Source organism: Sturnira hondurensis, unplaced genomic scaffold (genome assembly GCF_014824575.4).
Source record: "Sturnira hondurensis isolate 20B ecotype Veracruz unplaced genomic scaffold, ASM1482457v3 Scaffold0000460, whole genome shotgun sequence".
Taxonomy (NCBI): Eukaryota; Metazoa; Chordata; class Mammalia; order Chiroptera; family Phyllostomidae; genus Sturnira; species Sturnira hondurensis.
The window spans coordinates 394,572-538,750 of record NW_028073091.1 but is presented as its reverse complement, the minus strand read 5'-3'; the positions used below and the strand labels follow the sequence as shown (position 1 = coordinate 538,750).

The 144,179-nt window shown below is 42.8% G+C and overlaps 1 protein-coding gene across 6 annotated transcripts; it reads right to left on the bottom strand.

Annotated features, from left to right (window-relative positions):
* Positions 1-52,593: 52,593 nt before the first annotated feature.
* Positions 52,594-136,271, bottom strand: SYK (spleen associated tyrosine kinase). Of its 6 annotated transcripts, XM_037041219.1 has the most exons (16): positions 135,965-136,271; positions 100,497-100,644; positions 99,459-99,902; positions 97,099-97,259; positions 88,081-88,219; positions 84,550-84,631; positions 84,126-84,172; positions 82,414-82,482; positions 74,398-74,485; positions 72,998-73,175; positions 67,127-67,336; positions 65,988-66,177; positions 60,177-60,317; positions 59,300-59,412; positions 56,527-56,590; positions 52,594-53,912 (listed from the first exon to the last, which is right to left on the bottom strand). In XM_037041219.1, exons 3-16 carry the CDS (start codon positions 99,861-99,863, stop codon positions 53,802-53,804), a joined length of 1,998 nt encoding a protein of 665 aa, XP_036897114.1. In that variant the 5' UTR covers positions 99,864-99,902; positions 100,497-100,644; positions 135,965-136,271; the 3' UTR covers positions 52,594-53,801. The 6 variants fall into 6 exon arrangements, with proteins under 6 accessions (XP_036897114.1, XP_036897098.1, XP_036897107.1 ...); XM_037041203.1 differs by lacking the exon at positions 100,497-100,644 and having other exon boundaries at positions 135,777-136,270; XM_037041212.1 differs by lacking the exon at positions 100,497-100,644 and having other exon boundaries at positions 135,965-136,270.
* Between the last annotated feature and the right edge of the window lie 7,908 nt (positions 136,272-144,179).

The window sequence follows — 144,179 nt, the reverse complement described above, 5'->3', positions numbered from 1 at the left end:
TCTTGTGTCTCCTCTGCACTCCGTACCAGTCATGTTGTGGTGAAGTGTTTTCTTTTGTTTGTCAGTAATTATAAGGCTTCTCTCCAGCTATGGTTCAGTTGGTTATTCTGTGTGATTTCTCTACAATTTAGTTGTAATTTCAGATTGGTCTTGGGAGGAAGTTAGTGTAGCTTCCACTTACTCCTCTGCCATCTTGGATCTTGTTCTACAAGGTTATTTTTCTCACAAAGAGCCTCTAATTTTCTCTAGTGCATTGTAATTGTCTAGGAGAGAGGATGCAGTTTGCATAAATTGTATGACAATAAACACTTATGCATTGGAATTTATAGTAGCCTCTCACATAAAAGTCTTCCACACAAGAATGCCGGCTGAAAGCACTTGTATGTACTGGATGGGGAAAAATATGGGTTAACAGCGTGGGGCAAAGATTTTGGAAGGGAAAAAAAAGAAGGACCCCCAAAGCAAGAGGTAGAGCCCAGAGGACAAATCTCATCCCACTCCTTGTTTCCAACACACATACAATATGCTGATTGAATCTACATATGCATTCAAGAAACCTGGAGAGAAAGGTATTAGTGAATCATATTTCTATTATTTCATCCACAAATAAATAAAGTCATTCTTTTGAAAGAACCATTGACAAAGAAACAGTGGACATTTAGTTCACAGAATTTCTCACAAAATTCTTGTTAAAGAAGTCATTTTTGCAAAGGGTGCAGAAAAAAATGAAAATATTGATAGCACCAGCCAGTCAGTGTGTTTGCTATGGTAATTGGTATTGGAAGCCAATAAGAAGTACCTCCTCTGTCCAATGCTATTATAATTCCACAAACTCTTCTTCTTTATGGATGGCTTGGAAGGGTGGGGATATTCTTTATCCTCAACATCCATTCTCCCTTTCTTCCTTTTAGTAAAGGAAACTCTCAGAGTTCAAATTGGGCACATAAACTAGACACTGTGTTTCCTAGCCCCCTTTTGCTTCAGGAGATGACCATGTGACCAAGTTTGGGCCAATGATATGAGAGAGGAAATGAAGGTACTTAGAAACTATGGGATCATCCATAACTGCACATCCTGCCACCTGTCAGCTGGGAACTCCTGACATTTGGAGTAGTTGCTGCAGTATTGTGGACCCTGCTCTAAAAGTGGCAGAGCTACCTTTGAGCCCAAGCTGTGTGCTTTTGACAGCCTTCATTAGAAAGAAAATGATTTTATCTACTGTAGTTTTGGTCTTTGTTACAGCCATTCAGCCTACATTCTAATCCACACAATCCAGTGGTGAAGGTTAGCTTCAAATTCTTCTCTCTGTCTCTGTCTCTGTTTCTGTCTCCCTCAAGATTGAAACCTGACTGGCTGTCTTTCATGTGTCGAAGTCTATGCATGAACTTTACATTTTACACCCTAGTTAATTCACTAAATACAATCTTGAAGAAAAAGATGAAGGAGGTTACAGAAGCAATATAGGGCATGATGCTGACCACTCTGTTGACAACTCAGGGTGCTGCTTGATTTCTTATTTAAAATCTAAAAACTTATCTTACTCTTCATTTTTATCTTAAATTATCACTGAGAAGATATTGTATGCATGCAGGATATAACAGAAATAAATAATAAATAGGCTTTCTTCTCTTGATTCAGAGAACATAGGAAGGCAGAACCAAACATTCAAAGAGCAAACACAAAATTATCTCTTTTTGAAATGTAAGTAGGAAGTGCGTGTGGTCTGGGAGAAGCAATGGCACTGGAGGTTTGGAGGCTGGGCCACAACCCTCCACAGGGCCTTAGAGTTTGCAGAAGAAAGAAGGAAGGTCCTCCTGTCCCTTCCAAACTCTCTGTGATCATATTGGGAGCAGCTTAGATTTTTCAAAATGGAGTAAAAATAGTCTTTTCAACAAATAGTGTTGGGAGAACTGGACAGCTACACAAAAAAATGAAACTTAAGCACCAACTTACACCATACACAAAAATAAATTCAAGGTGAATAAAAGATTTAAATATAAGCCATGAAACCATTAAAATTCTAGAGGAAAGCATAGGCAGGAAAATCTCATTTTCCTGTAGCAACATGTTCACACAACATTTTCAATGATATGTCCCCTAGAGCAAGGGACATAAAGGAAAGAATAAACAAATGGGATCTCGTCAAAATTAAAAGCTTCTGCATGGCTAAAGTAAACAGTATTAACATAAAAAGAGAACCAACTGTATGGGAAAACATGTTTGCCAATGATACCTCAGACAAGGGTTTAATCTCCAAAATATATAAAGAACTCACATGACTTCACTCAAAGAAGACAAGCAACCCAATGAAAAAATGGACAAAGGACTTGAACAGACACTTCTCCAAGGAGGACATACAGAAGATCCAGAGATGTATGAAAATATGCTCAGCATCCTTAACTATCAGAGAAATGCAAATTAAAACTACAATGAGATACCACTTCACACCAGGCAGAATGGCCATCATAAACAAAGAAACAAACAACAAGTGTTGGAGAGGATATGGAGAAAAGAGAACCCTAGTGCACTGTTGGTGGGATTGCAGACTGGTACAACCACTATGGAAAACAGTATGGAATTTTCTCAAAAAACTAAAAATGGACCTGCCTTTTGACCCAGCAATTCCACTGCTAGGATTATATCTTAAGAATACGGAAACACTAATCCAAAAGAACCTATGCACCCCAATGTTCAAATCAGCACAATTCACAATAGCCAAGTGTTGCAAGTAACTTAGGTGTCTATCAGTAAATGAATGGATCAAAAAACTATGGTACGTTTAGACCATGGAACTCTATGCAACAAAAAGAAATAAGGAGCACCTACCCTTTGTGAGAGCATGGATGGGACTGGAAAGTGTTATGCTGAGTGAAATAAGCCAAGTGAAGAAAGACAAATATCATATGATCTCACCTTTAACAGGAACCTAATCAACAAAACAAACAAACAAGCAAAATATAACCAAAGACACCAAAATAGAGAACAGGCTGACAGTGTCCAGAGGGGAGGGAGGAAGGAATTTCAAGGGAAAAGGGGAAGGGTTTAGAGGAACAAGTGTAGAGGACACATGGACAAAAACAAGGTGGGGGGGCATGAGAATGGGAGGAAGCTGGGGATGGCTGGGGGTGGGCTCGGATGGGAGAAAGAATCAGAAAACTGTACTTGAACAACAATTAAAATTTTTTTAAAAGATGGTTTCAATGCAGACAACTGTATTGAACAAGGGGGGGGCAGGGCTGGGAATATAAAACAGAAAACTGTACTTGAATAAGAATTAAATTTAAAAAAAGAAAATAAATAAAATATATGAGTTATTTTTTAAAAAAANCAAACAAACAAGCAAAATATAACCAAAGACACCAAAATAGAGAACAGGCTGACAGTGTCCAGAGGGGAGGGAGGAAGGAATTTCAAGGGAAAAGGGGAAGGGTTTAGAGGAACAAGTGTAGAGGACACATGGACAAAAACAAGGTGGGGGGGCATGAGAATGGGAGGAAGCTGGGGATGGCTGGGGGTGGGCTCGGATGGGAGAAAGAAGCAGAAAATTGTACTTGAACAACAATTAAAAATTTTTTAAAAGATGGTTTCAATGCAGACAACTGTATTGAACAAGGGGGGGCAGGGCTGGGAATATAAAACAGAAAACTGTACTTGAATAAGAATTAAATTTAAAAAAAGAAAATAAATAAAATATATGAGTTATTTTTTTTTAAAAAAGATGGCTTCGATGACATCTTCTGTCCCAAAATCTTATGTTCATTGAGATCTTGCTGCCTCTCTCCTCAAGATTATGGGGATGGGCAGGATCCAAATCCTTTCCTATGGGTCTGACCTAGTAAGAGAGGCTATGCAGAAATGATGACATGAGTCATCTCCAGCTATGGAGCTTCTGCTTGGGGGCTCTGGAAAACTTAGAGGCCCCATAGAGATCATGCCATGAGAAGCCCCAGCCAGGGGAGAGTCCATGTGCAGGCTCTTGGGGGATAGTCCTGGATGGGCAGGGCTTTGAGTCATGTGAGAGAGGTCTCTGGATGATTCTAACCCAGCCATCAGAGTCTGCCCAGTTGAGGTACAGGCATCATGGAGAAGAGGCAGCTTCCTTCATAACACATGCATTACTGCCTGTTCCTACAGAGTTTGTGGGCACAAGTTGTTACTTCACCCCACAAAGTCAAGGTGGCTTGTTAGGCAGTAATAACTGGAAGAGAATTTAATATCCTTCCTGCAGGGTTCAGTTTAGAGTAAAATGAAAAGCACATCTTGAAAACCATACCTTGAGTTATTAGTCATCTGGAAATTTCCTAGTTACAATTTCAGGGTGGAAAAAATCATCCCACATGTAGTATTCAGTGACTGGAAGAGAGCTCACTGAGCAGTAAGTAATATCAAGAAGACCCTGAAGGAAGCGTGGAGCACAGTGTCCTGGATCCCAGGGCCATGCACTCTGTGGGTGCTTAGCTCAGTGTTGGTCTCTGTGGATGGCAGCACCAGAGTGACAGATCTCAGGGGCAGTAACCTCTCAGGGGCTGTGATTGGATGGAGTGTGAGGGGTTCAGGTACCAAGAGTTTATACATATTCCCTTGAAACACATTTGTTCTTACCCACAGTGATTCCACAAATATCCTCGACTACCTTGCACCTTCCTTGGAGAGGTTGGGACACCTGCCTTATAAGTAAAAGGGTCAAAGTAGTGTCATGGTTTGAGGGCCCTCTGTGGGCATTTCCCCAGGACATGTTAGGGCTCCCAGTGAGGCCAAAGCTACGAGGTTCAGAAAAGCCAGACTTGAGGGCACAGAAGGACATATGGAAAGCAACCAGGTAGTCACACTCCTGTCACAGGAGAGAGGACCAGGGACAGTTGTGCAGAACCCTCACCAATACTGCTGCTGCTGGTCTGGTCCCTCTCAATGGCCTGGTTCAGCTCTAGGACTGCCCAGAGCCAATAGGGTAGTTAACCAGCTTGGGGCTTCAGGATGCTACCCTGGCTTTGGTAAGACTACTGAAAATCCCAGTGCCAATATTTTGTGCATTTTGTTATTTCTAATTTTGTTTTGTTTTCCTCAGGATGAATTCAAATCATTGGGAGGCAAATCTTCCAATGGAGAAATTACATGTTGCCATGTGTGAATTCTCTGGAGCAGGAATTCACACAAAAAAGTTGCTTTTTGTTGTTGTTGTTGCTTGTTTGTTTTTTAAACTAGGAATTAGGCTCCAATTGATATTTTTCTTTTCACTTAACAAGTGCCAGAGTCACAGACTGATAAGCCCAAGTAGCCTGAGTGACAGTTCCCCCTCACCCATCTCTGCTCCCCGATCCCCTTACAAGCTGCAACACCTCTCCACATTTTCTGTACATTAGTGTAAGCAAGTGAAATAATATTTCCTTTATTTTCTCCTTTTCCCACAAAGAATAACATTTGTTGCCTTTGTTTCCAAGGGAGTAATTATTTAACCATAAAATTTGGACTGTTATTCAAATAAGATAACTTTGAATGGTATTAACATTGGGATAATTTTTGTGTCAATTTAGACGGGTATGGTGACCAACTGTTTTCTCCAGCACCAGTCTAGCTCATCACTGTGAAGGTATTTCTAAGATGCAATAAACATTTAGGTCAGTAGTCTTTGAGTAGAGTAGATTAACTTCTATGTAATGTGGCTGGGCTTCATCCAATCAGTTGAAGACCTTAAAAACAGACTGAGGTTTCTCAGAGAAGGAATCTGCAATGTCTGCCCCTTAGAATTCCTGCTAGAGTTTCCAGTCTGCAGATCTGCTCTGAGGTTTTCAGATTCAGGACTTTAACAACAACTCTTCTCTGAATTTCTGGCCTACTGGCCTACTCTGCAGATTTTGGACTTGCCAGCCCCACAATAACCTGAGCCAATTCCTTAAAGTACACCTCTCTGTATATACACATCTTATTGGTTCAGCTTCTTTGGAAACCCCTAACTACTACAATGGTTACATCTACTTTTAGGAAATGTCTGTTGAGGAATTTAGGGGTGCATTGCTATGTCTGTAACTTTCAACTGGGAGAGACAGAGAGAGAGAGACAGGATATATGACAAAATGTTAATCACTGAACCCAGGTGGCATGCACACAGTGTACATAGTACCTGTAGTTCAGGCTTTCAGTATGTGTAAATATTTTCCTAATGAGAGACTGGGGACATCACTTCTCACTTGCATTTCCACACAGGGCCTTGTGTGGGAGGGGTGGGGCAGCAGATCACACAAGTGGGCTCTGTGTCCCCAGCGCCACAGCAGGGATGGAAAGAGAAGTGGTGCTCTGGAAAAGTCCCAGGTTGCAGTCTTCCCCTCCACACTGTGCTCCCAGCACACATCTCTGGTAGTTTGTGAAGGACCCAAAACTGGTCCTTTCCTCTCAGTACAGCACCGGCACTGGGGAGAGCACTTTGGGAGCACAAGTATAGAAGCAAATTGGAGAGACTTAGCCTGAAGAAAATGCATGTGTGGTTAAAAAAGTGGCTGTGAAAGTTTCTACACAAGAACACTGAGAGGAGTGTGAAATGGCCCGTGTGCCTTAGCTGCTGCCTACTGGAAATGCAGTGGTGTGGGATGTCCACACCCCTCTCCTGGAACCTTCCCGGAGCTCAGCCACTTCCTTATCTGCACAATGGTAATGGTATTTCTGCCCATCCCAGGGTTGTTATATGAATTACATTTCTAAAGCCCTCCTGAGGAAACCTGCTCCAGGTCTAAGCACTCAGAAAATGTTATCTTTTTTGCATAAAAATGTTTGTGTCTGGAAAGTTGTTATTTTCAGTGAAGACTGAAACTGGGTGAGGCCTGCAGATCAGGTCTTGGAGTAGCTTTCCGCCAGCACCCCAGCTAGGCCCGGGGCTGTCACGTCCAGTCCCACTGGATTCAGTCGTTTCCACTGCCCAAATACCAAAACACTCTTTTCATGTTTTGGAGCTTAAGGAGTGTTGAAAAACTAGATATTTTGTGTTTATTAAAAAATTCAAATTTCTGTACCCAGCTGGTCCTTGGTGAGCTTTTATTTCTTCACATTTCAGGGATCCTAGGGGATTACCAGCCTGCCAGACTCATTGCCTTGCTGTCCTCCCACTGCCTCACCAGAATGTGCACTAGTGAGTGCCAGCACCTTCCACACCCCTACTGGGCCCTGGGCACCCCCTTGTTTCCATAAGACTTGTACAGGTTATTGATGAAGTGACATAATAGAGGGAAAATCCCAAATGAGTTTAAAATGGTGTGAGGATTTAATCCTCATCGGCCATGTTTAACCATAACTTTCCCTCCAGCCACTGGAGGGATTCTTAAAGAACACTGAATTGATTCACTGTAATTTGTTCAAATTAAATAAATCATGCATAGAATTAAGTGCTTCTTTTAAAAAAGAGAGATCTCTTGAGCTGTGGAGCAGGGCCCTGCCTCAGGCTCTGTGGTGCACTTCATCTCCCACACAATACCTCCCAAGTCCAGTTGTTTGCCATGCAGCATATAAACTTGGCCATTATCTAAGATTTCACCTTAAAATGATTCTTTCTATGTAAGTTTATAAAAAAAACTTTACATCACTTCTGAAATCATTGGTTGATGTACTACCTGTATTTTTCATGATACACAATAAAACAACACAGAGATTTGAGGTGACAGTATGTCTATGTCACATTTTGAGTCACTTTAAGAAATCCTACTTTAATATAAAGAATATATCTATATCAGAAAATATCACCAAAATTTTTACATATGTGACTTTATTTTCCATGTTACATCTAATGTTTACACAGGGTACATGTTTTGAAAGTTTTCCAGAGAGCCTTATTCCCTGAAAGCACAGGGTCTTGCTGGTGGCCAAGTCCATCCCCAGCAGAACTGGAGGTGTGCACTCTTATGGAACTCACAGTAAAGTCAAAGTTTGAACTGCAAGTCCTGCATCATTTCCAGAGAAGGAAGCTTCCACACACTGAGCTGTTGTGCAGGTGACATGTTTGAGAGGCAATGTGAACCTGATGACAGGTCTGGAACACACTTTGTGCCGCTCAACAGTCTCACAGGCCCTGACTCCCTATAGCCCTCCTCTCACACACAGCCCCTCCCCCCCAGGCTCCTGCACATACTGCCTGCTTCTTTGTCAAACAAGCCACTCATGGGCCACTGCCACTTTCTGGCCACCCTGGGGCTGCTAATAGGTGCTGGGTATGTCCAATGCCTGCTGCCAGCTTTGCCTGAGTGGATGCTGGAAATGACCTATGGGATTAACAGAAAGCCAGTAGGAGAGGAGACCTCTCCAAATTTGAGTGATAACTGTGCTGACTGTGCAAACACAGAGCTCATCCAGGTGTTTCTGCACTCTCAAAATTCCAACCAGGTCAAGGTTTTGGGATGCCGCCCAATGTCTTTTTGAGCTGAGGATTTTACTGTGTTTTTAGTGTGTTTGAATTCATTATTTATCTCCTTGAAATTGTGTCTGTATGCATTGGCAGGCCTTGCTGTACTACTAGTGTAGGCATTTTGGAGGATTTCTGGGTGGATGGAGAAGGTCACACCTCCACTCTCGGTGGAGGCTCCTTCATGAGGCATAAACACCATTCTAGTGACAATTGCAATGCAGGTCCTGCACAGACTGCAGAGGCAGGCCACCTGAACTAGCTGGGTAAGTCAGGGCAAATCACATGAATGTTCCATGCCAAAGTTTCCTCATCTGTGGTGTGGGGAGGTACCATAGATAGCTTACCATAGGGTAGGTTGTCAGTTTTAAATGAAGTGAAGCACACAGGGTGTAGGACAGTGCTCGGTTGGCACACAGTAAAGTGTTTGTCAAAAGTACTGACTACTTTGGCGAACTACAACTTCATAAAATTCCCAGTTTTAGCCTATAGTTTGTGGGTCCCAGCATATCTTACATTATCTCTCAAAATACCTTGGACTTTTGCTGTTGAAATTTGAAACTCCAAAAGATTCTAATCTGCATGTCCCAAAATTCTGTTTTATTTCACATAAAAGAAACACCAAACATGAGAACTCTCACTTCCACTATGGCAAACCCTGGAGGAGGAACATGAACTTTAACTGGAGTCATTTGTGGGGAGATTGGCTTGAAGAGTTAGGCACCCACTAAGGTCAGAGAATGATATTTGTTCTATTTTTAATTTCTGAAGCACATTAAGGTTTTTTGTATCTCCTATTAAACTGTTGATTTTTATGTGTCATTGGCACTTGAAAAAGTGATTAATTATGTTCTTTTGGTCTTCTGTAACACTTTTGTCCAATTATTCTGCTATAAACCGAAGTCTGTTAAGATTTTTCTCTATGAATATATCTTCTGTGTAGAAGATATATATGTGCTGTATTTTAAATATATGCTGTATTTTATCCTTTATGAATGTTAATGCCTTCTCATTTGCTGGATTGGTATTCATTCATACTGTTAAGAATGGGAACTGCTGGTATCTCCATTATGGACTTTGCCTTTGTCATTGTGGAGCACCCTCCCTGCTTCTCTTGATGCCATTTCCTTGAACCCACACTTGGTTAGTGTGGTCCTGCTTTCTTTCTCCTTTGCATTTGCTGCTCTGCCTCCACTCACCCTTTTCCCTTCCAGCACTTTGACTCACTTTAAGTATGTTTCTAATATACAGTATATTGTTTGATTTTGCTCCATGATTTAATATTTGAGTTCTTTTCTCTTTATATCTTAATTTTGTGCATTTATTAGTCTTACTTTTTAAATCTTTGTTTAGTTTGATGCATGTGTTTTCTTCAAAAATTTGTTAAAGTGCTTAACTTTTAATTGTAATTAAATGAAATACACTGAATCTTCTATTTCTTTGAATAAGATCCATTAACTCCATATCATATACGATTACAAATGTAGTGTATTTTCTTCCTGTTCTTTCCCTGCCAACAAGCCATTTAATCTTGCTTAATTATTTCTCTTAATGTTTCCCTTTGTATTTTAAGGAGTGCATTTCTCTTTTAATTTATTCATCAATTTTATTGGTCTCCCTTGATCTTTCTCTGGTTCTCAAAGATTAAGTAAGAAACCACCATGCTTGCAATAGCTATCAAATTACGTCTACATGCTATCTCCATTACTCTCACATAAATCTTCACTACGTAGTGGCCCTTCTCCTGCATTCTCTTATGGACGCATCATCCTAGCTTTGTTTCCATCTTGACGCAGTGGTTAAACAGGCAGTGCTCACAGCCTGTCCTCCGCTGTGAATTCTCAAGTGTTTTCTGCAGCAGTTTCTGAAATTATTGTGTATTTGAAAAATGTTTTCCCCCTTGCCTTTTAGGTTAAACAACAGCCTGCTGGGCTCAAATGTTTTTAGTCACTTTTTCTGTTTGGGGGACTTTTCAGGCTATTTCTGTCTCCTGGTGTTGGTTGGTATTATGGGCAAACTGGAGGGCAACCTAAACCTCTCTAACCCAAAAGTGTGATCATTTTGCAGATTATGTCTCAGGGTTGATTGTTCTTTGTCATTTTTTCCTAAGAAACAATGTGTCTTTTTAAATAAGAAAGTGTATGTCTTCTTTGATTTCAGGGAAATTCTCTAGAATTACATTTACAAATCTTTGTTCTGTGTTATTACTTACTGTATTTTTCAGGCTATAAGATGCACTTTTCCCCCTCAAAATTTGGGAGAAATAATGGTTTTAATGCTGCTGTTCAGTTCTGTTTACATTTGCATTGCTGACATGTTATTTATGTTATTAAATATTTTACCACATTTTTTGCTTCAAAATTTTTTTCCTATTTGCCTCCTCTAAAACCTAGGTGCGTCTATGATCCAAAAAATAAGGTAGTTCTCTGCCCCAGAGATAGTTATGCATGTGTTGGATCTCTATTGCCTGTCTTGTTCTCAAATCCCTTAACTTTACTTTAGTGTTTCCATTTAGTGTTCTCAGTTTCTTCAGTCCTGTACTTCCCACCGTTTTTCTGCAGCATTTGTATTTCTTCATACTGCTTCCAAAATAGGCTTTGTTTCTAGAACAACATTTCTTTCCTGACCTCTGCTGCCTTATAGTTCACCTCCCTTTGTCATCTTTCACCTCATATCTAGACATCCTGTATCTTTGTTCTCACATTTGCTTTACAAGGGCAATTTTTTAACTGCTTTGCTGATTTCATAGCAGTATGTTTATTCACACTTCATCTGATTTATGACAATATTTTTCAGGAGAATGTTCTCTGTCTGGAATTTGATTTTCCTTTTACATTTTTCCTTTTATTTCTTGTGGTTTATTTGATTATATTCTGTACCAACTTATTTGACTTTTTATCTTTAGAAGAGATGAGTTATTCCTGGATAAGTCATTGGAAAGTAGTTCCTAGAGAAAGGGGCATGGACTGGCCCAAGTTAGTAGGGCTTTCTTTTATGAGGCAGAACTGTGTGTGCCACAAAGTATTTTAACTGCTGCTTTACCTACCAGCAGGGGTTCCAGCTCACAGCTCAGACTTTCTATCCTCCATTCCTCCTTACCAGCAAACTGCTCCCAGCAAACCTGGCTGTTTCTCTGACTTTTCAGCTTTTAAATACTTGGACAGATTGTGTTATAACAAAGCACATCTGCCATTCTATTCTCATCTCAGGGAAGACTAGGGGTTAGTGGGTGTCATTCCAAGTACATCACTCCCTTTGAGAAAGAAGCCTTGTTCACCAGGCTTTCTGATATCCTACCTTCCATGTCTTCCCACAGTCTTTAACAACTGATCTGGGGAGCCTTCCCTCTTACATTATAGTTCAGTATTTCAATATCTCTAGGTTTATCAGAAAGATAGTTCCTGTTTTTAATATTGTTGCTATTGGATGATCTCTCAGAAGGAAATAGGGAAATAAAGATTTTGTTTCATCATGTTAAAACCAAATGCTGTAAAGTTCAGACTAAATTTAAGACAACTTGTTTTAATGTATTCACTTTCATTTATTAGATTGCCATGTTTATACTAGTTTTTCAAAAACAACTCAAAGACAGAGGCTAGCTTTTTTCTTTGATATGTTTATATTAGAGCCACTATTTTTCAGGAGGAGTGATGTGCAAATGCCTTGTAGACACAGACTGTTCCTCTTGGACCTCACTCCTTCATTGAAGTAGCCCCTACTGGGAGAACTATCATACTTGCTAGGGTTTTATATACCCCAAGGGAAATTTAATCAAGAAATTATAAACGAATAAATAAGACAAAAAATTGTCTTGTAGGAAAATGTCACTCATAATGTAAACAACAGTGTACAAATGATTTTGGTTAAATTTTGACATACAGTTAGCCAGTCAGTCAATATTTATCAATGTTTTAAATAATTGCAATGTGACACTCAAGTTTATTTTAATTTTTTAAGGATTGCTCCATATCTCACAATACCTGGCACATAGTAGGTTCCCAATAGGTAACTGTAATTTGATTTCTGTCCACGGTGACACATGCTTGATTTGTGACCCCTGTTTTGCTCCATCTAATAATGTAGAGCTGTCTGGGGTACTCGACCTCCAAGGTGGCTCTAAAGGCAACGGCAGCCACTTTTGCCTTTGCTGCTTGTTAGTCAGGTCTGATGTTCACCTCTGACTTCTGTAATTAGATATGGAAGAGCACTCCCCTGGCATTGTTCTTCTTCTCATTGTTGGGAGACTAGCAAAAGTTTGGGGTAACAGGGCTTGAGTGTTTCCATTCACTTTTTTTGTCTTCTCACATCACAGATAATGGAAGAAAACCCAAGAGAACACAGCAGGAATATTCATCTTTTCTTTTTTGCTTTAACAACAGTTTAATTAATTAATTGATTGATTAATTTTATGTAATTTTTTAAAGTTTTTTTAAAAATTATTTAATTATTTTTCAAGTACAGTTTTCTGTCTATTACTCCCATCTTATCCCACTCTCCATGCTCCCCCCTCCCTCCCATTTCCACCCTTCTCAATTGTTGTCCATGTATCCTTTATATATGTTCCTCTAAATCCCTCCCCTATCTCCCCTGAAATTCCCTCCCCTCTTCCCTCTGGTCACTGTCAGCCTGTTCTCTATTTCAGTGTCTTTGGTTATATTTTGCTTGCTTGTTTGTTTTGTTGTTTAGCTTCCTGTTAAAGGTGAGATCATATGGTATTTGTCCTTCAACACCTGGCTTATTTCACTCAGCATAATGCTTTCCAGTTCCATTCAAGTTGTTGCAAAAGGTAGGAGCTCCTTCTTTCTTTCTGCTGCATAGAATTCCATTGTGTATATGTACCATAGTTTTTTGATCCATTCATTTACTGACGGGCACCTAGTTTGCTTCCAACTCTTGGCTATTGAAAATTGTTCTGCTATGAACATTGGGGTGTGTATGTTCTTTGGGATTGGTGTTTTGGGATTCTTAGGATACAATCCTAGCAGTGGAAAGGAAGGAAAAGAGAGAGGCAGAGAGGATCTCTGGTACAAAAATTGCAATAAATAAGTACCTATCAATAATAACCTTAAATGTAAATGGATTAAATGCTTCAATCAAAAGACATAGAATAGCTGAATGGATAAGAAAGCAGGACCCACACATATGCTGCCTACAGGAGACCCACCTCAGGACAAAAGACCATCACAGACTAAAAGTGAAAGACTGGAAACAAATTTTCCAAGCAAATGGTCAAGAAAAAGAAGCGAGGGTAGCAATTCTAAAATCAGACAAAATAGATTTCAAAAAAAATGGCCATAAAGAGAGATCCAGAAGGTCAGTTCATAATACTCAAGGGAAGAATCCACCAAGAAGACATTAACATCATAAATATATATGCACCCAGCATAGGAGCACCCAAATATATAAGAAAAATCCTAGAGGACTTCAAGAAAGATATTGAGAGCAACACAATTATAGTAGAGGACTTTAACACCCCACTGTCAAAAATGGACAGATCTTCCAAACAAAATATCAACAAAGATATAGCTACACTAAACAACACCCTAGATGAAATGGACTTGACTGATATATATAGAGCCCTTCATCCCAAAGAAGCTAAATACACATGCTTTTCAAATGCACATGGAACATTTTCAAAGATAGACCACATGATAGGATACAAAACGAGCCTCAACAAATTCAAGAAAATTGAAATCATACCAAGCATTTTCTCTGACAACAAGGGATTGAAATTAGAAACCAACGCCAAAGAAAAAAACCCCAAATGCCCCAAATCATGGAGATTTAATGGTATGCTATTAAACAATGAATGGGTCAAGACTGAAATTAGGGAAGAAATCAAAAAGTTTCTGGAAAGAAATGAAAATGAACTCACAACAACCCAAAACTTATGGGACATGGCGAAGGCAGTCCTGAGAGGGAAGTTCATAGCAATACAGGCCTATCTAAAAAAGATAGAAACATTTCAAACAAACAACCTAACCCTATGCCTGCAATAACTCAAAGAACAACAAAGACAGCCCAGAACAAGTAGAAGGAAGGAAATAACCAAGATCAGAGCAGAACTAAATGACATAGAGACTAAAAGCACAATTCTAAGGGTCAATGAATCCAAGAGTTGTTTTTTGAAAAGATAAACAAAATAGACAAGCCTTTAAGTATGCTCATTAAGAAAAGAAGAGAGAGGACCAAAATAAACACAATCAGAAATGAAAGAGGAGAAATTACAACTGATACCACAGAAATAGAAGGGATTGTAAGAAATTACTATGAAGAAATGTATGCCAGAAAATTTGAAAACCTAGGTGAAATGGACAAATTTCTAGAAAAATATAATCTTCCAAAACTCAATGAAGAAGTAGAAAGCCTGAACACGCCAATAACAGCAGATGAAATTGAAGCAGTAGTCAAAAACCTTCCATCACACAAAAGCCCTGGACCAGATGGTTTCACAGGAGAATTCTACAAAACTTTTAAGGAAGAGCTAACCCCTATTCTTCACAGACTATTCCAAAAAATCCAAAATGATGAGAAACTCCCAAACTCTTTTTATGAAGCCAGCATCATCCTAATTCCAAAACCAGATAGAGACACAACAAGAAAGAAAACTTCAGGGCAATATCTCTGATGAACATAGAAGCTAAAATCCTCAATAAAATATTGGCCCAACAATACATTAAAAAGATCATACACCACGACCAAGTGGGATTCATCCCAGGGATGCAAGGATGGTTCAATATCCGCAAATCAGTAAATGTAATACACCACATAAACAAAAGCAAACACAAAAACCACATGATCATATCAATAGACGTGGAAAAAGCTTTTGATAAGGTACAACACCCATTTATGATAAAGGTACTCAGCAAAGTGGGAATAGAGGGAGCATTCCTCAATATAATAAAGGCCATATATGAAAGACCTACAGCCAACATCACACTCAATGGGCAAAAACTAAAATCGTTTCCACTAAGATCAGGAAAAAGACAATGTTGTCCACTTTCACCACTTCTATTTAACATAGTATTGGAAGTTCTAGCCTCAGTGATCAGGCAAGAAGAGGAAATAAAAGGCATTTAAATTGGAAAGGAGGAAATAAAACTGGCATTGTTTGCAGATGACATGATAGTGTACATGGAAAATCCTATAGCCTCTACCAAAAAACCGCTCAAACTAATAAATGAATTTGGCAAAACAGCAGGAATATTCATCTTAATCATTGTCAGTGAGACAGTTTTTCCCCAATCAGAATCAGAGCTAACCTTCACTAGTCTTATTCATCTTATTATTAATACCAATTGTGTTTCCATCTGAGGACAAGGAATCTTTATCAAATATCAGACAATTTTTTTCCTAAAGCAAGCTTGCAACTCTTTTTAAAAGAGATTTTCCTTCCTTAGATTCCAGTCAGCAGGGTTCTATTTCTTTTGAAATAACTAAAATATTTTAGGCAGATCAGGACATCTGATGGAACAATATTTTCAAACATGTTATTCCTAATGCTAATAGGACTTTAGGACTTTTGCATTAAAGGAGCCCCAGTGGCTGGAGACAACCTGTTGCAGCCCAGGCTGGGATGGAGGTTTTTCGCCTTGATTTGTGAACTCGTAGGAGGTGTGATACATTACTTTTGCCTGAGTTTGATCATCATTTTTTTCAATGCCCCCCCCCCCCAGCTAACTATCCAATAGAATAGCCTATAGCCCACATAGCTGGTATGTTTGGAATGCATCAAGTCCAAATTGAGAAGGTTGCATATGGTAAACAAAGAAAATAAAATATCTCACTAGTAATCTTTTACATTGGCTGCACATCGAAATAAATCAATTTTATTTTGTTTTACTACTTCAATGTGGCTCCTAGAAAATGTAAAATTACATATGTGGCTCAGATTTCTGACTTGTGTTGCATTTCTACTGCATACTATAAATCTAGATACTAGCCCAGGCTCATTTCTGAATTCTGGGCTAGGTGCAGAGGGCAAGAAGGATGGGAAAATGGGAGGAAGGAACTAGGCTGCTGGACAAAGAGGCAGACTCAGTCCTACTTCCTCTGCTAACTAGCTATGTGAGCTTGGCCAAGGACATCATTTCTGCACCTCAGTTTGTAGGACTGTGAAAATGGGCATAATAATATCTTACAAAAATAGTCAAGGTTTAGCTGGGTAATAACTGAAGCATCTAGCATACAGTAAGCTGTTACAAACCATTAGTTCCTTCTTTTTGGCAAACTGAAAGGACTGCTAAAACATATTTATTTGTTGTTAAACAGTCCTGCCAGCATCCTTTATGAGATGCTGCAATGGTGCCTTGGTTGGGGACCATTCCATCTTAGGGAAGTGATGCTATACAACACCTCAGTCAGTCAGGCAGGGGGTTGGGGTGAGCACGCAGTGTGTCACCTCTGCCGAACCTTAGCAGGAGCACTGAGCTGTTGAGAAGTGGCAGTAGCACACAGCCCAGACAGAGCTCTTTGCAGCCACCACCGGCACAGGCAGCAGGTTCAGAACTGCTTGTGCAGGGAGGTGGGGAGAAGGGACATTCAGCATGTTTTCCAGGAAGTGGCCCCTGGATGTTACCAATCAGCAACTCAAGGTTTGAACAGTGGGGGTACTTTCTGCCCATGCTACACTGTCACTAGGCTGAGGATGCCACCTTATTACTGGAATTTCTCATGGCTTTATTTGCTCAGGTGAATGTGTCACAATTCCTACAACTTCATGGTTGCTGCTTGCAAATATCAAGGCAGTAAGTTCCAATAGTGGGACAGGTTGTTGGGGGGGAGGTTCTCTGAGAAGTTCATGGAAGGTCAGAGACAGGCTTCTGGGCAGGCAGCTGGACCCCCCAGACCCTTGGCAAGGCATGGGCACCCATGTCTTTTAGCAGTTGTGGCACTTGAGACCTCCCCCTTGAACCTCCCACTTCTGAAGTTTATTAATGTTGCAGTATTCATAAAAATACATACTCTTGGAATGTTTCTTACCAGTAATGCTCTGAGTGGAGATCACACACTGTAACAGGTGGGACTCTGGTCTCTAGTAAGTTGTTGGTCCAGTCATTGAAGAAGAAATAGTGCACAGAGATATATAAATATTTTAAAAGCCTTTATATTATTGCATGTATTCCCAAATATATGTGTTTGATTATTTCTGTGTTTGTATTTATTTATTATTATTTACTATTATATGTTTATTATGGTGGTGTGCATGTATTTATTTTGGTGGTTGACCATAGTATTCCTGCTCTTGCATTGTTCCCTCCCGATGATCTTGACCATGCACGTGCCTTGCTTTGGCTAAATGAACATTAGCACCATGATGGAAGAACTGGTAAGGGCTTGCACATTGGGCTTGATTTCCTGGAAGTCTCTCTCTTAGAGTCCTGAGTCATACAATAAGACCCAGCAGTCCCTCTGGAAAAACCACATGGAGTTCAGAAAGCAAGCCCAACCAAGTGCAGAAACCATCTTGGATGTTCCAATCCCAGCAGTATCTATTACTCTGCCAAGAAAGCTGAGTCATGGGGAATAACCATCATTGCTTTAAGTCATCGTTGGTTGCACAGCAATAGATAATTGAGACAGTACTAGTTATAAAAACTACAATAAGATAAAAAATAAGAGAAGATCCAATGAATCATTGAGGACATTACATAGAAAAATTAAGAGTAGAAAAAATAATAAGGCCCTAAGTAAAATTAGCTCACAGGAAAACTTGCAATTACATGCTGAATTGTTGCAGGTCATGCTAAGTTTCCTGCCCTGAGACCAAAGGAGGAGTTGGGACCAGTTATGAGATCCACAGTAAATAAAAGTCTTGGGAGTCCACTGGATTGCCTATCTATGAATAAACTCTGAGCATCAATGCCTGGCCTGAAGCCTTCATTCAGTGGTGGTTTAGTGCAAATTCTTTTTCTATCTTCCTTTATTGTGAAATACAAAACCCCATGAGAAAATTACACAGAGCCAAGATAATTGATCACAAAGTGAAGATCTGCGTAACTAGTACCTAGGTCAAGAAGGAAAACAATGCCACTCTCAGAGGACTCCACCCCCACTGCTCCTGCCCCTGAAGGAAACTATTATCCTGACTTTGACGGTAATCATTTCTTTGATTTCCTTTAGCAACTGAGTACTATGATTTGGTTTTGCCAGGTTTGATTTTATGAGAATGAAAGTATGTAGTAAGTATTCTTTTGTATATAGCTTGCTATACTTAGCTGTAGATCAGTCTTTGTCATTCCTGTCTAGCACAACACCTTATGAATATATCACTATTATTGATGTACATTTGGGTTATTTTCGATTTAGGGCTCTGACAAATATTGCTGCAATGAATATTATTATGTATGTGTCTCGGAACACATTATCATGCAATTCTGTTGGAAACATACCTGGGGTAAAATTGCTGGGTCCTATGTTATTTGTGTCCTTAGTTTTTACAAATGATGCCAAGCTGTCTTCTGAAGCAGTTACACTGACAGAAGCTCTCAATGTGTGAGAGCTCTGCCACTTCATATCATAGCAAAGTATTGATGATCCAGTGGGTAAAGGGCAATCAACTGTGACTTTAATTTTCTCCGATTATTAATAAATTCAAGTACCTATTCATAGATTTAATGACCATTTGAAATCTCTTGCTCATTTTCTTATTTAGTTTGTAGAAATCCCTTATAAACATGGGAAAGAGTAAAGTAAGCATACTGACCTTTGTAAAGTAAGTGTACTGCAGGTGTTTGCTTCCTCTTTGTGGCTAATCTTTTTCCTTCTTATTGGTGTCTCTTGATACTATAGGGTCTTAAAATTATTGTAGAACAATTTACTCAGTCTTTCCCTTAGTGCATAATACTTTTTTGCACCTTGTTTAATTAGTCTTTCTCTATCCCACATTCAAGAAAAAGATACTTTGTATTTTTGTTGAAAAGATTTATTGTTTTGCCTTTCATATTTAGACCTATAAATGTGTTTGTATAGTGTGAGTTCACCCAGTTTTCTTTCATTTCCATGTGGATCTCCAGCTGACCCAGTGCCATTTATTGAAAAGACTTATCTTTCATGGAGGGTAGCTTTTTCTTGGCTTTATCATTTGTCCATATATTTTTAAAAAATTCTCACCTGAAGACATTTTTTCATTGCATTTAGAGAGAAAGGAAGGGGGGGAGAGAGAAACATCAAATAGTTGCCTTCTCATAGACCCCCTAACCAGGGATCAAACCTACAACCTGGGCATGTGCATTGATGGGAAATCAAACCTGGAAACTTTAGGTCTATGGGATAATTCTCCAACCAACTGAGTTACACTGGCCAGGGCTATTTTGTCCATACCTTGACATTCATTACTACCTTTTGAATCTGTTAAATGTGCTGCCCTACATGTGGTAGGGTTTGTTTCTATCTCCTAAATATCTCAGTCATCTTTTAGCTTCCCCAGGTTCACTCTCAGATGCACTCTCTGAAAGTGGAAAATACACTTGGCAAGAGCAGGCAAGAAGTGAGCTTACCTCTTTGGTCTCTGTCTCCACTTCAGTTTGGCTCAGTAATTCTTTACTTTGAATTATCTGATGCTCTTAAACTAATGTTTCTGTATTGTATTCAGCTTTTAGCTTGTCCTCAGTGGAAATTTCATTTTAAATGACCTAATTTATCATTACTAGAAAAAGTTTGGCAACTGAGTTTTAAATAAGATTTGCCATACCATTGGACATGGCAGGAAAGAGTGGGAAGATGAGGGTGTGGAGCCTTCAAAATGCACCATGAGTTTATAGGGCACCTCAGCTTTGGGGGTGGTATAAATACCATACAAGGGACTCTGTGGGGCAGAGAGGCCACACTTAGGAGACAGAAGGCCTCAGGTCCATAAAGGGGTTTCAGGAGGTGGGCTGGCAATAGTGCAGGCCTGGGGCCATCTAGATTGACACAAGTCCTGGGATAAACCACACTTTAGGGGGCTCCTTGTCAATCCTGGCCTTTTCAAATGCAACCACCCCTCAGAGATGATGGCAATCCCAACAGAACTCATATGTTTATAATCATGAAACCCTTCATACCTGAGCTGAGGTATTGGCTGTTTTAGGATGCAGCTCTCCGGGTGAGCTGAGCTTCCTGACAAGTTGACTGGCTTGTTCTTTGCTCCCCCAGCTAGTTCTGGCCTGCCTGGAGCTGATGGACTATTCATCTTGGCAGCATGAGGATCAGCCCTGACTCTGGCTCAGAGCTGCTCCAATACACTTAATGGCAGAGCTGTGGCTTTGCTTACTTGGTTGTGGGGACAGATCTTAGGGGCCTGAGCTAAGCAGGTTCTCTGAGACTCTAAATGACTGGACTAGCAAGAGTCACCATATATACATTCTCCCAGGTGGGACCAGCCTGGTCTTGATTCTGAACAATTCAGTTGAACAAATGCCATGCCTAGCAATATGACCTGATAGTTAACAAGTCACACTTGCCTCACAGACTACATGACTGACTGCCTATCATCCACCCAGCATAGGACTTCCTGTGGACCTTGTATTTGAGGGTGTGGATCAGAGCCCAACAGAACTTTTCTAGAAAGGATCAGATAGTAAGTGATGTAGGCTTTGAAGATCCTATGTTATGCATTCTGGCTACTCAACCCTGTTGCTACGGCATAAAAATGGCCACAGATAAATAGTAAATGAGTGAGTGTGGCCATGTTTCCTTAAAACATAAATAATCACAGACAGTGCCTGGATTTGGTCCATAGGCTATAGTTTACCTACTCCTGCTCTAAGTCGATCAGTAATGCTATTCCCTATGGGAGAAAGAATTGTGTAAAATTGTGTTTAATTGTTCTTTTATTTTAATTCACTATTTAACTTAAACATTTGTTAATGACATTTTTAGTTACCATCCTTAGTAAATACAACACATTGCATTTTAATCTTTTTAAAATTGACCAACAAAGAGGAAAGACAGGCTTGAAATTTCTTTTGTACCCTGTAAGGTATCTGGTATTTTGAGTCTGTTTTCTGCCTAAGTAACTCCACTGGAAATTTCTAATGGATTTACATAGTAGGTGAGTCAGTTGCTAATGGTCTTTCTGTTCCTATTTGTGTGATCTCTGAAGAGAGTGTGGATTTTCTTGTTTATCGCCCATTATCTCCACAGTCACCTGTCCTTGCATTTTTACTGTCACTTAGAGCCAGTGCCTATACAGTTCATACATGTCCAAAGAATACCCATGGAGCATCTGCAAAGTGGAATGGAAAACCTGACTGCACCCTCTGTGATGGAGAATTCTGTTCCCACCAGAAGTACCAGATTGCTCACAAAGCATCAATATTTAAATCAAAGCTGGGTGTCACTGCTGTAAGCCCCGATGACAAAGTCCAGGGAAAGATACTTTGGATTGGCGATAAAAGGGAAGGGAACAAGTTTCTTTTCTAAGAACTTCCTATATACTGAGAAGTGGGCAGTGAGTTTAGGGGCATAAAACCCACACTCATGTCTCTGTTTAAGCCCTATGACCATGGACAAGTCACTGAATTTTCTCTGAACCCCCCTTTTTTCTATATAATGTAAATTTTACAGATGGATTACAAATTCCCAGTTCCCCTCCCTATCCTGATCCTAGACCATTTGCAGTTGGGGCAGTTCAGCTCTGACACTGGGAGGTAGAGCCTCAGTCTCCATGCTGTGAACAGAGTTGTCTTATGACTTGATTTAGCTCTGGCTTTTTCCTGGAGAACAAGCCTTGGCTAGCTTGCTGGGAAAAGAGACGCTTGTTGGAGAGAATGAGGAGTCCCACCTGACAGCTCACCAGGCCACCTGCACACTGCCTAGAGAGGTATGCGGCAACATGCATAACCCAAACTACCATACTCTGTCTCCCCCTGCTGCTCTCATCCTGAATGGCCAACCAGCTTACTCGAGCTGAATAAGCACTTGATCTTTGCAGCAAGTAAGGTTTGGGATGGTTTGCTATGCAAAAGCAGCTAAATGTTATTCTTACTGTAGCTCACAGACTTTATAAAGAGCAAATGAAGTTATGTTATTAGAATGCTTTGTGAATCATATATGGCAAGCATTTATAAGCTGTTTAATCAACTTGTTAAGTTTCAATCAGTATTGAGACCAAGCAGAAGATACAAATCAATATAAACAGCCTCTTCATTATCCTCTACTTCCCACTTCAACATGTGGAAGGGCTTGTTTCTATCTCCTAAATATCTCAGTCATCCTTTAGCCCCCCCAGGTTCACAAGCTTCAGTCATGCACTCAACCAGTATTTATTGACCACCTACAATGTGCCATCACTGTTTTAGGCACAGAGAGTACAGAGATGGGGCAGGATAGCAAGGCAAATAATTAAATGAGGAGAGCAAAGTATCAGAAGGGAAGGTGATGTGGAATATAGGTACAGGGAGAAGCCATAGAGTAGTTGGGTTGCTACTTCAAGATGACTGGTTTGAAAAAGAGGTGAAAATGAAGTGAGCGCTAATACAGGGAAGAAGCCAAGTGCATGGCATTTCCATAGGGCTACCAGAGTACACATCACTCTTGTAGTTCCTAACCATGAACTCAAACCTCTAAGCTGGCCATACCAAAAGTCTGGAGCTGCTGAGCCCCTGAGGCCTGCCCCACTGTCAGCAGCGGGTTGGTGAAGCAGGCAGTGTTCTTTCCTCACCACTTGATTTCACTGGCAGCAGTTGTGCCAAGGTCTAAGGTTAGTGGACTACATATTTGAAAATAAAGAGGTTCATATGTATATGTATGACCTATTGCTATGCAGTAGGCCATAAATCTATTTCCTTTTCCCAAAACATCCTAGTTTAAAGCAAAAGTAACCATTTATGATCTTTCATAGTTGCTGTGTGTTAGAAGGTTGGGAACACTTTGCTGGCTGGCTCAGTCTCATGAAATTGCAAACAGAGGTTAGCCAAGGATGCACTCATCTGAAGGCCCAACTGGGGCTGGAGGACCCACTTCTAAAGTGGCTGTCGAGTGGGTGCTAGCTGTTGGCTGCAGCCTCAGTTCTCTACCCATGGGCCTCTCCACAGAGCTGCTTGAGTGTCCTCATGACATGGGGGCTGACTCCCCCATAGTAAGTGATTCTTGAGACTAAAGTGGAAGCAGCAAAATCTCATACCATACTCGGGCCACATTCTACTGTCACAATAGGCCAGCCTGGCTTCAGTAAAGGAGGGGATGCATGCCAGGAGGAGAGAGTCTTGGAGACTGCCTGCCAGAGTGTACTCCGATTTCCCTAAAAAGCAAATTACATAGGTGACTGTGGTGGGGATTTATCACTGAGTCACCCATAGGGCTGGATTTGAGTCAGAACTCTTATGTTCTGTGTTGGCTCCTCTCATTTGGGAGAGACATGCAGTCTAACTCTCAGGTCTTCAACTGTGAGATGGGCTCTAACTCCTGCCTTGTGGTGTGATGTGAGAATTGGGTCCAGGATTTGATAAGTACCCTTTTCTTTCCTTCCTTTTAGCCAACTCCTATCTGCTAAGCAGGACACACTGGAGCACAGTTGTTAGAATGGGTACTTTGATTATTATAGATATTTTAATAACTTTTCTATCTTGCTTATATAAAGATTGAGCCAGTGGATTTTTCCCCTTGGCTTTGCCTGACATCTTTTAAGTCCATATTGGAGAGCAGTTGGATCAGGGCTATACCACCTCCAGTGCAGAGGCAAGCAGACTTGCTGAACTGGCATCTGGTCACCCCTTCATTTGTGGAGTCCATCATTTCAAAGTTAATGCCTAGCCCAGAGTGAGTGTCCCTTTCTGAGCTTCATTTGTCAACACTGTCAGTCGCAAACTGCACACTGATGAGCCATACAGACTGGTGCATATATGACCCTTATGGCTTGTGGGCAGCCATCTGAAAATGCACTTAGAACTCCAATCCATGCAGAGATAACTGGGGCTGCAGATTCAACGCCAACTAACTCTGATCTTAGCCAACTGTTAAATATGTTTACAGATTAGATGTCAGTTATGCAATTTGATTTAAATGTTTTTAAATTCTGAAAATTAGCTTTATGCTTCAGAACCTGGTAGCCATTGATGTTCCTGGTCAAATTGATAGGCAGTTCAGGCAACATAATGAGTTGATACCTCCTTGTATTGCATGGTCATCAAATAAATGTCTTTATAGCAATGTCAGTCACCACGTGGGTGAGATGGGAAAACGCATTCTCTTCCCAGTCAACAATACCAGAATGATCCAGTGTCGATGAAATGGAACCATTGGGTGGACATCTAAACTTAAACAGAAATCAGCTGCACTCTGCCAGGACCCCTCCCTCTCATCCCAGCAGGTCTTATTCTCATGGCCTCAGGAAACTACAATAAGAGACAGATAAGGTCTGACTGGAAATTTTTGGTTTCACAGTGAATTGGTTGCGGAAGACATGGCTCCTGACCCCCCCAAAAAATGAGATTAAACACTCTGGAACCAACCTTATTACTACTTAATGTTCATGCCTAATACCGGTATGAATCTATGGATAAGCTATGTGATCTTGTGGCCTGCCTTCTTAATTTACTTAATACAGTTGAATGCATGGTCAGAACTGGGTGCAATTATATGAACGTTGTCCTGGAGTGACTCACTGTGCACATGGGTTGTGCTGCAGGCTTAGGGTCTGCAGGATAGTCACAATGGTGGGTATCCTCATGTTACAAAGTGGTTAGTAACATGCCCTGTTCTTCTCTTTAAATATTATTTAACTCAGGAACTCCCTCTCAGTAGAGAATTTTGTAGCTTGGAGTTCAAGTTTTGTGGCAAACAGATGTTTGCTCTCTGTGGTTGTGTGCTAGGACCATTGTGACAAAGCACCATCAGATATAAATTCCCCCATTCCTGGAGGCTGGAAGTTCAAGATTACAATGTTTTGGGGTTGGTTGGTTCTTTCTAAGGATAAGAGGAGGATCTGTTCCAGGCTACTCTTGGCTTGTAGATCATTGTCTTTTCCTTCTGTCTTCACATGCATGTCTCTGTATTCAAATCTTCTCTTCTTACGGGATGCCAGTCCAATTAGACTAGAGGCTTTCCTAATTTTACCTTAATTGCCTCTTTAAATACTCTACCTCCAAATACAGTTACTTTTTGAAATACTGGGGGTTAAGACTTCAGCTTATGAATTCTGTGGGGAGACACAATTCAGTCCATGACACTTTGCTTCGTGCAGCCCAGTACTGTTTGGATAAACATACAAAATAGATTGAAGATATATTATTTTTAGAAAGTAGGTCTATTGCCCATGTGATTTGGTTTCTGATGGGTCCTGTAAATTGGTTTGTCCTAGTGTTAGGAAGAGATGGACTGTGTAAGGTCTTGAAGATAATAATGCTCCTGAGCAAAAGGAGGGCAGTGCTGGTTTAACCTTAACCAGCACCAGAAAAGTTGTTAACACATAGATTCCTGTCCACCCCAGAAATTTCTCCTTTAGTAGGTCTGGGAGGGATGTAGAATTTTCTCTTCTGGCAAGTCTGCAGGTGCTGCTGATGGTGGTGTGGTGCTGGTGGTGCTGCTGGTGCTTCTGGTTGTGCTGAAGGTGCTGGTAATCTTAATGGTGCTGCTGGTGCTGGTGGTGTTAATGGTGCTGCTGGTGCTGGTAGTGTTAATGGTGCTGCTGCTGCTGCTGCTGCTGCTGCTGCTGCTGCTGGTGCTGCTGGTGCTGCTGGTGCTGCTGGTGCTGCTGGTGCTGTTGCATCAAGATGAGCAGCAATGGGAGACTTCACCCAGGAGAGCAGTCAAGGTGAACAGGATTTCAATCAGGGGAAAGCAAATGGAATTTATTCTCTTTGGTGTATTGACTTTATGGTTAAAAGTGTTGTAACCATTGTTAGACACAGAAGACAAGATCAGATGGGGTTGAAGAGACACTTGTCATTGAGCAGGTGTTAGGCACTATGTGTTTCGCACCTAAAATGGCCACTGCAGATTGTCCTGGAGTATAAGTCACTTATAAGGTGCAATGTAATTTAGTCCTAGTTGAAAGTAAACTTCACCTTCACTTCTCCAGGGTCCTTGACCTGAGTAGGGAGATTTGTGGGTTTCATACCCCACAACGGAAGGAACCCCACTCCGTGCTTTTCCTCAGATGCCTGCCTAGGCCCACATTTTTTAAAGATAGTTTTGTAAAAATCTGACCCACCTTTAACTCAGGGTCCCAGGATTTATCTCTAGGTGCAGCTAATGTTACTGACAGAATTGTTCAGAATTCTCTGTCTTCTAGCCATTGAGGGGATTAGTCAGGGAGAGAAGTGGTAATGCCCTTTCTGTTTAAGGGCATTTGACTAGAGTTTTATTAAGGTGTAAAACAAGCTGCACTGTTCCTGGCAGTGATGAAGCTAGTGACATGTGTGTAAATGGCATCCTGTGACATCAGTGATGGGGGATGCACCCATCTTTACTGGGTCTGTGCTAATGCGCAGAGCTGGGAGTGAAGTCCTTGAGACTTTGGGACAAGCCAAGTGAAACCCAATACATTTATACTCTCCTTCCTTGTGGGCTGGCTTGCTGGGGTATCAGGGAATGTTAGACACACAAGGCAACCCCTAATGTAGAGCCAGGAAGCAGAGCTGGAACCAAGGCCTCACACATCACAAATGACCCAGACCTCTCGCCTCTCCATACAATGGAAGGTCCTGTGTTATGTGTGCCTCCAATGTGGTCAGGAGGTTCGCTGAGGCCATGTCTGCCTTGGGCAGAGCCTATACCCCTTTTCTTCCTGGAGTATATCATAGGGCAAGGAGATGACTCAGTGACTCAGGGCCCCTTCCTGCCCTTGACTCAGCAGCTTCTCCTCTCATCAGAGACTCTGCTTACAGAGGTGTCCCCAGCCAGTTGCACTGAACTCTACCCCACCCCAAGGATGACCTGAATCCAGGAGGAGGGACACCTGAGTTAGATATTTTTGTCCACCCAGCCCCATTTTCCAGGGTGTGCATGGAGGCCAGCATGAGGGGGCCATTATTTACTCAGAGGACAGATGCTGTGGTCCAGCTTCATGGGCCTGGGATCCTCTTGGGGCCTGTTTGTGAGGGAGCTCTGCTCAGACACCCAGCTGTCTGCAGAGCCACGTTCTCCTTTGTCTGTGACACCCGGCTGCACAAACCTTGGTGAGGACTGGAGTCACTGGAGGCTTGTGAATGCCCTGCCCCAGAGTACTAAGAAGGTAGGTCTAGAGGGGATCTGAGACTGTATTTCTAGCCAGCTCCTAGGGCCATGCAGGTGCTGCTGGTCAGGACCACACGTAGAGAGTCAGTGGACAACTCAAATCACATGGTCTGCAGCCCTCCCCTGCCTTACCAACTCGGCACATAGAAAACCCTCAACAATGTCAGAAATTATTACTAGCATTGCCTTCTAGAAGTGTCTTCCACAATAACAGGGCTAGTTTCCTAACCCAGATGTAGAAATTCCATAGAAATACATGACCTGACTCTTAGACTACTGTGACAGTTAGACTGTGCACCTGTCTAATCCTTAGCCCTCTCAGGTCAGAGAAGCCTGTTCTTGTGTGAATCACCCATTGTCACAAATCACCTCACCACACCTGTGGGTGCATAAAGCAAGATCTGCTTTGGGGACCCTATTACAACACCTCCCACCTTCCTAGACCCTCAGGTTCTTCAGTCCATGTTGGGGTCTAATCTCAAGGGCACATCGTGGGCATGCTCAGGAAAGGCCTTGGAGGTGGGGCAAAGCAAGAGGGTTCCCTAGAAGTGGCCTCTGGGCTTCTGTGGTTTTGTTCCAAGAAGAACAGAGATGCTTGCAGTCTTGGTGTTATAGAGCCCTCTCTCACTGTGTGCTCACCAGATCATGTGCTGCTGGCTGTCCTGAGTGAGGACCAGCTCATTTTGCTCTTATACCCCTGCTTTCAGTATAGTCATGGTCCCTGCTTGGTAGAAGTGGACACAGGACCTAGAGAAGCAGAAGGACTGCTCAGCAAGTGCAAATTTTCAAAAACGCCTACTCCTCCTGACCCTGTCTTCTCTGCCTTTGCTCCCATTGATGGCATGTGCACACTCACACCCACACACACCACACTCACTCATGTACAGATTCACACCATAATACTCTCACACTAATACCCACACCTACACTCACACTCACAAACTCATACCCAATCTCTCACACATCCACACTGATACACACTCACACTCTCTTGCTTAGACTGTCCCTGAAACACACACACACATACACACACACAAACACTGGGAAGGGAGTTTTCCAGCTGACAATGGTCATGAATTCTGAATCACTTCAGCTTTCACTCCCGAGTCATGTTGCTCTAGTCCAAAAGTGTTAGGTCTGAGTTGAATGAATGTTTGGGGCAGGAGAATCTTACACTTTTGCTGAGAGCAGCCCATGCTGGTGGCCATGGGAGCAGTGGCACACTAGTGGCACACCAAGGACAAGCCCGGGAGTGGGCTGCCCTGGTGCAGACTGCATGGAGATAACTGACTACAGAGAATTTAAAAACAGTTATGAAAAGGATTTAAATTAGTGGCTTTTTATGGTCACTAGGCCCTAGGAATCCTAAACAATGCCAGGAATGACGTACTCTTTCCCCAAAATATCTTTTGTCAGTGCAAATCCTAAACCACAACTATAAACCTGAGCTTGTGATTAGTATGTCAGCTGCTGCCAATTACTGTGGTCATTACTGACCCTCTAGTGAGCTCCATGCTGATTCTGAGACCCCCTGTGGCTTGATTTCCCCAACACTCAGACTCAGTTACACACTCCCTGTGGTGAGAGCACATTCTTAAGAGGTCTGATCATTCTTGCTCTGGCACAGTTGGTGTCCCCAGGCCTAAGGTGCTGTGTGTACGGGGGGCCCAACCCACAGATTCAAAATGCACAGGACACCTCAGTGAGGAAAAGATGAAGAAACAGCCCTGAGGGCCTCAGTGGGGCCATTTGCACTTCTGTTTAAAGTTCCAAACAGTGACCTAAGTTAGAATTGTGAGGTGCAATATTTTTGTTTGTTAAGTTCAGATTTTGTTTAACACTTGAGCATATTTATTTTGTTTCATGATTATTAAAAGCTATAGTTGTGATTTGTGGAGGAGATGAGTATTACCTGCCAGGTCTGATCCATTGGTTCCAGTTTTTCCATGTGCATATCCTGAAATATGTAAGATACATTACACATATGGCCACTTTTTCTGTTGCTAAGTTGTAACTGTCACAGTGCGTTATTAATCCTTTGCATCATATGTCTTTATTCAAAAGCCCAGAGCAAAGCTGCTGCCTTTTGGCACCTCTGGAATTTTCTGCCTGGGGTGTTCTAGAGCTATATGGGAATTACTGCTTGAGTACCTCCAGCCTGGACTGTCAAGGACCGTGGCTATTTCCTCCTGCGCTGGACACTGTGGGGTCACAAGTGGGTGCTCCATGATGCTATAGGCCTCTGGCTGAGCCCTTCTCAGGAACCACCCCAGCCAGAAGGCACTGTCTCTCCCTGACCTGCCTGTGTCCTGGAGTTCTCCCATCCAATGGGCCCCAGGGAGTAACGAGTCCCAGCCCTGTTGGCTCTATTGGGAAAGCCCTCAGGACCACCAGCAGCACCTTTCCTCCACGTTTCAAATTCTCCCTCAGCCAGTTCCTACTCCCACCTCATCCCAGTGTCCATCCTGAATCCTGAGAGTGCTCCCTGGCCTACTGCCTCTGCACAAAGCAAGATCTGCTTCGGGGACCCTATTACAACACCTCCCACCTCCCTAGACCCTCAGGTGCTTCAACCTGGTCCTCTGGCCTGTGCCCTCTTCCCCTGGCAGCAATCAGTGCAGTGTAGTAAATGTTAAGCCCCCAACCTCCCATGCAGTTTTCCAGGCTCTTACCCTTCTGGCCTTGTGGCTGAGCTGTGTGAAAGGCTGACTGATAAGTCACTGGCAACGTTGATGTGGATCAGTTCAGGGTACAGTTTAATTGCCTGCTCAGGCCTTTCAGAACTGTCTCCTCTGGCCCTGACTGGGGTCCTGGAATGAGTATATTTGGTGCAGCACTGGCCACTCCTCTATGGGGGTGACACAAGAATGGGAAATATACCTCTGGTGCAGACACCCTGAGATTTGGGTGAACATTCTGACTGATACAACCCCCATAGGTTAGGTCTCCTAGCATCTTCGGGCCTTTTTTTCTGACCTCCTAAGTCCTGGACAAAACATACACATTCAAATATATTTAAAATATTGTCTAAATTCAGCAGGAATCTTGTGCTTTTTTCTTTTAAAAATTATATATTGATTTTATAGAGAGAGAGTTATTTATTGATTTGTTGGTTGATTCTTGTATGTGCCCTGATCAAGGATCAAACCCAAAACGTTGGTGTATCAAGGTGGTGCTCCCACTCAGTGTTCCTTTACCTGGTCTGCTTGAGGGCACTGAGCTCCACCTGCCAGTGAGTGTCCCACACTCATTTCAGAGAGGCCTTCAGGGTGATGGGATATAAGTGTACCTAAAATACTCTGTGACACATTTTGTCTGTGTCACAGGAAGCTTAATATTAATATCAGATGTTTGTTCACAGTCTTTGCTTCACGTACTGAGCAAACACCAAATGTCCTGGGGTCCCAAGATGGCTGATTGGAGCTGGAAAAATGCCGGAGAGTACCATTGGAACCAGCCCCAATAAGCTTCCCATTGAAATACAGGTAATGACACTGTCATTTTGGCAGCTCTGCATGTGTCTCCTCCTTCCTCACTTGCCCTATGCGTCTTTCCTACAGGGATCTTAGGTCCTCATTGGCAGCTATTTGGTGAGGATCCAGTTTGAACATCTGCACTGACCCACATGGGATGAGCTTGGTATTGTTTTCCTGCTTCAACTCTTCCTGTTCCTTGTCTCCATAGGAGAAAAAAGAGATAATGGAGGGGACTGGTCATTGTGTCACTCTGAGGGGAGCTAACTCTAATCTTCTTTTCCATCAGCAGAAAAGTGATGGAGACTACGTTGGCCAGGGTTCTTCAAAGAAACAGAACCAATGATAGGAGATACATATTCACAGAGAGCATGAGAGAGTGAGTGGGAGTGAGGGCAGAAGGGGGAGAGATGCAACCAGAGAGAGAGATTTCTTATGAGACTCTAACTCATATGATTATGGAGGCTGAGTGATCCCAGTGTCTATGTCCACTAGCTGGAGGCCCAGGGAAGTTGAGAGTGTGGCTCTGGGAACCAGCAGGATTAACAGCCTAAGTCCCAGTCTGAGGGCAAAAGGCTATTGTCCTAGTTTCAAAACAGTCTGGCGCAGAGAGCAAATTCTTTCTTCTGCTGTTTTGGTTTTTTTTTTTTTTTTTTTTTTTTTTTTGGAATTCTGCTAATTATATGCCACCTACCTACACTGGGAGGGCAATCTACTTTGCTGATTATCTTCCTGAAACACTCATAGACTCATCCAGAATTGTTTCACCAGATATCTGGTCATGGCCCAACCAAGTTGACACACAAAATTACTCATTGTCGAATGCGGTGGACTCCAACCAGCAGAGTTCACCTGTTGTGACTGATGATGAGAATAAATGCATAGGAGACAGCAATCTTGTAGAGAAAAAGGGGACAGCATGGCTACTCTTTCAAGGGGAGAGCGCCTATGAATGCTTTGGCCACTCTCTCAAGAGGAGAGTGTTTCGACCCTTGCCTAGACAAGCTTTTATTGTTTTTCTCAGGTCTTACATTAAAGAAGGATTTGTTATCTATTATACAGAGTATTATTGTCTACATTTTAGGTAAGGAAATGAAAATAACATGCAGAGGGGAATGGCAGTGAGTTGATTAGCTCTGTCCTTGGGAAAGTTCATACAGGCTTTGGAAATTACCTTGAAGATAGACAATATACATTTGTTGTTTTAGAACAGGGTGATGAAATTTTAGCAAGAGCAAGCCATAACAGTCTGTATGCATTTTCTAGGCCCGATTCCCATGGGAAAACTCAGTTTGAAGGTCTGGCTCCTGCCCACCAATTCACTTCTGTAGGTTTTCCATACAGAGCTGAGTCACATTAGCCAGACCAAAACAAACCGGTCCCCCACAATAATCAAGACTTTTCTTTCTGTCCATAGCTATAATCTCTGGGTACCTGGGGCCTCATCTGTTGTTCTGGGGCACTCAGAAGTGTTCCAGGCCATGCAAGATTATTAAATAAAGCTGAGGATTGCCTTCAGTCACACCCAAGAACCATTCCTCTAGGGTAGCCAATGTGAGGTCAGTTGAGGGGTCTTCTGGTCAGCAGCCAAAAGGCTGATTTCACTCCTTTTCATGGAACACGTACTCTGAGCCCACTGAAGTGAGATAGAGGTTGACAGGCATGAACTTGGCTCCAGCCCTGTCCTCTTCTGTCTCACAGGGCCACCAGCCTCATCAGAGGGAGGAGCTGATGCTGTGACCGCAACCGTTGGTGGTCCTCCTTTTATTTACCTCACCCAGCCTTGGATGGGCAAGTCTTTCATTTGTTACCTGTTTAATCCATTGTTTATGAGTCATTTATGACATGCGCATTTACTTTTGGGTTTTCAAATCCTTTTAAATGCCTATTTTTTATGCCAAAATGCTCCTCTTACAGATTAAAAGCTTTGCCTTTTCATACTATTGTCTCAAAGTAGGCTTCCTGTTTAAAGACCAGTGTTTGCACACTAACTCTTTTTTGTTTGGTAAATTTCTTCTGTAACAATCTTGTCCCCAGGACAGAACACAGCATGCCTGACGGGCAGAGGAAGGAACCCGTGGACATGAGAAGAACCTGCAATAAGTACTGCAGGTGCACTCTTCCTGCAGGAGGCCAGCCCAGGGAATGCTTTGGCTCTGCAGGCTGTGGGGGGCTTTCAAAGGTGTGGCCACCCCCTGCCCTTTTCCCCTGATTTTCTTTTTATTAAATTCAATTCTGTGCACAGTCAGAAGAAACACGTCTAGGTGATCAACTCCCCTCCATAGCTGGGAGAATCAGTCTTGTGTATTTGGGGTGGGTTTTCTGTATTGCTGTCACATCAGAGGAGAGATTTCTGTTACATCCTCCTTATCAAGCGTTTATGGGAGGGTCTAGAGTGTTTACTGAGATTCCTCTTATTGATGAGCGATATTGACCCTTCTTTCGTTCCTATTCAACTGGTTCTTCTCATGCTGCTTTGACTTGGAGGCCTTCAGTTCATTAGGCTTAGAAAGAAAGGGGTTTTTCAATCCTCTGTAGCACCACCACCTTTCCTCACGTGTCTGTGTTGGCTGGAACTCAGAAAACATAATGAACTCCATTTTAAAAGGTTTGAAAACACTGTACTCTCTGCTGATCATTTGATATTCTGCCTTGGAGTCAATGGAGAGCCAGAGGAAGTATTGTGTGGCTGTAGGAAGAAACTGCGATAGGGGCACTGTGGACAAGACAGGCCCTGGCCAGAGGATCCCCAGCAGCCGAGACAAAGGTGGGCTTTGTGGTGAGCTTCCCAGCAAGGTCTGGGCACAGGAGAGAGCCAGGCCATGGGTAGACGTGGGAGGTTGCTGCTGGCCTGGTGAGCCTGTCCTACCTGACACCCTCTCTGGGGAGAGTGGCCTTCTGCTTGAGAGTGGGCACACTCCTGGGCCACAGTCTACTGGAACATGTGGGACCTGGCAGTGCGCCTGACTGTGAGGCAGCTGAATTTGGAATGGGAGTTAATGGCAGCTGGAAATGCAATCAAATTTCCAGCTGGAGGCTGGGTCAATCTGAGAACATCAATTCCTCCCCCAGTGAACAGCTTCATTTACTTTTGTGTTTATTGACTAAATTTACAAATGACACTTTCTACGCAGGGGAAATGCCCTACAGCCTGTAAATATCAGGTAAAACCATGTAGTTACTATGCACTCAAAAGAAGCAGTAATACTGAGGTTACATTAGTGTCAACCGAAGAATATGATCACCCAGAATTTGCACTCTCGTCAGAGGCCTCTCTGATTTATTGCCTTGTAGGGTTTCATCGGGGTAGGAAATTTTATTTCTGGCCAGAAATTCCTAGGCAGTAGGTCCCTAGACTTCCTTGAATGGCATGGCGTCTTGCTGAGGTTCCTGGCATTGGTTCCTCTCTGACTCTGACCTCCTGGAATCCAAGGGGACATTTCTGGGGAGACAGCGAGCAGGCTCCTCCCATTTTCTTGGCAGCAAGGCAAGTGAGAGTGGTCAAGTGCATTTTCCACACCTTCTGGGTTGGAGGAATATCTGTGGAGTCAAGTGGTCAGGTTTCTCTGAAAAACATTCCCTGTGAGTAAGGTAATCTAGGCCTCCCTTCTTTCCTGTCTTATCCTCTCATTTTCTCCATTTCTGATAAGTTCTTTCAGCAACTTGAGGTGGGGACTTTCAGCAACTTCTGCAGTACCAGAAGCAATCTCTATTTTAAAGTCTTTGTAAGCTCAGCCAGGGCAATCTGAGCAGAGACAGGGGAAATGGGCTGTGATCTAGAGCAGCTAGAAGTGGCTTCTGTTCCCATGTCGTGTGCTGATAGAATTGTGCATTTGGTGGGCTGGGCTTGCTTGGTTTCTAAAATCTTTAGACAATAGCCACTGCTACATCATGAAAATACCCCTGGAAGTACTGGCCTTTTGTTCAGTGAGTGGGGTATGGAATCCGTGGTCCATACCCAAAGAGTATGGAACAAACCCAAAGAGTTGGTTATCAGCAGAAGCCTGCATGGACACACCGCAGTGCGTCCCCACCGTGGAGGTGACACTGGATACAGTGAGAACATGGTGATCTAATGTGCCTGGGATAACACAGATGGGCATCTTTCAAATGTAATCTGAGCCAAAGGAGGTGGACAAAACAGTATAAACTGTGTGATTGCATTTATACAAGCTACAAAATCAAGGGAAACTGAGCCATGTTGTTAGAAGTCAGGGTGAGGATGACCACAGCTCTGCTGTCACCAGGTGGTGACCTCCTGTGGTGCTGCTGATCTCTGCTCTTGTTCTGGGGCTGGAGACATGGGAGAGTATTTTGTGAGACTTCAAAAACCTGTACATTCAGTAAATGTGCTGTGTGTGTGTTACATATATGTGCTGTGTGCTGCATGTGTACTTGTGTACACATGTCTGAGATTTAACAGTAATGAGCAGCGAAAGGAGAGGCCCTTCTCAGACACCACTGTCCTCTGCCCAGTGATATTTCTTTCCTGCTTGGGCCTCTGGTCTATGTTTTCTCTCTTTGGCTGTGACCAGCTAGGGGATAGGAGAGGGTGGCCAGCACAGGCTGCGATGGAATCCCAGAGTGGTTCCCCCTGTGGGACCATGGCTTTGGAGTCACTAACAAAAGGAAAATGAAAAACTACTTTTGCTGTTGTTCTCAATATTAAGACTCCAGGTTATCCAGATAAATGACAACCCCTAAGAACATTCGTGCTTGCAGTGGAAGACCCAGGGTTCTTCTAGCATGTCTGCAGAAGGACAAAGAGATTGAAGTGTAAGAAGTGGAGGTTTGAGGGGAAGCCCCAGATCCCGGTTCCGTAGGCAGACCTGGGAGAGAACAGTGAGCTGAGCACCAGCCAGAGCCAAGGAAACAAAAAGGCTTTCAGCTGCTTGCTTTTTTTAGGTGGTAACACAGGATTTACTACTATTACTATAGCTGGTTTTGTTCATGAAGAACCGAACCTCTTAAGAGGAAGAAAATATTTTTTTTTCTGTCTGAAACCCTACAAAAAGAACTATTCTCCTCAGATAAAAGAGAACAAACCAATTCAAAACTTTCACTTCCGTGTTTCTGTGCTGAATCTCAAGTGTACTTAGGACAAACACACTGAAGCACACAGACCTATTTTAAGAGCCACAGGTATTTCCACATTGGTGCTTTGGCCTATTTCTAGATCAGAAACTGGACGGCAGTTCCACAAAGCCCACCCAACCTGGCGCTGGCTCTGCACAGTGGCTGAGGAAGAGCCGGCTCGGGACTGGCCAGAAAGGCAATTCTCTCTTTGCTCTGATAGAATGCCAAGAATTTACTGCATTGTAGCATCTACTTTGGCATTATACACAGAGCCAGGATTGGAGCTTCGCCCAGTCTTTTCTGGAAATGATTCCTCTGAAATCAGGATATCTACTTAAAGAAAGAAATGTAACCATGTATTTCCTGGAAGCTTGCATCACCCCTGCCATTTGTGAATTTCTTTGGTGAGACTTTATCTGGAAACCACTGACAAGAGTTATGTTCTCATCCAGAGGATGATGGTGAGCCAGTCTCTGCGTGTCTATATGCCATGGGAACACTTTCGTTTCTAGAACTCTGCCAGAAGGAATATGTAGGAAGGAATTTCACAGACACTCAAATTTGGGTGCTTCCTATAAGGAATCATAATCCTGGATCCTGAAATGAGCATCTGGACACCCTGGTCCATTAGTTGCTGGCCAGGCTGTTCGAAGGCTGGGTCACTTGGCTTAGGAGCCCCCAGAACTGTTGTGAAGTGGGGCTGCCAGACAGAGCTTGCAGGATCCAAGAGGGCATCTCCCGGGTTGGCACCGCCTGCGATTATCACCACACCCCCTCCATTTACACATTGTGCTTTCACAAATAAGGTCTGATTTGACTTTTGCCAAAGCTAAAAAGTTGAAAAGCACTAGCTACTTGAGGCCCTCATTTGACAAATAAGAAAACTGGGCACAGAGAAACATGCCTATGAGAGATTTCCAAACAAAATGACAAGCAGTTAGCCTAGAGCTGTCAAACATCTGAGCAAAATGAACACTATGAACAATTGACAATCAAATTTAACAAATAAAAAGAGCTCATCCAGCAAAGTGTTAAAGGGAATCATAATTAACATATTCAAGAAGATTACAAAATATAAATTATCTGTAAAACAAAGAGTTTGTTATGAAAAAGAACTATATAACTTTAAAATTTAGAAAATAAAATTTAGAAAATGATTGTTAATAAAACTTAACTAAATAGATTAAATAGCAAAACAGACCTAATTGAAGAATGAGCTAAAAGATTAGAAGAATTCTTCCAGACTGTTTGTAAGGACAGAAGAATGAAAGTCAGAGAGAACAGTTGACACACAGAGGGCAGAATCAGCAGTTCTAGGAGAACAGAGCATCCAGGAAGGAACGGCATCAAGTAACGAATAGGACATTTATTAGAAATGTTTCAACTCTAAGCAGGGCTGGCCTCACAGCTGTGTGGCCTTTGCATCACATGGGGCCCTAAGCACAGAAGGGTCTCTGCTTGGTCTAACACTCTGAAGTCACTACCCTAAAATTGTTGATTTGGTCTTTCTTTGCACAGTATTTCTTAGATGAAGTCCCTGCGACAATGGAGCGTGTGTGTAGGTGGAGATGACAGGCATGCTGGTGTCTGCCAGGTTCTTGCTGCCCCGTTCATGGTCACAATGTGCACAAACACAGAACCCCCTCAGACCCAGGGAATGTGGAGTTCAATGAGACTCAGAGCAAGTTCAGCTGAGCCTATTACCTCTGTAGCTGAGTGAGCAGGGCCATGGAATCTCTGGAAAGCCATGCTCTCCACTCAAACGGTGTAGGAGACCACCGTTCTGTGTGGTGTGGACCCAGCTCCCACTCAGAGATGCACAGGACCCACACCCATAGATAGGTTTTCTTTCCCCACTCAGGTGTGAGTCAGTGAATGGTGGCTGTGGAGGAAAGGGAAGTTTGATGAGGAAAGCTGTCTTCTTGGGCTGGAAGAGCAGGAGTAAAACCAGGGTGGGTGGGAAGGATGGGCTCCCAGCCGCAGAGCCTGAGGACACGCAGGGGGGAAAGAATGGAAACTGGGGTCTGTGCTGTGGGAATTGTGTGCATTTTGAATATATTTCCTGGATCTCCAGTAGGGGGGATATAATCTACAGAGATTTCCATGTGTATTCAATCACAGCACACCTCCTTTCCGACAAGCAGAACACAGTCTGAAAAACTGCTGGGAGCAGGCTGTTGGGGTCTCGAGCAGGTGACAGAACAGGAGCACCATGGTTCTAACACAGTGCAGCCGGTAAACCTGCCAGGTCAATGGTGAATGGAGCTGGAAAGCCACAGGTGGCTTAAAAGGGCCAAATGCAGGGCAGGAGTGGTCCCTAAGCCCTTTTGTGAACAGCTCTTGGTGGACTATGCAGCCCAAGCATGGGGAAATTGAGAATGAAATCCACTGCTTTGGGGGCTGTTTGTCATCTGTGTGGTGCTGTCCTTAGGCCTGTTGTCAGTTAGTGGATGGAGGTGAAAGAACAAACATTTTGAAAATACATATCTTTTCACCAGCCTAGAAGTGTCACTCATTACTCATCTTGACATTTCTCAAATATTTTCCTGGATGTGTCAGGAAGGCATTTGTATTTCGCTTTGCTTCCTGTTTAGAAATCTAGGAGACAGCAGCTGGCCCTGGGTGTGCTTCCCCCGCAGGGGAGGCCCGGGAGCAACCTCGCTCTGAGCAGGTGATGTTAAGGTCCTGGCTGTGGTCCACACCCATCTTAGTACCTTGCATCTCCGACAGAGGTGTATTAGACCTGGGGGCCTGTGTCACGTCCTGGGAACCTACATCCTGACAGGTCTAATTCTCCAAACCATGGACTATGCAGTATAGCCATTGTTTTCACACCTTCCTGTAATCAAAGGCCTAGACTCTTCAAGCTCCATTTAAGGATCTCATGTATCTCTGCTATGGGGATGATGTGATGTGTCCTTTAGGTCCCAGGAACTCCAGGCCTGGATGAGGGGCCTGACCAGCTCAGATTCTCAGCATTTGCCTCAAAAATGGGCACATACCAAGGTCCGGCTGACAGGAATGAACACGGGTCAGGCAGATCCTTAACAAGAGCACATACGAAACTTTTCCAATCCCTTCACTGGCCAATGCCTAATGGTGAAGGTTGGAAATTGCTTCCCTGAGTAGAGGAAGCAGTTGCCAACCACTTACTTTGGAAATAAATCACTTACTACATCTTCTTACAAGTGTCAACGTGTGATTTCTAATAGTGTATCTTGGTGTGGCTTTCATGCTTTTGTAAAAATAGGTGGAACCTGAACAGCAGCCACGGGGCTGAGGGGTTCTGGCTCAGGTGTGGACTGCCACCTAGTGGACACTTAGGGAGTAGCAGCTTTGTGCCCATCCAGGTGCTCTGGGGCACCTCAATATCCACTGTGACCTCTGCCTCCTGCCAGGGTCAGGCCAGCCCAACCCTCTTTTGGGGACATGGTGTAATGGCCACCTCTCCCTTATTTCTCTGCTTTTTCCTTCCCTCTCACTGCCTACAAAAGGCCGAACCCAAATACGTGAACCCCCTGTGGAGAGGGTACCCAAGGTTGGCCTTTGCACGGGTAAACTCAGGCCCTGCCTTCCCCCTCTGCCAAGTAGTTCTGCACTGGCTCCCAGAGCTCCAGCAGAAGTTGATTTTGGCCTCATCACCTACTGGATCAGTAGATGATTATAAGGGAGTGCCTCAGGGCCCAGAACTGGGCCTCATGCTGAACTGCCATGTGGTGGCCTCAGAGGGGCCTACAGTATGTGCCAGGCAGTACCCCCTTGAACTGTGCCAGGCAGCATGCCCCCTCCCCCAGCCATGGCATCATACAGAGCTGCCCCCTAGCGGTCAGAGCTGAGAGACCACCCCTGGTTCCCTGCTCTTCAGGCTCTAACCAGTCTTCACAGACAGCATCTCTTCAGCACCTCCCCGTGACCCTCAGGTACAGGACTGTTACTGACCTAACACCTGAAATGAGGTTCATGGAAGGGCTGGTGGGAACTGGGGTTTGGTCCAATTCCACTAGCCACGGAAAGACTGGGAGAAGTCACCCCAGCTCTGGCCTCCAGGCTCCACCTCAGGCCTTCCCTGCAGAGTTGGGATTCATCTTCGCTGGAGCAAACATCACCTGGGGTGCTGCTTCATGTAACAGGTTCAGTCCTTCCCTTGGCACTAGGACTTTTATTGTTGTCTGTTTCCTCCATCTTTACAAGTTCTTTATCACTGTTTTCTTCACACACACTTGGATGAGTACCAGAATTTTGGCAACATTTCCTTTCACCTCCAAAGCCCTCAGGTTCAGGCTGTTTCACATGAGAGGGGGCTGGGGAGCCCAGGGCCTCTGCCCCATGTCCTTCCTGGTGGGGTTAGAGCCCAACACATTGGGGTTTCTGGGGCCTTGTGGGGTCAGAGGGTAAAGCCAGAATATGCTGGCTGGACTGGGCATGATTGCCCCACATATCTGGCTGGATAAACCCGTGTGGTCCTGGGGAGACAGGTCCCAATAACAGCTAGAGAGTCACGAGTCGTGGGGTGCTTCAACACCTCCTCAGTGGATAAATCCAGGATGCTGGAGATCACCTTCATGGCTGTGTTTCCTAGACCCTCTGCAGAGACCTGATCTTCAATATGGTCACATACACAGGTACTTAGCTAGGGCTGCAACTTCCTGCTGGGGACACAACACTTTGCCCAGCATGCTCAGGGTAAGGCTGGCACTGCAGCCCCAAGATGAGCTGGAGCCACCATAGCTAGTGAACGGAGCAGGTTCCCCAGGAGGCTTTAGCTTCAAGGTGTCCTGTGGGCTTCAGGAGTTCTCCTGGTCAGTTCACAACAGGGCCTCGGGTCCCACTTGAGAAGAACTGTCAGGTTGTCAGCTAGAACCTTTGTGATCTGGGAGCAAGGCAGTGGTTTGAGCCCTGTGGGGACCCAGCCACTTCCAAGCACTTGAGATGAGCCAGTGAAGGACAAAGCATCCTTTGCACAGTGTCAAGGGGCTGAACCACGTCCTTCAGATTCATGTGCTGAAGTCCTAACCCCTAGTGCCACAGAATACAATTGTGTTTGGAAATAGGGACATTGTAGGTGTAATTAATTAAGATGAAGTTATAGGAGAATAGGGTAGCCCCTTATAAAATGGAGAAATTTGGACCCAAAGCCAGACACACACACACACACACACACACACACACACACACACACACACACACACACATAGAGAAGGCCATATGAAGACACAGGGAGAAGATGGTTGTCTACATCCCAGGAAGAAAGGCCTCAGGAAGAAGAGACCCTGTGAGCACTTTGATCTCAGACTGTCAGCCCCACAAAACAATGAGATGATAAAATTCTGTTTATGTCCTTCATAAGGAATACAAAGCTGTGGGCTTTGTCAGGCAGCCCTGGAACATAGCCATGCAGAGATGCTGACTGGGTGAGGGTTGGGTGCCAGTGGCCTCAGGAAGGAGCATGTGAAATGTGGCCTTGAGTTGAACTTGATAGCCTTGCCCAGCTCCAGACATACACAAGTGCGCAGACAGGGGCAGCACATGTGATCTGAAGACTCCTGTGAGATGTGGGCTTCACCTTGGTCTGTGCATGAATTCCAGGGCAGGCTGCCTTCTCAGCATGTCTGGCCTTCAGGCCACATGTGAGACCTGGGGACTCAGCAGTAGGGTGGAGCATTTATAGGTAGCATTGAGCCAGGGATGTTTCCATCCTCTCTATGAATCTGGCCTTGGTTCCACCCACAGGTGACAAGGCCTGTGGAAAAGGAAGGTGGAAAATGTGTTGGGCAGGGAGGGCCTTCATGTAGCCTGGTGATGTGCTGATGGGGGCTGAGCTCCAGATGGGGGGCCAGCCTAGGGCTGTAGAGGGAGTAGTAAGGATCCAGGCAGAACTCACACTACAGTGTGTCCCTAGCAGGTCACCTCTCTTTTGGGCACTACCTGTCTTCCTCCTCCCACTTTACCCACAACCTCTCCCGCTACCTGCTTTTCCTTCCTGATTTTCTCTCTCTTGTCTTCCTTTTCCTTCTTTTTCCTCTCATCCAGCTTCTCTCCATCATATTGGCTGTTGGCAAAGGCGGATGCTCCAGGAAGCTAATGCAGGGTCATCCTTGGGGCCCAAGTTTTCATGGGCTTCTTCTGAGATTCTGATGAGAAGGCCTAGCAGTGCAGTCACATTTTTAAAATAAAATTTCCCAGAGTAAGAAGTTTTATCTGCAATCTCTTAGGACAGCTGTCTCTTTCCACTTCCTGGGCAGCACTGGAATAGCTGAGTATAGAAACAATTTCATATGGCATGAAAATGTAGCTCAGCCTCCACATGGAAAACCAGTGGGGAGCGAGTGGCACACAGGACCCATACCCACAGAGAGGTTTTCCCGTGGGGAATCAGGCCCGCATTGTGCCTAGGCTGCTATGAGGCTTGCTTTTGCTAAAACTGCCTCACCCTGAATTGAGACAGAAAGTGCTTACTGTAACTTCCTAAAGTCTGTGCTAAACATCTCCAGTATGGAGTGTGACTGGTTCAACCACTTTTCCCCTTGGTCTGCAACATCCTTCTCTTTGTAGTAATTAGCAGCATTCTTTCCTTTGTTATCTGTAAAAGGCAATCTTCTGCAGTGAACCCATGCATAGTAAATGAGGACTACCCTCCATGTAATGTACCCAGAAAAACAATAAAAGCCTGTCCAGGCAGGAGTGTCTGGCCCTGCCACACACTCTCTCTCTCAGAGAGTGGCCATGCTGTCCCTTTCTCTCCACAGGACTTCTGTTGTCCATATGTATTTGTTCACTAGCAGTCACAACATACACAGATCCTGCAGGCTGGGGACCCCCTCAGCTGAGAGCACCATTAAGATTCTAGAAAAGAAAAGACCAGTAGAGATCCAGTTGCTGGCCCGTGGAATGCATTTTTATGGTTTCCAGTCCCTCCTACACACACGTAGTTACCCCAGCTGTCCGGTGCACCCAGAAGACCACAACCACTTTTCTGAGCACCTAGTTTGAGATGGGAGGTGGGAGGTGGAAGTTGACAGGTTTGTGTCCTCTTGAGCTAATAGTAAGAGTATAGTACAGGGCCTGCTCCCAACACCCGGGCCAAGTCTTAGCAATATGGGACAGTTGTAAGAGATGCTTAGTTCCCTGTTTGAAGGAGTAGCTCATCCTAGATTCCCAGGATGTCTGAACCAACCCATGTAGAGCCCTGCTGGGTATCTAAAAGGAATTTGCTTCTGACCAAAAATACTTTGGGTTTTGCTCACTGCTGGGCACCTCCATGCAATTGGGGACACAGATGTTAGTCATCGCATTTGAGCTGGGATCTTCTGGTTCTTCTCCTGGGCAAAGCCTGGACCCTACAAGTTTCTCTGAGTCCTCCTGGGCTGATCATGGGTCCTCCTCAGGTCCCTGCTGCCCTGTCCCCAATTTTTCAGACTTTAGAGAGAGAGAGAGAAAGACATGAAGCCTGTCCCAGGTCTGCTCCTGACCTGCTGAACCAATGTAGATGGGCTACTCATGACACTGACTCCTCTGTGCTATAGATTTTCCTGTTTTTTTCATGGAATGTTGAAACCCCAGTCATGAAAAGCTGAGGATGTTTCACAGTGGAGATAAAAGAAATGGCTTTTCTATCAGCCCAGAGAATTCAAGGCCCTCATCGAGGGGCCAGTGTGGAATTACTGGGGCATTCAGTGACCCACTGACATCAAGCCAACACCACTTGACCTTAATGGGAGAAACCCAACCTGGTAGAACTCAGGTCTGGCTCTGACCCTCAACTTCCTGTCACAGGTCCACAAATTGTTCCAAGTCACCCATGTCAGAGAGCTGATAAGAAGGAGCCCAAGTGACAGGCCACACAAAGGCAACGAGTTGCAAGCCTTACCTCTTGATGCACTAAAAAATTCTCACTGCCTGACTTCCCTGTGCCCACTCCAGATCACTGAAACCATACCCAGGGATGGACTGGCGGTCAGATCTAAGAAACAGTGATGTTTTACAAAGGAATGTGGGTTGTCCTTTTTTTTTAGGTGCTCTATTCCATTCCATGGCCTTTTCATCTGTAAAGTAAGGAATCAGTAGTAACAGTGATCTCAAAAGCTGATTGTTTTTAGACTTAAAATAGCAAATATACCTGAAAATGCTTTGCAAATGCACTATTACAGAAAGCTCAAGAATAACACTGCATAGATCTAATCTCCCAAAACAAGGTAAATCATTTGCATGTGAAAGCAATGCTCTGGGCATTGAGATGCTGTTCTGTGTTTTTATTAGTCAGACCTTTGCATGCCAGTCATCCCAGTGATTAGAGGTACAGTGAATGGTGGCATCATATAGGCATTTGTTTCTCTGGTTCACCTGCTCCCTGGGAGTTTTCTGAAGGCTGAGAATGGGGAGAGAAAGACTCACACCCACAGATTCTAATGTCACTCTCAGATGGCATGGTCTGTTTTTTCTCCTGGTGAAGCCTCCAAGAGTCACCAGTGGCCTAAGTCCTGAGACCACTTAAGCCAAGGCTGGCTGGGGTGTGAAGAATTGTGGAGCTGGTGCCCCTCCTTTAGGCCACTCACCCCTCAAGGAACCAGTGAGAGATAAAATGTTTGCTCTAAAGCCTGCTCTGCAGGTTAAGCCTCTTCTGGGGGAAGAGTAGGCAGTCACAGCAAAAGCTCATGTTCCACTGAGAAAGGACCTGTGGGTGTGAAGAGGGCCCTCCCTACCAATCATGCTCTACTGCTCTGTGTGTGCCACCTTTCATCTGGTCGTGGACGAGGCTGCTGTGCCCAGCACCTACCCTGCCCTCTGCACTCCCAGAGGGCCCAGAGCAGGGGTCCCCCATGAGCACAGGAAAAGCAGACCTTTCATTGAAGTGAGTGGGAGTACTTGGTTCTTAGGAAGATTTAAGTAAAAGTACACCATGCCCCAGGTCTAGACCCACAAGATTAGTTGCGGGTCTAGATGAGTTGGGGAGGGTTAAGTGCTGTGACTGCTAGCAAGTGGGGACACTGTGAACCAAGTGGGTTAATAGTAGAGTTATGTTTATGTCGAAGGAGTATCACACGTACAAAAAGATCTGAGAAAAAAAGACAAAAATGCCTGTTTAACAGAGTCACACACACACATACACACGGGAAACATTACAAAAATGTACAGCCTCCATTACCAGTCACTGAGCCCTGTGTTTCCAAATTACAATCCACAGAAGTAGGGGCTCTAAATACAATGAATTTAGGGGCAGTTAGGGCACTCCCTTGCCCTAAATGAGAAAACAGTGTGGGAGACTATTACTTAGTGCGCAAGTATAAAGTGCAGAACATTAAGGAATAGATATCTTACTGATTTTGATAGAAGAGTGTCCCAGAATGAACAAATGTCTAAATGTTTTGATTGCAGAGAAAAGTTTATTAAAATGCCCATTTGTTACTGCTGAGCTCTAACTCAGAGGAACTTCCTCAGCTCTCCATCCACCTCAGGAGGTCGGCCTCGTCTCTGGTTGAGCAGAGCTCCCTGGGATCCTGATCTGCCGGGGTCTGCTGTGTTGTTAGCTCACCTCCTTTCTGCACATAATCACACAAGGTACAGATTTGAGGTAATTGGACTGGCTTCATCGAGCATCTTGTTTTTTTGTTGTTGTTCACAGTTAAATGCTGACAGAAGACAGAAGTGGGGAGGTGGTGGGATGGGGGCCGACTGGGCAGCTGATGGATTCTAGGGCAGCAGTGTGCTGCTATGGGGCACATTCAGCACCAGAGGCCATGCTCCACCAGGAGCTTTCAGCATGGGAGCAGACGCTGTCCTTGATGTTCTCTGAGAGCCTGCATTGTGAAATTAAAAACTAACTTCCCAAGCATTGCATGCAGGTGATTTGCATCACCCAATGAAATCATGTCTTTTGGCACAATCCACTTGATAAGGACTTGAACTTAGCAAAATGATTTTTTTTATATGTTTCCTTAGTTGCTCACTCCTTATGAGGCCCAGGCCTCTCCTCTGCCCCCGAGCAGGGAAGGAGTGTATACACCTCTGTGATTTATAGAAAATCACGATGTCATTTGATACAAGCTGTGGAGAAAAAAAGAATCACAGATACTGGGTCTTTGTATAAACAAGGAAGAGTTGTAACAAACAACATGCATTTTTCGCTCATTGTTCCACAGTTTAATGACAGTCATGAAAAACAGTCATTCAAAGCCCTGAAAGATTGCAAAGGCCTGAAGTCTTATGATTCATGACTTCGGTTCAATAATACCTACTAAGAAAAATAGCTCCTGGAAATGCCCCCAGCTGAATAACACGTGGGCTGACAGCATTATCTGGTCAGCAGATGCCCCACTGTTAGTGGAAGTAGCTAGTTACTAATAAAAGAAGGGAGCAAAGTGAATCAGATATTAAGGAGCCAGCTTGCTCCACCATGAAGCTGCAGCCTCACACATGCCCCAAGGGACTGCAGCATTGCCCTTCCAAGGGGATTAACGCCCATTCCTTCACCTAGGTAGGGAGAAGCCCACCCTCTAGTACTGGACTGTTGTGGGGAGTGGTGTAGAAGGGGAAGCACATGCACATTGGGAGCCAAAGTGGTGACCATACAAGGAAACAGATTTGTTGTAGAGGGTGGACCCAGTTAAAGCCTATGAAAGCTCGAGAAGTTGATTGGGTATTTTGAAAAAGTGCCTGGTCCTTCCCAGGCCTGGTCCTTCCCAAGCCTAACATATTTCTGGGAAACAAAAGCCCTTCTCTCTTGCCAGTCATACATTCTGGCCCCATTCATTTACATGTTTTCTCCATAGCAACCAGGGGGCCACAGCAGCACTGCTTGGGCCTGTCAGACCACGTGGGCTCCAAAGGACTAAGTTGTAACATGAAACAGAAACTGTGGACCCTAGGCTTTATTGTAGCCTTGATAAAGACAAAATTGGACTTTTTCCATGATGGGATGGATGGAGATGGGACATTGGAAACCAGGGGAAGTCCTCTAGTTCCACTCAAATAAATCTTGCCACACCACAATCTCTTGTGCGTGGGTCCATGGAATGCTTTCCTCATGATCATGTGGAAGAACAATTTCCACAGGCAGCAGCAGGGGCAAGTGCAGACAAGTGTGGAGTGTGCTGAACAGCAGCTCTGGCCATGCTGCTGTCCAGGTAGATGTCCACTGGACTGAGGGACAGTGGCTCTGGAAAAGTGCTCTTTCTTCCTCCAGGTTAACATTGTAAAACTACAAAATAGTAAGTAACTGGCCCTAAAAAGAGCTCTTTTTCGACTTCCGCCAAGATGGAGGCATAGGTGGAAACACTGTGCCTTCTCCCACAACCAAGTTTGAATACAACAGAGGTTTGGAGAACAAAGACACAGCCAAAGAACAGAAAATTGAATTATACAAAAGTCGGACAACAAACCATTCAATCAGGACAGTAAGAGGGGTGGAGCCAGCAGCAGAGCTAGGTCGGGCAGGAAGGATCCCCCGAATCTGGGCGCTCAGGTGGCCCGGACCCAGTCAGGGTGTGGGGCAGACTGACCGCAGTTGCACATTCGTGCACAGTGAGACGGACCACCTGGGCCCTGGAGGGCAAGCCCAGTGGTGGAGGGCTGACAGTGGCAGCGGCACACTCGTGTGCAGTGGGACGAAACGTGCGGGCCCCCAGTGACGGTGGCAGCTGAGGCACCTGTGACGGTGGCAGTGGGAGGCGGCAGATGGGATGCCATTGCTCCTCTTTGACCCTGCCCCCACATACAGCATCACAACCCAGCGACTCAGTGTCCTGCTCTGGTGAACACCTAGGGCTCCGATTCTGCTACGTAACAGGCACGAACAGCCCAAAAGGTGGTGCAAGAAGAACTCAAAGTCCCAGAGCCGATAACTCTAAATGACCAAGAGATTGCCAGCCTCTCAGAAGTACAGTTCAAGACACTGTTTATGAGGATGCTCACAGAACTGGTTGAGTATAGTCACAAATTAGAGGAACATATGAAGGCTAAACTAATTGAAATGAAGGGAGATGCACAGGAAACCAATAGTGATGGAAAGGAAACTGGGACTCAGATCAAGGGAGTGGACCAGAAGGAAGAATGAAACATCCAACCAGAAAGGAATGAAGAAATGAGAATTCAAAAAATGAGGAGAGGCTTAGGAACCTCCAGGACATCTTTAAATGTTCCAACATCCGGATTATAGGGGTACCAGAAGGGGGAAAGAAATAGCCACGAGTGGAAAACTTATTTGAACAAATAATAAAGGAGAACTTCCCCAGTCTGGCAAAGGAAATAGACTTCCAGGAAATCCAGGAAGCTCAGAGAGTCCCAAAGAAGTTGGACCCAAGAAGGAACACACCAAGGCACATCAGAATTACATTAGCCAAGACTAAAATGAAAGAGAGAATCCTAGAAGCAGCAAGAGAGAAGGGGACAGTCACCTACAAAGGAGTACCCATCAGACTGTCAGCTGATTTCTCAAAAGAGACCTTACAGGCAAGAAGGAGCTGGAAAGAAGTATTCCAAGTCATGAAATCCAAAGACCTACATCCAAGATTGCTTTATCCAGCAAAGCTTTCATTTAGAATGGAAGGACAGATAAAGTGCTTCTCAGATAAGGTCAAGTTCAAGGAGTTCATCATCACCAAGCCCTTATTATATGAAATGCTAAAGGTACTTATCTAAGAAGAAGAAGATGAAAAATATGAACAGTGAAAGGACAGCAAACTCACAGTTATTAACAACCACACCTAAAACAAAAGCAAACCAAGAGGACACTAGATCAGGAGTGGAACCATAGAAATGAGGAACACATGGAGGGTTGGCAACAGGGGAGTGGGAGGAGGAGAAGGGGGGAGAAGGTACAGAAAATAGCATAGACAGTAGGTAGAAAATAGATAGGGGGGAGGGCAAGAATAGTATGGGAAATACAGCATCTAAAGAACTTGAGACACGTGGTTATAAACTAAGGGGGGGAGAATGGTGGGGGAGGGAGTGTGCAGGTGGAGGGGAATGAAGGCGGGGAATAGAACAACTGTAATGGTATAATCAATAAAATATATATTTAAAAAAGAGCTCTTTTTAATGAAACAAATGCCCTAGTGGTCCTGCTATATCACAGTGCTATTGTATTTTCTCTTAAAGGAAAAATTTATTGTGTGCATGTGCGTGTGTTTGTGTGGGGACATGAGAGAAGCGGGGCACATAATATGCTAACAATCTATGTCTGAGAACCTGATGTGCTCAGTTTTTAGCTAATGAATAAGCAGTTTCCATCTGTTTCCTTAGCTGAGTTCAAGGACAGGACAGTATTACCTTCCCAGAAGCTCCCAGTGTTCTTCCCAATGTAGAGATCTCTCTTTCAGGGGCAGTTAAGTGAGATGTGTCCCAGTGTGTAAGGAAATTGGTCTGTCTTGCTAATAGCATTGAGCAAAATGGTGGTTCTGTGGTCAGAGAGGTCAGACAAGTGTCAAAGTAGCAACATGTGAACAAAGGTCTTTGTTGCAAGACTCCTGGAATTCTGAGTGGGTAATGGGCACTGAGACCCTAATTGGAAGGCACTTGTAGTTATTTGATCAGGGAGCCCATTGCTTGCACAGCTCTGTTCTGTCCTCTAGACTCACGTTCACTGGAAGACACCTGTGAGGTAGTGTTTGGGCTTCTCTTTGGGCAGAAAGGAGGAGGAATAGGGCAGAGGCCTGATGGCCTCTGCTGGGCTCATACCTGAGAACGTTTATGAGTACTGACCCCCTCCTAACTTTGGAAAGACAAGCATCAGTCTTAATATCTCTCTGTGCCCAAGCTCACTGTATGCTAAACCCACCTTATTTTACCGCTTCCCGTGATCACCACGTACAGAACAATGGCGGTTTCTGCCCCTCCCAGGGGTTGACCATTCCAAATTCCAAGGTCAGCTCCTCTCCTGAACCATCTCACGGTGCCATCTGCTGGCATGCAGAATTCCCACCTGCTAGACCACCAGTGGCCTTGGGGGCCAGACCGAGTCTCCCACTGACATTGTGAGAACATGGCCCCAGCCTTTTGTTCCCAGTCTTACATTTATCAGTACAGGTTGACAAATAATCCCCACCTGCAATTGTGCAGATTGAGGCTCCATTCCTGTGACTCCCCCGATCAGTGTTGGAGGACCAGCTGTCTGCATTGTACTCCAAGTCACACACGTGCTCTCACTGGTCTAGGAGCTGTGCACCAAGTTGCTGCATGGCGGCCTGTGTCATTCCCATCTCAGTGCTGTCCTAGTTTCAGGGCTCTCAATGGGAGTGAGGCCAGCCAAGCCAGGTCTCCTCCAAACCTCTGCCTGCTGAGGCCAGGGGGCCTCCAATGGGGTGGGAGGAGCTGGCAGCCAGGCACAGAGTGGGCCGAAGAGAAATGAGTACAGCCACTAGCACATGCTCCCAGGTAGGACAACTCCCCACCCTGGCATTTAAGTTGTCCTCTGAAATAAGGTTCAGTGGTGTGTGTGTGTGTACACATGGTTACTTGTACACATGAGTGTGTGGGCATGTGTATGTGCACCTCCTTTAAAGGAGGTGGAAGCTCTGGAATTCTTTCCCAGACTCTCCCAGCACTCTGTATGCTATCTTTACAAAGCAAAGGAAAGCTGACAACCTATAGCCCTGCTTTGGGCCCTTTGGTATTCCTGGGTCCCATCAGTCACCTTCCATTAGGGTACAACACAAGCTGTCAGGTCCTCCAGGGCACATCCCATGCTCATGAGTGGAGAGCCATGGTGACCAGGGCTCTCCTCGACCAGCCTTTCCCTTTTGTGGTGGCAGAAGCTTGCAGACCAGCTCTGGGGGGACTGCATACATCCATCATGTCAGGACATAGCTGGGACTTATTTAAAAACAAACAAACACTGCTTTGACAATGCTACTTAACATTGTTTATGTGACAGAGTGTGAGCTATCACATTCTAATAATGTCCATGAAAATGATCACAATTTAAAATTTTATTAATAATTATAGGTTTAAAAAAGTCCAGTGACAAAAAGTAGCTCTTCTGAAATAGAAGGAGGATACTGCTTAACTGGTCAAGCGTGCTCTTTGGGAGGTTAGGGGTGAGGGGCTGAAAATCCAGTGGTCAACTGTGTGTGAAAATCTGGGTGGAGCGGCAGTCCTTGGGTTGGTTGCTGTAAATGTGAAGTCAACATCGAACAAATAAAAGCAAGGCTGGTGACACCAAGTACAGGGAAAGGACATGCATGCTCCAATGAAACACAGATGATTATTTTAACCACAGAATAGACTATGTTTCTGTTATGAGAAATTTTGATCCCACTAGGGGTCAAGGTCATAGCCTCAGCAGTCAGTTGATGCTGGCCTGGCTAGGACAGCATGTCTGTCCACAATGTCCTGGTGGGCCCACTAAACAAGGACTAGAAGGTGAAGGCACCTGGAGGAAGCCCAGACCCATGTAAAGAAATGGCTAGAGCCACAAGAAGGACAGCACCCATGTGACAATCAAGTGCAGGCCAGATGCCTCTACAAAGTCTCTACTTTGTAGTAGAGAGCCAACTACTACTTCCAAAGTTGGCTCATTCACATTGTAAGTCCTTCTTCAGTGCAGTTGCCTTTCTCCCTGTGCCCTCCTCTGGAGAAAGCACATTTTCACTGGAAAGACATCTACATGCTGCCACAGTGGTAATTCTACACACAGGAACACCCATGCCACCAGGAAAGTCACAGGGGAGGACAGGGGCACCTGCAGCTTGTAGGCTGGGCTTCTGGGGGAGCCAGGCCCCTCCTCCCTTTTGCCAACTAACATTCTAGATGGTCTTTATCACCAGAGTTTGGGGAGTGGCAGAAAGCTTCTGGAGAGTGAAGGAAATTCCTGCAGGAAGCAGCTCAGTGTGTGTCCCCAGATTCCTGCCCGTGTGGCCTTTCCCACAGACACTCTGGGGACAGAAGGAGGAGGACACCAGGAGTCAATAGTAAACCCATTTTCTCAAATGCCATCACCGATGTGTGCAACCCTTCATTTCAGGGTTCTAAATCTACATGTCATCTGACCAGAGAATATCATTAATCTTTTTCTTAAAGATTTTATTTATTTATTTTTAGAGGGGAAGGGAAAAAAGATTATTATTTTTTAATATTAAAGGGAAATATTAATGTGTGGTTGCCTCTTGTGCAACCCGGTACTTGGCCTGCAACCCAGGCACGTGCCCTGACTGGGAATTGAACCAGTGACCCTTTGGTTTGCAGGCCGGCACTGGATCCACCGAGCCACAGCAGCCAGGGCTGTCATTAATCTTTTTTAATTTGGGGGACTCTAAGTGTATTGCTACTGTTTTGAGTATCTGCTCAGCACACATGGAATCTACATTTAACAAAATTATTAAACCACCAGGAAGCGCAATTCTAAAAGGCATGGATGATTTCTAAAAGTTTCTTAACAGAAGTTCTGTGAACAAATGATGTCTTGTCTTTGCCAAGCAAGCATGTCAATTGCTGCTTTCTTCATGTCTAGCTTCCCTCTGTTAGGAGCAGGGCCTCCTCTCCTGTTCATGGGCTGGAAGTACACTTCAGACTGTCTTAGACATAGCTGAATTCTAGATGGTCCAAGTTTATGCCTTGATCGACCTAAGAATGATGTCTAAAAAGCTCTGAGTTTGAGGAGCCACAGCAAAACTGATTATTAGTAGTCTGATGACTTATGTAAGATCAGACATTATTTAAGGATTAACTAAGACTAGGAGACTAAAAAATAAATCTTGAGTTTTGTATTTTCTCCCCTATATCACACTTGATAAAGCCTACTTGTGGCAAGCATCAGGGTCTGTGACTTTATTATGAATTAATACTTTCTTCACAAATTCATCTTTACATGCCCTTGGCCACCAGGGTATCTCCCTGTGAATACAGAAAAAGACAGGAATCCTATCTGCACCCTCTCTTCAAGGGAGAAGAAGCATGGGCCACACTAACTACATGACAGCGAGGGCCCACAGAGCCCTACTTCTGTTCACCACCTGCTCAAGATGACGGATACCCTTTCCCCTGCATGGTCTCCAGTCAGGCAGTCTTCAGAGAGTCTGCGGGAGAGAGGCTTCCAGCAGGGTCAGTTAGCCAACCCTTCCGCAGGCCACTTTTCATGTAGACACAAGACTGGCTCAAACACACAGCACAAGACTGGCTCAAACACACAGAGCAAAAGCAGTATCCAGACTTTGTTCTATTTAATTGGCTACACCTTAGAAGCCTCACTGATAGAACATGATTTTTAAGCCTCAGGGCACTTTTAGCATCGGGGAAGCTTTTCAGGGACAGGGCCAGTCACAGGGCTTGTTTAAGCCAAATCTCCTTCTCTCCCTTCCAGTCCTCCACTGCCAGGACCAGAGGTGTCATTGTGCCCGCTGGGCGCTGACAATGCAAGCAAGACCAGTGGCTGAATACCACATGGCTATATCTCCAGGCTGTGGGGGGTCAGAGCAGTCCAGGAGCCAGAGAACTGGAAAGACAACGAGGAAAGCTAAACACAGATCCTGAAAATAACCTGCATGAAAACCACTCAGAAAAGCACAAAGAATTTCACAGTTGCTGTTGACTCTCCGGTTTGTCTTTCTCCCACAGCTCCTCCCAGCGGGTTTGTTCTATGGCTGGGTATGTTCTAGGATAGGCTTTGGGGAACGGCTTTGGGGAACCACAGTCACAGGCAAGTGCCTGTGAGAGTGCCTCTCCCCATGGGCAGTGGGAGGCGAGACTCAAAATCCATGCATTGTAGTAAGTTTGCCTGTGATGACTCATTTGCTCAGAGGCTGCATAAACAGGCCCAGGAGTCTTAGTTCACCACGTCGTAGTAGTAATTGCGCAGCCGCAGTTCCACCGCTACAAATCCAGGCCTGCTCTCCACACTAGAAAGGAAAGACATAGGTTACTATTCATCATCACACTGGAGAAAAAATGTGCTCTCTCCTGGAGCCTCTCCAGGGCAAGTGCGAATGGCTGCACCCCCTTGTGGCCTTCTTTTGGAAGTCTGCAGCTCATAGCATGTGTCTGCCCCCACAGCCCTTGCTCCCCCTGCCCCCGCCCTCGCGCCCCCCCCCCCCGCCGGGGTGGGGGAGTGGTTACCAGAAGCCTGTGCAGAACACAGCATCAGGCCCATGCCAGACCTACAGAATCCCATGTGCATTCAGCAAGACCCCAGGTGACTCATGTACCCCTTGAAGAAGTTTTGCACTCAAAGTCTGGCCCTTTTAACCCAGAGATTGTCTCCTTGTGATCTAGCAAAACAGATGTGTCTGAAATACTTAGCTGGTCAATATGCTGCAGACATACCCTTAACATATGATTTATAACCTTGCTAAGAAAAAAATAGACACAGTTTAAACTTTTCCTCTCCACACCCCAACTGGATGGCTCTGGATTTCTGAAAATGTGCTGTTGTGAGTGCTTTTTTTATTTTTAAAAATATTTTATTGCTATTCTATTACAATTGTTCCCATATGGGTTCTTATTAAAACTTAAAACCTGTCAGGGCAGAAGCAAGGACAGAGGCATGTCTATTATACATCTTAACACAGCAAGACTTCACTTTTCTGTCACTTCTCAGGGGAGGAAGCAATGTAAGTAAACTATGGGAAAAAGTTTTTCCCAATTTGCACATCTAAACAAACTTTTAGACATCTTTGAACTAGATCTGCCACAAGCAAGTATTTCTTAAAACTCTAAGAACCTATCATTGTTTGGAAATAAATTTTCTTATTTCACCCCAATTTTTGGCTATATTGCAAGTGGATAAAGTTCCCAAAAAGTGAAACAGAACTGAAAGCCAAACTATGAACTGTCCACATTCAACCTGTTTGACCTAAAACTACAATTTTATAGGGCTTGAAAGAACAGCCTGGGAGCATGCATGAGGCCTTGGAATCATTCACCAATGTAAGGGCAGAGTGGTTTCTTCAGAAGCAAAATGTTTTCTTTTTCTTTCTTTTTTTTTTATCATATGGCATCAAAATATAGTAAGTCCTCAAAAGGTTCCATGACTTTAAGCAAAACAACACATAATGAAACTAATTTGAACACTGGCTAATTGATATGCACAAGAGTTAAGTTCCTATGGCATCTTATCAGTGTCACAACAAATGATCCTGAGAATCTACAGCTTTCAAGAACAAGCAAAAACTGCTTGAAAAATCAGCCATGTGTGGTCATGGCTGGCGACTTAGACCTCCCTGTGGGGGGGCTGTGTATCTGGACGCCAAGTTGTATTCCAGGAGGGAACGTAATGGCTGAGCCCTGGGGTACAGAAATATACATAGAAAGCTCTGTACACACAGAGAGACAGCCTCAGTCCTGCTACAAAGAGAGCACAAACTCCAGCCACAGGGACCTGAATGCACAAAGAGCCTGTCTGAATCTTGCTGTGCGTGTTTCATTCATCCAGCAGCTGAGCGCCAAGAAAACTAATGCAGAGAAACAGGAATACAGACGGGGCCTCAGGGAAGACACTTGGACAGGTGTCTTATGGAACCTCTCCTCTGTTCCACAGGTGAGGCTACCATGAGGAACCTAGGATTACTCTGAGCTTGAGCAGAGAAGATGGCTAAGTGCCTTGTGGTGGGTCGCTTCGGCCCACCTGGCCTGGAATGCTTTTCCACACTTTCTCTTGTGCCCAAGACACCTTTTCTCCTCCTCTCATTTCCTGCACCCATGCTCCCCAACCTGCAGTTTTCAGATGGAAAGATCCTCCTTCCAAAAGAGGCCAATATGGACCCTAACAGTAGTTAGGTGACCCTAACCCCCATGGTCCTCTATTCCCATCCAGAATTCCCCATGGTTTGCTCTATTGCCCTACTGCAAGATGCCATCATATGAGTATGTGGGGGTTAATCTGTTTCATGTTTAATAACACCCAGTCCAAAATTGTGACCTCCATGAGGGAAGTATCAACAGCTGCTTATTTACACCCACTGATTGCCCTCACTAACTGGAGGGCAGTCAATAGGTATGTCACTGATAAATCTAAATGTGTATATATATACATCTTTCTTTCTAAACTTTTATGTATTATCTATCCTACCTACCCACCTATCCATCAATGCACCCTTCCATCTATCGTGTACTGATTGATGGCTCTATCATCTGTCTACCTATTATCTATAGATCTATTTACCTATCTATTTTCTATCCACCCATCCATCATCAATCAGTGTATCTATCTATCCATCTATTTACCCTCCCTCCTTCCTTTCCTCCTTCTACTATGTATGTATATATGTATGTATCTTCTATGTATCCATTTACCTTTCTACCTACCCATCTAAAAATCTATCACCTTGGTAAAGGTGGCTGACTATTTACAATGGAGGAAAACTTGGAGACTATACAGGGATCATTTGTATTTACTTCACTGAATCCACCAGGTTCTGGAATCCACATGTTGCCAGGTTTCCACATGTTTCCATGTACCAGGCACCTATTTCATTTCCTTCTGCAAATGACTAACTGTATATGAGAGGTCCTCACACATATGTGCAGCAGTCTCCAAGCCCTGTGCCTTCTGGCTCTGAAATGCCACTGTGCTTGTCTCCTTCCAAGAAAATATAACAGAACACACTTATTTTGTAGCTTACCATTTATTGCCTGCTGCTCCTTCTGCAACTGCAGATTCCTACAGGGGACCTAGCCAGGGTCTCTGTGAGGTCTGCTGAGGTTAGGTCCCTGGGTTGTCAGACCAGCTCCTGGTGCTTTTGAGTTCTCCTTGCTGGCCATGCCTCCCAAAATGTTTTGTTCTTTTTTTCCATTCAACTGTATATCATTTAACTACTTATATTAAGACTGTCTCTGACTGTGTCTCTCTGGATGACTTCCAATATTCCAGGCCATTACTAGAAAACATTTAACCCTCGAAAATATAGCTTATTGGAAAAAGGAAGTTGATAAGGAGTTGTCATTCCTAATTTTAGGCAAGGTCCAGAGTCAGTTTTTCTACTCCACTGATACTTAAACACTGTTGCTAATTTCTAGACATCTGTGTAGAGCTCACTGGAAAGCATTCCTGGGGTTGGAGGTGAAGGGAAAGATAGCAGTGCCTGTAAACCTTACTCAGACTATGACCTAAACCGCCAGGTGGGAAAAGAAACTGAGAAACATTTTCTGAAAGAGGGGTGTTCTACCTCGCTCCACCTCCAGTGAGTACCGAGAACTGTTTCCTTTGTCCTCCCCTCATGGGCCATCCTGGCGATAACAGCACCAAGAGCTGGGTGTGTCTCTAAGGACAAAGGCAGGTGAGCAGATGTGGTCTGGAATTCTGTCACAGGAAGAACGCTCTAATGCTATCAGTACTGAAGGCTCACCATGGCCACCCAACCAAGTGGGGGTGTGTCGTGGCTACATCGTTCCTCCTACCATGGTTCATGGCTTCTACCATGGTTCACTCTGCCAGGCACACTGCCTAACAACTCTCCTGCAGCCCTGAGTCACCTCCTCTGCCCACTCTTCCCCTCCTCACTGGTCAGCATCCACCACAAAGAACAGCAGACAGAAATAAATATGTCAGTGTTCACATTAAGAGCAAAACACTAACTTCAACTGTCTCCCTGAGAGTTCATTTTAATTCTAGTTATTTTCATTTTTTTTCCAGAATGATTTAAAGTCCATTTTTCTCAGAGAAAGTTAAATCTTCCAAATGAAGCTGCAGTCAGGCAGGAGAACTACCTGAAGGTGTGCCCTCCCTAGGGCTTCACACATCTGACCTGAGGGTCTGTTCTGCTCCCAGTGGCACCTCACGGGCCACCAGGTCCTCAAAACTCAGTAGGGTACATGGTGTACAATACCTACTAAAGCCAGGAAGGACTGTGATGTCTTCAGCAGCTTTGTAGGAACAGGTGCTATGAAGAGGAGATTCAAGGGTTCTGCCCTCATTCAAGGGTTCTGGGAAAGTCTCAGAGGTGCTCTGTCCTCCTGCTCCTGCCTTTCAGAGGTGCCTGAAAGCAGGACTGCTGAAGGTTGATTCAGCACAGGTGCAAGGTGACAAGGTCAAAGTCTGTATCAAGGCCTGTAACATCACTAAGGGGTGATTTGTCTTCTGTTTCCTACATGGTGACACTCTAACCACAATTTCTAGGCTAGACCTTTCATTGCCATTTTGAAAATGGCAGGACCTACCTGTCACTGATTCTAGTACTTTCAGTTTGGGCACCAGGTATGGTGATGTGGGAGTTAGTCAGGACATTGAAGATTGAACACCCTCTTCTACAATCTATTTCCAGCCTTTCTCTCCTGCTGCCACTCTGATAGTCTGGGTTCAGGAAGCTCCCCAGGGACCAGATGGATACCTTTGCTACAGAAAGGGCCTTTCTCTGAACAGTGTCAGCACCAGCAATTGAACATACCTGTCCTCTCTTTTAGGGCTCACCACGCTGCTTCTAGATAATAATGAGATCTTTTACTCACACTCTCAAGTGTGCGGGGTGTGGTGGAGTCCCAAGTGGCATCCGAGGTCACTCGCACTATCCCTCATTCTTAGTATGCTCCTCCATCTCCAGCTGTTGCACCTCAGAGCAAAACTGATCCCCGAAGTATTAAAATCTATGGCAAGGATATGAGCTCCTCCCAGTGACAGACCTGCAGCGTGGCCAAGCTGCTCAAGGCAACGCTAGAGGTACAGAGAACACAGCTTAGGGCTCTCCACAATGCACTCACAGGCTGACCCACCAGGGCAAAGTCCCTGACTCAGTTGTGATGGGTTCCCCTTGCCTGCTGAACGTCCATAAGCTCATGTATGCTTCAGGCAGGATGCATAAGAGTGCTTAAGGCAGACTCTGAGGGCCACTGTTCCCAGGTCCAAGTCACATCTCGGGAAGTGCTACCTCAGCCAGTGCATCTGTGAGCCAGCCAACACCCATGGTTGTGCCTCACTTGGAAAGGTGGTCAGAATTAGGAAAGCAGACATTTCCCTCTAAGTGCTTCTGCCATCCTCTGTCGCCAAAAACTGTATGCAGCACTGGACCAGACTCTTAGAAACATCTTTGTATTTTGACTACACTACCACCCTGGCCAATGTTATGTACATTTAAATTTTGACATCCTGAAATTAGAGTAGTTGTCTAAACTTATTTTTTTAGGCTAAAGAATAGAAGTGTGTGGTCCAGAAAGCAAGACATTTCCCCCATTGTTTGTTTAGACCAGAATACGTCCCCAATTCATGAAAAGACAGAATGTACACCTCTTTTAGTGCCTAGCCATGCCAAGCACCTCCAGAGTGTATGGACAAATCGCAGGAAGGGGCGGCACTCACTCATATGTCCAGCATAGGTTCATCAGATCATACATCTCTCTCGGACACCCTGGAGGGCACCCCATCCTCTCTCCTTTCTCCAGCATAGCGGAAACTTCACTTCCTTTCATCCCCTAAAACATGCAAAATATACCTTAGCTTTTTAAACATAGTATTCAGCAAAACAAAGCAATACGTACATCCCACTCTCCCCAAAGAAACAAAAGAGTACATGAAGTGTGATGTGAGTTATAAAAAGTACAAGAACAGCAGCACCTAACCTATGACCTAGAAGTTAAATAAGGTTGCCCCTACGGGGAGGCGTGCATGCAGGGGGCAGAAGATTTGGGGTTCTGTTCTCTTTCTTGCTCTGGGGGCTGGTTTCATGGGTGTGTCCCATCTGGGAAGATTCAACAAGTGGTATCCCAGCATTTGTGCACTTTCTGGCATGTATATTTTGATTTAAAAAAATCTTAAAAATGTAATGAGTTCCCAATTTGATCATGGAAATAGCCATTATTTCTACTTCAACTTTAATGCTGATTTGGTTACATCTTACATATATCTACATGTGTCATATACAGTGAAAAAAGACATACTCTTCAGTTAGCATGAAATATTTCTCTGCTACACCCACTGTGGAAAACAGTATGGGGCTCCCTCAGAAACTTAAGAATATAGTTAAAGTATGACCCAGCAATCACTCTTCTGGGAAAAATAATATTTCTTTTGCAGTTGCTAATAAACTGAGGTTGTATTAACTGCCACTGTGAAAAGACAGCCAAAGACTCAAGAAGAATGCCCTGATTATAATTTTCAGGGTGCTGCCACGATAATTGGTGCTTCTCTGTTCCAAGGGCCACATAATTAATCAGGACATGACACAGTAGTGGCTAACCCGATATGGCTTCTGCCCATAGGAAAATGCTTCCCACATTAACACTCCGAAGCTCCAGACATCACTCTTGCTGGAGAACTTGTAGTAGTTGATACACTCTGGAGCATACCACTTCACGGGCCACTTCCCATGGGTCTGGGCCTGAAAGCAATACAAACAGAGAACTTCCATTAAGAACAAAATTGTGTGCACCCACGTTCATAGCAGCACTATTCGCAAAAGCCAAGGGGTGGAAGCAACACTAGTGTCCACTGACACATGAATGGACAAATAAAATGGGGTCACCTCATACAATAGGTTGTCATTCAGCCCTACAAAGGGAGAGGGTTCTGACACATTGAACAACATGGAGGAACCATGAAGTTATCTTTCATAATGCTGGGTGATATAAGCCAGTTTAGTCACAGAAGGACAAATACTGTGTGACACTCATCTGTGGGCCCTAGAGTAGTTTAATTCATAGAGACAGAAAGTAGAATAAGGTTCCCCAGGGGCTGGGTAAAGAGGGAGGAATAGGGAATTAGTGCTTACTGATTATAGTTTCAGTTGGTAAGATGAAAATAATTCTGGAGATTGGTTGTAAACAAAGTGAATGTTTTTAATACTACTAAACTCCATTCTTTCTTTAAAAATACTTTATTTATTTATTTTTAGAAAGAGGGGAAGGGAGAGAGAAAGAGAGGGAGAGAAACATTGATCTGTTGCTTCTCACATGCCCCCAAGCAGGGACCTGGTCAGCAGCCCAGGCAGGTGCCTTGACCAGGAATAGAACTGGAGACCTTCTGGGTTTGCGGGATGACGCCCACCCACTGAACCACGCCAGTCAGGAATGAACTGTAATCCTGAAAATAGTTAATTTGGTAAAATTTGTGAAGTGTATTTTATCACAATTACAAAAAAGAATAAAATCATGACTCACAAAATGGCTGTGTGTGTGCACATGTGTATGTATTTGATCTGAATCTTAAACATGATTAAATCCTGAAATCTTACATTTTAAATCCATCTTTTAAAAGATTCGGGTCAAATTTCTCCTATCTTTCAGTCATTTTCTCTCACCTCTTCCTTTTGCCACTCACACTTCATGGAGCTTGTTGTTACGATGCAAGAGTCAAGCCTGAATATTATGTCATGATTATGTTCCAAGAAGCATTGGACTGTTTTTAAGTGTACTTGTCTACAAGTTTTAAGCCAACATAAATTACTTGGGCATAGACTTTTTACTTGTATCATTTTAAACTGGTTTAAACTAATTTCAAAAGTGTTAGTAAAATGATCAGAATCATGCCTACCCAAACCTTTTCCTTTGGAGCTTGGGGTTCAGGGTATTGTGGGTACGTCTTGCCTGCCTCCTGTGGCTGTCACCCTGATCTGGGTGAAGTCTCCCAAAGCAGAGGGAGGGAGGGAAATTGCCGAGATGGGTTAGGAGAGGGCAGCTTGGGACATCAAGTAGAGACCTAAGTGTATGGTAGTTCTCTGTGTGACAAACTGATTGTACCTCTGTCTCATTCACATTATGCGTTATTTATAGATTTTGATTTCTTAAGTTGTGAACAATATAGACACGGGTGTTATTTCAAGTTTATTCTGAACTTTGAACTGATAAAAAGATAAGCCTTTGACAAATCTTAAATGTCATGAAAGATCAGTCTCTGTTCACCACCAACTCCAAATTCTTGTCTCCAGAGACAACTGCATTTGATAGCTTTTCTTGGGTCCTTCCAGAAAAATGCATATACAAGTATAAATAGAAAATATATACTTTTGGGAAAATAATAAAATTAGAGGCATACTCTCTTTGTTCTTTACTTTTTAATTCTTCTACTTAGCCATATATCTTAGATATATTTCTGTGTCAGTATATGTAAATAAAGATTTCAGAAGAGCTAATTGTATGCTTCATATAAATCTTCTACAACTAATTTAACCAGTCTCCTACTGAGAGGCCATTAAGTAGTTTCCTGAGTTTCATTATCACACATCATGCTAGACATTACTGACAGTGTGCAGAGGCAAACCTTGAAGACACTGTGAGTTTGGTTACAGATCGCCACAATAAAGTGAGTCACACAATTTTGGGGGGTTCCCAGTGAATATAAGAGTTATATTTACACTATACTGTAGTCTATTAGGTGTGCAATAACATTAAGTCTAAAAACATGTACATACTTTAATTAAAAATACTTTATTGCTAAAAAATGCTTCAGCAAGTCATAATGGTTGCCAGTGGAAAGTCTTGCCTCAATGCCAGTGGCAGCTGACTGATCAGAGTTGCTGAAGGTTGGAGGTGGGCTGTGTCAATCTCTTAAAATAAGATAACAGTGAAGTTCAATGCATCAATTGACTCTCCCTTTCATGAACGATTGCTCTGTAGCACGGGATGCTGTGAGATAGTATTTTACCCACAGTAGAACTTCTTTCAATATTGGAGTCAATTCTCTTAGATCCAGACACTACTTTATCAACTTAAACTTATGTAATATTCTAAATCCTTTGTTGTCTCTTCAACAGTCTTCATAGCATTTTCATCAGCAGTCAATTCCATCTTAAGAAACCACTTTCTTTTGCTCATTTATGAGATGAAACTCCTCATCCATTAAAAGTTTTATCATAAAACTTGGAAGCAATTCAGTCACATCTTTAGGCTCCACTTGTAATTCTAGTTCTCTTGCAACTTCTATCTCACCTGCAGTTACTTCCTTCACTGAGGCCTTGAATCTCAAAGTCATTCAATTAACTTCTTCCAAACTCCCATGAATGTTGATATTTTGACTTCTTCTCATGAATCAAAAATGTTCTTAGAGGTATCTAGAATGGGGAATCCTTTTCAGAAGGTTTTCAATTTATTGTGCTAGCCAAAAAGTCCATTTAGTTTTTTTTATAAAATAAAAGGTACATTTTTCATTTTCACTAATACCTTTATTGATTTGTATATTTTGAACATGCTGGCTACCTTGTGCTACTGGTTTCTAGTGGATAGAGGTCAGGGGTGCTGCTAAATATCTTCCAATTCATAAGACAGCCCCACAGCAAAGAATTATTTGGCCAAAATGTCAACAGTACCAAGAAACTTCGCAAACCACTTTTGACATGTTCATTCAGTCACAGCACCTTCTCCATATACTGTACAAATTTTTTTGTTTCAGCTGCATTTTTACTTTTCTTAAAATAATAAAGCATAATATGCTGAAAATGTTGCATGTTTTCTTCCATCTCAATATTAAAATGACTGTACAAAAATTCAACAATTTTGATGTTTCCCTTTTAATGCATGTTGATATGACAGCTGTCACAATATAATCTAACAAAATTGTTTTGAATGAAGTTAAAGACAGCTTAGCACTACTAGAACCATCCTATGGAAAAAAACTAAATGAACTTTTTGGCCAACCTAACACTTTGCCCAGATCCTTCAGAGAAATCATTATTAATGACAGCAATAGAGGTCATTGTAGGGTTATTATTAACCTAATTTCAATATTGTTGTGTCTCAGGGTGTAGGAAGGGCCAGGGAGAAGGAATGAGAGAGGGGAAGGCTGGCCACTGGAACAACTGGAACACACATTTATTAAGTTTTCTGTCTTATATGGTTACAGTTCATCTCACTCCAAAGCAATTATAATAGTAGCATCAAATTATTACTGATTACAGATCAGCATAACAAAAATAATGAAAAAGTTTGAAATATTGTAAGAATCACCAAAATGTGACACAGAGACACATAGTAAGCAAAAGTTGTTGGAAAGTTGTGCTCATAGACTTGTGCAGTGAATGGTTGCCACAAACCTTCAATCTGCAGAAAACACATTGTCTGCAAAGTGCAATAAAGCACAGTGTGCCTGTGTCTGCCTGGGATATCAGGCATCTATGAGGAGCTGCTGTAACAAAGAATGTGTGGTCCATGGGCTGGTGCTGCACAGTTCAGCTGTGGTGTGCACAGATCTCTGGGGGCCATGTCAGCTGCTTCCTTCGCTATTGTTTCTCTTTAATCCTCTTCAACTTTTTATTCTTTTCCATCTCATTTTTTCCTGATTTCTTAAGAAAAATCCTCCATGTCACCAGCTTCTCTGAGTGTTCAGTCTCTTTTGCAGGTTCTAACATGGCTTTTAGCTTTTTATACATTGTGATCATTTGATGCACAAGATATATTGTGAACTGTTTACAGCAATAACATTGCTAACACATCCTTCACCTGACATGATTACCATTTTTGTTGTTGTTATGATAAAAAATTTAATATCTACTCTCTTGTTAACTTCCAAGTATATAACACAGTACTGTTAACTATAATCACCATGCATCAGATCTCAGAACTTACTCTTTTACAGCTATAAGTTTGTACCCTTTGATGACCTCCACCCATTTTCTTCCCCCACAATCTACTCTGTTTCAATGTGTGCATTTTATTTTTTGGATTCCACATATAAGTGAGATGATAGCATATTAGTCTTTTTGTACCTGACTTATTTCACTCAGCATAATGCTTTCAAGTTTCATCTATGTTGTTGCAAATGGCGGTGTTTCCTTCTTTTTAAAAGCTGAAGAGTGTGTATGTGTGTGTGTATGTTTTGTACATTTATCCCCTGATAGATATTCAGGTTGTTTCCAAATTTTGGCCATTGTAAATAATGCTGCATGAGATGAACATGAGATGAACATGAGATGTTTAGACCTCTCTAGAGATAGTGATTTTATTTCCTTCAGAAAAATATGGAGAAGTGGGATTGCTAGATTGTATGGTAACTCTATTATTCCTAATTTTTTGAGGAGCTACCATACTACTTTCCCTAGTGGCTGCACCAATATAGATCCCCCAGAACACTGGGGAATGTGCCCTCTTCTCCACATCCTCTTCAACACTTACTACTTACTTCTTGTTGTCTGACAACAGCCATTCTGATAGATAGGAGGTATTATTTCATTGAGTACAGGTCTTTCACCTTCTTGGTTAAACTTATTCCTACATATTTTATTTCTTTTGATGTAACTATAAATGAGGTTGTTTCCTTGATTTCTCTTTCTAATACTAAACTGTTGATTTCCTATTGTTCCAATGAACATAGTTTGGAGGATATTATTCTGAATAAATCTAAAATTGTGATACATTAGAGTATTTCCATTTTTAACAATAAATCAAAACTTAAGAACATTTTTACATAGTTATTTTAAAATAGGGAATATAGGAAACCAGTCCACATGGCAATGGCAAATGTAGCTCAGCTCTGATTCGCAAAACCAACAGGTGCAAGACAGCACACAGGAGCCAGGCCCACAGATCGGCTTTCCCATGGGCGACCAGGCCTGCATTATATCTAGGCTGCTTTGAGGCTTGCTTTTGCTAAAACTCCCTCACCCTGAGTTAAGGCAAAAAAGTTTAATGTGCATCTTTGAAGTAACTTCCTAAAGTCTGTGCTAAACCTCCTAAGGACAGAGTGTAACCAGTTCAACCACTTTTTCTCTTGCATTTGCAACATCCTTTTCTTTGTTATCTGTAAAAGGTAATCACCTAAAGCAAACATGAGCATAATGAATGAGAACCTTCCTTGATGTATGCTACTAGAAAGCAATAAAAGCCTGTCCAGGCAAGGGTTGGCACCTGCTCTCACTTAGAGTGCTTGTGCCATCCCTTTTCTCCACAGGACTTCTGCAGTCCATGTGAATTTGTCTATTGCATCCACAACACCGCAGACACCTAGAGGGCATCAAGGAAAATTGCTTCTTGAAACCTCACTATAATGAAATATAAGAGATACATTCTCATTTCAGATTTTCACCACCTGCTGCTTCAAGTACTGGCTAAGTTGTTCCTACCTTGTAGTAGTTTTCATCAGCACGAAGTGCTTTGGAAAGTCCAAAATCACTGATCTTGGCATAATGTTGAGTAACCAGCAATACGTTTCTGGCAGCCAGATCTCTATGCACAAAATTGCTCTCCTCCAAATACTTCATTCCCATAGAAACCTGATGAACCAGTTCTATGATGTTCTTATCCTTGACATGCCTGCAAGTCAAGTACGTCATTAGTGATGGTGGATAGTAGTCCATTTCATAATAACCAACTGTGCTCCTCACAGAGAGAGAAGGCAAGTCCACTCATTTCCTTTCTTCTTATGTAATATTCACAAGTGGTGACAAATAATCTTGTTAACTTATAGCTATTCAAAAGTAAACACCATTCTCCTAGTGTTCAACTGGTGCAGTTTTCAAGGCTTACTTTGAATTGCATGAAAAGGAATATAATAGGGTGGTGAGACCTGGCTCAAGGCAAGCCAGGCTTCAATCAGAATCCTTGCTCCAAAATTGGACAGAAAACAAATCCAACCCTGAGTCTCAGTTTTTTACTGCTGAAGTTGGGGTAACACCTTCCTCTTATGGAGATTAAAGACACAGTCTAAGTAAAGTATAAACATAATGTAGCAAACGGGCTTGAGTAACCAGTGGCGATTTCCATGAGTATTTCATACCAGTTATTCCATTTCAGCAATGGCTTTAGAGGAGAGCACAGCAACAGATGCTTTCAGAATTGCTTCTGGGAATGTGGAGGTCAGCCAGACAAGTAAGGCATCACTGTTATGCCCTACAAAGTGTTTATTAAATATTTCTTGTGAAAAGCAGGTTTTTTCCTAGTGAGGTGATATTGACCACCAAGTAGTGGTAATTCTGTCCATGGGCCAATACAGAGTGAACAAAGGAGAATGAAAACCAAATTTTGATATTAGTTTTTTTTTGCAAGAAAAGCAAAACAAAAACAAAAAGAAAAACAAATACCCAAAGCAAAAACACCCCACACACTTGATCCAAACACTAAAGCTATCTCCCCTCCTCCAGCAAGGTTCTTGGACAGTATGGGAGGACAGAGGCTTCCCGAAGAAACCAGACTACTATGTGTGCCAGTGGGTGGGGTGGGCCCTGCCCGTCATAGTATAAACTTCAGGGGTCCCTAAAGATACCTGTTCTGCTGTAAATATTTATTGAGGGGACCAAGTTCTGCCATCTCCATGACCAGCATCCAGGACTCAGCCTCACAGATCCCGATCATACGCACAATGTAAGGGTTGTCTAGCTGCTGCATGACATTGGCTTCTGCTAACAGCTCATCCTTCAGAGCTGGGTCATTGGCCTCATTTTTCAGGATTTTCACTGCTACTGTTTTCACAACTCTGCAAAAAAATCATAATGCATAAGACACTTTTCAAAGTGTCTCACTTTCAGATAAATATCTTCTAGAAGTAGCATTATACAAATAACAGCAATAGAATCAAAACGTATCCTAAGAAACTGTGCTATAAATGACTAGTTTTCCAACAATGTTCTGTCATTTTATAGACAAAGAGAGTGACAGTTCATTAGTTAAAAACAAAGGGACAGGGACTTCTGGCCAAGATAGAGGCATAGGTAGACACACTGTGCCTCCTTGAAAAACCAAAATGTGAACAACAATTTGGAAACAAAGTAACAACCAAAACTGAAAGAAAATTGAATTATATGGAAGTCCGACAACCAAGGAGTTAAAATATACACATTCATTCAGACCAGTAGGTGGGGTGGAGTTGGGTGGCCAAGTGAAGAGGGGTTACGGCACAGAAAGCGGTGACAACGGGCACACAAGGCACCACCTGGGGCTCACAAGGTGGCACCCAGCAGACCCCAGGCACCCAGGCAGTGACTGACAGACCCAGGGCATGGGGTGGCAATAGGCAGACCCAGCCAGGTGGCGACCGAGAAGCAGGGCACCGTGCAAAAGGCGGCTGGCTGACTGGGTAGCGGTCTCACCTTCACACACAGATAACTGGAGAGTAAGACAGATTGCACAAACCAGGGTCCTAGCACTGGGAAATAAAGCCTCAAAATACCAATTGAGAACACTTGTGGGGGTTGAGGTGCAGGGAGAGACTCCAACCCTCACAGGAAAGTTCATTGAAGAGACCCACGGGGTCCTAGAACGCACACAAGCCCCTACACATGGGAATCACCAACAGAAAGGCCCAGTTTGCTTGGGGGAAGCAGCAGAAGGGACTGAGGTGCAACAGAGAGCAGAGGAGCAAAGCCCACATACAGTGTCACAACCCAGCAACCGGGTTGACCCCCCCCCACCCCGGTGTACACCCAAGGCTCTGTTCCTCATACATAACAGGTGGGAACAGACCAAAACATTATGGCTCAAGCAGAAAAACAGCTCAAAGCCCCAGAGCCAATACCTCTAAGTGACCAAGAGATAGCCAACCTATCAGATGCACAGTTCAAAACACTGGTGATCAGGATGCTCACAGAACTGGTTGATTTTAGTCACAAATTAGATGAACAAATGAAGGCTAAACTAAGTGAAATGAAGAGAAATGCACAGGGAACCAATAGTGATGGAAAGAAAACTGGGACTCAAATCAATGGACCAGAAGGAAGAAAGAAACATTCAACCAGAAAGGAATGAAGAAATGAGAATTCAAAAAAAATGAGGAGAGGCTTAGGAACCTCCAGGACATCTTTAAACATTTCAACATCCGGATTACAGGGGTACCAGAAGGGGGAAAGAAATAGCCACGAGTGGAAAACTTATTTGAACAAATAATAAAGGAGAACTTCCCTAATCTGGCAAAGGAAACAGACTTCCAGGAAGTCCAAGAAGCTCAGAGTCCCAAAGAAGGTGGATCCAAGAAGGAACACACCAAGGCACATCATAATTACATTAGCCAAGATTAAAGTGAAGGAGAGAATCCTAGAAGCAGCAAGAGATAAGGAGACAGTAACCTACAAAGTAGTACCCATCAGACTGTCAGCTGATTTCTCAAAAGAGACCTTCCAGGCAAGAAGGGGCTGGAAAGAAGTATTCCAAGTCATGAAATCCAAAGACCTACATCTAAGATTGCTCTATCCGGCAAAGCTTTCATTTAGAATGGAAGGACAGATAAAGTGCTTCTCAGATAAGGTCAAGTTCAAGGAGTTCATCACCACCAAGCCCATATTTTATGAAATGTTAAAGGGACTTATCTAAGAAAAAGAAGATAAAAAATATGAACAGTGAAAGGACAACAAACTCACAGTTATTAACAGCCACACCTTAAACAAAAGCAAACTAAGCAGACAGTTAAAACAGGAATGGACCCACAGAAATGGAGATCAATGGAGGGTTAGCAACAGGGCAGTGGGAGAAGGAGAAGCAGGGAGAAGGTCCAGAGAATAAGTAGCATAGATGGTGGGAAGAAGATAGACGGCGGGGAGAGGGACAAGAGTGGTTTGGGAAATGTAGAAGCTAAAGAACTTATGACACATGGACATGAACTAAAGGTGGGGAATATGGGTGGGATGGGGTGTGCAGGGTGGAGGGGAATGAAGGGGGGAAATGGGACAACTGTAATAACAATCAATAAAATATATTTAAAAAATAAAAAATAATAAAAGGATAGGAAGTGGAGCTGAAGAATATCCCAAACAAGTAGAAAGCCTAAATATAACAGAATATTTAAATAATTTTCAAATAAACCTTCCAAACTATGACATAAATGGAGACCTATAATATTTTGAGATTGACCATCTCACATTATACGTGATGCATGTAAATACAACATCCTTTTAATATACAGATGCAGAAATAAAAAAGTATATGTTGTTAAAGCTCATAGTTTATAAAGCACTTTTAAACTGAGCTTTGTTAATTTAAGCAAGCCTGAATGAGTTCACAAAAAATTATTTTTTATTTTCTAATAAAAATATCATACAGGTCATGCTTGAACTCTTAAAAACATTCTAATATAGTGGAGTTTACATAAATAAATGGAACTCAACTACGAACGACTTGAAAAACTGAATCTTTCTGTCATCCAATTCCCACAAGTGCAGGATGTATAGCTGCTCTGTTGAACTCCAAATGGGAGAATAAAACAAGAACTATCCAATAAAACAGGTAGAATAATAGAATAGCAAATTAAGTCTGACACACACTCAGACAAGTTCAGACAGCCTCAGTGTAGAACTGGATGTGGGCTTACACACAGGGCGCACACTGTAATTCCCACAGAGGTAGGCACAGACCTTGGGTACGGCAGGAGCCCCTCAGTTCCCCCCAAATATCACGGAATCAGTATCCCCTGCTCTCTCTAGACAGTTTATTGTTTTGCCTTCACATTTCATTCAACTCTCCATCTGGACTTGTTTTGTATATAGTATGAAGGAGGGGTCAAAATTAACAAGCAAAAAATCTTTTGATTCTTCCCAATGTTTAAGAAAAACATAACACCCATTGCCTCTTCCAGGACAGAGAAAAGGAAGAAAATTTTATAATTCATTTTTATAAGGCCAGCATTACCTCGAGGCCAAAACCAAACAAAGAAATCACAAGAATATAATTTACTGATAGCCCTCATGGACAAAGATGCAAAAATTCCATGAGAAATAATAGAAGGGTCAGTGAATTCTGAAAAATATATTATGAATATATAAATCATGAATAAGATGAGTTTATTCCAGGAATTCAAGGTGGGTTTTATATTTGAAAATCAATCAGTGTATAATTTACCACATTAAACAATAAAGGAGATAAATGTATGTTTATTCCAGCAGAGGGAAAAGTTACTCAATAAAATGTAATACACATTCATGATCAAAAACAAATCTCTCAGAAAAGAATGAAGGTGAATTCTCTTCATCCGATAGGAGCAGCTATAACCCTAACAGTGAAACACTGACAATTCTCCCCTGAAGTCAGGAATGAGAAGGGAGGCTACAGTCACTTCCATCCTCTGCTGAACCACAGTTCCTGGCTGATACCATAAGGCAAGGATGAAACATGACAAGTAGAGGATTAAACAGAATGAAATATCACTCACAGATGATATACTGTGGGTCAAAGACTTACACAGATAAAGCACTAGAAATAACAAGTTAGAAATAATAGGTAAATTCAGCAAGGTTGCTGGGTATCTAGCCAACCGCCAAAACCATTTATATTTCTATATCAAACCAACACCAGAGCTAAAAATCATACCATGTATATTAACATCAAAAGTACTAAATACCTACAAATGAATCCAACAAAAAAAGTTTTGCAAGACCTCAACACAGAAAAGTATTAAATAACTGCTAAGAGAAACCTGAGACAAATTACAGATGACTCCAGGAAATGGAGAGTTGGGTCATGGTTATTGACTGGAAGACTCAGTGTTGTAAAGACCTTGTTGTGCCCCAAACTGACCTTCAAGGCCTTTCCTCTTCCTGAACCTTCTAGTTGAATTTATGCCTAAGGGGGATCCCCAAAAATGGAAATTTATTTATAAAAATTGTGCATTTATTCTTAAATGTTTAAACTTGAGTCACCTTCAAAACACTCTTCATTTGTTGCAATGCACCTATGAGACATTTTTTCCACTGCTCAAGGCAGTTTTTGAACTTGTTGATTTTGAATCTTTTTAGTGTTTCTGCCATTTTTTGTTTCACCTCTTCCACATTGGCAAGATGTTTCCCTTGGAGGACTTTTTTCATCCAGGGAAACAAAAAAAAAGTTGTTCTCAGGGTGAGATTGGGTGAATAGGGAGGGTGAGGCATGGGGGTCATGCCACTTTTGGTCAAAAACTGCTGAACACTCAGCGCAGTGTGGGCAGGTGCACTTGTAAATCCCCCATCACGAAATGGGCAAACACATGGAAAGAATCTTCAAAAAAATTCACTGAAGCTGAATGCAGCCTCCCACAACAATGCCTGCTGGTACACTGATATGGATGGTCTCCTAGAACACTCACCTAGCTGGGGAAGCCTGTACTCCAAGGAGCCACCCTCCTGAAGATAATTCTGTTTTTTAGATGTCCCCCCCTTGGTATCTATAATCCTGTTTGTTAATTTACATATATAGTTAAGCCAGAAATTTAACTATCACAAAGTACTTGTGAAAATGTATGCCTTAATACAGGATAATTTAAGCTCATCTTACAAAATGACTGTGGTAAATATACATATATTTTAAATAAGTATATTATTCAAAATATACACACACACATTTAAAACATACACACATATACACAAAAAAGGAACAGGATTGAAAGCAAGACTTTCTGTGCTTTTATCTAAATTTTTGACTCTTGAATTACATAACTTACATACTTAAAAATAATGTACAAAAATCTGTTACATTTAAAATATCATCTAACAACAAAACCAGCTTTATTAGTAACATACTAATTTAAACATTTAGAAACCAGTGTTTTCACTGCCCACTCCATGTGGGTAGTCTTCCAAAGACCAAATGAAGGACAAAGACATTTTAGTAGTTTAGCAATTCTAATTGTTTTAATACGTACTGTTATTTGAGATTATAGGATAAAGCAAGTAAATAATCATACTAATATTTGGAATTAGGACATTTCTGGGAAAGAGAACTGAGGCACCATTTTAAAAATCAAAGAAAATAAGTACATTACATTGTTTCTGAATGACTGCATTTTACTTCAATAATACATGGGTGGGTGTGTGTGCATACAGAAATCCTATATACACATACACTACAGTTAGTAAACAGTAGTAATATTTGGGTGGTACAAACAGGACACTTCTGTATTCTTATGTTTTGATTGTCTCTATTTTCTAATTCTCTACATGTACTATGCCCAAACTAACATAATTACTATATGCATACTTATATGCATATCCACATAATGGATATTTTCATGGTAACTCTGTCAGAAATGAACAAAAATCATATTGTTAATAAAAACAGATTTAGCTATGGTGGCTTACATTTTGTGTTTGGGGTTAAGTGAACTTAATATATGCATATTTCCAGCATGTCAGCTCACATGAGAATAAGTGTGGTGTGATGGTGCAAAGCTTTAACTTACTTTTTCATCTGGTAATAGCCCTTCTTCACAGTGCCAAAGTTACCAGAGCCCAGTTCTTTGTCCTCCAGGGTCAGCAGCTTCCGGTCTAGGTAGACCTCCTTGGGCCTGATCTCCTCGGGGTCTGCATAGGGGCTTTCATATACTTCTGTGTCCATGGGCAAGGCTTCTCTCTGGGCTTCTGCAATTAATTCAAGAAACATATAATCCTGGGACTGGATCCCTAGTGCAAACCCCAGTATCTACCACTTCTACCTCCTGTGTGGTCACGGCTTCCCTTTCAAGATCTTGGCTACTTTGGGTAGTTAGGCTGCCAGTGAGTACTAGAGGTCTGGTTTCACCCAGTTTGTAGGGGGGCAGTAAAAAGCCCCTCATGCCCATTGTACTGGACTTTCATTCTTGCATTAGCATTTATTAAGAAAGGGTCTTTCATGCCAGAGGCCAAGACAGGTGAGCCCTCCTTACAGGCTGTGGTGACTTTTACTGCGTCTGAAAATTTTGACCCTCCTTCCATTGAAAGGTGTAGCCTATGTTACCTCGCCTTAGTGGCTTTTGTAACTTTGTCAACTAATAGAGCCTATGAGAAGTGATGTTGATGACATGTTCAGGATAGGTGATAAAAGGCTTATTTTCTAGAAACTAACTCTTAAAGCTTCAGATGTCACACAAGGTGTCCAACTGCTTGGGCACCTTCTGGGCCGAGAGACAGACGAGGTCATATGGAAAGACCAGGCTGAGAGGCCCCAACACTAGATGGAGAGGGGCAGATGCAAGCTGACCCCCAGCCCCCGGCCTCACCACAGCCTCCACCCCTGCTGGCCTACTCTGACTGAGAGGGCTTGAACCACAACCACCCAACTGAGCCCTGCCCAAATTCATGACCTGTACCAGATAAGGAGAGATCAATTAAATGACTGCTGTTGTTTTAAGCTACTGAGTATTGGGGTGGTTTTTATAGCAATGAACAGGCCAACAGCTCAAAAAGTGAGCTGGGGTCACCTAGAGAACCCAAGAAGGTCATCCAGAAGTTTCGCTTCTGATAACAAGTCCAGTAGAGGGCTACTGAGTTTACTAAGGGCAGTCACCCTGAGCTGCAGCCTCTGTGGCCTCATACAACCACAATTCCCTAAACGTGTCTACAATTCCAACAGCTCAGACATCTGTTCCAGTTCTCCCAGCCACCCATCACTGCACTCAGCTAAAATGTATTAGTGCACACAAACATCTTTGCAAGAACATAATATTGAAAATGTGAACGATGAGCCACATTGTACTACAAGACATGAGTTTTGAAGAAGCAGCACTGAAGAACACTTTCAATGTGGCCAATCCATTGTGAGGGAGGCTGTGTGGACTGCTTGCTTCATCCAGCAGTAAACAGTGAGTGAAAGGGCATCTCTCACCTCTTTCTGCAGCCCGGGGCCCTCGGTCTGGCTCGTAGGGGTTGAACGTCACAGAGCTCTCTGGCCAGGTCCCCTGAGATGAGGTGGCCTGAAGTACACAAATATGTCACTTTTCTTCACTGATACTCTGTTGAGCTGACATAATTATTTATATTTTCAAGTAATCACATTTCACATATGCAGAGAAGACAAAGGGAGGGATGAGAAGGAAAACAGGAAAAAAACAACGTGGCTTATCTCATTCTTCAGGCAACTGCTTATATCCTGTGAGGGCTGCGTGCAGCTCACGATCCTGTAACTTGTAACTTGCAGGGCCTGCCAGGGTCTCAGATGCTGCTAGAAGTAGTCACCCATCATTCAGGCAGAATTCCTTCCCTGTTACAGCTCTTTCAAATCCTGTCTGCACCTCCCAAAACACACTGCAGGTATTCTTTATTCCCTTGTGTTCATTTTCCTCCATTAGCTCTTTCAACTATACTATATGGAGGTTATTTCAAAACAAACATGAAATATCCACTGACTGCTCTACCCACTCCCCAATCCCAAAGTGTCTATACGGCTGGAGCTTTGGCCTCTGCCTTCAGCTTTTGTGAAAACCTAGTGACATCCAGGTGATGCCAGAGGGTAGCACTGGACACTCAGTAACCACCATCATCATCATCATCATCCTTAAGGATCTATGAGGTGAAAGCCTCTTGCTAACCTGGGTGCAGTAATTCTTCCTGTACCCAGAGCAGGTAACTGAAGTGTATCACAGCAAAGCTTTGCTGGCTGTTATTACTGGTATCAATTTGCATCATGAAATCATGAAGGGTAAATCTAATCTTGATATTCCTATAACCTTTCCCCTTTGAAAGTCTCTATCTCAAGTTAGCCTTACCCACCCACAAGAGTTTTGCTCCTAAATTTGGTTCATAGCAGAACCACAATTCAAACCATTTGTTTTTGGTGTGTGTTGAATATAAATTTTATGTATCCATTGACCTTATTACTGCCCAAGCAGTGGCCACGAAGAAATGAGATACTGCCAGATTTTGGATTTGTTTAAAGAAATAGACATCAAGCTGAATTGTACACAGTCACTTATCCCCTGGCACATACTGGTAACCCTGATTGCCTTCCTGATGGCACAACGCCAGGAACTAAAAACACAATAATGATGTCACAATGTACCACAGCCACCACCTGGCCACTTGTCTCCTAAACCTGGCTTCCTTCTTCATGCTGTCTACTGTGCACTACAGAGCCACTACTAACAGTGACAAAGGCCAGTCTGATGTGGCTAAAGGACACTTGCTTTCATGTGTCAGCAGGATGCCACTGGATCCATTTTCTCACGACTATCTCAGCATTCTAACTAAACTGTTTATAGAAGTAGCTATGATAGATCAGGTGTGAAAATGGAACCTAAGTTCCAGGGGACACAGTAATTCATTCATGGCATTAGAGCTTTGTGAGGCCCACTGCTCATGCTTAATAAAAATGTGCCAAACAGACACATGAAGGATAAATGAAGCTGGGAGATGTGAAGTGTAAACTCATGTGATTTAAAATTCTCTTTCTAGTTTTTATGGCTAACAGAGGGAAAGAGGAGCACATAATTCCAAACGACAATCCACCCCTTTCAGAAACTTTCATATGATTACAGGACTGTTGGATGTGTTGCGAGTTCATGTCTCACTTGTTATATAATCACCCTCTGTCGGCACAAATGTCCTATGAGAAACTAGCAGTTCCCAAGGCTCTCCATTCCCACCTTTGCTTGGTTCCCTCCTGCAATCAAACTCCAAGATAGAAATAGTTTGCAAATTTTTAAAAAGCCTCTTTTTGGTTCATATTCTATCATTTCAACTTCTCTGATTTTCCCTGCAGGTAGGTAAGTTATGAGCTGCACAGACCAAACTTCAGGATACCAGGACACAAAGAGGGCCCCAGCACTCCTTCCCTTCACTTTAACTCCTCCTGCCCTCTGCCTACTTAAGATCATATCCTGGGACTGTTGCCTCTCCATCCTGAGAGAGAATGTTCTCCAGGGCAGGAGGACTTCACAAAAGCTGTTACAATTAAGCCAGAATGCAATTATCTGACATATGACTCCTGTGAAGAACTTTAAAACAGAGGTGGGGTGTAAAAAAAATACTGGAAACTACATGAGGGCCACAGGACTAAGAATGAGTAGTGATAAACACAGCAAACTTGCTCTGGACAGAGGAATGCATACTTGGGTGGAAGACGGGGTGTGTACCCCGGTCTATCTGGACTATGGCCAGGAAATGGGTTGGGGGTCCCCTGTGGAAGGTAGGGACATGTTTTCACCCAAGGTGGTTCAGGGCTTCATTTTGGTGCTGCCTGCACAGACCACCACATGGTTACAGCCTTCAGAGCCTGGCTGAGCCCCACAATGCCCTCAATGACCACTGCAGCTCGCCACCTGGATCCCTTGCTTCTGCCCGCACTAGGACAGAGGATGGCGTTATGCTCAGAAGGACGTTCCACGGAAGACACAGGAGGTTCCCTGTTGTGTCAGTTAAAAGGGCAGTGGTGACTTCGTGGTGAAGATGAAAATGCAGAAAGTATGTTTCATCTTTCCTGAAGTACTGGATGAATACATCACTTAGGAGAACAGCAGCAACAACAAAAACATTATGAAATCAAAATGTTCAGGGGAAAGAAAATTTTGAGGACTTTATGAAGAATGAGATCTCAGGCATATTGGTAAATTATAACAGTACTGACTAGTATTTTTAAGGAAATTTTAATTTAATAAAAAGCATATTTTTGTTTTACTCTACCACTAGTCATTCAGTCTGCTTTTTATTTGATAATTTATTTTGCCCTAATCAGTAGTATCACCTTTTCTGCTTTGAGCACATGGCATAAATGAATGTGGACAATTGCTTTTTCCCCTATTTTTGCTGATACTCAAAACAGAAGTCAAACTGGCAGGATACCACTAGATGGCACTAGCTACCTTAGCTTTCTACCTTGCAAAGAACAAGTTGTGATTTTTCAAGTTTTATAAATTCTGGTAAAAACAGATTACTCCACAATAACAAAACAAAAACTAGGTTAGGTTATAAATTATAATTACCAATCTCTTTTTTCCAGGGTTAACTGCAAGTAGAAAATGTATTTGACAAATATTCGTTGAGTGCCTACTTTTAAGAAGTGGGGATTCAGAAGTTAACACAAGAGAAAAAACATACTGCTTTTATGGAGCTGACAGGCTGACTCAGAGTTTCCTGATACGAGAGTATTGTGCATGTTCTAGGAATGTCCATTTCTAGACCTTAATTTTTAGACTTTTCGAAAGACATTTCTGAACTGGGCAATAGCAGTAATAGAGGTAAAGGCATACTTGCTAAAATTGTAGTGGCAAAAAGAACGAGGAAGTTTCAGAAATATTGGCTGCCATAAACTGACACAGCTCTGGTCTCTGGTGGAATGCCTGTGGTCCCAAAAGGGAATGAGGCCCTGCAGTTGAGGGCGGCTTTGCCTGGGCCAAGGCATGGGGTAGTATGGGGGTTCTTTCAGAGCCACGAAGATAAACACTTGACCTTCACAGTTAATCTTCCCTCACCTAAGCAAAGATATACAGTCTTGCCCTTTACAATGATATAAACACATTCCTTCAAGGGTATGGCCCACTGCTCTGGTGTTAAGTCATAGCAGTCAAGCGGGTGTGACTTAACAACTTTTTCTGTCTTCCTCTCTCCCAGCTGAACCCTAGTGAATTGTACATTTAAATGTCTTAAAATACTCCAATCACCAATGTATGTGTTGGAATAAAACATGAAAAATGAATTTTACTGTGTAATTCTGGAACACATTAGGACAACTAGGCTAAAATATAAATGCTGTGTCTCAGAGAATATGCATTTGAAATGTGGAACTCAAACATTGTCCTTAATTTTTTAAGGATTCTGTTCAAATTCTGCCAATCTACCTCAACAAGAGAATAGGTATATATACTTGTAGTAGCCAACAAAAATATTCCAGTACTAATAAAGGGATTTTATTAATTTAAGTGCTATCAGTCCTTAAAGTAAGTGTGTGGCAGGTAGGGAGATGGTAAATCATGCTTGTGTTCTTTACTTAAATTCAGTTATATTTTTAAGTCTTGAAATGTTACTAATATCTAAGAAGTTTAAAATACACTTGCCTTTAAGTTTGTATTAAAAGCTTTAAAATTATTTGACTAATAATCATCTTCAAGTAAAATGTACTTTTCATTAACTCCCACATGCTAGATTCAGTTCAGTCTAACATGTACTTTTTTGTGCCTGAATTATTAAAAACTATTTATATTGATCAAAGTAACAAATTCAAGAGTTATTTATAATTTAGCTAAATAGGTAGAATATTTGACATAATTCCCAGTAGTCTGTTCTCATAACTGGTTAAAAAATGGAAAATCCCCTTCTACTTGTAAAAACATAAATAATAGTTCTAAAGTATTTCTGGTGAGCAATGAAATTACTTTCAATCTATAGCTGAAATCACATAATTATTTTATTTATTAACTATTGATATTTTTGGCATCTATGAAAATTCAATTCATACTTCAAAGTTGTTATAAATAAACCCTTATTTTGCCAGAAAAGTATTTTCACAGTATTAGTCAGAGTAATTTCTAATTATTCATTTTTTTAAATTAATTAAGTAATTTTAATAGGTGCAAATTTAAAAAGGCACAATAGGTTTTGCAATGAAAAGTGGGTCTCCTTGACACCCTTGTTGGCTACCTGCTAGGCAACTACTATTACCAGTATTTTCTGCATTCTCCCATAATATTCTATACTATATCAGCACAAATATATGTGTATGACATTGCTGTCTGCAATTAACACTGGATTTTGAAAATAATTTTAGATCTTCGCTGCCTCCCATAGTATTTATTTTATTGTAAATAACTTCATTTATTTTCCACTGATAGACTTTTAAATTATTCCCAGACATTGTCAATTATGCAATGCTGGAACAAACAACTTCACAGATACACACATGATTACATATAAATGTAAGAATATATGTATAAATACTTAGAAATAAAAGTGCTTTTAAGTTATGTGTGCTTTTAATTTACATGGGTGTTGTGAAAATACCGTTCTGAGAGACAGCATCATTTCGCACTTCAACAAAGTGTGGAAGTGCTTATTCACACCTCCACTGCCCTTGGTGACACTGTGTTGTTTTATTTGGGTTCAGTTTCACAGGTGGGCTTAACAGAGTACCACAGTTTTAAGTTGCATATATTATTAGAAAATGGAACATCCTTACCTATTTTTAAGGGTTATTTATATGTGCTTTACTATAATTGACCTACTGACATTTTCTGTCCAATACCCTGTTAAATAGTTGAAACTTTTATTGATTTTAGACTTTCTTATATATTAAAGATAGTAATCTTACACGTATCATTATTACAATACTCCCAGTTTATTATTTGTTTTGCTGTTGTTATGATTCTTATCCACAGTTCCTTATTTTTATGTAGCCTTACTAATATTTTCTTCAACTTTCTTTAGACATGTTGTCCTTTACTCTAAGGACCTATTAAAACTCACTTGCTAGATTTTACTTTGATCAATGTGAGTAACGTGAGCTGGCTTCAGCCAGCCTGGGACAATGATGGGGGTGGGAGAAGGGCTCATCTCCTCCCAATCCCAGCTTCTTCATATGTCAACCTGGCTAGCCGGAGCTGAAGTCCATTTTTGCATCAGACCATGATCTTGAGATTGCTGGCAAGGGATTTTGCAGATGTAATTAAAATCCCTAAGTAGTTGATTTAAATTAGTTGATTATTTTGGGTGGGCCTGGCTTATCCAGTGGAGAGTCCTTTGAAGAGGGTTGCAGCTTTCTGAGAGAGAAAAAGGCAGGGAGGGGCACAGCTGATCCCTGGCTGTGGGTGACACCTTCAGTTGTGCCTGAGGGGTCCCATCCTGCTCTGATTGTCCCTTCCTTATGGGCTGCTTATCTAGCCCCTGCAACTGTGTAAGGTAAGTCATGTTATATCTAGATATGTGTGTGTTGGTATATATGCATATATTACACATATACGTGTGTGTAGATATTGCTATGCATGCACATGTGTGTATCATATATGTACCTGTATGTATCTGTGAGGGCATATCTGTTTTATGCATAAATCTTTGACTGGTCATGCTCCTCTGGTTGAACTCAATGATGATATACCTGCAAACCATAGAACTAAGATAAATGTGGAATGCTGTGCCTACTCTGTTCACAGTGAAACTGCTCACCTCTGGACTGCACCTGAGCTGGGGGGCATTGGCACACAGGCTTTGGATCATTAAAAAGAGCATGGTGAATAAACAAGGGTACTAACTGGAGGCCCTCATCCACAGTGGGTTTCTCTGTGGCTGCCAGGCAGACCCTGTGAGCAGACTGGCCAAAAAAGTTGGGGGAGTGAGGGGTTTTGAAGCTGCTGATGGAACACCAGCCACACTGTGTGTCTTGCCCTGTGTCATTCTGTGAAGCTTTGTCAAAGCAGCATTTGATTAAGAACTCTAGTATCTTGGGTTTGACTGCCACACCATGATGGAAAGTTACTAATGTGAACTGAATTTGTAATCATTACCTTGAAAGGATGATTTTTAACAGAAAAGCACCATAAATCAGAATATACTTTGAATCACCTTAGTTCATGGGGCGCCATCTGGCCTATTTACTACTGAATTATAGTCCTATCACTTGCCATCCTGGCACCGAGTGGAGCCCTCTCCCACGGAAGGGGCGAATGCTGACAGGAGGCCAAGGCCAGGTGGGTGGCAGCAGTTGAGGAGTTTGCCTTGGATCATGGGGAATGTGGACCTTTCTAAGTTTAAAGTCTCGGTCACCTCCTGGCCCTGATCTTGAAACAAAAATCAAATTGTGGAGTAAAAGGAACACTGACGTAGAGAATGTATCATCTTGACAGCCTGGTTCTCTACTCCTAACATGTGGCCCTCTTATGGGCAGCCCTCACTGTCATCCCCAGGGGTGACCCTTTTGTGGGCTGATCCACAATGACTGGGAGTGCAACATTAAAATAAAATTATTATTCAGGTTTACACATAACTTTCCCCTCAAACATTACCTTAAATTCACTTCTGTATGGTCTATGTTCTATGGCCAACAAGACTGAGAATGTCTTGAGTATGACTGCCCTCTTGGAAAATTTTTACTAAACAAGATCTCAGGGCTTTTATGCTTTTATGAGCAGACATCCCCAAACACTCAGATCTTATTTATTAAAAATTGTGTATTTATTCTGACATGTTTAAACTTCAATCATCTTCAAAGTACTTTCCACTTGATGCAATATGCCTATCAAGACATGTTTTTCTACTGCTCAAAACAGGTTTTGAATTGATTGATTTTGGTGCCTTTTAGTGCTTCTGCCACTTTTTCTTTCACCTCTTCCATGTCAGCAAAATCTTACTGCCTCATAAACAAAACTGGTATTTCTAATCCTACAATTCCATCCCATCTTTATACATGTTATATTTAAAGTTTGGTATTGGAAATTTACAGCCATAATGAAGTTATTGAAGCACTTAAGGAAATATACACACTTACGCCTTCACTGTGCAGTACTCACAAAATCTTGGTGTTTCATCCACCAACATGTGATTTATATCATCAGTTACCACAATACCGCAACATACAATTCTGGCAACTCTAAAGTAACTTGGCTCACTTGGAAAAGACTTTCCAACATGAGAATCAGCTCCCACTTATCATGCTGACTGAGATTACTGTCAAGCACACGTCAGCAGAGATAGCATGTGCATAGTAGTGGACTTTGCAGCAAAGTGGCCAGGGCCCACATGGAAAGCACAGTGCGTGCCCAGGTGGGCTGCCCATGAGGGCTACACACGGCAGAGACGTGGGGCCAGAGCAGCAGGAGGGGCAGGGCAGTGCACATGGAGGGCAGCTAGCGGGCAGAGCACAAGTGCTGAGTACGGGTCAGTCCTACCACTTAGGGACAGCAAGCAGGGAATGTTTTAGCACCTTTCTGTGGCCAGGCTTTGGGAAGGAGTATGATCTGATTCTTGAGATTATTCCACCCGGTGACCAAGTCTAGAAACCATAATGGCAAAGAGGAACAGTAAATGTTTCAGAAAACAAATAAGGCTAGGTACATAACATGCTGTTTTAACTGGCTTTATAACCATAATGCCAGACCCTCCAGCTTTTGCTGATGTGACTCAGTTGATCATTAGGAATACTTCAAGGAAAGCTGAGCACCTGAGCAGGAGGACCTAGAAGAGCATTCGAGTACTATTTCCCACAATAGGCTATAAAACTAGAGCTGTTACATTAAATGGACTATGTTGCATAGAGAATTATTAAGTCGCAAACTCAAATAAATCATTGTGAAGAAACTAAAAGATAATTTGCTCAATTTTTTTAGTTGTTCAAGGTGACAGTCCCATGTGCTTGTGGGAATTCACTGAGTTAAACACTTAGGGCACATGCATTTATTTTTTCTGTATATATCTCATCAGTCCATAAAAATATCGTTCTAAAAAAAACTAACTTCTTGGAGCCAGTAGGTGATAGATGGCTAAATATAGGGCTTGATATTCTTTTAGTTCTCATCATCAATTTATCTTCGCGGACAAAGAATCAGTCTCTAGGCACACACGTGGTAGAGGTGACAGGCCCAAGAGGCATGAAAAGAGTAAAATAAAATGACCCCTTAAAAGGGTCATATTTTAGACATTGATCCTAAAGTTCACTGATGGTTTAGCAAATTCCAGGTCCCCCAAACTGGTGACAGGTGCTGCTCCTGGAGAGATCCCAGTTTCAACACAGGGCGCAGCTCCTGAGCAGTCCCTGGTCTCCATGGGGCCAGAAAGTGCATTCTGCTCTCTGCAGACTTTTTTAAGGGCTGGTAGACAAAAAGTGAAGTGTAGAGCACACAGCCCATAGAGAGGTAATTGCTACACGCCATGGATGGCATGAATGGGAACTGAAGATCCAGAGTGAGGTCCTCCAGGAGGAGCAGGAAACCAAATCATGCTTTGAGTCTAAAACTGTGTGGCAGTGCATCACTGTCAGAGGGAGAAAGGCCTGGGGTCCTCTCTCTCTCTAGGGGCACCAGACACACTTTGGGCAAACCCACATGGAGAAGTATGGATGGGCCACATTCTTACCTCCTATTGACAGGGCAGGGGATGTGGGTTCTGACCTCGTGCCTGAATCTACACTTCTCTAGGGCTCCTCTCTGATGCCACCCTTTCCTTAGCCTTCCTCAGCCATGCTACTCTCAAGCCAGCTCTCCTCAAAAGGGTAAGACCTCTAATAACAATGTCTTGGTTGATTTAACCAAACAAACTGGGCAGAAAACATCACTGAGACGTTATAATGCCAGACCTTGGTTGTTACACCAGCCAAGGTCATGTGGATCATGCTCATGTGCCCACACAAGGGCTTCAAGACTGAGCTTGAAATCTGCCAGGAAGCATATTTCTGAGTTAACATTGGGTTTCATGGTCATTTTATATACTTTTAGCAAATGAAGAGAATTTAACCTACCAAAAAAATTAACTTGGCTAGCTTGGAACTAGAATCAGGCTGATTCTAGCTGACATCAGCAATAGCAGTTTATCAAGTCTAATAAGACAACAATCACCACTACTCCTGTTAGCCAAAACATGCTTTCCATTTCACTAACACACAACTGCTTTACCTTCAGAGGGAATTCTAGTAACACTTACCGCTGGATGGGAGCTTGGAAGTTGTGGACGAGTTGCAAAATTAGTTCCTGGTGAGAAAGGGGGATGGTTACTGCTCTTTCAGTGAAACCCTTCACCTACCCCCTTCCCAAAGCAGATCAGTCAATGTGATTATAAAATCCTGCTTCTTGAAAAGCAGGTATAGTTTCTGCATACATTTCTTTTTATTGTTTTACTCAACTTTCTCACCATGCAATCAGCACTAGTTTTTTAATGAAAGCAGCTATTTTTTTTATCAATGATATTATGTAAAATTGGAGCAATCTGACACTTATAATCAATCAGTACAAACAAGGCCTCATCTCACCTGAATCACAACAGGCCAAATCTAAAACAAGGCTAATTACTATCAGGTTATTATTGTTATTCTCTAAAAGACTGAGATTCCAATGTCTTAGTGACTCACCCGTTTGCCCGCCAATTTTTTGACATGGAACTGTAAGAACTCTTAACAAACCATCTGGTTTATAAGAATAATGTTCGACTAGCTGAAAGAGAAGAAAGTAAGAAAGCGCAATAAATAACAAGGCAGGAAAAGGAATCCTTCCTGGAGCAGTTGACTCCCCTTTTGAACTTTAAAAGCGATTCAAGGACAACCTTTAACAACAAGGACAGCCCATAATTTCCTGTTGGTCTGTCTGACCCCTCCCACATCTCTCTTCCCACTCTCAGACTTAGGACAGAAGTCCACATGCCACCTTTCCTTCAAAATCCCACTCCACTCTCTGCTCACCCCTTCTCTCTCTCCTCTCTCTCAATCTCTCTCTCTCTGTTTCTGTCTCACTCTTTCTTTTTAGTTAGCAAGTTGCATTTACAGTATTCTCCTACATCTGTGTGAGATTACGGAGGTGAACTCAGCATTCAGTCATCCAACAAACATTTTGCTTCTGTAGGCCCTGGGTGAGGACAAGGTAAACTAAGGTGAATAACACGTATTTCCTGCCCTGGAAGTACTTACTTTCTGGGTAGAGAGACAGATAAATGCTTATTACAGTGCCATGGGCAAAGGCTTTGGAGGGACCAAGCCACTCAGCCCAAAAGTTTCAGAGAAAAGACATCGCAGCACAGGGGGCATAGGAGCTTGGGACGTGGGGAAAGGTCACCTTTTGGAAAATAACCTTGTATTCACGGGGCACGGACATCTTTGGCTAATGGCTCCCTGAAAACTATGATTATGATGTCTAATTTCTACATTAAAAATAAATTAGTGGCAAATAGATTTATTTACATCTTATCAAAATTATGCAATATTTTTCTCATAACAGATACTTTCTCTTCAGACAATCTAAAATACTCATATCTGATACCTTCCCTTGGTCTGTTTATTGGTACTTTTTCCAGTCCCAAAACTTACCTACTTGTATGAATGTTTGTTGAATATTTTACCCTTCCATGTAACGTTCTTTTCTTAAAATGTTAATTATTGTGGTTAGAATATAACATGAGATCTAGCCTCTTAACAAATGTTTCAGTCATGATCAGCCCTAACTTGCTACTAGAATGGGCCCCCAAGCTTTCTCTGTTCTGTTAAATGCAGTAGTAGGTTCTCAGACCAATAATATTGAGGTCCCTAAAACAGGTGAGATATCTCATCCACTTCTCCAGAGTCATTCAAAAATCTCCTTCAATGCTTGTGTTTTTAAACAATCTATCCCACAAGGGTGGCTGGGAGGTGGGTGTACATGTAGGGATTTCCCACTTAAACAGGGGTCTGCAAACTCTTTTGTAAAGGACCAGAGAGTGCTATTTTAGGCTTTTTTCAGGCCACACACCATCTCTGTTACATAGTCCTTTATTTAAAATAATCCTTTAATATATAAAAGTTACTTTCCTCAAGGACTATACAAAACCGGCCAGGGGCCAGATTCTGCCCCTGTGCACCAAAGGAAGGAATGCTATTGTAATAATTACCAACTCTCAGAAAAAAATAGCACCAGAGTGGGTGGGCTAGGGCACATAGGTGCCTTACACTGCTGTTGAGAAAAACACATGAAATCACATCTGTAAAAATGAAAGTTACTTCTAGTATTTTAATGCTCTTTTTATTTTTATTTTTAATATATTTTATTGATTATACCATTACAGCTGTTCTATTCCCCCCCTTCATTCCCCTCCACCCGCACACTCCCTCCCCCACCATTCTCCCCCCCTTAGTTTATAATCACGTGTCTCAAGTTCTTTAGATTCTATATTTCCCCCAGTATTCTTGCCCTCCCCCTATCTATTTTCTACCTACCATCTATGCTATTTTATGTGCCTTCTCCCCCTTCTCCTCCTCCCACCCCCCTGTTTCTAACCCTCCATGTGTTCTTCATTTCTATGTTTCCACTCCTGATCTAGCTGTCCTCCTGGTTTGCTTTTGTTTTAGGTGTGGTTGTTAATAACTGTGAGTTTGCTGTCCTTTCACTGTTAATATTAATGCTCTTTTTAAAACACAGTGGCTAGAAAATATACAGTGTGAAGAATTTAATTAGGGCTAAGTACTACAATATGCCAGAGAAATCAATAAACATGGGACAAAGTCTTGAGAAGGAACTTCCTAACAACTAGTGACGTTTGGCACCGTAGGTACACACAGACTCTGAAACTGTGAGTGGATTCCCAGGAAAAAAACCAGTACTGGGGAGAAGCTGGATGGCTACACAGGTGATGGAACCAAGAGCCTTGGAGCCTTTAAATGCATACCATCAACATATCATATAAGAGCAAAGAGACTTTGGTGAGAAGTTAATGCTTCCAGGCTGCATTCTCAACTCATCTCTCTAATTTCCAGTGGACTATTTGATAGGCTGAATTCTCTCTCAAATCAATATCATTAAAATGAAGCAAAATCTATGGTCCATAATTAGCCATATGCTAATGAGCTACAAAACAAAAGACAAGGTCAGTGTTGTAACTGATATGAATAATATTGTAATATGCAGCATTTGGAGAAGAAGCATTTCTTTTATTCACTATAGCATTAGGAACCAAAATAAATTATTGGTGGTGGTTACTCTAAGTACATTAAAGGTAAGGGGGATCCCTGGTCTCAGTATTTAAAAAGATGGGATTTTGAGTTGGGATCTTTCCTCCTGTTACCACATATGAGGTTCCTGGCTAGACCTGGGTGTGGATGTTTGCACACATCCCTCACTCACAAAAGCTCAATGTAGTTGTTACTTTCTGGGTGGCAGAGTCCCTTGGTTTTCTGTCTCTGCCCCACTGTAGTATATAGGACCCTTTGCTAAAATGTCATGGACAGTGGTTTCGTTTCCACACAGAGCCTGTGATTTATAAGAAGACAAGCTACTTAACCTGTGACAGCCCCATGGAAACCAGTGCTGAGCATGGGTTTAGTGCTCACTCTGCTAAAGCAACTTTCAAATTGTGAGCTGTTTCAGGATTATTGATAGTTGGATCAAGAATAAACACTTCACAGCAGAGTGGAACAGTCCCATTCGGGGGGTGGTGGGAGCACAGGAAGTGCTGCCTTCCTTCCTAAGTTGTCTTACTTTCCATGGAGACTCATTTTGCAGCAAGAATGCCCCTCAACATTTTATATTCAACTCAGCCTCTTACTGCTCAGAGAGTATGACTGGCCATCTCCACCCCCTTTTCCCAACCAAACACACCTTTATTTTGTGTGTATTTGTCTTAAAGGCTATTTTCTAGTTCCCAATACAGGGTTCCTGTTGAACTCTGAACACAGCCTTGAGTGGCACCACCCTGAGGTTCCAAGTCCTGACTGGCCCTGGAGAAGATACAGAACCTTCTGGAGCCTCATTAACCGAACATGATGACTAGACCAGCACTTCTTAAATGTGGACATTGGTATGTGACACCTAGACAGTGAAGAACAGGTTCTGGTTGGGCAGGTCTCAGGTAGGGACCTAGGAGGGTTTCTCTAAAGGGCTCCAAGGGTCCTGTGACCCTAACTTCCCAGGGTGCTGTGTACCTGCCAGAGCGTGTCGAACTTCTTGCCATCCGGGATGGAGAGCTTCCCTGTCTTGTCCTTGTCAATGCGGTAGTGCAGTACTTTGCCCTCGTGTAGCAGGCACAGGGCATAGGACCCGTTGTTGTCCCTGGCCCTGATCCTAGAAGACAGGAAAAGTCCATCACTCCCGATCTCACTCCCCACCAGAAGCACCCTGAGCAGGCTGCTGGCCATGGTGTCCCCATCTCATGGTCAAGGGCTTTGTCCACCATGACCAGTGAGGCCCCAGTCACAGCTCAATGACACCAAAAGCTCAGGACAGGAAAATTCTATGGCCTGGGGCTGGACTGCTACCAAAGCTCTGGGGGTAAGGAGCCCTGGCTGGGCACCAGGAGAAGCCGGGGCTCTCCTGGGGGCAGCAGCACCTCTTGGGGTACTAGCACCTGAGACGGCTTTGTGGGGGTGCGTGGAGCACTTTGATTTGCCTCCTTTCTTCCCTGAGGTCAGAGTCCCAGCCAGTGCTGTTCCTAGCCTAGGAAGTGCAAGGTGTGGGTGTTTCAAGGGCATTCTAACTGGGAACTTCTGGACCACAGAAGAAGAGGTTTGAGAGCTCCCACTTCCAGGGCCTGCTCTCCCTTCTGTAGGGAGGAGGGCAGGGCTGAGATTTAAACTACTGTTGCATATTACACAGTGAAATGAAGTCATTAAGAAAGAAAATGTCATCCACTGAGAGTTGGAGAAAGGCAGGCAAAACCAGAGCTGTGCTGGGCTGAGCTGACTGCCCTGCCTCTGATTCCATAGCCTGCTGGGGGTCAATGGGAGATACCCCCTCACCTTATCCCAGGGAATGAGAACTGTGAGTCCAAGAACCAGAAGGGAACACACACGACAGTGCACAAATGGGGGACTTCTACCTAAAGGGAAAAGAGAGGCCTGCTGGGAAAACCGGGTGGGGGTGCTGCAAAGGCACAGAATAGGTGTGATCCCTCCAATTTAGCTGCTTAGTCACAGTCATCCCCAGCCCATTTTCCCTTTTCTAGCAACTGGAGCCCTTCGGAGCATGAGATCTGAGAAAGGGTAGATCCCGGAGGTCCTAGAAAGCTGTCAACCCCAGTGTGGGGGTCCGCCAGGCCTTAAGGGGGCCAAGGACAGAGTTCTCCACTGTGAAAATGGTGGACGAACTTGGTTTCTGGTCCCTGGAGCCGGCGGGTACCTTGACACTTTCCTAACCTTTTAGTTCCCAGCCTTGAAGGACACAACAAGGCTCTGGCGCAGCTGTCATGTTCCCAGATGGTTATGAGAACTTCTTGCCCTTGGTAGCTTAAGGGAGTGCACGAACTTTGAAAAACAACATTGTTTCTAGTTCCCTGCAGTCTTGCTTTAGGCTTTAACAGTTTGTATTTAAGACAGCTGTTGCTTGAATAAAGTTGCCATATGCCAGCAGAGCTATGGTCCTCTCCATTATTTTAGTCCCTCGCCTCACTTCGTGATCACGTCTGCTGCAGCGGGCTGCGGCACCCCAGCACTTTCTAAAATGAGGGAACTGAGGCCCCAAACATTAAGTGCCCAAATGCGCTATACTTAGGGAAGAGTTCAAATGTGCCAACCTGCCAGGAATTTCTGTATCTGGGGGACATTTGTGATGACTCCTCTCAGCTGCAAGAGGTCACCAGTACAGGGTCACGTGAGACAGGCTTTTGAAATAGGTATGATCATACTTTCCTGGCCTCAGTCTTGTAGGTTCATCTCCAAAAGCTAACCAAAGACTGGAGAGCTGAGCTGTGTTGTATGAGATGGGAATTTTGTTTTAAAAATAAAGCTCTTTTCAAGTTGTGCTTGTCTGTGTACAACAGACGGGTTCTCTGCACGCCTCGTGGCTCAGGGAAGCTAGTCTGGGTGGAGGGATGTGCACAGGCCCTCCTGGGCATCAGCAAGGGCCAGTTTTGAAACCCCCTGCACTGTGACAACAGCTCCTTCCTCCTGACCTTGAGGGGTCACAAACACCCTGAAGCATAAGCTACACTTTCTGGTTACATGGCCTATAAAGGCCAGTTGGTCGCTATCAAACTAAGAACCAGCCATACAGAAAAGGCAAAACACTTGTATATGGGGGAGAACTGAGTCCATTGTGTAATGTGGAATATGGCACTGCTTAAATTTTGTTTATTACAATACATAAACATTAGTGAAAAACAAATATGATAGTTTGCACGTATAGGGAACTGTATAAATTCTTAATACTAACCATTAAGAATCTATACATATACTCATCAAAGGATAATGGGAGCATAGAGTTCACAGGCCATTCTGAATGTCACTGTCCTTGATTTACAGTCCTTCCCATCTTTGACCTCAGAGGCGAGGAACAGTAAATGGGACCTGAATTCTGTGTTTCAGGTTTATGTCCAATCTCCACCACTCCATCCTGTCTTGTACCTTCACTGACTTTTTCCCATTGTAAAACTGAGGCAGAGAATCACAGATTTCCCAGGAACATGGTTACAGTCACTTCATTAGAAATCTGGGAAATGCCAATTAAGACCACACTGGAAAACAGAACCATGGCATACTGTCCCACATGGCAAACATTAAAAGACTTGTCATATTAAGTGTTGCTGAGAATGGGTGGCCACAGGATCCTCTGTATACAGCCAGTGGGAGTGTGAATCTAACCATTTGGGAAAACAATTTGGAATTTTCTACTGAATTCTAATCTATTCACCCCTTGTGAGTCAGCAACCCACTCCCAGCTATAAAAAATTTGTGTACTCTGCACCCTGAAAGTATGTTGGGATGTTTACAGCAGTTTTATCTGTGATCACCAAAAATGTTGAACCTGAACGTTTGCTAACTTCAGAGTGAGTAATAAATTGTGAGATATTCATACAAAGGAATGCCACAGAAGAAAAAATGAACAAACAGCAGTGATACAAAGAAAAAATGACATTTGTGAACATAAAACCTCCTTGGGATTCCACATACAAAACGTTCCCAAACAGGCAAAAGCAAGTGGTTTTGTTCAGATGTGTACAGGTCTTAAGGTGATAACATAAAAAAAACCCTAAAACCGGAAGAAGAAGAAGAAGAAGAAGAAGAAGAAAGTGAGGGCATGCTGGACACAGAGCCCAGGAAGTGGTGTCCTCCAGGGGTGGGGTGTGAGTAGGGACCTTCTGAGGTGGTGGTGTTTTCTTTCTTGACTCCAGCAGTGTTGGCTCTATAATTATTCATTAAGATGCACAAAGTGACACACTTTTGTGTGTGTGTTTTTTATACTTCATAATAAAAATGGTATAAAAAGAGAGCTGGTACAGGTGGAAATGAAGTGTCTTTGGTTTTGGACAAGTGACTGCTGCAAAGACACACACTTCCCAGAGGACAGTCTCCCTCCTGTAGCACCAGCCAGACAGCCTGGCCAGTTCCCAGGACAACAGGGTGACATCTACCCTGTGAGTACACTCTAAGGATGGCAGACACAGGGACTGGCTGCGGACATGAGGCCTGAACAGCCCCTAGGCAGCTGGCAGGAAATGAGGGCACAGAAGGGAAACCCACAGGCCCAACAGCTGTAGGTGGCAAAGACCAAGCTTGGTGACATTAACGGCCAGCAACTGTGAGGTGTTTGCTGGCTGCAGTCAGATCCTGGGCTGGGCTAGGCTACTTTTAATCTAAAATATGGAAAATACGGTTTGGAAGCTAAAGCAGCTTCTCTTTTTAGCTACCCATTTCTCAAGTGCCCCTCTGCTCCACACACCCACCAGGTTTGTCATACAGGCACCCAGAGAGGGGACGAGTGAAGTGTAGTCTTTTCTATGTCTCTCAGGGCTGCTGCCTTCCAACCTCAGTGTCAACAGCCTCAGGTACGTCAACACAGGCCCTAGAATACTTTTTCCTAGTGATTCTCTTGGAAGAGTCCAGCTCATACAGATTTGTGTTTTGCTACTACAGAGCATGGGATTTCAGTGCTTTGAATTGGAGCTATGCTGTGAATTTTCCTTAACTAGCCTTGAGATGTCTAGATGTCATGTGGCATGCACACTCCTCCTGGTGAGAAGAAAGGGAAGCCACCTTCCTCTGAGGTGGATAGCCTTAGGCTCTCTGATGAGCAGTGAGGTGGGGAGAGTGGTTGTTCTGAGAGAGGTTGAACCACATACCCTCCTGAATGGGATGGAATGTGTGGTGGTGATGCCCAGACACTGGCAGGGAAGCAAGGACCTGGGAGGTGGTAGGACCCTCCAGGCAGCTTCCACCCACCAAGGTCATGGGACATTGAACTGTGTCTGCTGCAGACAGAAAAGAATAGCTGGGGAGGAGGAGACAGTTTGTGGGAGTGGCATGCTGGACAGTGCATGCTGATACAAGGATGAGAGTCCCCTAACTCAGGAGAGGTAGCAGCCCTAATGATTCACTAAAGACAAAAGAAAATGCCACTTCTGGGTGCTACTGTTTCATCATAGTAAAATTTAGGCACACACGCACTCCATACACACAGTGAAAGCAGATCAGTACAGAATACAGATCCAAATCTGGGGCCATGCCAAGCTTCTTTCCCATACCTGCCTTTTTAAAGATTGTATCACAAATTCCCCTCTCCATCTCCCTGCGCACAAGTTCATGAGGTGGAACTAGGTCACTATTCTCTGCCACTCTGTCACTATTCACGGGGACCTTGATCAGACCAATGAACTGACACTGACATCAGTCCACAAAACCCTTTGAACTTTTTACTTCAGATGGGTTGGGACTATTTATGTTGATCTGCGGCTGTAGAACCACACATGTCAAATAAAATGCTGTACTTTGATCATGGCACATGAAGGTGCTGGAAGAATTTAGCTTTTATTGTCACATCTGAGGCTCAAGACAGCTATATGCTTTCTCATTCCTGAATGAACAAGGGTAAAATATTTTCTAAACCCACATTTGCTTTTTAAATTTAAATATATAGCAAAAACTGAGGTGAAATTTGAGCAGGGATAAGTGAGTGGCAAATAAGAGCCAAAGAGAGAGAGAGAGAGAGAGAGAGAGAGAGAGAGAGAGAGAGAGAGGGAGTGAGTGAGTTTGGCCTAAGGGCCAATACCAGCACCAGCACTGGTCAGAGGGGCAATGCACTGGGCTAGCAGCATGGTGCACACCTGAACCTCAGATTCCCACATTAAAGCACATGCCTGTGAAGAAGACAACCTCTTCAGCTCTGGAGAATAGCATTCTAGATGTAGGATGTTCCAGATACCCAATGATAAATATTAATCAAGTACAAGCTCAAAAAGGTCACGAAAAATATAAGGAAATGTGAGTCAAGGGAGGAGTAGGGAGAGAAAGAGAGTGGGAGATAGAGATTTATTTCTATTCCCAAGGACTTTCGCACTGTAGTCATTAGGTATGGAATATAAATAAACTATGTATGAAATCCCCAAAGAAACAAAAGATGGAATCACAAAAAATAGCAAGCAAAAAGATATCCTCAAAAATGCTCAGGAATATTTGAAACAACAGCAACAACAACAAACAGAACTGCTAGAAATGAAACAAATGTGTGATTGGTGGGAAAAATTCAGTGAATGAGTTTAACACCAACTTAGACATAGATGGAGCAAAAATTGATAAAAGGGAAGGAAAATTTAAAGATATTACCATAATGTAGTACACAGAGAAAAGGCAATACAAAATTAGAAAAATGTAGAGGATAAATTGAGACAGTCTAATATATGTTTAATAGAAGTTTCTGAAGGAATACATGGTAAAAAAAAGAACCAAAGGTAATACTTGAAGAAAAATAGCTGATTTCCAAAACTGAAGACAGAAAAGCACCTGTGGTTGTAGGAAGCACAGATGCCTGACCACCATTGGCTTTGAGTTGTAAGCATTAGTTTGTTCATCCCCAAGACAACTCAAATAAAACACTAGTTTTCCCCATTTTATCATTGAGTAAACTGAGTTCAGAAAGATGAATTAAGTTGTCTCCACAGAGCTGTTAAGTGGCTGGGCCTGTCGGACTTCATAGCCCAAGTTTCTCTACTATTGCACTTAAGTTTCTACAAATAGGAGTAGTATTAAGGTATATATATCAACCAGTCAAATAATACAGTATTTGAGTTGTGTTGCAGGACCCTCAGAAGTGACAGTTTTCTAGCACACATACGGTTAGAGACTGTTCAATGAACTCTGAAAATCTCAAATGATCACTGTTCTTAATCTAGCTTAGGTAGGTAACAGGCTTTGCCAACAGGGTCCAATGTGGTCCTCAGACCAGCAGCATAAACATCACTTGGGAACTTGTTAGAAATGCAAATTCTTTAGCCATTTCCCAGACCTAGTGAGTTAAAAGCTCAAGGAGGGGGTGACCCAGCAATCTGTGCCTTTAACCAGCCTCCAGGTGATCCCCCCACACAGAGAAGGTTGAAGACCACTGCTTACATCATCTCCTCTGGATTTCATATCCATCTTGTGAAACACAACGGAAGGTATAGCTTTCTCATTCTTCATCCTTCATCCTAATTTACATTTGTTCCTTGCTCATAGGGAATACAGGTGTATATTCTTATAAGCTATCTCACTGTCTCTGTAAAATGTGCCATGTTGTGAATACTTCTTTATGGCTACTTGACACCGAGTTGCACTTGCACTGGAAAACATTCCTCATACCTATTTCCAACTCGATGCATCCACCTGCAATCCAGTTCATAGGCTCAGGGAGGGTAGGACACTGGTGGAAGGTATTGTTCTAATAGTCAAGGGTGACAGGTATGCCCTCTGGTGTCCCTGGGCCAGCTCCATCCTGGACAAGAATTACATGGCTCTTATTTTTACTCTTCTGGTGCTGGGTGGACACAACCCTTTTCCTTAGAGAGACTTGTCACTGAATCTTCTAGTCCCTAGTTGTGTACAGAGCGGTGTACACTCTTGCTAGACCATTGACGCATCTTGCTCATTGCTTTAATGGTAGGACCAAAAATAAGAGGCACAAATGGATGAATGAATTGTGTGTGTGTGTGTGTGTGTGTGTGTATAAAGGACAGAGAATGGAAAAGGATATGGTAAGGAAGGGAAGGAAGGAAGAAAGAAAATCATGAGAGCTAATACAGAGGGTATGGTTCAAAGATCAAAATGTTGATTTCTTGCTGACAGGGACAGGGGAAGGAAGGTCTGGGGGCACCTGAATTTCAGATGCAGAGCATGTAAGCACAGGCCACACAGACAAATCAATTGTGGGGCTGGACTACTGAGTACCTCTGCAAAGTAAGCCACACTTGTACTTAGTCCCTGTTCCAGAGGCTTCTGCACACAAGGACCAGAGGCTTCTGGGGATGGTCTTAACTAACATAAAGAACTGTCATGAGAAAGGAGAGTGTCTAGTGGGGAAAGGAGCATGTCTAGGGGTCCTACATATTGAGTGCAACAACCACAGGCCAGCACTGTGAGTGAACCAGTGAAACACACAGGCCATAGCTCCTAGTACCTTGCACACTCCCCAACTTGTGCGTCTCTCAGATCACTGACTTCAAACTCTCCTGGACTTCCTCTCTGCCTCAGTTTCTCACCATCCCTGCTCTGCCCACATGACCAGCTATCACATGGGTAATGCTCTCTCTTAACTCCTGCATACTTCTGTGCATGGTCTAAGACTTGCCTCTCAGCCACTTTTCCCCAGCAGGACCCGTAGGATTACTGCCATGCCCATGGCAACCCCTGTCCCCTGACTGCTCTCCACACTCTGAATGCCATCCAAAAGGTCAAGGTCTTTCTCAGAACCTGACAAGTGTCCCAGAGGTGACTGGCCCACTGGTTTGGCCCAGGAAGCTCTGCATGGCAGCATGCACTCTCCATCTTGCCACCACCCAGGAAACCCCACTTTCCTGTGACCTCCTTCTTAAATCTCCTTCACCTTCTGTCTCCATGGCAACACTGGCCTGGCACTCAGCAAGCATTTCCAAAGTAATATATGTAGTCAGCACCCTGAACTCACTCTTGGCTCTGTAAGATTTATAAAAACTTGAGCCAAAAAGCAATAAAATATTTACCTGGGTACTAAGGTAAACATTTACCTGGGTACACAAAGAAAGTGATAATTCCATTGTTTTTTCTTTTACAGGACATACAATTTTTGGAGCATTTTCATGGTAAAATACTTTACATAATGAAACAAAGAGCAGAGCAGAGGAAATGGTTACAAGGTTAGCCTGGTACGACTGCATGTTCATGGGGCTAGGTGGCCCTTCCTGGCCCTTTGTTAAGTGTCCAAGGTGAGAACAGGACCCTTGTCCATGGGAACACCCAGTGAGCACCTCTGGAAGGTGCTCCATACATGGAGCTGTTTGTCTGAACAGTGACAAATAGTGACTGCCCTGCCTGCAGTGCTGCTGTGTCACCTTAGCCAGGGCACCTTGGGGAATGAGATGGACACCTGTCCCAAACAGGCTGTTCCCTTCTCTTGACCACAGACCCTACCCAGAGGTAGCCGGTAATTCTAAGACCTCAGTACTGAGGTCTACCTTTACCACTAAAGATAACAATAAGCAGGACTTGGGACGATTACCTCATCCCTGAGATGATAAGGCTGAAGTCCATAAATCAGCTTGTAATCAAATGCCTGCACTATCTTTCCCATGAGCTACTCTCAGTGAACTTTCCTTAATATCTGCTCTACTGGCACTTAGTTCCAAGTAGTACACAGAAGTAAAGTCTAAGATCTTTGGGGAAATGTGAGTGAACAAACTGTGGTATGTTTAGTTTAAATGAATAGCCACAGATATTGCTATGCATCCTGTATTTGCCATTAAAAGCAGTCTATGAGGCTGAATAGCATTGTATCTTTAAATTATGTCCCGTGGTGTCCAAGAAAATTGTTCACTTTGGGGTCCAAATGGGGCAAAACAAACACTGAATTACAAGGGATATAGCTTTGACTGGAAACATCTCCTGGCAGGTTAGCGTGCGTGGCTCCTTCCTGAGTTGCATGGGTCTAGTAATGAAAAGCCTGAGTTACCTGACAGTCCGAGCAGGCCTAGAGGTATGAGTAGGAGGAAAAGACATAATACTTACAAAAATTTTCCATTTGTTTTCGATCCTATCAGGACAATTTGCTCAGATTCATCCCGAGAGATTTTTCCGTGGAACCAGGGCATTTTCTCATGGGCTGTGGTGGCGATCAGCTTCTCCAGCTGAGGCTTCTGGCTGATAATGGCCTGCTCCAGAGCTTGGCCCTACCACGATGGGGGAGAGCAGAGCAACACTGCATTAAATGAAAAATGGCAGTGAAACCATTTCCAATCTGTTCCAAGTCCTGACATGACAAAATACAATCAAATATGTGTTTGTTCATTCACTCAATAAATAAAGCCAGTAAGATCTTAAAAATACCTTCGATGTGTAAACAGCAAAATAGACTTTACAATATTGAGGTTTATTGGCCTTCTAAAAGCTGCACTGGTTTTAGAAACCACCTGGTACAATACACAAGGTCTAGAGGACATGCCCTCTGCCCTCCTTGGATTAGTCATCTAGTAGAACTTCTTGTTCTGTGCTGAGCTTGATCATCTACTGACAATTAAGAAGCATTAGGGTGCTCTTCTACCTGCCTCTTAAGGCTGTACTCTGCACCCACACACACTGGTGCCTGAAACTGCAGGTGCTGTGATCACAGAAAGTGCAGGAACGACCAGTGTGAAAACAAAAGTGGCAGAAAGGCTGAGAGCTGAGTGAATTCGCACCCTCATTGTTCTGAATGGGAGGAAAATACATATTCTGTACAGTAATAAATGAAGAACCAAAGTTTGATTATTTGAAATTATAAAAAGAACTGCAAAAGCTTTGGCTGGGTAGCTTAGTTGGTTAGAGTTGCAGGTTAGGTTGCAGGTTAGGTCCCAAGTCAGAGCACATACAAGAATCAACCAATGCATGAATAAATAAGTGGAAAACCAAATTGATAGTTTTTTTCTCTCTCTCAATTCAATACAGTTAAATTTGTTTTTAAAAAGAAGCACAAGAAATAAAAAATATAACCAACACAAATGAGGAGACAGAAAGGAGAAGGGAATATGAGAATTTTCTCATACCTCACAAATGAAACACAAAAACCAAAGCAGTGATAGGCTGCATACAAGAGAGGCCTGAAAGCATAGCAAGCAGAGGTCAAAGTGAAAGGGTGTGGGGTAATACTCACCCATGACAAAGAGATCTGCTGACAGGGGAGCCGCACAACTAACTAGAAAAGGCACTGTATTGAGTGAAAGAAGTCCATATGAAAGGGCTACATATGGGCTATATGAGTTCACTTCTATGGCACTCTGGAAAGGCAGAACTACAGGACAGAAATAAGATGGGGGCTTCCAGGGCTAGGGTCAGGGTGGTACAAGGGTGCTTGATGGATAACAGAGCTGTTGCATACCCTGATTGTGACAGGGGCTACCTTATGCTATGTGTTTGTCAACATTCATAGCACTATACACCTAAAAAGGATGAACCTTATATGCATAAATTACAGCTCAATGACTCTGATTCCTATAACTTTAAAAAGAGTAAAAGGGTGGTCTAATACATATCCAAAAATGCTAATGAAAAATACTGGGCATGCAGTATTACTATATGTCTACAAGATTCAATTTAGTATAGACCATATTAAAGGAGTAACAGGAGAGTCACAGAATATAATCCTCAAAAGCCTAAGTAGTCATAATTCTGTACATTTCAGCTAACAGCAAATTGTGGGGCACACAGGTCTGGGAAGCTCAGGATGAATGGTTGAGCACAGAAGTCTGAGCAGGAGACCATAAGAATGCAAGTTGTCACAGCCTATGGGACCTTTCTGGATGGCCAGGTATCAATACACACGTATCAAACACTCATCCCCTTCTCTGTGGCAAAGCCACCCTGTTCAAGTTTATCCTGAAGATATTGCTTGACAGCTCAGAGGGATGGGCATAGGGAGATCTTACTAACAGCATTATTTGTAAACAACTAAAGTTCAATAAATTACAGTGCATAGGAGAGAATATCAGGCAGCCAAAAGAGGTTAGTAAATATGCATGGCGACACAAAGTTCTGCAAGAGAGGTTACAAAGCTATAAAATCCAGTGTCCACTGTGTCTAGTATGACCCTCTTAGGTAAATAAGGACAAGGAGATGCCTGTGAAGTCTCTCTCAAAGGGCTCAGCATGAACTGGGTGACAGTGGTTTCCTCCGGTGGAGAACCCCACATCGCTGGCACACAGGGGATGCCCTCTCAACTGTGACCACAAAAAAGGAAAGGCTGCCTTCTTGGAGCAAAGCATCTTTTTGGTTCAAGTTGATGACTAAGGCTGCTTATCTGAGGGAGCAATGCTTAGCTCTGCTGCACAAGCTCGGGTATGGAACTGCAGGGCTCACACAAGACTGTACACAGTGGCAGGACCAGTGTGGCCCACCTGCAGGTTCCAGGTCTGCTTCACGTACTCCCGGATAAGGTTCTCCTTCAGGTCCTCAAAGGGTCCAGTCTTGGGCTGCACCCCAGGAGGCCGGTTGAAGGGCTTCTTGAGGAGGCAGATGAGGCCATCTGACTCTTGGGAGTGGTAGTGGCAGAGCTCAGCAGGGCTGGCATGTGCCCTGCCACCCGCGATGGCATAGGTCCCATTCAGCTCCCGCTCAATGGTGTAGTGGTGCGCTTTACGCCCATGTGCCACTGACAGGGCGAAGCCACCCAGGTAATTGCGGCTCTGGCGCAGCAGGTAGAGCCCGTCACTCATGCCACCCTGGACCAGGTAGTCCTCAGCCTCCTCCCGGGTGATGTTGCCAAAGAAGAAGGGCAGGTGGTCAGCCACACCTGAGGCCATGCCTGTCTCCCCTCACAGCCAAGGGCACACAGTGTCTACCTGTCAAAACAAAGAGGGACATCAGTCAGCACCCACACAGCAGTAAGTCATAAAACTGACAACCTTTGACACTGGAGCCAGGCTCAGTGGGGAGGCCTCCCCCTCCATCAGGGGAGTCCCCTTCCACCCAGGACTTGGCCTATAGCCCTAACTAACCTGCTGTCCACCCTTCTGCATGCATAATCATTCGATTTCAAACCCACACTCTCAGTAGGGAACCTGACAACAGAACATCGGACAAATGTGGCCACAGAAACTTCTTTTTTGGTGGAGTCAGAGAATTCTAAGAGACACATTGAAAAGAGAACTCCCACTGACTGTCAGGAGATGATCCTGACAGTCAGCAGGCACACTGGACAGAGCCTGGATGAGCTTATGCCCATGGCTCTCTCAAGGTGCAGACGGCAGTAAGGAACACGTGCTGCTGGTCAGGGCTGCATGCAGTGAAGATGCTGCTGTATACTTTTCACCTAAATGCTGAATGTTTTTTGTCCCATACATGGTAGCTAGACACCAGGGAGCTGAAGTGCTAGGCACGTGGACACACCAGGTAATAGACATTTAGCCAAGAGATGGGACCTACAAGCCTCTGACCTGAGTATGAATAGTGACATCCTCTCAAAACCCCTGGCCATGGGCTGTACACTCTCTCCTCCCTGCCTCCTTTCAGACCACTTCTGGTCACCCACTTATAACAGCCCCCATTGAAGAAATAGTGGAGGTTTCACATTTGATGAGGCACCTATCACAGAAAAAACACTTCTTCAATAAACAGACATACAAACAAAGGCACACAAAGACACAGACATACAGAGAAGCACACAGACACAGATAGACACAGGGTAATGTAAAACAGCCTCTTCTTAACATGAATTATCCTACAAATGGCTGTAAACGTAAGCATACCTACCCAATAGAGGCAACAGTCTTTTCTCTAGGCAATATTGCCAAGTCAGTGCTCCTGATGAAGCCCATAATAACATCTAACACTGACGATCAGTGACTCATTTGTTTGTCCAGTTTCTAAAATTTCATATCCCAGAAGGTTATTTTAAGTACAGTGTACATTTGCACTCAAGTTGAAGAACACTGTTAACAAGAAGACATCTCTGTAGAGACAGTGAGCCAATACATCTCCTGGAATCACTACCTCTCTTCTCGCTTCTTTCTGCATTTCTAACAATCCTTTTTGGATGTTTGCATTGTACATTCAGCCCTACCCCTCAAGAGTGAGGCCCTAAGTATTACACTTCATTACACTCTGCTCTGTCCCTGCAGTGGGTCTTTTAGAGCCTCAGTCATCCCTTGTTCTGTGAACCCCACCTGCACTTTCAACTCTTCTCCCCTGCAGTGCAGCAGTTCTCAAACTTCCATTTGTGCACATCACCTGGACTCTGAAAATGCAGTGGCCTGTGGGACTGCAGGGCCAACAGTCTCGGTGATGCTCATGCTAGTCCCTGACTGCAGCTGCAGCCAAGATCTCTGCTGTCACCTGACTGCCTTCCTTGCCCAGGTGCTGCCCAGCCAGGAGCAAGCCTCCTTCCAAAGTCCTTGCTTTCTCTCAGGCTTGTGTTGAAAATAGATTAGGTGTGAGCTCCACTCTGTCAGTAATCATTACTGCTGTCTGGTTTGACCACATCACCCTAGCTTCATGGCCATAAACCCACCAGTTGCTGGCCTCCATCCTTCCTCTCCTCTTCCTCCTCCACTCACCTGTGGTCCCCCAGTGTCTTGCAGCATGTCCCCATACTTCCTCTTCATGACTGCTAGCTTTATACCTAGCAGGCCTGACCCCCAGGTCACAGCTGCTTTTTCCAGGTCCTTGCACTCACTCTCTCTGGCTGCAGTGGAGGGGAGAGGAGCAGGGCAGGGTAGAGGACAGATCATCTTTGAGACTTGCCTCAGATGTACCCTGGCTCTTAGCTATCCCTACTCTCGGGGCTCTTGACGTAGCTGCCACCTACCATGAGCCTCAACTAAAACTGTAAATCTTCAAGAACAATATTTTAAGTGTTAAAACATTTTTTAATTTATATAAATCTTAACACCCCTATCATTTGTTAAATTCATCTCTTTGTCACTAACACTTAACTTGGCACTGGCCTCTGCTGTGAGTCCCACTCCAAAACCAATTGACATGAGACAAAGACAGGCTGTGATGAGGCAGCCTGCCAAAGGCCTGTCTTCCAGGCACACTGGGACATACCTGTATGGCTCTAAGGGAACATTTCAGACTCATTCCTGAGCAGGGGGCTTCCCTGGGAGCGTGTAGGTCTGGCTGCACTGGGTGATAGCAGCCCTACAGCTGCTGGTATGACTTCCTGTGCTGAAGGTGACTTTGACAGTAGAGATGGCGTACTGCAAGGACAGCTCAGGGCACATTCTTGGGCTATTTAATTTTAGGAATAAACAACATCTGTGATGCCTTTTTCATGCTTCTCAGGACTAGCTTCCACTGGCGCCCATGCACTGCCTTCACCTGGTCTCCAAATACCTTTCTACATCACAGACCATGGTGATAGGACTGTCACCTTCATTCCAGCCACTGTCCATAGGGGCCTGCCACCATACTGTGGTTCTCCGCCCTATTTTTTAGACATTAACTCTTGCTCACTATGATAAATCCCAAGTTTTGACTTTGCACTCAGTCTTAGTTGAGACACAACTGTCATCTTGACTGCTTCTGCCACTGTTAGGACAGTTATAGACAGCAGCTTCCTGCTGTGGGCTTTCCTCACATGCCCATCACCTGGGCCACCCCCTGATACCCAGAGCCACTGCTTATATATGCCTTTTCCATGAACCCAGGGAAAGTCTGTAGCCCAAACTCTAACACTCACCAGGATAATTTTCTCCTCAACAGTGCCTAGAACTTCCTATTTTTGTCTATTTTGACATTTCCAGTTATTTTTCTACATGTGTGAAACCAGTTTATTCAAAAGCTTGATACTGAGAAACAAAAGAGATGCCTATCTGCACAGGTAGCTTGTCAGTAAGGTGAGGCTTCAGCTGGTTGTCAGGTGAGCTCCTCAACACACTGCAGCATCAACTGCTCTTCTGGGGCTTTCCTATGACACAGGTTAAATGTGCATTTCGTGCCAGAAAAATGTTTTGTGACATAAAATAATGTTTAGTGATGCCTGGTGCAGCAAAGCATGCTCCCCCGCTTCATCCTTCTCCATAGCATTTCTCCATAGGCGACAATTCTTTAATACCCTGTGACCTCTGCTTCCTGTCTGGGTCCCTCAGCAGAAAGCCAGCTCTGGGAGGCAAGGAGAGGGTGCCTCTGAGACAAGGCTTGCTGTCCTGTCTCAGGTCCTGTACATGGCAGGTGGTCAAACAATTTAGAATTAAGTGAAAGCTAATTTCAAAATGAGGGTACAGAGAATCCAGTTTTGTTTTTAAAAGGTTATATGTACACACATATGTGATAAAATACACACTGAGGATGAGAAAGGACAGAGAAAATCTGAAAGGATGGTAGGTAGTCTGACTGACTTCTTTATGTTTACTGTTGAAACCTCTGCACTGCCCCTTTGCTCTTTCCACCCTTTGTCCTCTGTTCTTTCCAAGGTCACCAACCTCCAAATGGCCAAACCCAAGGTCACCCCTCTGGCTCTAGCTTGCCTGACCTCCTGCGGTGCCCCACTTCAGTGGGTCAGTCTCTTTTCTTCGCAGCCCACCACCCAGAACATGCCCAGGAGCTCACATGTTCCTCTCTCTACTGTAGTCCTGACCCAGACACTGCTTACCTGATGTTTCTACTGGAATGTCTGACAGACAACTCAGCCCTCATGCCCTCAGAATGGAGCTTTCAGTGGCTTATGAACATTCCTCCCTAAGCACCCCCTAACAGGAAATGACACCAACCCTAACTAGTAGCTTTGGATGAGACCCTAGAGTCTTTCAGGATTCCTCTCTCTCACTCATCATGCATGTCTAATCCACAGAGTCAGAAAAGACATGGTTTCCACCAGATGCAACCATTCTATGTCAGGGTGGATTCCCTTAGGTAGTGTGAGCTCCATGCAGGGACCTGCTGCACGAGAGGCTGGGAATCAAGGAGGTCAAATCATCTTGTCCCCAGGGAGCTCTCATCACCTTTTCTTTAACATATATCCCAAAGCCCCAGCTTCTGTCTTCCTTGATTCTACTTTCTTACTCCCAAAAATGGAAGTTTGTTCCAGCTCTCCCTTCCGCAACAAACTTCGAAGCAGACAGTGTGAGGCTGCCAAGCCATCTCCTACCTCATCACACCCCAAACCCTCTATGGACCCTACTTCCCCCCATGGTTTGGCCTGAGCTTCTTCCTCATTTTGCCTGCTTATGCCTATGCTCACCATGTCCAGCCATACAGCCTTCCTTCCTGTCCTAACATGATGGGACCTGTCCTGACCCCAGCTGCCTCACTCCGACCTGGTTGGTTTCTCTTTCTCAGCTGTGTGGTCTCAGATCTGTCACCTCAGAGCCGTCTTCTGAGAACCGTGTCTGAGGTAGCTTCATGTCCCCATTTATCTTTATTTCACCAGTGTCTATTTCCTTCATTGTTAATAACAAGCCTACCCTCTGGCACCAATGTCTGGAATTACTGACCTGTGCCCTCAACACTTAGGGGCTGCCCAGGTGCTTGCAAAATACCTGCAAAGTGGAAACATACAGATCTTTCCTTTTCAGTGTTTCTACAGTGAATGCACACTGCTTTTGTGATACAAATTCTCAATGTGCAAGGGCTGTTTTGCCCATGTGGTGAGCATGGTGCTGGAGTCAGAGTACGCTAGACACTCATCTGATCCTCTAAGGTTCCCAAGCTGATGGAACAACACACCTACATGGAGCTCATCACCTCCTAAGTGCACCTGATCCAGCCTGGGATGGACACACCTGGCAGAGAAGGCTTTCTCAGCCAAAGCCCTACCTCTCCTCCAGCTGGGCTCCTCCATCTGCCCACAGGATGCATGGAACTTCCAGTTATGTTCCTGCAAACAGTCTTCAGAATCTCCCAGCTCTGCTCTAAGCTCATACACCCTCCCTCACTCAACGTTATTCCAGTGCATTCACTATCCTGGTCACCTTACCCCACACGATTCTGTTCTGTCCAAGAGCCTCTTAGAAAGGCAGCAGCTTTGATGCTGCTGCTGCCACTGAGATCTAAACATACATGGACACACCCCCTCCTGTGTCCACACTCAGTGGTCCACAAATGTGGCCAGGTGGCCTCAGCTCCCCAGCAGCCAGGCCTGGCCTCAGCTAATGAAAAGCTGCCTCTCCAAATGAGGCTTAGTTTACACACTAAGACAGCTGCATCACCCCCACACTCCTTTTGCTGGCATCACCTGCCTCCACTTGTCCGGAAGATGGTCAGAGGCACTGGTCCCTAGACCCTGCAAGGGCCACAGTGTATGAGCATGGAAAGCAGGGTCAGAGGCAATCCAAAGTTCAGATTAATTTACTGTCACTAACCACAGTATAAATCACCAATGATCACAGTGTCGTTTCTTCCCCTTCTTTTTCCTCTCTTGATTTCATCAACAGTACTACTCTTGGCTCTATTCTTGTCATCTTCTGCATCTATAGTCAATTCTGATTATTCATGGTACTTAAGTTCTATAAAGTCACTGTGAACACTGAATTCTCAAATACTGAACCATTAATTCTCCTAGGAAAAACAGAGTTATCCCCCTGTAAGCCTATGGTCATGACATTTTAGTCAACCAGTCAACATATAACCTTGTTTTATGTGTGTACCTATTTAAATAAGCTTATTTCATGTGTGTTGTTGACTTGTTACCAATGAGTTCAGGACCAAGACTGCTGTGACTCAGGATCCAGTGAAGCTTATCCAACACATGTTTTCTCCATGAGGCACATCTCAGCCTCCCTGCACTGAGAATCTTCCAGGCAACACTCAGTGCTATGCTTGGGGCCATTCGAACAGCATGTCACCAATAAAGAGCACAGCAAATGCAAAAAAGAGTGGCTCTAAGTAGACCATGAAAAGGACACTTATTTGCAGTATGAGCTGAGACAAGAAGGTATGAGTCGCCTCTTTTGACCTCAGCTGGGAATGTGCATGTTGGGTGATTCAGATTTTTCCTTTTTCTGTGCATGTTGACAAATGGGCACACAAGTGCAGTGAGTATTGATTTGGAGCTTCAAATACATAGTAGGGAGAAGGTGAATTTGTAAATGTGGATTTCATATTTAATGAGGGTCAACTATAAATAATTTTCTTCTGCTCTTCCCACCTCCTGAAAATACCCAATCTCATCTTTACGGACTCACCATTTTGCTTTGGTATAAGACTGTTTTCAAATGCAGTTTTCTTGTTCCCTAAATCTGTTCATTTCAGTGCTTTTAAACTTGGCATGGAACCAGAAGAAGTAGCCTGTCTTTTTATTAACACTATCTGTCCTGATTATCAGAGGCCAAGACCCGTGATTCAAGGCTTCTGCTTTTCTTAGGACCCACTGAACCATGGCACCAAACCAAAGAGTGCAGCCCCCTCTCCTCTCTGTGCAACAGGGACCCCCAGCCTCTGGGCTGCAGACAGGCGCTGGCTCAGGCCTATTAGGAATCAGGCTGTGCAGCAGGAGGCAAGCTTGAATGTAATGTGCTTAAATCATCCCCAAACCATGCCCCAACTTCAGTCTGTGGAAAAATTGTCTTCCATGAAACCAGTCCCTGGTACCTAAAAGGCTGGGAACTGCTGCTGTTGAGGACATTTCCAATGGTGCTTAGTACATTCAGGTGGCTGCTTTCACATCACTGGCCATTCAACCTTCCAAGATGACATGGCATGAGGTGACAGTAAAAGAAGTGGATGGTGCTCTGGGGAAACAATATCTGGGGATAATTTCTGCTATATCCTACCAGGTTGGGGAGCAAAATAAGGAAGATGCAAAAAGCTATCTGACCTCCTTCCTCATGCCCAAAGCCACAGAGCCACCTCTATGCAAAGCAGCCTTGATAAAATCTGCCGGGGAATTTCCTCTGCAGCTTGAAGCTGAAAAATTTAAGTGTCAGGACTTGGGTGAAAGAAAAATTATTATCTGTGGGTTCAGTTAATTTGCATAAAAAAGAGGAAAGAGCCCAGCACAGAGAGAGAGTGAGTGTGCTGAGCTTGTCAAGGATGGCTGGTCAGTTTTAGAGATGTGACTGGCAAACTCAGCACTGTCTGCACTGGGAAGAGATGGTTTGTTTCCTCTGCACTACTTCTCCACCAGTCTCCACATCACACAGCACGTCCATTGTGAGGCAACTGGTTATTAAAAAGAGCACTGGGCTTAGTGAATAATCAGTGAATATGGGGTCTATCCAAGGTGTCACTTGGTAATGTCCCTCTTGAGTGGAAGAGGAACGGTGGGATTTCAGCTAGTGGGCTGAGGTGGCATTGATCCTGGGTGGGTGTGGGGTCATCTCCCCAATGAATTTCACCCAGCCACTGTGTCCCAAATGCCACCTCATCACTCACTCTCCTCTGAGAAAAGATACAAACAACAGACAAGAGAACACACATTGAAAGTCACTGAATGCTCTTACTGGATTTCTCTTCATCTGGGCAAACCACACAGGAAAGGTGGACAGACAGAAAAGTGACTGAGCTTCCAGGATCCTGCTCTTAAGACCCCTCCCCATGCAGAGAACAGAGGCTCCTGGGAGGCCTGGATCCCCTCCCAGTGATATGGCTTCCCCTGTCAGATCCATATGCACTTTGCCATGGCCTTCAGCTTCAGCTCTCCCTTCATTCACAAAACCTCTGCAGGGACCCTACAGCCACTGCAGAAAGCAAACCTCCTGACTTAAACAAAAAGGACACATGACTGTGAATGAAGACATCTACAGAAAAGTTTTACTGAATATATATTTAAAATATCACCATGATTTTTCTCTAACCAGTTAAAGGATAGTTGTGGATGACTCACTGCAATTTATTACAAAATCATATGATAGTGTCCTTAGATTTCATAAACCTGTGACACAAATACACCCACTGCTTAAATAAGCGGTAAAGGTTATATGACAGAAAGAAAGAACTAGGCTGGCAAAAAAGCTAACCCTAGCTCTTAGGGGCATGTGCTCAGTAGGAGTGCTGCACAGGGGAAAAAAACTCAGGGGCACAGTTATGAACCTGTTCAGACTTTAGTATCCTTCCCATGAGTTACAAAGTTCTGGGGTCATGGTTCTGGATTTACTTGATTCCTATACATTTGACCTACCTTTATTTCTTTGACCCAAATGCAGGTCCAGAATTAGAAGCCCAGGAAAGCATGGAGTATGGGAAGAACAAAGCCCACAAAGTGGAGAGAAGTATTTAAAATAAGACCAGTGGAAAAACAGAGAGCAGATGAGCCCCTACGAGGTAGAACACGCCCTGTTGCCACATAGCCTGTGACTGGGGAAGTAGGCCTCTCCTAGGCACAGGCATGCAAAGCCAGCCAGAAAGCAGAAGTGCAAGTCTCCACACAAAGGACTTCTTTTAATTTCACATTGAAATGAATCAAGGACACCCCAAGGATAAGGACAAGAATGTGGATCCCACAAAACAGACTCAAGTCTAAGAGCATGTCAATGAACTTGAAATACACTCTTATAAGAGTTCTTACCAAATGAACTTTGTCTCAAATTGCTAGGTGGGGCATACCAAAGAGAAATAAGTCTTTGGTTATTTCATATTTTTTAAAAGCCCTAAACTCTGTAATATCAAATTCCAAATGAGAAAATCCTATGAGGTCCTTACCTGAGATCTCAGGATGCTAACTCAGTGGGGCCTGGAAAGGTTAAGCAGGCATGATTTTTATATCAGGATGGTGACGTGCAGGTCAGAGCTGATATGCCAGCTCTCTCTGACTCAGATCCCAAATCTCCTGACACACAGCTGCTCATGGTACCAGCAAGAGGCACAACTTTACAGAGGGGTTCTGGCAGGTGAAATCACTCGGGTTGACAACTGAGGTACTTTTCAAGCAGCTACTAAACACATGCATACTCCACAATAAGCAGGCTTTTGAATTTCTCACTCTATGATGTGGTCTCCCACACTTAGAAAAGCATCCAGAAGCCCAGTCAGGCTTCACTCCACAACAGGTAAGGAATCATCCCTGGAGACACAAACTGAAGAGAAACCCTCCACGGACACAGGAAACTGGAAGGACTCCTGTGGACAGGTTTACTAGGATGGTGCAAGGGGATGTGTTCCAAACAGTAACAGTAGCCAACCTGCATCCCAAGCCTGAAAAAATGATAGCTCTATGATAAAAACATCACCATTTTGTATATAATAAACTTGAGCCAAAAACACTAGGACAGCCAGGAGAATGATGGTGACAAAGATGACAAGGATGGCAACAAGAAGCAGCTATTCCATAAACAATCACTTGCAGGGTATCAGCTGCTCTGCACAAACCCCTAAAAGTAATGGTTACTATTACTCCCAACTGACAGACTAGATAGCCACCTCAGGAATGTTGGTTACCTCCTGAAGAACACACAGGAGCCAGTGGCAGGCGCAGTGCTGACAGGGGTTTTTTCTTTCTTGTTAGTTTGGTTTCTTTTTGGCTTATTGATTTTATTTCGTTTTATTTTTAACCATTTTTATTCCCAATTACAGTTGACACACAGTATTATATTAGTTTCAGGTGTACACTCCAGTCATTATTACATAACTTACTGATCATCCCAACTAAATCCCACAACTGTCTGAAACCATAGTTATTAAAATATTATTGACTATATTCCCTATGTTGCAAATTACATCCCCATGACTACTCTGTAACAACCAATTTATACTTCTTAATCCCTTCCCCTTTTTCATCCATTCTTCTGATGCACCTCCCATATGGCAACTATCAAAAGCATTCTCTGTATCTATGATACTGTTTCTGTTCTGCTTGTTCATTTATTCTGTTTTTAGATTCAGTTGTTGGTAGATATGTATTTATTGTCATTTTATTTTTCAAAATTTTTTTCTTCTTTTTCTTAAAGAAGATCCTTTAAAATTTCATATAATACTGGTTTGGTGGGGATGAACTCTAGATTTTTCTTGTTTGGAAAACTCTTTCAGTCCTTTGATTCTAAATGATAGCTTTGCTGGGCAGAGTAATCTTGCACATTGTAGGACCTTGCTATTCATCACTTTGAATATTTCTTGCCAATCCCTTCTGGCCTGCAAAGGTTCTATTGAGAAATCAGCTGACAGCCTTATGGGAGATTCCTTGAAGGTACATGTCTTTCTCTTGCTTCTTTTAAGATTCTGTTTGCATTTAACCTTTTGCATTCTCATTATGATGTGTCTTGGTGTGGGCCTCTTTGGGTTCATCTTTTTTGGGACTCTCTTTGCTTCCTGGATTTGTATGTCTATTTCCTTCACCAATATAGGGAAGTTTCCTGTCACTATTTTTTCAAATAGGTTTTCAATTTCTTGCTGTCTCTTCTACTTCCAGCACTGTCATAATGCAAACACTGGCATGCTTGAAGTTTTCCCAGGGGCTCCTTGCACTATCCTGATTTTTTTTTTTGATTCTTTTCTCTTCTTGCTGTTCTGATTGGGTATTTTTTTGCTTCCTTATATTCTAAACCACTGATTTGATTCTTGGCTTTAGTCACTATACTGTTGACTCCCTGTAGGTTATTCTTTTTTTTTTAAGATTTTATTTATTTATTTATCTTTAGAGGGGAAGGAGAGAGGGAGAGAAACATCAATGTATGGTTGCCTTTCACGCATCCCCTGCTGGGAGTTGGCCTGCAGGGAACTAGCCTGCAACCCAGGCATGTGCCTTGACTGGGAATTGAACCGTGATCCTCTGGTTCACAGGCCTGTGCTCAATCCACTGAGCTACGCCAGCCAGGGCTGTAGGTTATTCTTTATTTCAATAATGTACCTTCATTTCTGACTGGCTCTTTTTCATGCTGTTGGGTTCTCATTAAGTTTATTGAGCATCCTGTAACCAGGGTTTTGAATTTTGCATCTAGATTATTTGTCTCCATTTTATTCTATTCTTTTTCTGGAGTTGTGTTCTGTTCATATTGGCTATGTTTCTTTGTTTCTTCATTTGTACAGCCTCTCTGTCTGTTTCTATGTATTAAGTAGAGCTGCTATGTCTGCCAGGCTTGGTAGTGTGGCTTAATGTAGTAGGTGTCCCATAGAGTCAAGTGGCACAGCCTCCTCTATCACTCAAGCTGGGTACTCAAGGTGTGCCCACGGTGTGGGCTGTGTATATTCTTCTCTTATAGGTGAGCCTTGATTGCTGTTGGTAAATTGGAGGGATTTACCCAGCCTGATCAGCTATAAGGACTGGCTGTGACCACTGACCACCAACCTGAGACTGCTATGGGGGATCCGGTATGCACAGGCCTATTCCACAGAGCCAGACTTACTTCAGCAGGGCTCTGGTGCCCACTGAATCCATACCTTGAGTATATCACTTGTGGAGGTGGTTGGGTAGTGGTGCTCTGATGTGGTGTAAAGCTGTCTACTGGGTGCATGGGAGAGTCTCAGGGTGCATGGGAGAGTCTCAGGAAGTACAGGCCAAGGTCAGCCACTGCCTGTGTTCTGCTTGGGGCCACCCAGCATGAGCTACAAAACTATCTGCAGATGGCTACTTCTTGTGTTGGGCTTGGAGGTACCCAGGTGAAGTCAAGGTGTGAACAAAGGCCAGCTGCTGCTAGTGCTGGGCCTGGGGCCACTTAGTGAGAGGTATAGGGCATGCTGAGGCCAGATGCTACTTGAGAGATTTTTTAAAAATCTGAAGCATGGGCCAAGACAGGCCATTTGTACAGAAAAGCCACTGGAAACAGCTTGGGTGGGCCTGAAATCGAGTGGGGCAGGGCCTTAGGGAATCACCAGGGTGGGCTAACAGTGTCAGCCGGGATGATAGAGTCTCACACATAGCACCTGCCTGCCAGTTCTATGGGGAGAGGGCTCATCAAAGGAACAATGACTTCTGTCAGCATTTTTGCCTGGCAAAAAGCTGCCCCTTAACTCTTGCGCTAATGTTGGAAAATTCAGTTCCTTCCCATATGTCTCTGGTGCCTTTCAAACTGCTGCCCCAGTGCTGGAGCTCAGAGGGAGTGAGTTAGAATAAGTCCATACACAGGCTCTTTAAGAGGCACTGCCTGGGGCTCCAGAAGTTCCCTCAGCCTCAATCCCCACTGGTTTTTACAGACAGAAATTATGGGGAATTCTCTTCCTGGCACTGAATACCCTTGAATGGGGAGCTTGGTGTGAGGCTGGAACCCTTCACTCCTGAGATAGCCCTCACAATTTTTATATACTGCACATGGGTGTGGAACAGCCTATTCTGTCTCCACCTCTCCTACCAGTCTCCATGTTGTTTCTTTTTCAATTCCCTAGATGTAGGACTTCCACTCAGATCGATTTCTAGCAGTTCTGAATGATGGTTTTTCTGTAGTTTAGTTGTAATTTTGATGTGTTTGTGCAAGGAGAACCGTGTTTACCTATGGCACCATCTTTACTGGAAGCCATAAGTCAGCACTTTTCTTAGTCACAACCTATGGACACCATGATTAGCGCATGCAAGCTCAGGCTTTACTGCCAAACTTGAGTCCCTGTCTTGTCACCTTAGAGTAGTGGTCTCAGCACACAGCCCTGGGACCAGTTACATCGCATCACCAGGAAATTGCAAGAAATGGAAATGCTCAGGACTTTACCGTGACTTGCAGAATCAGAAGCTATGGAATTGGAGACCAGCAATCTGTTTGCACAAGCTCATATTCAACTTTGACAGAAGAATGCCATCCACGTAACTGCTAGAGACAAAAATCTAGGTTCTCTTAGGTAGCTCCCTCCTCCATGTTGCTACAAGTAACATATCACCAGCCCCATCCATCTTGCCTTCCAACCTTTCAACCATGTTCTCTCTTCAAACAAAGCCTGATCACACCATTTCTCTATGAAAGATCTGCCACAGTTCATGCCTGACCTCAGGATAAACATGCCAATTCTCCAGCAGAATGGGAGAATCAGCTCACCCTCAGATCTCACTCCCACTGGTCTTTCTTTGCACAGGATCCTTGGATGCTCCCAGACCACCCAATCCCCCTCAACAATCCCTGTGCCTTTCTTTTTCAATACTGACCACAGTTCTGACTTAATTTTAATTTACTTTTACTTAGATCTGTGTGATTATTTGATAAATTCCTCATCTCCCTGACAAAGGCAGAGATAATGCATATCCATCTCTACTCTTTAAGTAAACTTTTAATTCTAGAATGTACTTAGATTTACAGAAAAATTGCAAAGATAGCACAAAGTTTCCATATTCCCACAACCAGTTTCCCTATTATTAACATCTTACATGATTATGCTATATTTCTCACAATTAGTAAGCCAATAGTGAAACATTATCATTAACTAAAATCCATGCTTTATTACTTGGATTGCCTTCATTTTCACCGAATGCCTTTTTTCCCCCTGTTCCAGGACACCACCCAAGATGTTATATTAGATGCTGAGGCACCTATTGGCTGGGACAGGTTTTTAGACTCCCCTTGTTTTTGATGAGTACTGGTCGGGGAGTTTATCGAATGTCTCTCCACTGGTCTCTGTCTGATGTTTTTCTCCTGGTTAGACTGGGCTTTTGTGTTCAGGGAAGAAGAAGACAGAGGGAAAGGGTTATTCTCCTTGAATCATATTAAGGCTGCATGCTGTTAATGTGGCTTATCACTGTGGACGCTAATCTTCGGCACCTGGCAGAGGTGATGCCTGTCAGGTTTACCCACTGGAAAGTTACTTCCCCACTCCAGTCTCTTTCCATCCATTGTCTTTCAAAGGAAGAAGCTGTACAGCCCACACTGAAGGAGAAAAGAGGTATGTTGAGTGTGAATATTGTCCCAAGTTATTTGGAATTCTTCTGCAGAGTAGGTTGGCCTATCCCCCCTCATTTATTTATCCAAGTAATCATTTACTTCTGTAAATATGAATTCAAGGGTATTTATTTTACACAGTAGGTTACAGTCCAATAGTATTTATGTTATTGCTGAAATTGTCCTAGCTTGGCCACGGGGAGCATGTACAGCCAGCTCCCATGTTCCTATGACATAGTTACAGCAAGGTGAGGCTTTTAATTTTGCTTTTTGAGCACTTCCTTACTATAGGATACTCCAGGTGCATCTTGTATTTTCAGTGCTCCAGTCCTAGAATCTCTTATTTCTCAATTCTTTTAATTAAGAATTGTATTAGAAACCAAGATCTAGGTGCTAGATGTGCTCATTGATACAAGGATGTCATCAATTCTAGATCCTCTCAGATGACAGAGCAAGGACATACATGTGTGTACACTCGACCTACATACATACACATAGCTAATGTATTTCTCTATCTATGCATCTGTATCTACCTCATCTAAACGTGATTTCATACTAATATCTCCATCCCTCTGCTTCTATTTTCTGGAAGGAAATACTGTTGGAAACTGGTATAATTGCCTCCTTAAATGTATGGTACCCAATAATTCACCAATGAAACCACATGGGCATGGTACTTTGGGGGAGGGTATTAACTGTTGATTCAAATAGAAAAGACAGGGCTATTTAGGCTATTTAGTTTGTATTTTTCAGGGAATAGTCTTTTCCAAGTTAGTTATCAGATTTGTGGGTATAGAATTGTCTACAGTATTCTGCTGTTGTCCTTTTAATGTTCATAGGATCAGTAATGATGATCTCTCTTTTATTTCTGATACTGGCAATTTTTGTTCTTGTTTACTTTGGCTAAAAGCTTATTAATTTTATTGATCTTTCCAAAATCCTATCTTTGGGATTTTAAATTTTTTTCTATTGTCTTTCTGTTTTCAATTTCAATGATTTCTGCTATAAATTATTTAATTTTGTCTTGTTGCTTTAGGTTCAATTTGTTTTTTCTGTCATTGTCTTAGGTGGAAACACAGGTTATTAATTTTATAATTTCCTTTTATCTAATATATGTGCTTAATGCTATAAATTTCCTTCTAAGCACCATTTATGCTGTATCACACACATTTTTATAAGCTACATTTTCATTTATGTTCAGTTCAAGACATTTTTAAATTTCTCTGCAGACTTCTTTGTTCCACAGGGGCTGTATTATAATTTGAAACTGTTTAATTTCCAAATGTTTGGGGAATTTACAGATATCTTTCTGTTACTTATTTCTAGTTTAATTACACGTGTTACGAAAACATAATTTGAGTGACTTTTTATTCATTTATGTTTATTTATGCATGTTTCCCAAGAATGTGGTCCATCTCAGTGAGTGTTCCATGTAAGCTTGAGACAAATGTGTACTTTCTCATTGTTGGGTTGAATACTGTCAAAGTGTCAAGTGGTCACTGGTGCAGTTCAGGTCACCTCTATTCTTCCGATCTTCCATCTACTTAAACTATCAGTTCCAGGCAGAGGGTGATGAAAATCTCCAATTACAAAATAGTGCATTTGTCTATTCTCCTATTGGTCTATATTTCCATGGTGTATTTTTATGCTCTTTTGTTATGTGCATATACATTTAAGATTATTATGTCTCCCTGGATAATTGATCCCTTCATAATTATGCAACACCCCTCTTTATTCCTGATAATCTTCCACTTTGTGAAGTCTGTTTTATGTAAAATTAATATAGCTACTCCACCTTCCTACTGATTAGTGTTGTGGAATATCTTACTTTTAATATGTAGGTGTCTTTACATTTATAGTGGGTTTTCTTGTAGACAACATATAGTTGTTTTTTTAATTCACTTTGACAAACACTGTGTTTTAATTAGTGTAGTAGGATTATTTACATTTAAAGTGATTATTGATTTAGTTAGGTTAATATCTACCATATTTGTAACTGTTTTTATTCATTGCGTTTGTCCTTTGTTCCCCCCCCTTTTTTCTTTCTCTGGTTTTAATCAAGCATTTCATATGATTCCATTTTATATATTCCCATTATACTTTTTATTCATTTTTATTTTTATTTTTTAAAAATATTTTATTTATTTATCTTTAGAGGGGAAGGGAAGGAGAGAGGAAGGAAACATCAATGTATGGTTGCTTCTCGTGCATCCCCTGCAGGGAACTGGCCCCTGATGGAAACTGGCCTGCAACCCAAGCATGTGCCCTGACTGGGAATCGAACCGTGATCATCTGGTTCGCAGGCCCATGCTCAATCCACTGAGCTACACCAGCCAGGGCTCCATTATACCTTTTTAAAATTTGTAATGGCTTCCCTGGTGTTTACAGCATACATTTTAAAATCTAAATTCCATTTTCAAATAATACTCTACTGCTTCATGTATATAGCAGGTACCTCATAAAAGAGCATTTTCAATTCTTTCCTCCTACCCCTTATGACAATGCTGCCATTCATTTCACATATTGATATGATATAATCACCAATACGCTGTTGCTTTAAACAAATAGTTATCTTTTAAGATCAATTAAAATAAAAAAGTATTTTAATATTTAAAATATTAATACTTTTTTGTAGGGCCAGTCAGCTAGTGATAACTTTTCTGTGTTTGTCTAAGAAAATCTTAATTTTCCTCATTTTTGAAGAAAAATTTAGCTGGATGTAAGATTCTAGGTTGGTGCTTATTTTTCCTTCCTCAGCATTGTAAATTTTTCACTACTCAATTCAGGTTTGCATTGTTAGTGATGAGAAGTCTGCTGTAATTCTTATCCTTGTTTTTCTGTATATAAAGGTCATTTAGGTAGATGATTATAATAGATGGTCTATAAGCATTTGTCAGGTGAAGAATGAATACACAATCCAGATGTGATTATTCCACAAAAGATAGTGCATAATCATGTCAGATGTATGAATGAATGATTGCTTCATATGGGATTATCTGGTCCACAAACATCTGTCAAATAAGTAACAAATGAAAGAGTAAATATGAAACATGTAAAACTGAAATATGACTGCAGTCTTTTCCGGACAGGAGCCCCACTTGTTTATCTCCAATCTAAAGCAACCACAGGTACTTGGGTCCAGTCTACCCTGTTTCACTTCAAGTCACACGAGAGCCGCACATCCCCCAAGGCCCCAGAGATCATTCTCTGACATGCAGCACACACCCTTTCTGCATATATTTTTCATATTCCCCCATGCCCCAAGGCAATATGGTTTGCAAACCTTCACATGTCCTATTTAGATACAATCTTGTGTTATTTTCTAGTAGGCTCATTAATAAAGCGTAATTCTATCTCAAATTATGAATAGACTACGGGCCTTACTATCTTCTTTCTCTATGTACAGCCTTCAACAAAATTTGAGGTCTAAACCCAGAAAGGTACAATGATTCTACAAAATTCTGGACCTGGTGCTGTGAAGACAATTGTTCACTTTTCTCTTCATCTCAAGGGTAAGGTACATTTTCCAACGTCTCATTTTAGGCAGAATCTTCTTGTAGTCACAGAAAGCTGCGTGTGTGAAGTCTGAGAGGTGGTCTGTGCTATGGTCATGAGTCACAGCTCAAGAAAGACTCCCTTGGTACAAACAAAGATTCTTCTGCCCCTAGCCATATAGCTGAACCTCAGTTTCTTCATCTGCAAAATGAAGGTTACGGTAAGGTCCACCTCAAACAGTGGTGTGGTATTCCCTGACCACGCCTCCTGAAGTGTTCACAGCACGTGGCCTGGCACCTGGTTAATGCCCTGGGTTGGCAGTGACAGGCACTGTGATGACTCAATGCCTCACTCTTTGGTTGAGAGACCCCTCACATAGATTTTCTCACTAACTCACCATGGGAGGGCATGTCCATACACTCACCAGCCTCTTCGATTCAGCTGCTGCAAGCAGGCTCAGAGATTGGCCCATAACTACAAGTCTCTTGATGAGAATTCTGTCAGGTGGGAAAACTGTATTCTTGTAATGTCTTTTTTAAAGAGAAATATATTGAAGTGTTTAAGGGGTGAAATTTTATGATATCTACGATTCACTTAAAAACCATTTAAATCATAACTATATGCTTGGTCATTATGCAATTCTATCTACCTGAATATTAAAAAATATTCACCATGAGAAATGTAAGCTCTTTTTATGTAAAAATATAAAAACAAAGCATAAAATTCACTCTACATAATATGAGCTTTAAAAGTCCACACTGGTCACTGCTCTGCTTGCATGAGGGCCCTGAGCGAGTTCACAGGCACATTAACTGCGGGCAGCAGGGCCCAATGAGCAATGAAGACTGTGCTTTATGGACCCTACTGAACATGCAGGGGTGAACACCAACCCTAGCTCCAACCCCCTAAGCACAGTGAATGACAGAGATGATGAAAGAATAGTGTGTATAAAAATCTGAAAACACATAGCCTTAGGGAAAACATTCTCTGTTGTTAATGACGTTACCTCAAGTATTATGTTCACTAAAACTTCCAACTGCTAAAATGACCAGTATTTTACCTTGCAAGGGATATCCATGCCTCTTCACAAGCCTGGCTTGGGTTCCACATTTCCAGGAAGAAGCAGGAGCTGGCTCCACCAGAGAATGCCCTGCCCTTCATCCTAGCTGTGTGGCACTGCTTTCTGCCAGGTAGCATTGGTTATGATAGAAATGGCCCCTCATTTACAAATTGCATCTAGACTGAAGGAACCATAAGTATCCGATAAAACTCAACGCTCTGGGCCTATTTCCGGTGAGACATGGAAGGCCTGTCTCAATTGCATTAAAAAACTGGCAACCTGGGAGTACTCCCAGCGTGCACTGTCCCTTTGCACCTGTGTTGTCACATGCAGCAAAGACCCACTGAAGGAAATGCCTGCTGTTACCCTACTGTACAGAAGGGGCTCCTGCCCGACGACAGCCTTCTGAGTCAGTCTGGGCCAAATGTGAGCTGTGATGACCTGGAGGTCTGAAAACTGTGAGCTCTGGGGACCTCCTCGTATGGGTGCATTATATTACATCATCAGTCTCCACTTGTGAAGTTGGAAGTATACCTGCCATCAAATAACTTTCTGTTTAGGAGAAAAATATTTAGAAATGTGGGCTATTAAAAATTATTCTTTTGTAAGAAAAACACTTGTGTGAGAATTAGAAGATTCTTATCAAACTCGCTGGGCTTGGTACCCCAATTAAACAAAAATATCAAGTGAGGATACTGCTCTTAATCTGACGCCTGTGATTTGACCTCTGCACCTGTCCACTGATGTCCTCCTGGTACCAGAAAAGTGCCAGGCACGAAGTAAGAACTCAAGAAAAATCTGCCAATTTAATTAACTAATGTGAAATGCAAGGCTAAGAGATTTTCACTGTGTTATAAAATAGTTAATTTGTTTCAAGGCCATGTCTCATAAAATAGTAAAATTTAACTTTGTTTTAAAATTATGTCCTTGCTTTGTACAAGAAATAAAAAATACAGTCAATTTTCATTATTTATGATAATTAGGTTCTATAATGCTGTCCTGAACAATGAATTAGTAAATACTGAAACACTGCTCCTTAGGAAAATAAAGGGTTAGGCTCCTGAGAGCCTCTGGTTACAACACTTCATCAACCAATCAATTCATAACATCTTTTTATGTGTGCTTCTGTTTAAAGACACTTACTTAATATATATTGTTCTTTAATTAACATTGAATTCATGGCTAATAGCACCATAACTCATGGATGAATGAAGCTTATCTAATACACAGTTTCTCCATAAGGCACATCACAGCCTTCTTCACTTAAGAACCCTGAGTAGCACTTTGTACAATCCTATGCCTTCGGGCAATTTTAAACAGCAAAATAACCAACAAAAAGCACACAAACTTGACAAATGTGGCACTCAGTTGACATGAAAAGGACACTGGGCAGAGCATCCTAGTGTCTCCCTCAGCTGGGCATATGCACACCTGGTGACTCAGGCGTTTTGCTGCTCTGCGCATATCCACTGAGGTCCAGTTGAGGGCCATGAGGACTGATGCAATCTCACGTCAACGCTAGTAAGTAAGCAAATTCACAATACAGATGCATAAATACTAAGGGCAGACTGGACATTATCTTACATAAGAGTGCTAAATATAGATTTTGGATTCATAATTTATCCATTTTGAGTGACATCAAGAATATTCACATGGGGCCTTGCTGGTCACAAACAAACTTGATGGGAAAGTACAGGTTATTATAAAAATCAATACAATGGTGAATAGGTACTAATGTTGGAAAACTCAAATCTCAGTTGATAACCATGTCTCATTGTGCTTGCTTGGTCTCTAACAAAATGGTTCTTGGTACTCTCAGAAACACAGGTTTTATTTACAAAATAAAAGAATGCATAACCTTTGCACCCAAAGGGGCCTAAGCATGAAGCTCAGACCTGCTCTCATCAGGTCTCTGGCCTTGACAAGTTATTCTTCATGAAAAGGGTGCAGCTTCTACTTTATTTGGATTGTCCTTCTTTTAGAAGAACTATGGGCAAATATGGCAAAATGCAACATCTGTTAATTATGTTTGGTACTGCTCATTTCTGCACTCGGAAAAATTTTGTTTTAAAAGAGTTGGCTGTGAAGAATAAACGAAGTTACATTTGATCAAGTTTTGGGAACCTCCCTGCCTGGTTTCAGAAGCTGTAACGCCCCCATGACTAAGGCTGAGTGAGCGACCTTTGCACCATAAGACAATAAGGAGACAAAGCTTATCTCCCTGGAAGGAGTGCCCCTTTTACTTCATCCTGGCTGGCTCCCAATGCTTGATTGATTAGCCAATGATGGGTAAGATTTTCCCAGAGGGGAATGACCTAAGACAGGCATGGTCATGGGGAGCTCCCAGGGAAGGACTTGGGGGGCTATAGCAAAAGTGGGTGATGGACCCTTACCTCTCAGCTTTGACATAGCCTGAGTCCTCATTCTGTCTGTTAGAAGTCTCCTAATCTCTTGGCTGCCTTACTTTGCCTGCCTGACTTAAGCCTGAAAGAATGACAGAGGGTGGTGCAGCCCTGTGCTGGAAAGGGCGGTTCCCTGGGTGTTCAGGCCTAAGAATAAAATACGTAAACTCCTGTGAAACCTGCTTTGCTAAGAATGCTCTTAATTAAATGATAAGGGTCTGAGCAGGAAATGAGTTTGTTTCCCAAAGTTTTATAGCACTTTAGCTAACAGGCCCTGACTCAGAATAGTTTTTTGTATGTTATCTATTGTCTGCTCCTTATTTCCTGACAATGATTAATGAGCTTTACCTGTATTCCTGTGCAAAAGGAACCTAATAAAAGCCCATTGAGGAAAAGGGTCTTGGCCTTTCTCCTTTGAGAGATCAGCTACCTTTCCTCCCCAAGCAGATCATGTCTTGGTAGACCTATTCTTATCCGTGGTGGCTGGTGGCGGGGGTGGGGGGAGGTTGAGGGTGTGACNGTTTGGGGTGGAACCCCCCCCCCCCCGCCCCAGTCAAGATGTGGTGCTGGGCTCCTATTCTTTCTTTCAACCAGACCATGAACAACTCGAGTGCAGGGAAGGGTGCTGACTACTGGCATGACCCCAGCACTCAGCCCCACCCTGGCTGGCGGGAGGCAACGATAAAGCAATGAGCTGAACAGAATGGAGAACCTGCTAACAACATGGCCCAGTTTGGCCATTGTGATCAAAGAGGCCAAGAGCTGTATGAATTTTTTTGGCTATTTTGAAGTTGTTTTGTCTTTGTTTGTTCTTAATTGTTCCTGCAGACACTTAGTTGTTCAAGAAAAATACCAAAGACTCTAAGTTACTCCGTAAAATAAATCTCAAAATATCAGATAGCTTGGGTGTTGACAGAGTAAAGTTTTCACAATCCCATTCTCTCTGGAATCACCCACTGTGAGAATAAGAAAGAGAATTGCCCCGGGACTAGTAGACACCTCTAACCCCAAACCTACAGTGAACAGAGCCAAATGCAGCAAAGGTTGGACCTGGGAGTGTGAAGATCCTTAGATAAGATGGTCAAGGAGGGGAGCAGCTGCGGACCTTAAAGTCTGTAGAGCTGAGTGCTCTACACAGCAGTGGGGAAGCCAACATCTCCTTATGTGGAGAGGAGATTTTAAGTGGCTAGGAGCCTCCCTGGGAAGAAATAAATATCCAACAAATTCTCTCTCTGTCACTCACACACACACACACACACACACACAGCATTAGTAAGATGAGGAAAATACTCTGTTAGACTAGAATATTTTGGGTTGATCCCTAACACGAGTCATTTCCAATATGAGGAACCTACAGCAAGTCTATACAATACACTAGATAAAAGGAGAGAAGCCATAGGAGAAACATACAGCACATAAAACACATTCTCCAGAAAACCATTTCAAGAGGCAGATGAAATCAAGAACTTTTAAGACAGTAGTCGCTTTGTTAAAACAATAGCTCCAACCACAGAAACAGAAGTTAGAGGATGACAGGGAGAAGCAAGAAAAGCCATCAGAAATAAGCTGGCAGAGATCAGGAAACCAACTAGGGAAGAAATGACAGTGTTATTTCAATAGCAAAAGAGTACAGACAATAGACTATAAAGAACTTGGAGGACAAGATGGAGCAGCTTGAGAAAATGAAATGGAATTAACAAAGAGTGAAAGAATTCAACAGAAAAAGACTAGGACAAAAAAGATCCAAAATATGCAAGATGGATATCCATGAAGTAGGGAATTTAAGTAAAGCAGTAGAACATACATTCAGAGTTATAATTAAATGTCCAGAAATAAAAGAGGAATTTTCTTCTGGATTCTCTTCTCCAGAAGCCAAGCCAGCAGACAGAGTGACGTTCCCACAGGGGCAACTGCGTGCTGACAGCTAGTGAGCACATAATTCAGCATGCTGACCAAAACAACTGTGGCCAGTAGTTTTGACCTACAAGAGAATCAGGCCAAAGTAGGGTTTTATCACACCTGGACACATGCTTCAAAATCACTCCAGGTGCTTCTAAAACATTAGACACCAGGCCTGGCCTGATCCCAAGTGTTTCCTGTACACATAAAATTGTTAAGAGTGATTGCTTTCATCATCAACTTAATTCATGACAAAAAAAAGATAACTCTAGACCAGAACAGTGATTCTCCACCCTTGCTACAGGTTAGAATCATGTGGGTGTTTTGGTTTTTTTTAAAGTACTGGTGACAGGGTCCTGTGCCAAACTTACTCAAAACTTACAGGGCGAGGCCCAGACCTCAGTATTTTTGTTTTTTTCCTTTCTTCTTTTTCACATTTTTTATTGTTATTCAAGTATAGTTGTCTCCATCCCCCACCCCTTCCTTGCTCCTACCTTTAAAAACAGTGAGGTAAGATCAGACCTCAGTATTTCTAAAGCTTTCCACTGATACCTGCCTGCAACCCAGACGCAGAATAACTGCACTAGCACAGCTGCCTCTGCAGTGAAGGTCCAGGGACTCAAATGCATCCAACAGAGCTGACCACTGAAGTGGGCAGCAACATAGGCAGTAGTGACTGAGGGGAATGACAGAGTGAAGAGTTTGGAATTTCACATAGAAATTGAAGGAAGTAATATCAAAGCCATAATTCAAGAAAACACTTGTCGTTAAATACCACCACCCCCAACACACTAATTTTTAGCCATTCTGATTTTTCTAACACAGTAACTCAGGTGGAGGGCCCTGCCCATGTCTTTGGACCAACAGCGCATGCCTCAGGACTCCTGGAGGAAGGACACAAGTATTACTCCACTTCCTGATGTCCAGATGAGTCATGAAAGGAAGTTCTATAACTCGAAAACCTTCGAGCTGGTCTCTGTGGTACTTTATCTTTCCTCAAACTTAGCGGTGCCAGAATTCCAGAGACAGCAAGCTGCATTTCTCACCCACTACCCAGAATGAGAAGCAAGGATTCCAGCCAAGGGGACAGGACCACTGTGTCACATTTTCCAGCCACAGGTGCTCCTCAGGTGCTCCTGCCTCTCACAGGTACACCTGCCTCTCACCCCTTCACATTCTGTTGCTCCCAGGGTTCTCCAATGAGTACATGGCACACATACAGAAATTAAAGTCTTGTTCTCTTATATTTGAAATAATAGATGTAGTCAAGCAATAAGCATTACACCTTCTTCATTTTACCTTAATGAGGGACATGTTCCCTCTTCAGATTTTTCTTTTAAATGGATAGAATCTGCCCTGGCTGGTGTAGCTCAGTGGATTGAGCGCAGGCCTGCGAAACACACAATTGCAGTTCGATTCCCAGTCAGGGCACATGCCTGGGTTGCAGGCCAGTTCCCAGCAGGGGATGCATGAGACGCAACCATACATTGATGTTTCTCTCCTTCTTTCCTTCCCTTCCCCTCTAAAAAAAAAGAACATTTAAAAATAAATAAGTGGATAGAATCTCGGATCCCAAATATCTGACAAAAATTATGCTGGACTTGTTTTTACTGAAGAGAAATGAGTAAGTACTAAGGTTTCTCTGTTACCTCTAAATCCTCTTGAACAAAAACGAATTTATTCTTTCTGAAGCCATACTGAACCAAGTATGCTTAACCTGGGGATACATAAACTAGTGATCTCCAAGCCTGGGCTCCCATTAGACTGCTCCTGGGCAAAAATCTAGAGCCATTTCAGTTCCTGTCATGGAGACAGACTGTAACAGTGCCTGTGCGTGCTTGTGTGATGTATGCTGTGTGTATGTGTGTGTGATTGTCATGCTGAGTAAGGAGACTGGCACTATGGTGAGGGTGAAAGGGCAAGGCCAGATCCTGTAGATAAGACTCAGAGTACTGCCGTCACTTCCCATGGTCAGATCCCCTTAAGGAAATGGAAGCATTTAGGATCTACATGGTAGACAGTGGCAAGCGTTATGATGCGATCACAGTGGCATTAAGTTAGGAAAGGGGGAATGGGTAGAAGCTGGCTTCCCTCCCTGACTCCCCAAGATGTACCAAGTGTGGCTCAAGTACAACATGCCATCTGGGTCTGTCCCACACACCATGTTGCAATGACTGAAATGCTTGTTCTTCTCTGCTGCCCTCAAAGTGTGGCTAGTGAGACTGAGAACTGAATTTTAAATTTTATTTTATTTTAAGCACTTGGCTGTATATGACCACGTGTGGCTGGTGGCGATACATCACAGTACTAGATTCTTGGCAGGGAAGCTGGGGAAAGGTCTCTGGCTTCACCTGGGCCGGGTGTAAGAGGCGGAGCAGGACCAGTGTGATGGGGCAAAGTCACCCAAGGAACAGGCTGTGTGGTCTAGACACCTCTCCTTCCTGGACATGTCTCCTATTTGGACCAAATGTGGAGGTCTTAGGTTTTCTTTTTATTAAGGAGAGACACATTCCACTGCAACCACCCCATTTATTGTATCCAAATCACATTTGAATTATTGAAATATAAGGAAGAAATTTGAAGACTGCCAACATGTGTGAAGCAGGCACCATGATGGAGGCAGGGAGCATACACTTTCTACACCATAGTTTCCATTTGCACATTTAAAAGTGCATGACCAGGGCCAAAATAATGTCACAAATTGTTTCAGTGCTTCAGGATAAGAGTGATGCTATGACCCCTGGGGAGGGGGTCCACAACCAAAAACAGAGAGGAGAGAGCTGAGGAAAGCACTCTCTACGTGTTGCTTGTTAAAACTCAGCAGAGTTCTCAAATGCATCAGTAGGAATAGATTTGCTTCAGAGTCAAGTGACACTGTTGGGTAAGCGCCACTGCTTCCGTGACCTTCCTGCTAAGTCTTCTACAATCATCTTGTGCCTAAATCACTTGTTTTTTCAATCCCCAGGTAAACAGAGATTCTTTCATTCTTTGACCTCCTGTAGCTAACCATGGCCATTCTTGCAGGGGCCTGTTCTTTGCCTGCCAGTTGGCTCAGTCCTTTGCTCAGCATGTCTCTGAGCTCCATGACCCCCCAGAGGCAGGTATTTGCAGCCTCTTTGCACTAGTGAGGCTGCCAGAGCCTAAGCCCTTTCAACAAATGATGGAATCCAGAGCCATGTGCCAGGTTTGCTCCTGCCACCCATGCCACCCCGGAGAGAAGCTTTAGAGCTACTTTTTGGAGCTAGACATTTACGAGTCAAGGCCCTACTCCTAAAAGTTTTTATTACAAAGGGTAAATGCAGGTGCATGGGTGAGCCCTGGGGCTCCTAATGTGAGGGCTACATGGTGCTCATGTGTGTGTGTGTGTGTGTGTGTGTGTGTGTGTTTGTGTAGACAGAGTCAGAACCAGGGAGGACACGACAGAGCATCCCAAAACGGCCCCAAGGTCAACATTTGCTGCAGTCCCTAAAGGCCAAAAGCCAAGCCACATACACCAAGAAACCACTGCCCTGCTCTCAGCCTGAAGCTGTGTTTGTCCTTATGGGAAAGAGCCCACATGAAACAGATTACAAACTGTCTGGCAGAAAATATGTACAGTGGAAAAATGCTAAACACTATTCTTAAAGATGGAAACCATTAAAATGACCTTGTGTAGAAAATGTTACAGGTGGGTTTCTCTATCAGATCAGTACACATGTTCTTTTTCTGTGATTGTTTTACATTCACTCATCTCCTACAGGTCTCACAGCATGTATGAGAACACATAGTCATTCTCACTCAGCAGTCTTCCTCTGAAATTTCCATGGACTCCTGACCTCATGAACATAAGTGCCCTAGGGACAGAGAGTATACAACGTAAAAACATCTGAGACCCTTCTCTCCCTCTCTCAATCTTTGTCTCCTCTCTCTCCCTCTCTCTCACCCCCCCCCCCCCACTATAACTTCTAACACACCCAGAGTCTTTGCAATCAAGGGCACACACAGCTGCCACTAGAACCAGCATACCAATAAATTCAAATTTGGTGGAAATTCTGTTAGGCTTTAAAGATGAGCTTGTGTGCTGTAAAACTCTACTAAATAGTTCAAAACCAGTGGTTCTTAACATTGGTGGCTCCACTTAGTGGGGTGGGTGGTGAGAAGTCTTAATGATTAAAGTCCAAAGGCAGGCTACAGGCCAGACCACATCAGAATCTGGGGAGGCAGCCTGTGCACTAGTGGGCAAAAAAGCAGCATGGGAGATGGCCATGTGCAGTCAAGCTAGAGAACCTGGTTGTATAATTCTAGACAAGTCACCTACCTTCTCTAAGCCCAAGTCTTTGCTTAGAGGCAAAATGGCCCCAACAGCCATGATAGATGCCCTGTTCCTAAATTAGTTCTCTTCCTGGTCTCATCCTATGTACTCTCCTGATGCCAAGCAAAGATTCTTATTTTATTATGATCACTACAAACTTCTATGTGCTGAGTAAAAATGTGTACTTCACCTTTTTCCTTAAATCAACTCCAGTATTCTCTCAACTGCTGCTCACAGTTTTGTGCCTTTGCTTCCAGATCTCTCTGCATATTCATACACACATACAGAGCTGTATAGGCAGACCTGCATCTGATGTAGTAAATAACATTCACTGTAGCCTACATCATTAAAAGCATGTATGTATTTTAAAAAATATACTACATTTTGCTTTTTAACTGACTATAACTTGGATATCTTTATATTTCAGCTCATAAAGATTTTATACTTTTATTTTTTAAAGATTTTATTTATTTTTATTTTTAGACTGAGAGGGAGGGAGGGAGAAAGAGACAAAGAGAAACATCAATGTGTGGTTGTTCTTCATACACCCCATACTGGGGACCTGGCCTGCAACCCAGGTATGTGTCCTGACTGGGAATCAAACCAGCGACCCTTTGTGTCACAGGTCGGCACCCAAACCACTGGGACACACCAGCCAGGGACAACACTGCACACTTTTAAAAAGACCACATGAGATTCCAATGTATGGACATACCGCAGTTTATTTCACAGTCCCCCTACTGGCATGTATTTCTTTTTCCTTTCTTCTTTTTATAGCTATTACAAAATAAAATGTTGCAATAAATTACTGTGTGCATATATTTCTCCACTTTTGTCTATTGATGTGTGTAATAAGTTCCCAAAAGACAAATTATTGAGTCAACGCACTGGGAGCATTTTAAATTTCAGAACATTTTGCCCATCAGCTGGGCCAGTCTCTGTCCACAGGTCCAAGTATGCCTTTCCCCACATCTTGTCACACAGCAAACCTTCACTGCAGGGAAGTAGGCATATCCATGCACTTGAGGTTCACCTGCCATTTTTAACTAGTCAGTGTCCTTGATTGATTTTTCTATTGGCCTGTTTATTTTTCTCACTGATTTGAAAGAACTCACTGCATATTAAATCTATTGATACTTTACAACAGACACTGAAACTAAATATATCTTACAGTTTTCCCCCACTTATTTATATATATTTTTCATTTGTATGGGTATTTGCTTACAATTTTAGTAAGTCACACTCATCAATTTTTTTATTAGGGTTTCATATTTTCTACCATATTCAGAAAGTCCTTCCTCACCCCACAAGTATTTAAAAACTCACCTAAGTTTTCTTTCAAAACTTTTATGATTTCAGTTTTATTTTTCTTCTTTGCTCAACTTGGAATTTATTTTGGTATAAAGAATAAAGCTTTATTTTTTCCAAATTATTAGCCAGTTTTCCCAAGACCATTAATTAACAATAACCCATTCTGTCTTCCCTGACTGCTGGGAAATGGTATCCTTGCCTTGCAATATTTTCTAGGTATATACATACATTCATGCTTTGCCATAGCATCTTGTAGAATTTGTCTCTCCTTATCACTCCTATTTCCAAGTTTTTCTCTGGGTTTTCTCATAAGTTCCTTTACATTTTTTTCAATCTAAAATAGAAAAAATTGTATCTTAGGCATTTTAATTTGCTTAGTTTTGTTTGTTATTTACAAATACAGTGTTCTACCACCATCCAACGCTTACTTCAGCTGGCCCAGACAGGTCTCTGTTGTGCACAATAAGGCCACTACAGGGAGAGGCCAGACTCCATGTAACCACCTGTAGTGGGCTGGGTTGGCAGGTTCCCCAAATCTGTATATTTGAGCCCTAACCCCCATACCTCAGAATGGGACTCTGTTTGGAAACAGGGCTTTACAGACATGATTAAGTTAAAATGAGGTCATTAGGGTGGGCCCTAATTCATATGATTGCTGTCCTTATAAAAAGGGGTAATTAGGATAAGACACACATACACAGAGGGATGACCATGTGAAGACACTGGAGAAGACACCATCCACAAGCCAAATGGACTCCTCAGGAGAACTAACCCTGCTGATACCTTGCTCTCAAACTTCTAGCCTCCAGGACCTGAAACAATAAATGTCTGTTGAAATTCTACCTGCAACACAAATGTTTCTGCGATAGAATGGAAATAAATTTGAAATTATCCTTCTTCCTCTGCCCTACTGCAACCCGTAAGGACACCTTGTACTTCTTCTCCTCCCAACCCTGGGACAGTGGTGTATGCAGAGAGCTGCACTTCTTTCCCATGCGAGGAACGCACAGAGGACAGCTATGCTCTCTGCAGGTGGCTCAGTGCGTGCTTGGCACTAGCTTCCCACAGTACTCTGTGCACTCTGGAAGTCAGCTCAATTTGTGTTGAAGTGATGTTGTCATAGTAACCTCTTATGGATTTGGAATTATTTTTGTACAATTCATATTGAATTGGCTTACTTTTTCAACAAAAAGCTATAAAGATAAGATACAATATGTTTTCTAGGGCTACTGGTAAAGAGTAAGACTGACAGGACCCACTATGCTCATGGCCTCGTGCTGCCCTCGGCTTCCCCATGTCCCACTCATATGACTTTATATCTCCTCAGCACTAAGCAGGGCAGCAGACCTTTTTTTCACTCTTTATTAGAGTAGTGGGTGTGCATTCTGGTTCTGAATTAGAAACACCTCAGTGTGAGGCCTCAACTAACAGCAATATTCAGGTTGGATGAAATGGTTCCTAGATCACTTCCACCTCTAACATTCCATGCATCTTTAAACATGGTGCAATGAAATGAATGATTTTGCACTGGTGATTTCTAAAAATCTGAGTGGACTTGACAATGCTGCCCTTTCCTTAGACACACTTTCTGTCCAGCTCCCAGGGCAACAGAGAAGACCAGAGAAGCCCCAATCCTGGGATCCACCCCTGCTCTAGCAAGCTCTTCTCCCTCCTCATTGTCACTTCCTTCACACAGCTACAACTATCAGCTGATTGGTGTTGCTAAAAAAAAGGAAGTGGTGGACTTCCGCTTTAAGCATATGCAGCAGCTATAAATGCAGAGAATGAAAAGAAACAGCAATAAAAGCAACAGCACATAATATAAATCCATACCACTTGGGGGAGCAAAGGAAGCACAACACTAGTACATTGGAAACTATCAGTCCTTGAAAGACACAAAGCAACATGGTCGCAAACTGAAGAGGGAAAGAACAGCCCACATATACACGCAGGGGGACGGCTGTGAGGCAGGAGAAACCCTGGAGAGGACGGAGGCCTGGGGTGGGGTGGGGTGGGGTGGGGTGGGGTGGGCAGTGTGAGGGAGGAATAGCCAAGCCCTCACCAAGCCCTGAGCTGTGGGCACCCCTATGAGCAACAAAAGTTCTTCTTAAGGAAGACCTTCTTGTGCAGAGGCAGAACATGGCTAGTTCTGCAAAGAACAGAAAGCAGATGCCTTGCTCCCACATACTGGTTACTGGCTCATGCTGCCCTGTGCACATCTCTCCTGCCTCCTCTCTCATGGGCCACGTAACAGATACAGTCTTAAAAGACCACCTCCTAGGCCCCTACCCACCTCCACCCCCCCAAAAAAAGAGCAGCCCTGGCCTGTGAGTGAAATCCCCAGCAGCCCAGGAAAGCTAAGTCCATGAAGGAACAATACCAAACAAGAGGATGAGGAGGTATCAAAGGGACAAAGGTCAGGGAGCAGAAGGATAATGTCTGCACTGGAGACAGCAACAAAAACCAGAAGACTAATGTATTGTTAAAATTAAAAATAAATCATTTTCCTTGGAAATTAATCACCTGCTTGCCAAAATGTACAAATGCACTGAATAAGATAGGCAGGGCCCTGGCTGGTGTAGCTCAGTGGATTGAGCACGGGCCTGCGAACCACACGATCGCGGTTCGGTTCCCAGTTAGGGCACATGCCTGGGTTGCAGGCCAGTTCCCAGCAGGGGACTCACGAGAGGCAACCATACATTGATGTTTCTCTCCTTCTCTCCTTCCTTTCCTCTCTAGTGATAAATAAATAAAATCTTAAAAAAAAAACACAGAATGGGATTTGAACCCAGTGAGGACTCAGACCCCTCCTCTCAACCACTGTCAATACAAATACAAAGTAAATGTGACTTTGAGGTGTTAAGCAATCAAATGATTAAAATATTCTTAGCATTTAAGATAAAATTAACCACAGTATTCTGCCAACACCCAAGCACAGCCTGAGAATCTTTGTAAAAGGGCAGTGGAGAGTCACCCAGTATTTCTAAAAGTGGACTTTTGGACATCTGGTCCCTGCATCAAGAACCAATGCACCCCATGCCCGTAAAGGTGTGGGAGAACACAGACTTATGTCCCTCCATGCATATCACCTGCACAACAGCTCTGAATAATCCCATTGCATTATCTGTGGTTACCCCTTTGTATGCAACTTTATTCTGTCCAGCATTTCACTTACTTGAGCTCCCTGAGCAACACCACTGAAAATGCACAGCACCTGTTCAGGAATCAAGGACATTTGGACCAGCCATCTGATGAAAGCCCTGGACTCAACATTCCCAGGCAAGTACAATCAGATCATAAAACATCAATATCAGATCAAATACAGTGGTAATATTCAAATTGGTTTTAAATGGAGATGCCATTTAAAATGTTCCTATAGAAATAATTATAAAAACTCTCCACTACAAATAAATAAATAACCATGGAGATAACAAGCTTGGAAAAATGTTTTTAATAATTGAGACAATGGATTTACAACAGGCACAATGTACATGAATGTTAGTAAGAGGTATGTGAAAGCCCCAAAAGATAAAACAAAGGGTCTGATAAGCAATTTGCAGGAAATGTATTTTCAAGTCCCCAATACATGCTTTAGACATTAGTGTTTATGCAGTGAGGCTGAAGAGAAACTGTCAAACTGGAGCAAGAAGATTGAGGGTTCCAGAAAAAAAAAAAGCAAAGAAAAGTACAACTGATAGGTTGTTTGATATATGTGACTCAGTGGGTTATTGAGTCAAGAGGAGTTTTAGCTTAGTTGGGAAGACAAATGTAATAGGCACAGGGCCCATTGGAAAAACAAAACACCACCACCACAAACCAGAACAAGAAATTACCCTGGGGAAAAATAACAAGGGGGACAAAAAATGTAGCTACATTATATACCTCACTTTAGAAGTAAACATCATCACAATAAAGTAAACACTAAGTAGACCCTAACCCCTATTCTAGAATGATTATCCTGGGTGGTGGGCAGTTTAGGAGAGACAGGGGTTCATTTCTCAGAGTAGGAAGTCAGCAGACATGGTGTATAACAGAGCCAAACAAAAGCAAATAAGCATATTATAAAAAATAAGGCAGATAAATAACAATAAAAATAAAAAAGTTGCTTTGGGTGAGCAGTACTACAGGATAAAAAAGTATTATAATCAATTAAAATTAAATAAAAAGAAAAATTAACTGTGGTCATACCAAAGCATTTCCATGACAACTTAACAGAAATGGATGGACTTAATAAATTAAATCAATCAAACTGGCTAGGACAGAATGAAAACTTATCAATTAAGACAAACAGATGGAGTGAGAAAGCTAAATGTCACATGTTGGTCATTCCAATGCTCTTTGTAGCCACTCAGAGTCTAACTAAACAAACCCATGCTCAGGCCTTTCTTGAACAGCTTCGGCCTTCAGGGCCTCTTCCACCCTCTGCACTCCACCAGTGACTGTCTCCAGGCCTGGTCCCACTGACCCTGACACCAGCCTGCACTCCTGGCAGACCCTGCTGCCTGCTCCCTGCTGCCTGCTCAGCCTCCGCTCAAACTAGGGCCTCTCCCACATAGCACACCAGTCTGAAAGCCCAGCACCCTCTGGCATCCGTGCTCTCCTCCAGTGCTCCAGCACAGCAGTGAGGACTATTGTTACCAGCTTAAGGAGCAAGGACTCCAGTTTCAGAGCTAGGTACCCCCAAGACAGAGGATGCTGTTCACCAGATACTGACTACCATAAAGCTTTCAGCACACCCTCCTTGTCATCAAGGCATCACCAATATTCTAGATCGTTCCTACCTTCCTCCTCTCATCATCGGCCTTTGGCAGCCTCCAAAACTAAATATATGGTTTCTCCAAGAAATAAAAGAATCAAGAAAGAGTAATTTTTGATTTGTTAAGTCTGCTGCAACATAAACTAAATGTCCTTTCTACCGGTATCTATTACCTTGGCTGAATGTGGTCATACTTAAGATTTCAATTCAAACACCTTTCAAGATTCATAGGGCAAAACTTACATAATTAATCGTAAGGGCAAAAAAAATTCAAATTGATATAAGATAATTTTGTCAGTCAAAGTTGTAAGCTAATAAAAGAATTCCTAATAATATAATATTAAAATGAATAAACTTTTTCTTTAAAATGTAATCAGCTAGTTTTATTTTTAATATCTTCCTACAATTCCTCAGTTTAAAAAATCTCTTTTCCAAGTGAAAAGAAACCAACCTGCTCAAATCAAAGTAGAAAATAAGATGATAAGACATGTCAGGGAGTTTAATGCTAATCTCCTTTTAAAATTCTACCTTTTGATTTCAATTGCTCTAAAAAAATATGGAGACATTTAAGAAAATTCTCCCCAAAGGCCTAAATTCCTAATTTTTTAATATTATTTTTATTTAATTCTTGTTCAAGTACAGGTTTCTGTCTAAATTCCTAATTTTTTCCTTTACTCGTTTACAGCTAAACCATTCCAAAAGTGGAAGAAAATGTTAAAATTTGCAAACCAGGAGAGAAGAGGTAAATTAGGGCATAATTAGAAAAAAATCCATTATAGTTAAAGTTGAAAAAGCAAAAATTAGCTCAGACTTTAAAAAGTGCCCTGCCATTCCTTAGGTACAGATGACAGACAGAGTCAACTGCACAGTGAATAGCAGACAATATTTCTTCCCAGGGCATACTACAGCTGGAAATGATGACAATACCCTTTCCCTGAGTTAACTACTGCATTTTGCTCTACAGTCCTGGATTATCAGAAATTTTGCTGTTCAAAAGTACATCAGTAAGGATAAAACATACTATTTCACTTGCAGGATTCATGTTTTGATGGTTATCATAAAAATTCAGTGAAGTCCTGCTATTTCAGATTCTTTGTAAAGGGGACACTGCCCATCTAATTACTGGAAAGTGAATTATCGGGCAGTAAAAAAAACAATTTGCTTTCAAAATCAAACGGTAGCTTGAGGGAGTCTAATACAGATTCAGTCCTTCAGCCCAACACCAAAGAGCTCTGAAAAACAAGTTGTTTAGTAATTTTAGGAAACTTCTTTTAGTGACCACACCTGCCCTAAATTGACACATAGTTTTATTATTCTACCTAGCGAAATTATTCACAGTATAGGCGCAGAAACAATTGTGTGGAGTTATAGGACGCTGTATTCGAGTGCGAGGTGTCAGCATGCACATGTACCTTTCTAAACTCTGAGAAATGTCTTTTTCAATGATGAAATTCAGATTCTAACTTTGAATTTTAAATTCTGAAAAACCCCTCCTTCTAAAGCACATCTGAGCACAAAGGTCTTGAGTAATGATTATGAACATGCAGCATGCTGCCTAAGTGATGTCCTACTAAGAAGTCCTTGGTTTTAAAACAGAGAAATCAGACCTGTACTTAGAATATTAAATATGAGTCTAAGGAAGGCTAAGGCATTATTTCTTAAATACAAACCAAGCAACGAAATGATCTCCCTGCCAATTTCATCCCTCAGAAAAGGCAACATCTAAAATTAGGTACGCACCTAATTTTTATCCTAGCTTAAAACATTAAAAATATTTTAGTTAAGACTATTTATATAAGCCTACATATCTGGGCACTACAAACGTACAGAATACAAATCAATTTCTATTTTACTACAAAATTTTTCTAAGCACATCAAAAGAAAGATGATGATTGAACAAAATGATCTGATAAAATAATTTGAATGTATTCCTTACTTAAAACACCTAATACTTTACAAGTATTTAATTATTTTAGTTCAAATATATCCATGCACGAGGGGCAGGGAACGAGTGGAGCATTAATGAATTTAACTGCATTTTATAGAAATGCTACCGGTGTAATACCATAAATATTACAAAACAAAGAAAACAAAGAAAGCAGACAGTAGAGTTAATTCCATTTCTTCCAGAAAATTTCCATCATCAAGTGATTTTTTTAAAAAAAATTCAAATGTCTGACATCTTCAACTCTCGACTACATGCTGAAATGTTCCAGCCAACAGTTTTACTGGGGTTCAATGAAATCTTTGGCGAGTCAAGCCAACTCATTAAAATAATATAAGGCTGTTTTCAACGTACAAATATTTAAACTCTAAATTCTCTAATAACTCTCCTTCTGTTTTTGAACATTCAAGCACACACACAAAAATTACTCAAATTTCCATTTTATTATATAAAACTGTACTGCTCTCCAAATCACTCACTGGCCAAATAAGCTACTTTTTCATGAAAATGTTCCGAAGGAGTAATCATTTTAAATTTGAGTAGGAGTTATGAAAGTTTCCTGTGTTTTATACAACTGCTCTCCCTTTGTGTTGTATAAGAAATATAGTTTATATAAAACTTCTGCAGGTACACTGAGTCACGACAAGCACTGTGGAATTTTCCAGACCATTCACGTAGCTGGCCAAACGAAAAGCGTTCTTCGGGAGACCCAGTTTCCCCGAGCCCACGGATTCCCGCTAGTGCTTCCCAGGACAGCCAGCTTCCGCACGGTCCGCGCCGCGGCCGCACCTGAAGCCCCGGGCCCCGCACAGTCCCGTGGCCCGGGCCTGGCTCCCAGTACAGGAGCCGGACCTGAGAGGATCTAGGTTTAGGAGAAAAGCGGGCACCACTTACCTATATCAATATCCCCTCCTTTTTCAAAGGACAAGGGCTCCGAGTGTCCCGCCAATGCGCCTGGACACTCACAAACCCGCCGAGGGGGACGCACAGCCGCATCCCACCCGCGCCGCCTTCCCCAGCCCCGAGGAGCCCCAGATTCCGCGTCCTCGCCGCTGAGCGGAGAGCGCGCGCGCCACACCTACCGGCGCAGGTGAGCCAAGGGCGGGGCGGCCCCGGGTCGAAGCTCAGGGAGCTGAGTAGAAGGAACCGGGCTCGGGCCGGGGGCGTTCGTGGGGCTCTCTGCGAACAGCGAGAGGCCCGGGGCTCCTGCTCGCTCCTCCCGCCGCCGGAGTCTCCTCACCCGACGAGCGCGTGGGGCTTCCTCATTTTGGGCAACTTCCTCAACGCGCCCGGACTGGACCCGCACTTCCTCCCAGCCGCCGCCCCGGCGCCTGTAAGCCCCCAATTCCGAAGCCCGAAGCCGAGCAGCGGCAGCTAGACCGAGGACCCGATCCCAAGTTTGGCCGGAGAGGCCGGAGGCGGGAGGGAAGGAGGAAGCCATTTGGGTGCTCTGCCCTCCTCCGGGGCTCAGAGGGCCAGGGGTCTTCATATACAGAGAGAGCCATTGCCAACAACAGAAACTTCTTCCCTTTGTCGCCTGCAGCCTATTCCTGCTAATGACCGTAGGCCCTCCAGGCAGGCCTGTTCCCGCTGCTACTGCTCAGGAAGAGCATCTTGTTCCCTGTGCTCTGTGTCTTCCCAGTCACCAAGCCAAGACACCCCTGCTAACTCTTAACCAGGAAGCCTTGGAGTCAGGCCAAGGTGTCCTTAAGTGTCACCAGACTTCCCCACAGGCCTTTGGGAGGTCCCAGCCTGTCCAACGCAGCCTGTTTTTGAGGGCTTTAATTATCCTAAAGGTCTTGATAGTGCATTTAACTTGTTTCATTTACCCACAGCGGCCTGCTGTCTGGAGCTAAATTACATTTAATCCTTTTCTGTAGTTCTTCAAATGGTTTAAAAACACCTACGTGTTTTCCCCTCCCTATCCTCTTCCCCTTTTTCTGTGTTGGGCAGCACTTTAAAATCTTCCCATAAAATCCCTCACAGCCCCTCACATTCTCAGTAAAACTGGTTGGGGGTGCCTGATTTTAAAGCCTGTAGCCTGAACCCAAATACAATAACCAAAATAAACTATGTAGTGTGTTAGATTATAATTGCCATGGAGAAAAATAGGTGATAGGGAGTGCTTACATTCCATTGTAGTCCCTCAGCCTTTTCACGTGGACATTCTCTTACATTCATTTTGCCATTAAATGTTTTTATTTATTGTACTGTATTTTTTCCATTACCATTTATCCACCCGATACCCTCTTCCACCTCTACCCCCCTCTCTTCGGCAATCACTGGGTCCATGAGTTCTTTCTGTTTTTATTTTTTTCCCTTTTTTGGCTCAATCCCTTGTCCCCTACCCTACACCTCCCCAGAGCTATTAGCCTGCTCTCTATCTACCAGTCTGTCTCTATTTTGCTTGTTAGTTGTTGGTTCATTAGATTCCACACATGAACTAAATCATATTGTACCTGTGTTAATAGTTGACTGGCTCATCCATGCTGTTGCAAAGGGTACAATTTTAAATGTTTAGCTCAAGTGAAGGATTTTTATTATGGTTATATGTGTTAATCATTGGACTTCAATACACTTCAAATACACTTCACCACGCCAGCAAAATAGCCATCATCCTCTAAACAAAGGCTTAGGATATTCAGATAGGTTTTCAGAATTACCAAAATTGTTGGAAATGGGCATTTAAGATTACATATTTCTTTAGGGACTGCTTGTAGAGATGAGGTAATGTTCTAGGTGCATCTTCATACCATCCTTTAGCACTGCTATAGTCCTTTTTGAGTAAACTTTAAAAAGTTAATCAGTATGCTTATAATGATTTTTTTAAATGTTAAAATCATCACACAAATAACTGTAAAAAATCTTTCTAAAAGTCAACACATTTCTCCCACACTTCCTTTCTTTGCTCTTTATTTTAACTTTGTTTTTAATCTTTCACTGCAGTAACCCTCAGCTATGATTGTACGCTGAGTCCTGGAAGCCCTCTTTAGCAATGCTTGAACTAGGATGATCTCAGGGACACCCCACAAATCAGTTTTTAATGAGTCCTGTTTCCTGTGGATTCTATATTTATTTATATTTTGTTTTTTTCCAAAAAGTCAATATATGTTTCTGTTTTTGCTGCGTGAATTTCACCACGTGAAGTCTCACACGTTTGCTGCGTGGTCTGAGTGTTTCCGTGGTTCTCGTTCAGTGTGCCTGGCTTTCATGTGTACTTGATCACATTCGACTGGGAGCTGTTCATTGTCCCTGAAACATTAGTTGTGGAAATTAGTTGACACCTGGGAAGAAGGTATTTTATTTCAAAGAGAATTTATCTTTGCTTCTGTGAGAAGCTTAGAGTCCAACTAGTGTTTGAACAATTTAAGAAAATTGCTTATGTTTTTTGGGCCAGCTAAGTGATACAAATTTGGGCATAATTTTGGTCAACTTATGGTTATAATTTCTCAAGGATGAACATCTTCTGTTTCTGTTCTGTGCTTTCCTTTTGCTTTTATTTCAGTCCTTGTTTCTTGTATTCATGCCTTCCTCTTTAGTTTACTCCATCATTTTAGTAGATCACAAGGCCCAAGAGTCCTGAGAAATGGAAGTAGATATTTTAAAGAACTTACATATCCAAAAAGTTCTACCCTCAAGTTTGATTGGTGGTTTGGATTGTATAGAATTCTAGTTCAGAAATGATTTTTCTTCACAATTTGAAGTCATTATTCTGTTTTTTCTTTCTTTTTGCTTCCAGTGTTGCTGTTGAGAAATCCAAACCATCCTAAGTCTTTGTCTTTTCATTCTGATTCTTTGTCTTTTGAGCATCGTTGCTAGTTCGTTGTTTTACCTTGTCCAGGCTTGCCAGCTTTCTCCAGACCTTCTATTTGCCTTTCTCCTCTCTGGTGACACCTCCTTAATCCTTACATCACATCCTCTTACTTTCCCCTTCTAGATTACAGTGTGAGGGTTTATTAGTCCCTTTATGCCTGATTTTTCATAGCCTTTGAACATGGAGGGATGGAGTTGTGTTGCAATGGCTGGGCTTCTCCTTCCTGCACGAGACTGGGTTGAATATAGGAGGGTTCACTACTCTTGGGAGACAGAAAGGGGATAGCATTCCCCCTGTTTTGGAGGCAGCTATAAGCATCAGCTCAGTCCCTCAGTTGATGTGTGGAGTCTTCAGACTTCTGATAGTCATACAGATGGCTAACATTTCTTTTTTTTTCTTTCAACTCCACTGCAGCCATTTTCACTACTCCTTAGTCAAAAATGGGAAAAGCTAAGAATAAATTATCACTCCTTTTTCTTTTATCGATATTTGAGTGAGAATTGTCAGGATTTTGTAGACTCACCAGATGTGGTCTCTGGGAGGTGGGAACATGACCTCACCCTGATCCTCTCAAACTTCTGTTTTTTACATGAGCCAGCGCTTTCCCGACTTCATCTCATTAAGTCCTTCTCCTTTTCTTGTTTGGTTACTGTGGGTAACCTGTACATTTTTGTTTTCTCCTCCTTTTCTTTTAACTTAGGTAGAATGGTAGAATGGAGGGAGGAATCTTTTTTTTTCCTAGATAGGAAGGCCTTGATACTCCCTGAATATTTCACCACTTTTATCCAAAATTTAATGTCACACATTTTTATTTTTACCATAGAATATGCATTGTACATTGTAAGATTTAGAATGCTAGATCCTCATTTTATTTCTTTCAAATTAAAAATATGCGAGTTCCACATGATATATGTTAGGATGCTTTAGATTACAAGTATAAGAATATTTAACTTCAGCTATTGACATGATAAAATTTTATTGGCACAAAAATGAGAAATGTCCAGTTAGGATAGCTGAAGTCAGATGTATTTTTATATAAATCATTTTAAGTTGAGATAAAAGCAATATAAGACAAAATTCACCACTAGAACTGTTTTAAAATACACTAATTTAATTCTGTCTTGTGTTATGCAAGCAAGTTAATTTCGATAGGCCAGCATCGCTGAGTCTCAGTGATGCTCATCACTTGGTTACATCTATCTGCCCAAATGCCACAGAATGTGACAGGAGGAACAGCTCCTTCTGCAGTCTGGTTTCCTTGCTAGGTCAATCCTGATTTAAATGTGACTTTTCACCTACAAATGGTGTACTTCCTTCTTTTTCTGTTGCTACTGAGGTTTTGAACAAGAAAGAAAAAGTTACTTAAGGCTCTACGAGAGCATCCGAACTTCAACCATGTGCATCTAAGCCCAGTGGCCAGGGGTTACAAACCTGGGCTATCACTTCAATGCTGCTCTTTTCCTGGGCCTGTGGCCCTTTTACATACCTCAACAGGTAGTCATGCATTCGCCTAGGTTACTTTTTAGAACTGTGATTAAGTTGGTCCTCAGTACCTGTTGTTTGAACCAAGCATGGATCAAAAATGTTTGGGAAAAAAAAAAAAACATTGGTGTGGCTCAGTGGATTCAGGAGAGGCCTGTGAACCCAAGGGTTGCCAGTTTAATTCCTAGTTTAGGGCCCATACCTGGGTTGCCAGCCAGGTCCCCAGTAGGGGGTACATAAGAGGCAACCACACATTGATGTTATTCTTCCTCTCTTTCTTTTTCTCTTCCCCTTCTCAAAAAAAAATAAATATATATTTAAAAAATGTATTTGGGAAAACAATTTTAGAAAGTTCCACAAAGCAAAACTTGAATTTGCCACATCTGAGCACTACACTGAATCCACAGAAATAAAGTGGTGTGTAGGCATATTTGCATATACCCTATTTTCCTACAATACAAATATAGATTACATGCAATTGACTCACTTATCATTTTTATTATTGAGTTGTAAGAACTTTTTGCATATTTTAGATACAAACCCATTATTAGATACAGGATTTGCAAATATTTCCTCCTAATTTGAAGGTTGTCTTTTTACTTTCCTGATAGTATCATTTGAAGGACAAACATTTTTAATTTTGATGAAATTAAATTCACTTAGTTTTTGTTTCATTGCTTATGTTTTAGTATTATATATAAGAAATCATTGCCTAGTCCAAGGTCATGAAGATTTGTTCCTGGTTTTCTCTAGGTGTTTTATAGTTTTGGTTTTTACATTTATGTCTCAGATTCATTTTGAGTTCACTTTCATGTATAGTTCAGGACAGAGGCCCGACTTCAGTTTTTGGTGGCACATATCCCGTCTCAGCACAACAGCAGTTATTGAGGCAACTACATTGACCCTTGAACTGTGCTGGGGTTAAGGGCACCAACCCTCTTACAGTAAAAAATTTGCATATAACTTTTGAGTTTTCAAAAATTTTACTACCTATAGTCTACTTTTGACTGAAAACCTTATTAATAACATAAACAATCAATTAATACATATGACATGTTACATATTTTTAAAAAATTTTAATTGTGGTTCAAGTACAGTTTTCTGCCTTTTACCCCCATCCCAGCACAACCCTCCAGCCCTCCCTACCTCCCTCCCATTTCCACCCCTCCCTGTTGTTATTGTCCGTGTGTCCTGTATATTTGTTCCTGCAAACACTTCCCCTTTTCCCCTGAAACTCCTCCCTCTCTCCCTTCTGATCGCTGTCAGCTTGTTCTCAATTTCAGTGTCTTTGGTTATATTTTACCTGCTTGTTTGTTTTATTGGTTAGGTTCCTGTTAAAGGTGAGATCATATGGTACAGTCATCCCTCACTATATCGTGGTTCACTTATTGTGGCTTCACTGTATCACGGGTTTTGAAAAAAAATATATCTAATTATGTATTGTGGAGTTTTCTGCTACATCGTGGGATTTTGCAGTATATGGGTATTTATATAATATTTATAATTTTAAATATTTTTGCCTAAAAATTTAAAACTATAATAATATAAAAAATGTGAATTCAAACATATTAAAAGAATATTAAATTGAAATAAAATACAGTATGTATTTCATCAGCAAATGAATACCATACTGTACACAATGGAAATGCAGTATACCAGTACCACTTGCACAAGCTTGCCAGTGTGCGGTTGTACAAGGCACACTATTGGCTGATGGAATGGAAGGTGACCAACCACAGCACTGTGTTCTGTATCCTGGGTGCTGATTGGTTCACTGACTGTAGCTCTGGTCTGGTTGCTCTCCCGCACTGTGCCCATACATTCAGCATCTCTCCTTGTCCACTTCACATTGACATGTGATCGCTGTGTGTAGTGTTACTCTGCGGTGATGTGTTTTTGTGAAAGTTTCATAAAAGTTTGAATTTATTTCAAGTCCTACAATGCCACCCAAATGTTCTGCGTCTTCTAAGGCTTCTGGCAGTGAACCCAAGCGCCAAAGAAATATGCTTACTATAAAAAGAAAAGGTGGAAATTCTCGACATGTTAAGGAAGGCAAGAGCTACGTGGCTGTAGGCCGCCATTATGGATCACTGAATCTACTATTCGCTACATAAAGAAAGACAAGAAGAATATTAGGTCTACAGCAACAATGACTTTTAACAAGACTGCAAAGAGGGTGATCACTAAGTCCATTGTGAGGATGGAGTCTGCATTAGCCCTGTGGATAAATGACTGCAGGAAGAAGAATATCTCGTTGGATACCAACACCACCTGGACAAAGGCCAAGAAACTTTATGATAGTTTTACAGAAAGCACAGATGTTCATGATGGTGATGAGGATGAAGATGAGGACAACGAACCAGGAGCAGGACTGTCGAGTGCTTCTCCCACCAGACCAACCCCATTCAGCACCAGCAAGGACTGGTTTGACAAATTTCAGAGACGCTTTGGACTCAAGACTGTTTCTCTGTATGGAGAAGCTGCCTCTGTGGGTAAAAAGCAGTGCCAGCAGCTCCCCGAGCATAGTTATCCATGCTCGGACAAAGAGATCAGTTATGCCTGTGCCCTTATCAGAAATAGAATTATGGCACAGGGCAAAGATACTGCATCACCTGATGAAGCGTCTGATGAAGTGGTGCCTTCAGAAGAGCTGTAATGCTCTTCTTGGCTGTGCAGTACATTCATCTCATTGTTATCACCTTCATGGCCATCAGTACTTCACAGCTACGTAGTTCATGATCTTCATCATTCAAGTTGTAGTATACTTCACTGGTGAGTACCCATATAGAATTTTATATGTTGTTAAAATTGCGTAGGTTTAAGAGTGTAGAAAGTGTTTAAGAGCAAAAAAAGTGTTTATAAGAGAGTGGGAAAGGTTTATATGAATGTGGGAAGGGTTTATAAAGGCTTAAAATATATATAAATGAATAAATACAATGCTGCTGCTTTGTGGATTTTCACCTGTCGCAGGGGTTTCTGGAACTTAACTCCCAAGATAGGTGAGGGATCACTGTATTTGTCTTTTACTCCCTGGCTTATTTTACTTAGCATGATGCTATCCATATCCATTCATGCTGTCACAAAGGGTAGAAGCTACTTCTTTCTTTCTGCTGCATAGAATTCCACTGTGTAAATGTACCATAGTTTTTGGATCCATCCATTTACTGATGGGCACCTAGGATGCTTCTAGCACTTGACTATTACAAATTGTGCTACTATGAACATTGGGGTGCATAGGTTCTTTTGGATTGGTGTTTAAGGACTCTCAGGATATAATCCAAGCAGTGGAATTGCTGGGTCAAAGGGCAGATCCATTTTTAGTTTCCTGAAAAAAATCCATACTGTTTTCCATAGTGGTTGTACCAGTCTTCAATCCCACCAACAGTGCAGTAGGGTTCCCTATTCTCCACATCTTCTCCAACACTTGTTGTTTGTTTCTTTGTTTGTGATGGCCATTCTGACTGGTGTGAAGTGGTATCTCATTGTGGTTTTAATTTTCATCTCTCTGATAGCTAGCAATACTGAGCATCTTTTCATGTGTCTCTGGATCCTGTGTATGTCCTCCTCAGAGAAGTGTCTGTTCAAGTCCTTTGCCCATTTTTTAATTGGGTTACTTGTCTTCTTAGAATGGAGTTGTGTGAGTTCTTTATATATTTTAGAGATTAAACCTTGTCTGAGGTATCATTGGCAAATGTCTTTCTCCATATGGTTAGTTCTCTTTTTATTTTAATACTGTTTACTTTAGCCATGCAGAAGCTTTTTATTTTGATGAGATCTCATTTGTTTATTTTTTCCTTTGTGTCCCTTGCTCTGGGAGACATATCAGTGAAAATACTGCTGCATGAAATATCTGAGATTTCCCTGCCTATGTTCTCCTGGAGGAGTTTAATGGTGTCATGACGTACATTGAAATCTTTATACACCTTGAATTTATTTTTGTGTATGGTGTCAGTTGGTGCTCGAGTTTCATTTTTTAGCATGTAGCTGGCCAAATGTCCCAA

What these genes read in the sequence shown, in the direction of transcription:
- SYK (XM_037041219.1), bottom strand. Translation starts at nt 99,863, where the DNA reads ATGGCCTCAGGTGTGGCTGACCACCTGCCCTTCTTCTTTGGCAACATC. An exon ending in AGCAGACCTGGAACCTGCAG is followed by an intron (nt 97,260 to 99,458) that starts GTGGGCCACACT and finishes CCATCGTGGTAG; the next exon opens with GGCCAAGCTCTGGAGCAGGC. An exon ending in ATGGGCAGAAGCCATATCGG is followed by an intron (nt 59,413 to 60,176) that starts GTTAGCCACTAC and finishes TGCATGTTTTAG; the next exon opens with GGGATGAAAGGAAGTGAAGT.